The sequence below is a fragment of the Kogia breviceps genome, chromosome 6 (assembly GCF_026419965.1).
Source record: "Kogia breviceps isolate mKogBre1 chromosome 6, mKogBre1 haplotype 1, whole genome shotgun sequence".
Classification (NCBI taxonomy): Eukaryota; Metazoa; Chordata; class Mammalia; order Artiodactyla; family Physeteridae; genus Kogia; species Kogia breviceps.
Genome location: NC_081315.1, coordinates 116,108,329 through 116,244,437, shown reverse-complemented (window position 1 = coordinate 116,244,437; position 136,109 = coordinate 116,108,329). Strand labels below are relative to the sequence as shown.

Here is a 136,109-nt window from a genome sequence, read left to right as displayed (position 1 = left end):
GTTTTAGGAAAGACTTTGAAAGATGACCTACTCTTTCCTTTAGGAAAGCAAACCAGATATTTGAAAGTTGATTTTTTAGTCTGATTCAAAAAATAGCAATACATAGTTTTTGTAGAAAATTTGAAAATACAAGAAACTGTAAAAGAGGAAATAATAATCACCTTTTTATTTTTTTCCACTCGGAAGTAATTTATAACATTTCTGTATGTATCCTTCCAGCCTTTTTATACATATATCTATGGTATCTTTAATCTTTATAGTTTAATTTATAACCATGGATATGTATATGATGTATAATTAACATTTTCCATGTTTTTCTCCCACAAATCATTTTTAATTACTATATTCTAGTCCAAGGATTCAGCAATTTTTTTCCTGAAAAGGGCCAAATAGTAAATATTTTAGGTTTTGCCAGCAATTTGGTCTCTGTCACAACAGAACAGTTGAGCCACGGGAGCAGGAAAGTAGCCATAGACGGTACGTAAATAAATGGTCATGGCCATATTTCAGTAAAACTTTATTTATAAAATAAAAAAAGGGCTTCCCTGGTGGCGCAGTGGTTGAGAGTCCGCCTGCCAATGCAGGGGACACAGGTTTGTGCCCTGGTCCGGGAAGATCCCACATGCCGCGGAGCGGCTGGGCCCGTGAGCCATGGCTGCTGAGCCTACGCGTCCCGAGCCTGTGCTCCGCAACGGGAGAGGCCACAGCAGTGAGAGGCCCAAAAAGGAGCCTGGAGTCCTGAGGACATTGTGGAGATATTTGCCACTCCAGCCCTGGGTTGCCTACCTCTAGACTTTAAAAAAAAAAAAAAAAAAAAGACAACAGCTGGACTTATTCTGCAGGCCATTATTTGCTGACTTCTGGACTTTTAAAAGTCTAGTTCATTGTTTAGGAATATTTCAAAATTTATCTGACAGATATCCTATTGTCAACACAGGCTATTTTCAATTTTTTTGCTATTATGAACAATAATGTGATATATAAATTTTTTATAATTTCAGTAAGATAAATACCAAGAAACAGAACTGGTACTAAGGCTGTTGCTACATAGAACAAAGTACACACAACACATACACACACACACACACACACACACACACACACACACACACACACACACATGCACTTTGTCTTTCTACCACCTGGAGATAACGTCTGTTAAAAGTGTGATATATCTCCTCTGAGATTTCTTTTATGCTTATATAGATTTCCCCCGCCGCCCCATAAATAGCATCGTATTATGCATCTAGTTCACTAACCTGCTCCTCTCATTTAACGCTGATGTTTTAATAGAATCATTTTGGCTGCTCTGTAAAGGGGCAGAGGTGAAAGCAAGACTATTAAGAAATCCATACAGGTATGTCACAATGTTAGCCCAATCCTCTGTTAACAAATATCTAGGTTATTTCCAATTTCTATTAAAATTATGCTGGAATAAATATGGAGGGGCTTGTTTTTATTTATTGTGGTAAAATTTACATAACATAAAATTTACCATTTTAACCATTTTTAGTTTACAATTCGGTGGCACTAAGGACATTCACAATGATGTATAACTACCATCACTATCTATTTCCAGAACTTTTTCATAATCCCAAACAGAAACTCTGTACCCATTAAACAATAACTCCCTATCTCCCCCAGCCCCTGGTAACTTCTATTCTACTTTCTGTCTCTCTGAAGTGCCTATTCTAGATACCTCATATAAGTGGAATCATACAATATTTGTTCTTTTGTGTCTGGCTTATTTTGCTTAGCATAATTTTTTTTTTTTTTTTTTTTTGGTGGTACGCGGGCCTCTCACTGCTGTGGCCTCTCCCGTTGCGGAGCACAGGCTCCAGACGCGCAGGCTCAGCGGCCATGGCTCAAGGGCCTAGCCGCTCCGCGGCACGTGGGATCTTCCCGGACCGGGGCACGAACCCGTGTCCCCTGCATCGGCAGGCGGACTCTCAACCACTGCGCCACCAAGGAAGCCCTTAGCATAATGTTTTAAAGATTCATCCATGTTGTAGCACATCTCAGAATTACATTCCTTTTTATGGCTGAATAATATTCCATTGTACAGATCTTCCTCTCCTGATGATGGGATTACATCTTGATAAACTATAAACCCATCCTAAGTTGAAAACACTGTTAAGTCGAAAGTGCATTTAATGCACTTAACCTACCAAACATCATAACTTAGCCTAACCTACACTGAACATGCTCAGAACACTTGCATTGGCCTACAGTTGGGCAAAATCATGTAATTTTTTGACTACCGTACTGAAAGTGAAAAGCAGAAAGGTTGCCTGATACTGAATGGTTGTACATGGATGGGTTGCTTACCCCTGCGATTGCGTGGCTGCCTGAGAGCTGCAGCTGCTTGCTGCCGCCCAGTGTCCCCAGAGAGTACTATAACATGTCGCTGGCCCAGGAGAGGATCAAAATTCAAAATTCAGTGTATGGTTTCTGCTGAAGGCATATCACTTTCACACCATTGTAAAGTCAAAAAAATCTGAAACTGAACCATCACAAGTTAGGGGCCATCTGTATGCACATACTACCTTTTGTTTATCCATTCATCCATCGATGGACATTTGGGTTGTTTCCACTTTTGGCTCTTGTGAATCATGCTGTGATGAACACTGGTATACGAATATCTGATTGAGCCCCTGCTTTCAGTTCTTTCAGGTATCTAGGGATGGAATTGCTGAATCATATAGTAACCCCATGTTCAACTTTTTGAGGAATCACCAAACTTTTTCTACAGTAGCTGTACCAGTTTTAACTTTCCTACCAGCAATGATGAGGGCTCCAATTTCTCTATATCCTTACCAACACTCGTTATTTTGTTGTTCTTTTTATTTTTTCATAATAGCCATCCTAATGAGTATGAAGTGGTAACCCATTGTGGCTTTGATTTACATTTTTCTAATGACTAATGATGCTGAGATTCCTTTCATGTGCTTTCTTTGTCTATATTTATGTGCCATTTGTATATATTCTTTAAAGAAATGTCTATTCAAATCCTTTGCCTATTTTTGAATTGGGGTGTTTTGTTGTTTTTGAGTTGTAGGAGTTCTTTATACATTCTGGATGCTTATCCCTTGTCAGATATGATTTGCAAATACTTTCTCCCATTTTGTGATTGTCTTTTCACTCTCTTGACATTGTTCTTCGATGCACAAAGGTTTTAAATTTTGATCAAGTCCAATTTATGTAATTTTTTTTCTTTTATTGCCTGTGCTTTTGGTGTCATGCTTAAGAAAACACAGTCTAATCCAAGGTCCTGAAGATTTTCACTTAGAACTGTTTTGTTCTAAGAGTTTTATAGTTTTAGCTCTTAAATTTAGGTCTTGATTCACTTTTCAAGTTAATTTTTGTGTGTGGTATATGCTAAAGGTCCAGCTTCATTCTTCATGTGGATATCCAGTTTTTCTATGACTATTAACACTTGTCTTTTCCCCCACTGAATGGTCTTGGAACCTCTGCCAAAAATTGACCAGAAATGCAAGGGTTTATTTTTGGGCTCTCCATTCTGTTCCATTGGTCTGTATGTTCATCAGTACCAGTGTTTTGACTATTGTACTTTATAGTAAGTTTTTAAATTAGAAAATTTGAGGTTTCCAACTATTTCTCCTTTCAGGATTGTTTTGGCTATTCTGGCAAATTTGGCTATATGGACAAACAATTTGGCTACAGTTTTGCTATTGTTTTGGTCCCTTGGGACTTCATATGACCCTATGGATGGGCTTTTCTTTTTCTGTAAAAAACACCATTGAAATTTTAATAAAGATTGAATTGACTCTGTAGACTGCTTTGTGTAGTATTATCATATTAATATTAAGTCTTGCAATCCATGAGCATGGAATGTCTTCCCATTTATTTAGGTCTTCTTTAATTTCTTTCAGTAATGTTTTATACTTTTTAGTATACAAATCTTTCACCTCCTTGGATAAATTTATTCCTATTTTTTCTTTTTGATGCTATTGTAAATCAAATTGTTTTCTAAATTTCCTTTTTAGATTGTTCATTGTTAGTATTTAGAAGTGTGACTGATTTTTGTCTTTTGACTTTATATCCTGCAACTTTGCTGAAGTCATTTATTTGAGCTAAATATAGTTTGTGTGTGGAATCTTTGGGGTTTTCTACATATAAGATCATATCATCTTTGAACAGAGTTAATTTTACTTCTTCCTTTTCAATTTGGATGCTCTTTCTTTCTTTTTCTTGCCTTATTATTCTGGCTAGAACTTCCAATACTATGCTGAAGTGATGAAAGCAGGCATCCTTGTCTTTTACCTGATCTTAGAGGAAAAGCATTGTGTGATGTTAGCAGTGGGTTTTTCATATATACCATTTATTATGTTGAAGTAGTTTCCTTTTATTCCTAGTTTATTGAGGTTTTCTTTTTTTTTTATCATGAAAGGGTGTTAAATTTTGTCAAATGCTTTTTCCGTATCAATTGAAATGATCATGTTATTTTTTCCCCTTCATTCTGTTAAAGTAGTGTATTATATTGATTGATTTTCGTGTATTGAATCATCCTTGCATTCTAGGAATTAATCCCACTTGGTCATGGTGTGTAATCCTTCTAATATGCTGATGAATTTGGTTTTGCTAATATTTTGTTTCTTTTTGTGTCAATATTCATAAGGGATATTGGTGTGGAGTTTTCTTTTCTCATAGTGCTTTCGTTTGGCTTTGGTGTCAGGGTAATTCTGGCCTCACAGAATGAGTTAGGAAGTATTCTCTTCAATTTTCTGGAAGAGACTGAGAAAGACTGGTGTTGCTTCTTTAAATATTTGGTAGAATTCACCAGTGTAGCCATCTGGTCCAGGGCTATTCTTTGTTGGGAGATTGTTGATTACTAATTCAATTAGCATTATTAAAGGTTCATTTAGATTTTCTGCTTCTTCATGATTCAGTACTGGCTGGCTTTGTGCTTCTAGAAATTTGTCCATTTCATCTAAGTTATCCAATCTGTCTGCTTACAATTATTCATAGTCTTTTACAAATGTTTTATTTCTATAAAATCAAGTAGTAATGTCCCCACTTCCATTCTGACTTTAGTAATTTGAGCCTTCTTTCTCATTTTTCTTAGTCAATCTAGCTAAATGTTTGTCAATTCTGTTGGTCTTTTCAAAGAAGCAACTTTTGGCTTCACTGATTTCTCTGTTGTTTTTCTATTCTCTATATCTACTTTAACTTTTATTTCTTTCCATCTGCTAACTTTGGGTGTAGTTTGCTTCTCTTTCTCCAGTTCCTTAAGAACTACAGGTAGGTTATTGATTTGAAATCTTTCTTTGTAATGTATGTATTTATAATTATAAATTTCCCTCTCAGCACCACTTTCACTGCATCCCATACATTTTGGTGGGTTTTTTTTTCATTGTCATTTGTCTCAAAGTATTTTCAAATCTCCCTTGTGACTTCTTCCTTGACCCGTTAGTTAAGAGTGTATTGGTTGGGCTTCCCTGGTGGCGCAGTGGTTGAGAGACCGCCTGCTGATGTAGGGGACACCGGTTCGTGCCCCGGTCCGGGAAGATCCCACATGCCGCGGAGCAGCTGGGCCCGTGAGCCATGGCCGCTGAGCCTGCGCGTCCGGAGCCTGTGTTCCGCAACGGGAGAGGCCACAACGGTGAGAGGCCCGCATACCACAAACAAACAAACAAAAAAAGAGTGTATTGGTTGGGCTTCCCTGGTGGTGCAGTGGTTAAGAATTGCCTGCCAATGCAGGGGACACGGGTTCGAGCCCTGGTCTGGGAAGATCCCACATGCCGTGGAGCAGCAAAGCCTGTGCGCCACAATTACTGAGCCTCCGCTCTAGAGCCTGCGTGCCACAGCTACTGAAGCCCAAGCGACTAGAGGCCGTACTCCACAACAAGAGAAGCCACCATGATGAGAAGCCCGCGTACCGCAACGAAGAGTAGCCCCCGTTCGCCACAACTAGAGAAAGCCCACGCAGCAACGAAGACCCAATGCAGCCATAAATAAATTAATTAAATAATTTTTTTAAAGAGTATATTGGCTAATTCTCATATTTTTGTGAATTTTTCTGTTTGGACAATTCATTTTAAATAGCTCCAGCAGCAGATTTCTCAACACTTCTCTTGGAAAGGCTGTCTATAGCAAAACAGCCTTTAACAACTTTTTCTGCTTTTGAGCTTAACTCTCTTTCATCTTAAGACCTTTTGGCACTTGCCCAAACTCTGGTGTTTCCCCAGTATATAGGCAGGTCATTCAAAAGTCAGCTCACTAGATTAGTTTCTGGTGAAATCTAGTAACTTTGTTGGTAGTTCAACATTGCACCAGACATATAACCCCATTGTGATGGACCAGCTGTATCTACTTATGACCGGGATAATCACCCTTAATTCCATGGTCAAGGGCAAGCCGCAGTTTACCTTTGAATGAATTGTCCTTTTGCATTAGAAAAAACGGTTTCCACACTAGCAATTCATCACTCATTTTTCTGGATGCTTCTGGAGAGATACAGCAAAACAATTCATGCATCTGATTCGTGTACAACATGTGGGGAAGAGGCAGAGTGGAGGCTTTGGAAACATAAACTTAAACACCTGACATTGTTCTCAACTGAAACCCAAAAGCTTGTACAGTGTGACAAACATATGTATCTTGAATTAAGTAGAAAATTCTAAATCCTTGCAATTTAAAAATTCTAAAATTCCTTCCAATAAAATGTAAAAGTTTTTAAATCCCATGAATTTATTTTCTGATTAGACTCATATTAATGAGTCAGGTAGTATCAAGTGCTTTACTAAACATTATCTCCAATCCTCACCATGACATTGGGAGGTAGGTTTCTTCACTCTCATTTTACAGAAGGGACGGACATGATGATTCAGAAAGGTAAAGTAACTTGCTTAGGAAGTAAACCTAGGGGCTGAATCCAAAGTCTTTGGATTTTCCACTTCAGCCTTTATTTTTGGCTAAAACCTCACAAAACACATATAATATGATGGCTACTGAAACATTTAAGTTATAAACATCTGCTGATTTGATAAGTGCTTCAATTATTTTAAAGCAAATTATTTAGAGGCGTGATGGGCAATTTCCTTTTCATCGAAGCCTCATAAATTCTGTTAATATTCCAAACACAAAAGATGATATTTAAAAAAACTCATTCAACAAATATTTGCTGTATGTGATAAGAACTTTATTAGACACTGGAATGAATACTAAGACAATTCCTTCTCTTAAGGAAATTTGGTGTGTTAACAGGACATATTTTTAAAAATCTTCTATCAGTGGGTGTATCTCACATTTTGACAATTAGTTTGTATGTATCCTTTAGGGAGGAACTCAGATTCAGAGAAGTAAGGTAAAGTTTTCAGGAGATGAGACTTCAGCTGAACTTTCAGGACAAGCAAGATCTGGATATATTGATACGTGAATAATTGCAGAGCTAGAACTATGGTACCTAAAAGGTTTAACTGAATTTGGCTAACGCTTAACCGAATGTGTATCTTATAACAACATCTTTAGTCTTCCCAACAATTCTGTGAGATATGGACTATTATTATTTCCATCCCACGGATAAAGAAACCGAGGCACAGAGGTTAGGCCACTTGTTTGACGTCTTTCACATCCAGCCAGCACTGGAAGAACCGAGATTCAGACCCAGAGAGCACAGGGCCACCATGTCACACTGTCTTCCTGGGTAACACAGGTGACAGTCTGGTTGGGGAAAGCACCTCACGTGGTTGGACTGGGCGCTGCAGCACAGAGGACCAGGATGAGAGCAGCCTGACCGGACAGAGGGCACTGTTCATTGAAGCAGTTGGAAAGTGCCTTGCAGAAGACAGGCTCACAGATTACCAAAAGCCACGGGACCCAAAGAGCTTAAGATCTGGCACAAAAAAGTACACTTTGCTTTCGAAATATGTATTTGTATAAAATCAAGCAACCCAGGAGTTGTGGACTACATGATGTTTGTGTCCCCGTGAAAATCCATTACATTGAAACCCTAATGCGGAAGTTGTCTTTGGGAGGTAATTGGGTTTAAAGGAGGTCAGGAGGGTGACGAGATTAGTGTCCTTAGAAGAAGAGAAAGACACTAGAGCTCTCACTCCTCCACGGGTCCCACAGGGGAGGAAACCAGGAAGAGGGCCCTCACCAGAACCCGACCATGCTGGCACCCTGGCCTCGGACTTCCCGAACTGTGAGAAATTAAACGTTTTCGTTTAAGCCACCCAGTTTATGGTATTTTGTTAAAATGGCTTAAACCCACGCAGACATCAGGGAAATGTCTTTCCCCTGGTCAAATGTAAACATTCCCTTCAACCCATGGACTGGGAAACTGACCAGATGTAATACAAAATATGTTCAAAAGTATCACTTCCTCCCTGCAAAACCCTGTGTGCTTGGGCACCTGGGGTGTGTGCTCTGGGGGGGGCTCAGTCTCCTAGCAGACGCAGAGCCCCTGCCATTGGCCAGAGGCAGGTGTGTGATGACAGGGGAGAAATGACGGGGCAACTGGATTTTGCTCTTCATCACACATCAGTAATAGGGCATGAGGATATAAAGAGGAAAGAGCATATTTATAGATGAAAGGGCTAGAGTTAAGGTGGAGACAGGAAATCTGCTGAATGTGGGTCAAAGAATTTTACAGGGCTCGAGCTCAAGCCCTCCATAACTTTGCTCTCAACAGCACAAAACTTGGTTGTCAAAAGATTTCTGGAAGAGGCAATTCTTCCTCTCCTGCATTCCTCCCGCGGCAGGTGATTCTTCCATCCCATTAATATGATGGGAAAATTATGGGCTTTGGGCAGTTGTGTGCCAATCAGCCAGCGGGGCTCCTTGTACTATATTTAGCTCTCTGAGTCTGGAGTTCCCTCAAGTGTAAAAAAGAGCATAATGAGATTCACCTGGCTTTAAACAAGAGGAAACCAACGAGCAGTGCCTGATCCATGGTAGCTTCCCAAAAGTAGTGGCTTCCTTTCTCTTTCTCCAAATAAACACATGATTTAAGGAACTTAGGAAGAAAAAGAGATAACTTCTTGGATATAAGAACTGAAGTAAAGCGTGCCCAGAAACTTGATCAGAAGCAAGGGCACAGGTTGGACAGATTTTTAGCACAGAGAACTCACCAGTTCACACCAGGACCAAACAATCCTATAGCTTCACTTTGGTCTCTTGGGGAGCCCAGAATCAATCCAGACTACAGTGTGTCGCGAGACTCAGTTCCATTTCCTCAGAACTTTGCTATCCTTTGAAAACAGGTCTTTGTATCTCTCCTGCCTTTTGACATTCCCTTGGGAATAATCCCTGAGTCACATTTAAAGATAAAACCTTATGCACTTTGGTTCTCCCGGCCCCAACTTGTGTAAGGCTAAGGTACATGATTACCTACTATCCTATAAGTGATACCTGCAACGAGTTAGCTTTATTCTAACAAATTTGAAAGCTCAAACACTTGGGGATTCTTTTGCTTTCAAGGCCATTTTGCACTAGAAGAATTGACTTTTCTCCCCTCTGAAATGTAGTAAATTCCAACTACAGGAAAAATCGGTAGCATTTGACAAAGAACCTGTTCCAAGGACCAGCTGCCCTCTGAACAAACTAACTGGCTGATAAGGGAATAAACTCCCCTAAAAAACAACAACAGGGACAACATCAAAACCTCTGAACAGGGGCTTCCCTGGTGGCGCAGTGGTTGAGAGTCTGCCTGCCGATGCAGGGGACACGGGTTCGTGCCCCGGTCCGGGAAGATCCCACGTGCCGCGGAGCGGCTAGGCCAGTGAGCCATGGCCGCTGAGCCTGCGCGTCCGGAACCTGTGCTCCGCAACGGGAGAGGCCACAACAGTAAGAGGCCCACGTACGGCAAAAAAAAAAAACAAAACAAAACAAAACAAACAAAAAAAAAACCTCTGAACAGTGATGGTGACCACAGTAATTATCACAGGAAGGTAGCAAAACAGAGAAAACAAAATTCAGGTTCCAGCCCTAATACTTCTGAGTTCTTTCATCTCACAAAATGGGGTCACCAACTCTTTCCTTGCCTACCTCGTGGGGTCTTGTGAAGATTCCAGAATGTATGTCAAGCATAAAAACAGTAAAATGCGATGCCTCGTTACAACCTGCCACGTATGAATTGAATACGCATTGTATAGACACACAGTAGTACATAATCCACTATTGTTCTAACATGTCAGTGAGTAATCTAGTTTATGCTTCTGATATTCTTACATATTTTATTAGAAGAAATGAAATGTTAGGTGTCAAGGTTGGTGAGGCATCACATTAGTTCCTTGTATAATGATGCATTGGAGATAATAAGGGCAGTTTTTGAGGCTCTGGCCAGAAAAATCAGCAAGCCATTGTTTCCAACAGGAGGATGGGACAAGCTTTTCATCCAAGACCTGGGTGGAGGTGGCAGAAAGACTATTGTGATTTATCCTCTATCATTTCCAGATAATCCAAAGAAACTTGGATTATCCAACAACTTGATTTTTTTTTTTTTTTTTCCCTGTAGTACGCGGGCCTCTCACTGTTGTGGCCTCTCCTGCTGCGGAGCACAGGCTCCGGACGCGCAGGCCCAGCAGCAGCCATGGCTCACGGGCCCAGTCGCTCCGCGGCATGTGGGATCCCCCCGGATCGGGGCACGCCCTGCATCGGCAGGCGGACTCTCAACCACTGCACCACCAGGGAAGCCCCAACAACTTGATCTTTGAACCATAGTATCTTATCCTTGTCCTCTCACCCTACTGAGTTTCTTTTACTAAATTTGTCTTTGAGGGTCATGCTTTCATTTTTTCTCAGGGGCTCCAAAACCAACTGATAGCGATCTACTGCCGCAATGACTACTAAAGTCTGGTTGAGGACATACCCTGGTGCCCCTTTGTGAAGGAAGAGGAGGACATTTCTTTCACAATTGAGTGACAGAGAGAATGCCTTCCTTGAAGAATTAATGATATTTGCCCCTCTGTGAACAATGAGAATGAGAATCATGGAACTTGTAACTGACTTTATCCTTCTCCATGAATGACCTTATATTGTTGTGAATTATTTCTCACCTTAAGTCCAAGGGTGGGTAAAATAACACACTCCGGTTTATTTAGTGTGCCATTAATTGAAGGTTATCAGCTTATTTAAAAAACAGTGCTTGAAAAAAATAACCCTCTTGTGGTTTTAATAACTACTTAAAACTAAATATTTTTTACAAATCTTTAAAGAAAACAATTTTATTAATTAAAAAAACAGTAATACTAATTTTGAAAAGACTGTTGATGTCATGGTGGTTTATTGGGTAAATACAAAGTATAGGCCCTTGCTCTTTAATTTTTTTAAGCAAAGCCAAAGAGATTAGAAACCAAGTAGACATATTCTCTTTAGAATAGAAACATAAATTAGTTTTAACTAACAATTAGGCACTTAAAAATGTAAATGTAAAATGGCATTTTGAAGTACAAACTATAGTTACACTCTTAAATTCCTCCTGAAATGTTTTTATAAACACAAATGCACAAGCATGGAAAACATATTTCTAAACTAAGATAATTTCCCCTTTTTAAAAAAAGAACCTGAATTCAAATACCATATGATAGACCAATTATTAAGGTACTGGTGGGTAGGGGAAAAGAGCTTCTGAAATTTACATATTTAATTAAAATTTAAGCATTTACTAAAACTATTACAATAATATACAGTATATATGATAATGAAAAATATATGTCAGGAAAATAATGAATTCTAGACTTAAAATTTTACTTTACAACAAGGCACTTAACACACTGAAACAGTACAGTAAATTTCCAAAAGATGCAATTGGCTACCTCTCAAACCTTGTAATAATATTTCTTTTGTGAATATACCCTAACATAACCATACACTTTGCAGCATTAATCATTGCATAGGAGGTAAATAATGAATTCCAACTTGGCAACTAGATTAACTTATATGTTTATAGTTTCTTCTTTGTCTTTTAAAGGACAGTTTTAAATAATTCTGCAATAAAGAACTATTCTCATTCACAATTCATTCAGAACACAACATATTTAGATTAATGAATCATAAAATAAATCACAACTTATAAGGTGTGTATCTGTATAAAAACTTATCTTTGGGTACCTTTTGACATGATTTTCAGTGTTTAGGTATTGAAGTCAAGAGCATTTCTTAATAGAAGAAATATTTTTAGCAAGTAAGTCAAAGGAGTTAAATTATTGCAACACAATGACATTTAAAAAAAGGACTCTTTATACATACAAATAGAAAAGCCTTTAACACAGGGCATATTAACTATAATATGCTTGATTTAACCATGTAAACTCAGTTATTAAGGAACTCCTTCTCATACTTCCTTACACTACAGAAGTGAGTGTGTTAAGACCAGCTTAAACTTTTAATCAGTTTTACAGTGCAAAACAAAAAAAATTTATAAAAGAATTTTAAAAGAAATGTTCAAAATATTCAAGGAACAAGATGTGAACTCTCAACTGAAAAACTGCATGAGTTCTAGCATGTAAAAACAACAAAAAAAAAACCACATAAGAAAGACAGCCAACCTGGTGTTTCAAAGTAAACAAAGTATAGGCAGTTATAAAGGGAGACATTAATGATTGTGATGGTGAGAGGTAAAAACGGTTCGCAAGTTTTCTTTGATCAAACGTATAACAGATTAGAATTGCAACCCCCGTGATCTAAGCACATTTTCCCTTTGGGAAAGGTTTTAAATGCCTTTAAAATAATTATCCTTTTGCATGATGCTTTCAGATTATTGACAAAAATTATTTTTAAAATGCCTTTCAAAACTCGAAAACACACTTTAAAAAGTGGCATTTGTGTTCCAAGTCATATACGGTATTTCCACAAGGGGGCACTGCTATACAGCAAAGAACCTTTGCAATGTCATCCATCAACCAAGACTAGAAACTCCCAACCACCTTCCTTCCACAGCAAAACTTGTTTCCCAAGATGCCAGTAAATTAAATAACAAATTCTAAATTACTTTGGGTGGAACCGAGTAGGTAAGAAGGCTTTATTTTCAGAGCTAGTGGAGCAGATCAAAAAAATAGAATCTGAAAGGAATTTATTTTCATTTGAAAGAATTTAGAAAAAAAAATGTGGCATAATTTACAGAAATTATCTATTATAGAAATACTGCACCGAGGACTTAATCACAGAAAAAGCTTCAAACAGGAGCACTGGCTTACAAAAACAAGGATAACAGATAAGATCTTATAGATTGATTAGCAAGGAAAAGGAGTTCCAAAAATTTATTGTTTCAAAAGGCAAGCTCATAATTATGATTTTTTTAATCAAGGTATAACTGACATATATTAATTTTAGGTATACAACATAATGATTTAATTGTATATATTGTGAAATGATCACCACAGTAAGTCTAGTAACTGTTTATGTTTTATATCCCAAGGGGGCATGTTGGGTTGAAACTGAAGTTTGCTTTCCTAAATGTAAATGGGTTTTGTTATTTCTCTTATTTTCCCATCTTGAAACTTTGATATTCCCCACCCCCCCTTATTTTCATAGCACATGCTTCCACAGCATTTATTAGAGAGCTATGACATATACAGTAAAGAACACGAGAGCAGTAGTGTCCACAAATGGGGTCATAGATGTTTTTAAAGTTCTTTAAAAGGTGATGGTATTATGTGGGAAAAAAAAAACAGGATTATTTGACTAAAATGCAAGGTTTATTTATACTGTTTTCAAGGACCTCCAACAATCAAGGATCTCCATGATTTTTAAACACCTTTCCTTTACTTAATTTGAAGAAGAGTGGGTTATCTAAGATGCAGCTGAATAAGGCTCTAAGGTATATCAGGGTTGTTTTATTTGAATTCGAGGCTCAAGGAATATACCAATGTTAGGAGAGCAAAACCCAGGCTTCCGTATCAGATACTTTTCCTCACAATTAGACAGCAGAAATTTAAAATCAGTGTTTTCAAGTAGAACACATTGTCTTATCGCAGATGTCAATATTTAACAAATGAAAATAAGTGAAAATTATGTAGAATTATAGCTAAACACAGCAGGTAAGCTACACATATGTTTCTTACTGACTTACTTAATAATAAATACCAGAAAAACTTCTTGCATTTCAAAGCCTGCCAAGGATGTTTAGGGTTTCAATTCTTGTTGTAAATAACCAGATTAGTCTGTCTTTCTGCCTTTGAATTCAACCTTTAGTGTTTCTTTTTTACACAGAGAAAGAGCCATCCTGAAAACATATACAGAATTTTAGCACCAAAGGATGATGACCCTTCTGAACAGATCTGTATCGTGCTTCTCTCCAACAATTTAAAGGTCAATTTTGTGTACCGAATCAAGGCCAACTTGTTTACAATGACAAATTTAGGGATGTTTTTCATTCTAAGTGGGGAGAAGTTTTCACCTTCAGTATAAATGTAACTGCCTCCTACCAGCCCCCCTGGCCTCTCCACTCTGACTAGTTGATGACTTTGTGACCTTAAATGTTTTCCTACGGTTACTAGAAGTCTAAAGAAATTAAGCCAAGAATTATCCAAAAGATTCAACATCATTAAATAATGCACTACATCTGGTCAGATTTTTAAAAATCCATCTTTTCTTTTTTTTTTTTTTTTTTTTGCATCACCTGAAAGAACTTTAGAAACTATTATCCCTCTTTACTGAGTAGCTGTAACCAACTAACACACCAATTCCAACCATAGATTAGAGTGCAGCACCGTGGCATAATTTTAGGGTCAAAGTAAAATTACTCAATTGTGGTATGTGTCCTTAGGACCAGTACATAAGAAATGGAGTCTCTTGCTAAAAGGCAAGGATGCATTAAACTTTTGGATTCCATCTTGGTTTTTCCATAAAGCACAATGTCATTAGGAAGAAATGGTTTTCAGTGAAATGTGACCAACTGTATTTCTGAGTTCCAATTTGCAGCTCTAAAACAGATCTCACACAGGGCATGACCTGGGAGAGAAACATAGGCTTGTTCCCCACAAGGGCATGAACATCAGTTCATACAGCTACGTGTGTTCAGCCTGTGCTACACTGTTGACTGCTCTGGGGGTATAGGTGCAAAGTTACCAGGTAGACAGCGGAAGGACCCCTCGTTAGCATAAATAGCCCCATGGCTCCTGTATGTCTGTCATAGAGATCTTAAAATGAAATATTTACACACAAGTCAAATCTGTGGGGTGTGTCAAATACTTTTATATTTACTTAGTTCATCTTTTAAGTTATAAAATCATCAGGTTTTTTAAAAAGTGAAAGTGATATAGTACATTGGGTGGTAGCAGCAGTGCATATTCCCAGACCTGACCCTGACCTTCCCCTTGACAGAGCAGAAACAAAGTTCACCCAAAGTTCACTCACAACCCATGGATCTCCCCCTCGCTGATAAACCTAATGCTAAAAATCACTCTCAACGTTAGGTGATTCTATTTACACAGTGGCCATATATATCAGACTTTTATTTAAAACATTAACAAGTTCTTTTGACCTTGGCGGGAAAAAGATTCCTGAAAACATCACTCTGAAGTAGAGAGCTTTAGTGGAGAAAGAATGAGGGAAGGAGTAGTATGTTCTCTGGCACCTCTTTAACAAGCTCATTAGTAAAATCCCAGTTTGCGGGCTTGTGACCAATGAATGAAGAGCTGCAGGAGAATATAACTTTCTCAGGATGAATAAAAAACCAGTCAAAGGGTAATACTTCGTTCATCTTTCTAATCATTTGCACAAAATTTGGTCTGCTTCATTTAGCAATCAGTTCTCCTAAAATAAAAACAAAAACAAAACTATACCTTTGGTTACAGCGATAACTCTTTTGGTCTAAGAGCTGATGCCTTTGTTTTGCTCCTCAGGTAGATTTTTCATTATCTTCACCACTCTTCTGAACCCGGGAATACTTCTTGCAAGACGATTTAAAGCAGCCAGGAGGCCAGGACAGTGGCCAGGAGAAGCAGCAAGGAATTGAGCCTTGTACGTTTTTCTCAAAAAAATAAAAGATGGGGAACCACCATGCTCGAGACAAGAAATTAGTCTGTGAAGAGACCTTCAAGTTCTGTAAAAGGTAGAAAAAAAGTAAAATGAGACATATTTTTCACAATTTCCATCCTAATTTGTTTCTTAATTAAACTGTCATTTGCTGTAACTGAACAGGGAAAGCAGCAGAATCCGGATCGCAAGGCGATGCTTGTCTTTGCTCCTTTCCCCTAACTCTGACAGGACTCTGGCCACACTTCCAACCCCCTCCACTCTTTCCCTCTCTGTGGCTCAGGCGAATCTTTTTTTTTAACTTTTTGGCCGTGCCCTGTGGCATGTGCGATCTTAGTTCCCCAACCAGAGATCGAGCCTGCACCCCCTGCATTGAAAGTGCAGAGTCGGGCTTCCCTGGTGGCGCAGTGGTTGAGAATCCGCCTGCCGATGCAGGGGACACGGGTTCGTGCCCCGGTCAGGGAAGATCCCACATGCTGCGGAGCGGCTGGGCCCCGTGAGCCACGGCCACTGAGCCTGCGCGTCCGGAGCCTGTGCTCCGCAATGGGAGAGGCCACAGCAATGAGAGGCCCGCGTACCACAAAAAAAAAAAAAAAAAGAAAAAAAAAAAAAAAAGAAAGTGCAGAGTCTTAACCACTGGACCACCAGAGAAGTTCTCAGGCAAATCTTCTGCCTGCAATTCCAGTAAGACTGGAGACTCAAGAATGGGTGGGAGAGCTCTCCAGGAGGAAAATTTTTCAGGATATGTCACTGGTCAGATCTGTGGGTCAAGGAAGATGGAAGAGTGAAAGGAGAGCTCATAAGGTTGAGCATATTTAAGAGGAAAAAATGAAGATTTGGGTTCATTGGTGTCAGGAGACATCTAGATGGACGTGGAAGAAGGAAGATGGAAATAGGAGATGACAAAATAGGAAACAGAGCCACAGAGACAAGTAAAGTAATCCATAGGAGGGGCATTTATTAGTGGACACCACTAACTGAGAAATGGATTTAGATCCTTGGGGAACTACATATTTCAGTTGCTCACAAATTCTCCCAACATTATATGCATCGGACAACATGGCAGAACTATCCCAAGATAAGTGAGTCATGGCACGCAGACTAACTCTATTAACACCAAGGATACACACTAAGGCTAGGAAGACACAGAGAAGGGATCATTCCATCTTGGGACCAGAGGCAGAGAGAGCAGAAGTTAGGAAAGGCTTCTCAGAAGAGATGGCATCTGAGCCAGCTCTTTCAGAATGAATGGGAGAAGAAAAAAAGAGTCATCTAGGAACAGGAGGCTGCAGAAACAAATACGGAAGGATAAGAAGGGAAGCCAGAGAGCACAGTATCACCAAAAGATGTACAAAGTCCAGTTCTTCATTAGTTACTCCTTTTGCCTGACTTTTAAGATAGTTGCTATCTTTTCCTCAAAAGGGCAGGGCGTGTTTCACCTGGCTGCACAACAATGCTTCCACAGAGAAGGTTCCTAAACTTTTACTCAATTTTATTTCTCCTATAAATTAGCTGAAATTAGTAAAACACCATGCTTTATAATTATACAGCATTTTTACCCTTAAACATCATTTATATTTGTGACATTCTTTATTTTAAGAGACAGTCATTACTATAAGTTTAAGTGAACTGACCTAAACCACACATTTAGGCGGTAACAGCAGTTATTCCCATTAAGCTACTGGAAACTCCGCTGTGTGAAAAGGGGTCCACTGCATTTTTTTTTTTTTTTTTTGCGGTTCGCGGGCCTCTCACTGTTGTGGCCTCTCCCGTTGCAGAGCACAGGCTCCGGACGCGCAGGCTCAGCGGCCATGGCTCACGGGCCCAGCCCCTCCGCGGCATGTGGGATCTTCCCGGACCGGGGCACGAACCCGTGTCCCCTGCATCGGCAGGCGGATTCTCAACCACTGCGCCACCAGGGAAGCCCGGGTCCACTGCATTTAAAGAAAAGAAATTATCCAAGGATAATTTCACTGCTCTCACCTTTTCATTGGCCATGGAATGGTACCACCAAAAGAGCCGTGTTGTGATATAATAAGCAACGATCACATCGACAGTATAGTGTTCGTGTGCTACAAGAATGCAGATGATTCCAGCAGCACTCAGCAGCCAGCAGATTAAATGATACCACCAGAAGTGACGAGGCGAATCTGGACAGCAGAAAAATTAATAGTTAATAGGATTCCCAGAGGTGGACTGAATGATGACAGTCTTTCCTAATGACCTGAGGAAAGTCTAAGGCCAGGAAGTCACTGAAGGGGAAAATGGATAACCCAAAATGAGTCCCTGTGGACTGGCCAGGATTTGCTCTGGTTGCCGGGCGGAGACGGGGTGCTGTTGGTAACAGGTCTAATAGTAATTCCCTGGGGCGGCTGGTCACACTAGATACTCTAGGTCTTACCCACAGTGTTGAATAATTAGGAAGAGAACAGAAATATTTCACATTAGGTTGGCACTGGCTCATACCGGCTCCTGTAGGGACCCGACTGGAAAGAGAAACAGTAGAGTGAAAAGAAAGGATAGTTGCCGGGAACTCCCTGATGGTCCAGTGGTTAGGCCTCAGCACTTGCACTGCCGTGACTGGGTTTAATCCCTGGTCAGGGAACTCAGATCCCATGAGCCTTGCTGTGTGGCCAAAAAAAGAAAAAGGAAGGGTCGTTGTCTATGAAAAAGGGGCGGTGGGGTGGAGGAGGGAATGAGAAAGCAAGAGTGATTTTAGGTCTTATATATAAACTTACTTTGATTTCTGCAGGGGGAGAAAAATGGTATTTGTGGCTAGCAATATTTTGATTCTCCGCAATTTTATACTGTTATTGCCAACAGCAACTGTATGACACTCCCTATGTAAAGCTTGGGATTCTTGCCTATTCACTTATGGGTTTGAGCCTTACCTAGAGAGGGCACTAAGTTCATGACACTGATCAGCTATAACAGAGAACTAAAGCGCTCCGCAGGTTAAATACGATCGCACGCGCACCAGCCTTCCCACACAGGTGGTAATGACACAGGTGTAACTGGAACCAGTGCCCATCTCTAATAACTTTTCTTTTCTTTGAATAACTGTTTCCTTTTTTCTATTTTAAAGCTTTATTGGCTCACAAAGATAATCGAATAAACTAAAATTTATTTCATATTTAACTGTGTTTATATTTATAGTGATATTTACTTTCAAGTGTGGAAGAATGGTAGAATAGCAAAAAGATCCATCTCCAGAACTTTACATGACACATCAAATCAAACATCGTTCAAATAAAAATTAAATAGCTGTTGCTCTTTTAGCCCTACGTGGAACAGTAAGATGATAAACCTGTATTTGCATTTGAAAGTCTGATTTCCTTCTTCTGAATGTGCAGCTCATTATTTCCAACTCTTGCTTGGTTCATTCTGCCACGAGGTTCTGGCAGATAACTCAGGAAATCTGAGAATTTTATACCTAGGAGAGGCCTTACTTCTGTAGCCTGGGGGGCCAGATCCAGTCCCCATAACTGTTCTGTTAGGACCTGAATGTTAAAAATTGAAGTAGCTTTCAGAAATCTGGAGATTTCACTAAATATGCATTCTCCAGCACCACAGACCTCACCCCTCCCTGAAGCCTCACATCAGCCCTGCTTCCCTTCCTAACAGGTCATCTGGTATTTACCTTAAAAGTCCAAAATGTCTGAGCAAAGCAGAACTATTTTGTATTTGTTTATCCACAAGAAGCAAAGCTGAAGTAGGTAGGGAGTAAAGAGGTGGCCCATTTTACTACTCGTGGAATTGAAAATGAGGTTTCAGGAAAGGCTAGATGCCCTAGCACTGCTCTCCTAGCACATAAAAATGTATTCTCTATGAGCGACCACACTGGGATCACTGCTCATTAATTGAGAACACTGGCTGGCCCAAAGAAAATATTTAACATAAACTGTTTTGAAACAGAAATGGCAAAATGGTAATCCTCTCTGTTCTCTCATTCTACCCACAGGTATAACCTTGAGCTGAGAGATGACGACACAATTATTAATGAACTTCACTGTCTGTGTGGGATCCTAGCCCTAGTTGTCAATGAATAATAAATAGACAATAGACTTTGTGTAGTAGCAAGGTAAAAAAAAAAAAAAAAAAGTAGTTTTCTCGAATAGCAAGACATTTGGTTCTAAGAGCTACATTGATTTCTCCAGGCTAATTTTATAAGGAACCTAAGTCCCAAAGATAATATTTGCACACCTGTGTAAGACCCTCTCTTGCTAATCCACAAAATGATTCTGGTCTCACGTTTTCAACTACTCTCATGACTAAATTCAAATCTGCTCATAACAACAGAGTAAACAGGGAGAGTCCAAAATGATCAAAAGGCAGGAAAGCAAAAAATATACAAATGATGCATCTAATTCTAGAAGCAGAATGTTCAAAGAAACCACTGGAACCAGTGCTTACTCAGAACAACAACACATGGTATAATTTAGAAGGTAAGTGTTTTTCCTAATTGCATAGGAAACGGGCGTAAACATGGAAAGCCCAGTTTATGTACAGAACTGATTCTAAAGTTGGGTTTGTATCAAGCATTACAGATTTGCCCTTTTGTTTATCACCAAAACTTGGAGAAAGTGAGAGTAGCATCGACATATATACACTACCAAATGTAAATTAGATAGCTAGTGGGAAGCAGCCGCATAGCACAGGGAGATCAGCTCGGTGCTTTGTGACCACCTAGAGGGGTGGGTGGGAGACGCAAGAGGGACGGGATATGGGGACATATGTATGCATATGGCTGATTCACTTTGTTGTACAACAGAAACTAACACAGTATTGTGAAGCAATTATACTCCAATAAAGATCTATTTTTTAAAAAATAAAAAGGAAAAAGCAGAATGTAATTCTTTCCTTGCTGTATGTAGACTTATACAATTTAAACAACCTCAAGCTCAAATCATACGTGGGGAAGAAAATGTCTCTACATACTGCATCAGCCTTTATTAAAGCATAGAAATAAACACAAAGTTGCCCTGCTATTGCTCTGAGGTGAAAGTACAACAATGAGTAATACATCCAGGCTATTTCTTAGCAATTCTCTAAGATCAGACAGCTTGGGTTTCCAAAAATTCTAAACAGAGCCAAGAAATTGGCAGTGTACCCTCTGAAGTCAGCCTGCTTCACTTTGAATACCCCATCCTCCAATTACTAACTGTGGACTGTGGCTTAATTCATTCACTTTCTTGCTGCTTAAGTTTCCTCTGAAAAATGGGGAAAAACAGTGTTTCCCTCATGAGGTAGCTACGAGGATTAAACGAGTTCATTTGCATCAAGGCCTTGGAATAGTGCCTGGCACAGAAAAAACAGTACTAGGTCTATTTGCTGTTATTGGGAATATCACTTGGTCTTCAATTATTTTATAAAACTGACTCTCAGTTTCCGGGGATGTTTTCTCTTCATTACCTTATGTTTTCCACCCACAGTAGCTTCACTCTAACATGTAAACTTCTCCCGGCCCTCATCCTCCTCTTCTATAAGCTTTTATGACCTGCAGATTAGAGAGAAGATCCTACAACCCAAATGAACCTCTGGACCGGAAACTGAATGATCCTACACAGATCAATTTTTGCTGAACTTTCCACAGCAAAAGTTAGAGTGAGCGCTATAAACACCACCAATCGCTCAGCCCACCACCCAGAACCTGTAACTAGATATTAGAAATTAGAAATTTCAGAAGACTGAAATTTCAGGGGGAGTTTTTGGCGCACAGACAGAGCTAGGTTCCTCCCCTCCACCACCCCTCTCCAACAGTGTAAGGACAGTGCTATGGGGCAAGGTGCAGAAGGCCTTCTGCCTTCAAGTCAGACAGTATGACAAAGGCTGAACATTAACATGCTGCTCTCCTAACTCAAAGCTTGTGTGTAGCATTTAGAAAGAAAACAATTCAGAAGATATACAATTGTCACCCCCCCACACCCTCCCCAAAAAGACTTCATCTACTACAGAGACTCTCCTCTCTTTGTCATATTTCCCTCAAAGCAGAATTAAAACCTATAACCCCGGGCAGTCTACAGGGCAAGGATTCACTTCTGCACCACTGGAAGATAAACCTTGATGGGTCTAAACCTGTTTGGATTGATGACAGACTAAGAGAAGAAGGGAGAGAAGGGGACTAACCAAGGAGGACAGAGGGGAAGGGCCTCCTTCCCCTGGTCTCTGCCCAAAGACCTCCAGGATATGCTCTGCAAGTGAAGAGAACTGAGATAAGCCTCTAGAAGAACAATGGCATGGGGATAGGGTATCTTGGAACTAAAGATGAAGGTTAATATCGACCAGCTTGGTAAAAATGGAGGGAGAAGCATCACTACTTCATCAAAAGGATTTTGAGACAATGGGCCCAAATATACAAAGCCTCAGAAATCTGCTAGGCAGCTAAAACCAAATCCAACCTCCCTCACAATGAACAAGACGTTATTCCAGCCAAAAAAAAGAAAAAAAGCCACTGGAATACACAAGAATTCTGTATAATGGGAATTAAATATAAAAATATGGGAAGATATTTCCCATTCTCACTTCCATGTTGCTTTCTAAGAAGAAAACAGTTAGTATTGGCAAAGTGTTTCATGAAGATGCATATTAAAGCACAGAGAGCTACTGGAAGTGACGAAATTAGCATAAAGTGGGATAAGGAAACGTTAAAAAAAGGGGAAAATATTAACCAAAGTATTTGGGATGATGGAATGGATGTTCCATACAATGGAAATTTCATTCAAAAGTCCTTTCCATTTGGCTCTGGAGCACACTGATTCTTTTTTGCAGTAACCTTAACAATGATTCTTCTTTGTTTCAACATTAAAATAGCTTTTCAGGGCTTCCCTGGTGGCGCAGTGGTTGAGAGTCCGCCTGCCGATGCAGGGGACACGGGTTCGTGCCCCGGTCCAGGAGGATCCCACATGCCGCGGAGCGGCTGGGCCCGTGAGCCATGGCCGCTGAGCCTGCGCGTCCGGAGCCCGGGCTCCGCAACGGGAGAGGCCACAGCAGTGAGAGGCCCGCGTACCGCAAAAAAAAAAAAAAAGCTTTTCATACCTCAAGAAGTACTAACCAAGGAGGGAGACATTTTGGAGGCATGCTAAATGTTAGCAAGAAGCCAGGGCCAAGCTTTAAGCCTTCCTTCAGTGTTCAAATCACATACGACTGGTTGAAATGATTTAAACACACACACACACACACATACACACCCCTCTTTCCATAGCTATTGATTCCAACAGAATAAGGACTCATCAGTTTCAGGGCTTAGGGATCCTGCCCACGACAACAATCAATAAAGCAGGAATGAGTTATTACTTACATTCTTTGATGAACAAATAAGTAAGTGTCAGCACAACTGTGTGACCGCTGAAGAGGAAGTCTCCACACAGGATGTGCGACCCAGTTATGGACAATCCGCCACCAGAAATCAACCGTAGAATCCGTTGTACTTTTGCCTGAGAGTCTCCGTTGAGCTGAATGACACAAGATCAGGAAAAAAAATTTATAAGCTGATAAAATCATGTTTTAGCCTAATTTATGTGATATTTAGAAAGGCCACCAGGTTGTGATTTTTTTTCTTTTTAACTTCAGTCAAAAAGAATCCAAGGGGAAAGCTCCTCAACTGGATTTTATTCATTGTATTGGCCAGTTTTAGTGATCCGTTTTAAATTATTCAGTATGTTACTAATAATACATTTTAGTGGTGTTGTGTCCTTGGGCAAAGCTTTTAAAAATACTAATAACCAATGACTTCACCACAATTATGGACTAAAAAGATCAAAGCTCCTTTCTTTCCTCTTTGCAGGGGGAGGCTGGGGTTTCAGATGGCTAATACTTGATTCGGCTGCACTCCACATTACTAATATTCTCCAGTGTATTCATACCTTGTGTTAGGTGGGCAACCTAAAGTGTGCATATAGCTGTATTAACATCTGATCAAAACATTTACAGTTAAAAAGGGCTGCGATAGGGCTTCTCCCTGGTGGCGCAGCGGTTGAGAGTCCGCCTGCCGATGCAGGGGACGCGGGTTCGTGCCCCGGTCCGGGAAGATCCCACATGCCGCGGAGCGGCTGGGCCCGTGAGCCATGGCCGCTGAGCCTGCGCGTCCGGAGCCTGTGCTCCGCAACGGGAGAGGCCACAACAGTGAGAGAGGCCCGCGTACCGCAAAAAAAAAAAAAAAAAAAAAAAAAGGGCTGCGATACATTAACTAATTTAAACGGGCTTGAAAATGACGGATTAGGGATGTACTGGCAGCTTTCAAATGAGTAGCTCGATCAGGAAAAACATCCTCCCAAGCAATAACCTGTGTGCTGTGGCAGGAGGTCAGGAGAGAGCTCCCTGGGCAAGGGTGGAGAAGCCCCGAGAAGCTGTCGTGATGACATGGGGAACAATGGTGGGTTAGGGCAGGAGTTTGAGGCAAACCATCAAAGGTTCATATCCCGTGAAAACTTAAGCATACAGGTATCGCTTACATGTGGAATCTGAAAAATACGACAAACTAGTAAAATAACAAAAAAGGAAGCTGACTCACAGATACAGGGAACAAACTAGTGGTTACCCGTGGGGAGGGAAGGGAGAGGGGTAATATAGGGGTGAGGGAGTGGGAGGTACAAACTCCTGGGTGTAAGATGGGCTCAAGGATGCATTGTACAACACGGGGAATAGAGCCAATAATTTGGTAATAACTGTAAATGGAGTGTAACCTTAAAAAATTGTATTAAAAAACCACCCCCCAAAACCCAGATCTTAAGCATACAGGAAGGAGTAGTGGACTGAGATAGAATATACGGGGAAAATGGAATACTGAAACACTGTAGGGCCAGATGGAGGGTTTCCAATCAGTCTAATATCAAGGGAATAGGTTTAGAAAATCAAAGAATGACACTCAAAAATAAAATGGAATCAAAGTATACACAAGAAGAGAAATACAGAAAGACCATTAATGACTATTTTCACTTGGGACCGGAGGCACAGTTGTAAGAGACAGTGCTTTTCATACTCAGCGATGATCCTTCTGAGCAACTGGCCCCTGAAGCATGGACAGGCCAGTCATGATGGTGGCAAAGTGTTTGGTGGTGTACACAGGTAGTGTCTAGTCCAAGTAGACGTGTAGTGGTGAAGGAGGGTAAGATGTGTACAGATGGAGGAGAAGACAGTCTAGGAGTAGAGAAATTGAGTCTCCAAAGCAGGTGGGAAACCATCCTATATGGTAAAATGGAAATTAGGGCAGGATTCCTTGCCTAAAACTTTCCTGATTCAAAATATCTTATGGATCTGGAAAGCTTTCTGGTATTCAGGTGACCCTTGTAAAAAGGCCGACACACCGTGATCGGGTAGTAGCTGAGAATAAGGCTCTGCAGCAGAAAATGACATGAAACAGGATTAGAGGGCAGCGTGAGAAACCGGAGGTTTCAAAGAAACTCAACTTTCTTCAAGAGTTTGCTCAGGCCGAGCCCAGCTGGCGAAACCAAGAGAACATGTGCATTTTATCAAGAATTGCCAGTCCTTAGACCAAACGTGCCAAGGAACAGGTGACCCTGCCTTGAAAAGACAGGGTCTAGAAGGCAGGAAAGGATCCATACCCGGAGAAGATAAGGACTGTTGACAGAGTTGCAGGACTCACTTCAGGAGCCCCTCAGGAAAGGCGTACTGCAAACCACATAAAATGATGTGAAAGCCCTTGATGTGGAGGATAGAATCTAGCATGAGCTTTATCAGATCAGCCACAGACCTTCAGGAATTTCTGGTTGTGCGGTTGGTACAAACACTGTCAACAATGAGATCAAATAGAAAGGTACAGACACTCCGCCTGACCATTGTGTTTCCAGTTTAAAGAACACATTATTCATTTCAAAACTAGAATAATATTTTTTTATCCACTGACCCACCCCAACTCAATACTCGAATTTTCTAAGGGCAGAAACACTTAAATTTCTTTACTAGAAAGAAATGTAGATGGATCAACAGGCATAATTAAACCAGGAGCTAAAATACTGCCACACATTCTCTTCTCCCCCCTTTCTTTCAGCAGTGTCGGTATATTGAGATTTCCGATAGCATCTGATTCCATATGCCTTCACAGAACAGAGGAAGGGCTCCCTTCTTGCTTTTTCTGTACTGTCTCAGTTCTTAATTCCTCAGTCCTGTCACTGCCCTCTTAAGATGTCAGATCATGCTCAGCGTAAATGTTAAACAGAACTTCAAGAAAGGAAATTTTAAAAGAAGGCTGAAAGAAAACTGGGAAGGGAAAGGGTAATCGTGTGAGTTGGCATTAACAGATTATTTTCTAGTTGTGTTCTATGTCACTGAGGCCCTCTATCACACACGACTAAAGACTCTAGTTCCTCTTAATTTCCTCATTTTTCAGACCCATTCTATGCCATTCCTGGATATGAAACTGAAGATGTAGAAAACCAGGAAGAGGAGCATTGATCATAACAGTCAAAACAGACAAGACAGAGAGCTCAGTGTTCTCCAGGGTTCCTCAAACTATGACCTCCACACAACATTTCCCACAAAAATAAATGAGGTACAAGAGAGCCCAACTTGGCTGCTGCCAAACCAGAAACCTTACCATCCACACCATCCCTTCAATTTAGAAGAGAAGTCCTTTGGACCTCTATGGCCAGGATGAGAGGGAAGCTTTCTCAGGAAAAGGACTGTAGCTGTGCCAGCCCAACATTCCTGTGGCAAAAGGGGTTTGAGAAGCTAAATCATTTCATGTGAGTTCTAATAACTAGGTCAATTATCTATTTAAGCACAGTTTTCAGAACTCAAATTTTGCAACTGCAAACTAAAACTTGGGTGTGGGGAATGAAGCAAATCTTTAAGCCAAGGACTTAAAGTAAAGCATAGGATAGAGAAGGGGGAAGGCAACTGGAAAACTGTGAGAGCCAAGGATTTCACTCAGGGCCTATCACTGTGATGGCTTCTGTGATCACATCCACTAAGTAACAAGTGATGTGAGGCATCAGTGACTAGTCAGATAACCTTCCATAGCAAGTGGCTTCGGTATACACAGTTCTGTCATTGCTCTCTGTCACTAACGGCATTCTATAGAGTCAGCAACAAAGGAGACAGGTAGATTATCTAATAGTCTTGTAACCACAAAAATCTAAGGAGCACTCAAAGCCAGCGGCTGAACCACATTTAGAATGCAATTCTGCCTCCTGTTCTATAAGACCACATCACCTCTACGGAAACAAATTGATTTGTGTTTGTTTTACTGAACCACGATCCAGGCACCAATAGCCTGCTGATGCTTCAGGAAAAGGTCTTAGGTCTTGACATGTGAACACAGGGGCTGTTCCCAGAGCTTCCACTGTGAACATTTGTAGCTTGGTTATCCAGCAGTACTTGTGTTCTTGTGGCTTCTGAAAATTGTAACTTTTCGACAGAAGATAATGTTTACATGCTTTCTGTAATCACAGCAATTCATCTCTGCAAACCTCACCCGTTACTAGGATGGGCTTGCCTTCTTTCCTGTGGCCATTTCTTCATTTAACCCATTGCAAAAACCCCTTAGAAGTGTTTATTATGCTTCTGAACTTCTCCCATGACTTAAATTAGTTTCACTAAAAATCAGTCAATGTTTAAATTCAATATGTACACTGTTTTAATTACAGGCAGTTTCTGCTTTGATGGCTTTGGAAAATTATAGCTTCTCCAAACCACACCTATATTTGGTGAGGGAGACTGTTGACTTCTTCAGAACAACTCTATTTTTCCTTCCACCTTGGACATCTGCTTAGTGTTCAGTTAGGTATGATAGACTTCATTCCCTTTCCCAGAAAGCACATGATTTGTAAGTTTCCTTTTTAAACCAGGGCACACTGGGGTCTAAGATGATTAACAACTCTCTTGAGAAATGACTCTACCTGGAGAAACTATAAATCCTGCTTACAACAGTTTCAGTATCCATTCTCACACTCTTATCTCAGTGAAAGGCCACTCGATCCTTCCAGTTACTAAAAACTCTGAGGTCATCCTTGACTTCTTTCTCTTAAACCCATATCCAACTTATTAGCACATCCTGTTGGCTCTACCTTCAAAATATATCCCAAGTCAAACGGCTTCTCCTCATTTCCACCGCCACCACCAAGGTTCAAGTTCCTACAATGGGCACAGAGGCCCTGTGAGATCTGTGGCTGCATCATCTCAACTCTTCATAACTCTATGCAGCCACACGTGTCTCCCTGCTCTTCCCTGAATGCACTATGATTAAGTTATTTCCTTGTCCCGGAGTTCTCACCCCATTCACACCGCTTACTCCTTCATCTTGGCTGCCCCAAAGCTTTCTTACTGAAGAAGTTTTTCCCGACCACTCTGTACATTAATACCTACTCTCATCGTCCCTTTCCCCCTTACTCAGCTTCCCTGTTCTCCATCTGCTAGCCGCCTGACTTACCACCATGTAACAAGTTATGACTTCACTTAACTGTCGCCACCCTTCAATAAGAATATACGTTCTCAAAGGAGGAGAACTTTGTTTTGGTCACTGCTGTTTACACAGTGCCTGGTACATAACAGGAACTTAATACTTTCCAAATGAATTCATGAATGAGTAAATGAGAAGGCAAAAATGCAGAGTCAAAGGCCCAAAGGTAACTTCCAGTTGGCAGAAAATGAATTTTTTATGCACAAACATATAAATTTTATGAACACATTTTAATGTTTCCCCCCAAAATCTAAAGCAAAACAAAATGTGCTAGGGCTTCCCTGGTGGCGCAGTGGTTGGGAGCCCGCCTGCCGATGCAGGGGACGCGGGTTCGTGCCCCGGTCCGGGAGGATCCCGCGTGCCGTGGAGCGGCTGGGCCCGTGAGCCATGGCCGCTGGGCCTGTGCGTCCGGTGCCTGTGCTCCGCGGGGGGAGAGGCCACAGCAGTGAGAGGCCCGCGTACCGCAAAAAAAAAAAAAAAAAAAAAATGTGCTAGATTTCAATTAACATATATGAACGTGTCTAGGAGAATGTATAACAGAGTGCAGGTGTTCAATCACTGTTTGCTTAATGTCCTCTAAATGGTAATTCAGAGGGGCTTACCTTTGGAGCACACTGGAAATGCATTCCAGGCACAGGGAGAGTAGTAACGTACATCGTGATACAGCGATACAGGTACAAAGTTCCAATGATAAAAAAGAATCTGCGCCCTACTATTGACCTAAAGGAAAAACAGGGATGGGGGAAAATAGGTTTACTGGGGTTTTTTGCTCCTAAGGCAACATAAAATAATGTTTAACAGAATAAAGAATAATTGCAGTTTTCAGAACTGAAGATTCACATACTGCAATTAATCTAGGTGGGTTGGGCCCCAAAGGAATGAGTCTCTGGGGAGAGGGGGTGTTAAAGTAGATTAAGGGTTTTACACAGCTACCACTCCTAAAAAAGGCCCTCTTTGCCAGAGAATTCAATGAACCTCTCTACGTTGTCAGTGAACTCACTGCATTAATAAACCCTCTCTTGAGAACACAGCAGAGGTATAAGCGAGCCACGGTCACAGAGGAATTAACTAATGAGCTATGGTAATACAACATAATTAGGCACATAGGGAAATGGGACAACTCTTTTAACCTAAGTTATATAAGCAAGGTTTATTTGGGGACTATCCAAAAATATTCTGACAACTTAGGCATGAACTATTTTGTCTATGACTATAGAGAGTTTCAGAGAATTATATTTTGAAGATGTTCAAAGTGTCCTCGTGCATTTAAGGACATTTAAGAGTGAAGCTGTCAACTAATTAGTTTACCCTGATTTTATGCAATCTTGATCAAAAGAGGCAAAAAAAAAAAAAGAATCCCACAAGTCCTTTTTCACTTTATATGTTTTGGTGAAGACAGTTGTCTTGACTAACATTAGTCCCTGTCCTTCACCCCCTAAGTCGTCAGTCTAAGGCAGTGGTTCCCAGAAGCTTGCTTTGAGCACACTGTCCTCCAAAGGGAAGGGTTCTGCCCATCTGTACCACTGTCTCTTGGGTACCTGAATGGGCATCAAGAATTCTGAAGATGGGCTTCCCTGGTGGCGCAGTGGTTGAGAGTCCGCCTGCCGATGCAGGAGACACGGGTTCGTCCCCCGGTCCGGGAGGATCCCACGTGCCGCGGAGCGGCTGGGCCCGTGAGCCATGGCCGCTGAGCCTGCGCGTCCGGAGCCTGTGCTCCGCAACGGGAGAGGCCACGGCATTGAGAGGCCCGCGTACCGCAAAAACAAACAAACAAAAAGAATTCTGAAGATGACTGTGTTTGTGTAGTTAGAGGTGGACCTATAAACTCTGGGATCTATAAAGATGGCTGGGATCCACAAAGCCCCTAGAATTACTTGTTGTAACTTCCCTAGTACATAAAATATGTTACTCCAGGTCTCCCATTTTCAGAGCTCTCAAACTTCCAAAACCAGTGATCAAAAACCTCTGGAAAAACAGGCAATTTTAGGCATGTGGAATATTTTAAGTTTTCTCCAAGACTGTGGTCTGCCATGGATCAAGGTCTAATTCAGGTAACTGTTGGGACTTCTAAAGAATCATGTACAAATATAATTTTAGCTGCCTGTCTCCAAGAGCTATTTTAAGGAGATTCCAGGGTTTCTGGGGTCAAAAAATAGAGAGAAACACCTTGACTAGTTGATGAAAGTACCTATTTCTTGCAAGCCATTTCTTTCAAAGGCTTGCTATTCTAGCCCTGCCTTTTCTAGTGCTGAAAAGGAACAGGTAATGAACATTGCTGAGTGCTTCCATTTGGTTAAGTGAAAAGCTATTCTCCCTTGATTCAAACCCAGGTTCAAAAAGAGTGCTGAATTGTGCTCCATGCTGTTAGACAAGGTGAAGTAATGAGAAGGAATTATTATGGGTCAATTTTATTCATTCCAGTATTCAGGGTTCAGCTGTACTCAGAACAGAAAATTAACTTAGAGGTGAAACATGCACTCCGCAGCCTTATTTAAAGAACTACTGCCAGTGATTTTTTTTCCCCCATAGCTTTAAAGGTGTTTTAAGTGAGAGAGTGAGAGTGAAGGAGAGAGAACAACTAGAATTTCTTATTCAGCTGGAATGTTCAAAATGGATTATAAAAATTACTCTACCAGTTACTAAAATATAAGATCCAATTCTATATGAAAAGTAAAAAGGAAAATTAGTGTGATTTCCCCAAGTTTTTGCTGGTGGATTGTGACCCAAACACTGGCTATCATTAAAACATGCGGCTGGCCTGTGTGAAAACAAGTTTTGACACGGTAAAACCGAAGTTGGCACTGGAGAGACAGGTAACAACTGTCCTCTACGTGAAGATCCAAATACACCGAAACTGTACTGCAGGCTGGAAGCCAGCTACTTACCTGGCCCTGGGAAATTTCTCTTTCACACACATATACAAATAAAACTTGGCTCTAAAACAAAGGAGAGAGCAAATATCTTTGGCCTGAGCAGTCTCTCTTACATTCAGTGTCAATTCCAGACACTAAAAAGGAAAACGCTAAAGTTCAGCAGCTACACTGTTTGCTTTTAGCATAAAGCAGGTTATAACTAACAACTTTAGCGTAAAGTTCCCCTACTAAGTAAAAGACAATTGACAGCTATGTCTTTTACTTATACATTATTAAGAGAAATATTTTAAAGAAAATGCTTAGGAATGACTTCAGTTTGTGGAATAAGTTTTCAAAACTGCACACCTGCATGTGGGGAACTCTTTAACAAAGATAGACTGAACTCCTCAAATCTCAAAGCAACAACCAGTTGAAAGAACAATATAGAGTAAATTCTTTCTTCAAAAAATGATCTGCGGGGGCTTTCCTGGTGGCGCAGTGGTTGAGAGTCCGCCTGCCGATGCGGGAGACACGGGTTCGTGCCCCGGTCCGGGAAGATCCCACATGCCGCGGAGCGGCTTGCCCCGTGAGCCATGGCCACTGAGCCTGCGCATCCGGAGCCTGTGCTCTGCAACTGGAGAGGCCACAGCAGTGAGAGGCCCGCGTACCGCAAAAAAAAAAAAAAAAAAAAAAAAAAAAAAAAAAAAAAAAGATCTTGTGGCATTACTACTAAAACCCTATTTGACTCTGAAGTGTATTGACTATATCAGCATGTATTATATTTTCAAAAGCCTCCATTTATGGGAAATGTTTTAATTAAACTTTAATTATTAGAATTTAATTTAATTATTAGAATCTTAGGAGAGAAAAAACATCTGAATGATGGCTGAGGAGAAAAGGGGAATTGAGGGGCCTTTTTTCTTAATGGACTAGCAGTCAGAATTCAACAGGGAAGCAGAAATAACCACCTCAGAGCTGTGTCCTATTTTTAAAGCAAAAGTACCTGGCTTACTACACTTCTTGACTCCTGCTATACTAAAATGGGAAGGCTGAAACCAATGAACTAAATGCTCCTTTGTGACGGCTCGAGGAAACCAGAAGGCACGTCTACTTTAGAAATCTAAAACCCAAACCGCATGGACTCAGTTCTAAATGCAGTTTATTAAACAAACTCTTGTGACTGGATTGCCAAAAGGCAAAAGGAAAAGGCATGTAAAATTCGAGAACTCTTGAAGAGAGGCAAACTTCAAAGCCTGCCATTGACTATAGACCAATACAGTCATCAAATTATGAGTAACAGAGAAAAAGGCTTCCCAGCCTACAACTTTCCCCACCTGTCAAGAGCCTGGAATAACATAAGCAGATGAAGTGAATGTTATTCCTTTCCAAGGCTCTTAATGTATCATGCAAATACCATAGTGCCAAGTTGCTTGAAATTAGAACTGCACCTTAAATTTACAAAGTCTGAATCATCTACCACAGTACTTCTGCACCTTCACACACAGTTGCCACTTTCATACAGCTGCTCAATAAATGTTTATGGAATGATGATTGGATTTACTCAAGGTTGTAGATCTTTCTATTGATTCTTTTCATTAAGTGCCTGAATAAGACTGAATTTATCAGACAAAACCAAGAAAGATCATTTCAATTTACACACCGGCTCACTAAAACATAAACTCATGGCAAATCCCCAAAACATGTTAGACCTTACTTACTTGTATCTCAGAAATAGCCACTGGGTGATCCATAATCCAACTAATATAATTCCATTTATTTCTGATACAGAAAATGCCCATTTCACCCGATCTATGTAATCAAAAAACTTGTCTGGGAGTGGAGGGCTGAGCTCCTTGGGAGGGACCCTCTCATGCACAACCGTGATCATGACGGTTGTCAGGACAAGGTTGAAAAGAGCGTACACGAAGGCAATGCCCGTTTTCCACCACTCTAGGGGAAATTTGTTCCTCGATTCCGTGGGCATAGCAATTTGGATATAGTCCGGGTACTTTTTGGTGCCCTTTCGCAACCCATTGGATAAACTCTTAGGTTTACCATTGCCATTTTTGTTCTCTTCTTCAACAGGTTCAGCAGGTCTTGTGTAAGTGTTTGCAGGATCGTTGGTTTGGTTTTCCATATGTTCCTCAAGTTTTGCTGTCTCTATGATATCCATTGTCCTCCGGTCTTCAGATCAAAAAGGAGATGGTAAAGTTCTTGTTCTTTGTGGAAACTCAACTTTTTTTAATCATTCTACTGCCAAGATCAACATGGACTCTTACAACTGATTCTGTTTCCTAGTACAAAACATAGAGGGTCTCCATCGGACTACTATTCCTGCTGGGCAACCATCTGCTGTACATTCACCGCTTTCAGGAAAGGAAGCCAATTTTCTTTCCCCCAAAGATGTTACTATCCCACCTGTAAAAACAAAACAGAACTATGTTCAGAAACTGTGCTTGTCCAGCTGTCAAGCATCCAAAACAAAAACATTATCAAAATAAGGAAACAAATACCAAAGCCATTTGCTTTATAAATGTATCGTCAGAACATAGTTACAGCTGCTAAGATGGAGTTTATTTATAAAACATTGAGGGGCTTCCCAGGTGGCGCAGTGGTTAAGAATCCACCCGCCAATGTAGAAGACACGGGTTCGAGCCCTGGTCTGGGAAGATCCCACATGCCGCGGAGCAACTAAGTCCATGTGCCACAACTACTCAGCCTTTTCTCTAGAGCCCGTGAGCCACAACTACTGAGCCCACGTGCCACAACTACTGAAGCCTGTGTGCCTAGAGCCCATGCTCTGCAACGAGAGAAGCCACCACAATGAGAAGCCCGCGCACCACCATAAAGAGTAGCCCCCGCTCGCCGCAACTAGAGAAAGTCCACACACAGCAACAAAGACCCAACACAGGCTAAAATAAATACATAAAAATAGGACACTGAATTGTTTCACCTTGGAATTCTTCTCTTTTTGAGCCGATGTCAGGTATAAATAGGAAAATTTTAATAAACAATTCCTTTTAAATTTCTATAAATAAAAGTCAGGACCCAGCATTGCAAACACTTCATCAGACACTATCACTTGTTGCAAACCATGAAGTCATAATAAGCTAGAACCCACCCAAAGATCACATCATTCCTTCCTAAGACTGCATCTTTTCTATGAACCTTAAAGGATAAAAAACTGCGATGAATTGCTTACATGCATCGAATAATTGTTATTCTCTGCATTTGTCAAAATGGCCAACTTTCTACTTTCATATTAAAAACTGGAATCTTTTAAAGTGACTACTTTTCAGAACATATTCAAGATACTTTAAATGGCACTACCTCTGTTTATCCTTTTATATTCGGAGATGCACACCATACAGAAGGAAAGCTAACAGCCTTCAAAATAACACAGTGAAAAGACACACAAAGCCTTATTAGCTATGCCCATTTAGGGAGAAATTCTACTCGTTACTGGAAGGATAAAATAATCCACTACAACTAACATGGTAAATTAGTAACTGACAACATTTCGATACAGTCACCACAATTTCTACCAAACACCAGAAACGCGGGGCCCAGAGGACCAGCTCGGGGCACTTACCCACCAAGACACCAGTGATGAGAGGTGCCCTCTGCTTAAAGCTCCACAGGCTCCAAAGAGTGAAGATTTCTCCACAGCACAGAGCGCCAGCACCACCTCTTTTATATGTGCCAGCAACAGGGCCCCAGCTGTTGTCAATTTAGGAAAGCAGTATTTTCATCCCGATCCAGAACCCAGCCGCCTGAAGAAGTTTTCAAACCTGGTAATTAGTCCCCACCCAGAGTACACTGCACAACTTAAGCACAATCCTTTGCATTTTAAAGACCTCCCCCCTTCAGGGTAACTTCAGAGGAGAAAAATAGGGAGGAGGAAAAACTCAAAGTGGTGACAGCTAAGCCTTTGTTTAACGAAAGAAAAAGGGGGAAAAAAAAGTTAAAATGGCGCAGTCAGTATGGACAGGCAATATTTCTTGACAGTTGTGAACGGCAAATAGATGATCAACCACAAATGTTTATTGTACCCCTAAATGTCCCAGCACTGAGGAATATGTGGGTGCCATTAAAAGGAGTTTCAAGAAAAAAAAACAAAACACTGACCTGGAACATTCACCCAAAGAGCTTGAAGTCTAGCTGAAGAGACGGAAGTAAAATAGCAAAACTTTGGAGAAGACTGACTGGTATATTGTTAAGACAAGGAAGGATGAGGTGGATCGCTAGATCAAAATGTATCCTTAGCTGTATCCCTAAAGAAGTGTCCACAGAAAGTCACTGTCCATTTCCGAGGAAGCAAAAGCAAGAGGAAAGTTAGCCTGGCAGGGAAACAGAGGATCACTAAGAGATGGAGAATGGCGAAGAGGTAGTACCCAAAATTTTGGACCTCTCACCTTTCTACTGGTCTGCCCCTGTGAAAAGCCCCCAGATACTAATGCCTCAGAGGAGGATGAGAAAGGACCAGGGCCCCTCTCTGTAAAAGAAGACTGACAGATTCTCTACAGTGCCCTAGCTCAGTGTTGTACGACAAGTATAATGAAGAGATGCCCGAGTAAGGCATTTTCAAAAACAAACCTTCAACACCATGGACAACTACTTCTAATGGAGGTAACAAAGCACTAACTCAGCCATTGCCTGTCTCTCGTTACCAACTTCAGGCTACAGCACTCACAGCATCTTGCCAAACTATTATCCAAATTCCGTGCAACTTCACTACTACACATCTGCTCCGAGCCTGGTGTCTATAGGGGAAAGAAGCTTGTTGATTTTGAAACCGAAGTCCACCAGCAGACATACAGATGGTCTTTAAAAAGGTAGCTAGGGGCTCCCCTGGTGGCGCAGTGGTTGGGAGTCCGCCTGCCGATGCAGGGGACGCGGGTTTGTGCCCCGGTCCGGGCGGATCCCATGTGCCGCGGAGCGGCTGGACCCGTGAGCCACGGACGCTGAGCCTGTGCTCCGCGACGGGAGAGGCCGCAACAGTGAGAGGCCCGTGTACCGCAAAAAAAAATAATAAAAAGGTAGCTACCTAGTTACTTTTTTTTTTTTTTTTTTTTTTTTTTTTTTTTTTTTTTTTTAGAGGAAGCGTTCAGGGCTTCCCTGGTGGCGCAGTGGTTGAGAATCCGCCTACCGATGCAGGGGACACAGGTTCGTGCCCCAGTCCGGGAGGATCCCACATGCCGCGGAGCGGCTGGGCCCGTGAGCCATGGCCGCTGAGCCTGCACGTCCGGAGCCTGTGCTCCGCAACGGGAGAGGCCACAGCAGTGAGAAGCCCACGTACCACAAAAAAAAAAAAAAAAAAAAGAGAGAGAGAGAGGAAGCGTCCAGCCATCTACCTCCTGGGACAACTGTGAGAATGACTGAAATAATTAATCCTGAAGAGCTCTGTGCTCCTGGGAACAACAGCACTCTGTGAGTACAAAGCCCATTTATCAACATTAGTGGCGGGATTGATATTTTCCTTGGGGTTTCATCAAGAGGATTAAGTATACAAAGCACACTCATCATGTGTCAGCCAATCTTGAGATGCAATGTTTATCATCAAGATGATGATTACAACATACTCATTCTTATGGTGAGACTTTCCTACCAGTAAGGATCTGGAAAGTGACAAAAGCCACAATAGTTCCTCTTAAAGGATGGCAATCCCGTTAGGTCAGTTGTTTAGGGTACTCTGTCAGAGCACAAAGCAGATGAAAAGATTTCCAAGTTCTCTTACATTGCAATATACTGGAAGTTAGTCTAGATAATATTTTAAAAGATCTCTATAGGTTAATCTTTCTTTTGAAGGCAGTTGTGAAACTCTGAAACTTTTAGTACAGTTGATACTGTTTTACTAGGTTTTGTTTTTGCTTTTAAGAACTAAGTATGGTTTACTCCAGAAATACAAGGAAGGTTTCAAATTAGGAAATGACTAATTTGTACTTTATTAAATACAAAAAAGAAATGTAAACAGAAAAGATATGATCATCTTTTTTTTTTTTTTTTTTTGCGGTACTCCGGCCTCTCACTGCTGTGGCCTCTCCCGTTGTGGAGCACAGGCTCCGGACGCGCAGGCTCAGCGGCCATGGCTCACGGGCCCAGCCGCTCCGCGGCATGTGGGATCTTCCTGGACCGGGGCACGAACCCGCGTCCCCTGCATCGGCAGGCGGACTCTCAACCACTGCGCCACCAGGGAAGCCCCGATATGATCATCTTGAGTGAAGTTAAAATAGGCAGTTGATAAAATTCAGTATCCACTTGACTTGGGGGAGAGAAAGTACTCAATAGTAGGAACAGAAGTATGTACATAGCTGTGCTTTTTCAATGCCAATATCACTATTTTGGCTGTGTAATATGTGTTCTAATATCTAGTGGAAAAAAATCCTCCACTTTTCACCCCTAAGGGAACTTCAGGATCTTTCTGTCAAATTACAAGAAAATACATCATTTTGCTTCTATGTTTTATTTCACCTCTATTATACCATAAAGGGTTTGATCTTACCATATTAGTATACAACATTAGTCATTTTCTCTTAATAATCCCAATACTATTTTTCCTGTAATTTGATAAAAAATGATTCTAAGGTTCATCAGGGAGTGAAAATGGAGGCAGCAGCAGAAGGTTTGTACCAGTAGATATTAGACTACATTATACAACCAATATTGGGGTAATGGTACCCAGTTATTCTATTTTGGGAATTTATCCCAAGGAAATAAGGGTGTACACAAAATGTTTCTACAAATATGCTTTCAACACAATTTATAAGAGCAAATTGGAAACAGCCTAATATCCAACAACAGGGGATTAAATAAATTATAGCCATCTTAATACTGTATTTTGATATAGTAACTACAGAATTGTGAGACAAGTATATTAATACTATAAGAAGGATGCAGTATCCAATTAAGTACAAACTTAGATCTGAATAGGAGGTGTAGGACCTCAGTAATTCGTAACAGAGGTTATAGTTTACCAAAAAATAGGAAAGGGGCCACGTGACAGAGGTTCAAGGCTCCAAGAAAAGGTGCAAGTGTGAGACTCGTGACTCATTCCCAGTTCTGATCTGAAGCTCACGGACAGCATCCCACAGAAGAGGTTAAATGCAGACATGAGCTCCAGCTGACGGGCTTAGAAATGCTTTGCTTGTTAAATTTGTTTGTTGGCCTCCTTGTACATTTGCAGTGGTTAAGAAGATAAGATGTATTAAACATGTAAATGTAGTTTAAAAATTAAGGAAACTTATCTAAGTTTATATGTGGGTTTCAATGTTTAAAAAGATGTAATCTGTTAAAGACAGAGGTTAAACATTGACCAAAGACAATGTGGTGCTAGCATTTATAAATTGCAATTCTGAATGAAAGAGATTTAGGCCTTTGTTTAAAGGCTTAAGAAAAACAAGGTCCTGAAACAGAGTTGAAGATCAATGGAAACAAAAGAGCTGATGAGTTTCTTAACAGCCATTAAGCTTTCTCAGCCCTTAAAATAGAAAACCCAGTGGTCACCATGAAGCCATTAAAAAGTCAAGTTGTAGAATAAAATGGCCACAATATAATAGTCCTTAGCAAACGTTACTATGTGCCAGGTACTGTGCTTTGTGTAATATCTAATTATTCCTCATAACAATGCTAGGAAATATTTTAAAGAAAAGAAATTGAGATAAGTGAGATGCTCAAGGTCAGACAGGTAGGAAGTGGCAGAGCTCAGATTTGAACCAGGAATCCAATCTCAGGAGTCCCTGTTCTTAATACCACATCACTACCTCTAGTGCCATTACGTATTATAGGTCAACAATATAGTCAGTGAAAAAGATTAGGACTTCCCTGGTGGCACAGTGGTTAAGAATCCACCTGCCAACACAGGGGACACGGGTTCGAGCCCTGGTCTGGGAAGTTCCCACATGCTGCGGAACAACTAAGCCCACGTGCCACACTACTGAACCTGCGCTCTAGAGCCTGTGAACCACAACTACTGAGCCCGCATGCCACAACTACTGAAGCCTGCGCGCCTAGAGCCCGTGCTCCGCAACAAGAGAAGCCACCGCAATGAGGAGCCCGCGCACCGCAACAAAGAGTGGCCCCCACTCACCGCAACTAGACAAAGCCCACGCAGAGCATCGAAGACCCAACACAGCCATAAATAAATAAATAAATTTATTTTTAAAAAAAGATTGAGACAATCAATGACAAGCTTTTTTAAAACAGAGAGATAACATAAAATACATAGGAAAGTCTCCAGATAACATTACAGGCATTTTTAAATCTTCATAATTTTGCAAAAATTAATATAAACTTAGAAAAAAATTTAATATATAAATCACCTCTCTTGGGCGGGAGAGGGAAGGAGCCTGTTAAGTATTTCCCTGTTACCCATACTTGCCATTTAATTATAATTACTGTAACTAACAAACCACTATATTACATTTATAATATAGGTATATTGCTATGTTAACAGGATCCGGTTTAGCTAAGAAGTTTTATGCCTATAAAAGTTTTTGCAGAGACCAAGACATCTCAGCCTTTCCTTATTAACATTCTTAGAGCTTAATCTACCTGTAAAAATCCTCCTGCCTAAAATGGATAGGCATTAATATGCTTACAGAAACAAGGGTCCCTTGTGAGTCATGGCATTCTAATTTCAGAAACACCCATAAAATTTGTTAAATATTTTTACTAACAAGTTATTGAAAACTGAAAAGAAGATCCACTGTTTATTCAAAAATTATTGCATATATTTGTGAAATACTTTCCCAACAAAAGGAACATGGAAAAGAGTCCTTGTCATACCATTATAGGTCCCACATCTATACAAGTATGATAGATTTAAATTAGGGAAACGGACAGGTGCGTAAGGTGGCTTGTGACACTATTCTGAGAATGGACTGGGGGAAAAAACTCTTTTTTTTTTAATTTAAAAGATAGAATTGAAAAAGCAGCTACCCATGACTGTAATTCTGAACTCTGGAAGACATATGCTCGGGTAGAGAACAGACGTTTTGATTTTCGGTACTAATTTACTATCTCACGCTAAGGTAGACTGGACAACTATAGTTCTGTAACCAGTTGCTATAAAAGAATGACTCAGGGCTTCCCTGGTGGCACAGTGGTTGGGGGTCCGCCTACCAATGCAGAGGACACGGGTTCGTGCCCCGGAGCGGCTGGGCTCGTGGGCCATGGCCGCTGAGCCTGCGCGTCCGGAGCCTGTGCTCCTCAACGGGAGAGGCCACAACAGTGAGAGGCCCGTGTACTACAAAAAAAAAAAAAGAAAGTAAAGAATGACTCAGACTATCAGTAGGGGTTGCTGGTGGAAATGAGAGTGACAGCAAACAGGCTGGAAGTTTCTTTGGGGAAATGATGGGATTGTTCTAAAATTAGATCGTGACAATGGTTGCACAATTCTGTAAATTTACTAAAAATCATTTAATTGTATCCTTAAAACACATGAAGTTTCTAGGATGAAAGTTATAACTCAATTAAGCTTTTTTTTAAAGCTATAGCCCATGGAGATATATGATTTCTAAAGAATTAGAAACCAGGGACTAACCCATGTTCTGTTATTATATTCCAGGCTCGCTTATCCCTTTAAAGTGCTGTACTTACCAGCTAAGCACTTCTTTAGCAGTGACTTGGAAATAACACACATTTTAAAGTTTTCTACAGACAGGATCAAGAACAAGCCAATAAAATGCAAACTGTTTTACAAAATTTGTGTAAACTGCTCCAAAAATAAACTTGTCACTAAATAATATGAAGTGACCAAAACCAGAAGGATTTTCTAACAGAATTCATCAAAATTTACTATGAGTTGGATCCCAAGGAAAAAGAGATGATCTGGTTTCTTTCTCACCAAAAAAAAAAAAAAAAAAAAAAAATTGATCACTTTAACTGGCGAGGTAGACCATTTAATACTTGTTGAAATGCATACTACTTATTTACACAGAGCAAATATTAGCTGTGCAAATTTGAAAACAAATTGTGGGACTGGGAGTATTTCATAGGAAGGGATCATCTGCAGTCCACAGCGCAGCCTGAGAGGGCAGTACAGCACTCGGCCTGGAGCAACTGTTTCTGACATCACTAAGTTTGATAGAATAAAGTACCTTCACTAAAATCTGACATGCAAAATGTTTCATAGGATGTTTTAAATTTTGGCTTCTATTTCCTGTTCATCTTTTTATTTGTGGCTGGAGAATTGTGAAGATCAGATCTGATTCCAGGAGAGGAATCTTAGAGAGGTGGAGACCCAGGGAAAGACAATTTAACAATCCCTGGTACAATGTGGAACACGTGGTAAGAAGAATGAACGAACAAATGCATAAATAAAGGAATGAGCAGGTAGATGAACAGATTAGAGTAGATAAGTAAACACACAGACAGACAGGACCCTGAAGAGAGAAGAGGGCTGTAAAACAAGATGAAAGACTAGGGAATATTTTAAATAATCCTTTGTATTTCTTTGGGAAATACCCTAAATCAGAGGTTTTGAGAGTTAAGGGGTAGAGTGGGGGAACATCACACATTTTCCCCTAATACTGGATTATGCTTGCCCCAAACCCCTTTCCCCACCTCCACTCCTGATACATCTAGGAGCTTAGAGAACTTCTGTTGGGTGGGGGGCGGATGGGCTTTCCAGGTGGTTTCTTCCTCCTTTGCCTGGGTGTTTTCGGTGTTGAGAAAAAAGAACAAGGCAGGCATTTTTTACTTCCCACCCCTTTATGAATTTATGATAACCTTATGAACCCGGAGAATAAGTAAGGTGGGTTGAAGGTTTGTGTTTGTGGTAAAATGCTTATAACTACTTTAGCAGGTAAGCAAAAGAAGTCCCCAATAATTTAAACAAAGACATTTGTACTTTTAACAACCTGAACTGTGATTCTGTCAATTCCCGGGCAACCCTGCCAGAGAGATGTTTGGTCAGAGAATCATTCTGTGCTAACTGGCACCACCAGCTCCATGTTTAATGGTCAGACAAAAGCTTCTGGCACTGGTTCAGTAGAAACACCCTGGGGGCTTTAGCGCGAAGGTGAAATCTAACAGCCTAACTGAACAACAGTGGTAATTATGTTTCTCCACTCCTAGCTTTCCTTATATACCCCAAAGGTTTATATACCTAGAAACTGATTCTCATACTTATTACTCTGTAATAGGAGTCTGCACAGATTACCTACTGAAGTGCGAGGTTTCTGAAAACCATTAAAAAACTACTCCATTTAATATTTTTAAATGACAGTGGAGCTTACATGTTCTCCTAACAAAAGTGGCTGGTTTGAGAAACAGAGAAACGCGGAAGCTAGGTCTAAGAGCTTAACACTATACTCCCAAACCACACAACATTTTCTAAACTATATTAGAGATCTCATGCTAAATAAATAAATAGATCACAAAGTCAACAGTATATTTCTTTGTCAACAACAACAACACATTTTCTAGATTTGTTGGAAGCATAGTATCTTAAATATTATAGGAAAACCATGAGAAGAAAAAACAAAAGGATAGTTCCTTAAAAATAATTTCATAGTGCTTCCCTGGTGGCGCAGTGGTTGAGAATCCGCCTGCCGATGCAGGGGACACGGGTTCGTGCCCCGGTCTGGGAGGATCCCACATGCCGCAGAGCAGCTGGGCCCGTGAGCCATGGCCGCTGAGCCTGCGCGTCCGCAGCCTGTGCTCCGCAACGGGAGAGGCCACAACAGTGAGAGGCCCGCAAGAAAAAAATAAAAATAAAAAAATTTTAAAAATTAAAAAAAATAATTTCATAATTCTTTCCTTTAATAAAGCTCCTTTACTACATGCCTTTCAGATTATTATAAAATACACCTATTGATTTCTCCCTCTACCACGTGGTGACCAAACTTTGTGTATATTTTATACAATTTCAAAAGTTTGCATAAAATAATATTAACAGGCTATTTAAATGAGTAGTCAAAAAAATGACATCTTGAAACTTTGCTTGCTATTCACTAGTACATTAGAAGACGATATTAACACTTTGTTTTGAGATTTGAGTGCAATCACCTTTAAGCAAGAATCCATAGAAAGGAGTTAAATAATCCTGCTCTAGTGTGGAGGCCAAGGCGAGCCTTCAGCAGAAACATTTAACCCTGGAGCTTGCAGTTAGTACAGTTAGTACATTTCGTAGTTGTAAACAGAGGCAGATGCCTAAGAACAGGAAGCTAACTCAATTCCCAGTGCTGCTTCAGAAACTGCACCTCGGTACACTTTAACACAATTTCCTTGTAGAGGTCTAAAGTCTAGAATTAGAACAGTTCAGTATGTATTTAAAATACAATGGGTTACTTGTTATTATATTTCTGCTTAGTGCTCTGTACCAACGAAACAAGTGCAAAAAATCACTTAATACAGCCTAAGACATTAAGGGGAACACTTCCTGTTAGCAAGAATTAAACGCTGAAAAATTAAGGAAAAGGAAGCTTCTAGAATCTGCACCTTCAGCAGGTTAGTCCCATCTGCTTGCTGCAGTTTAGGTGTGGTGTTCCACAGGCTTTGGTAGAGGGCAAAGGCAAGTGGGGAGCAGGAAGGCTAGACAACTGTCTGGGTTTAAAGTCCTGTGCTGCAGCCCATCTGGTATCCTCAAGGCAGAGCACGGTTTCATATAAGGAAAGGACAAAGTAGGAAAAGAAAGCAATCATGGAAGACCCAGAAAGGTCTGTATAAAGCCCTCATTTCTCATTCTCTTATGCCAACCACAAAAAGTTATTTTGCAATGACTGGCCGAATAAGCCATTGCTTTCAAATGGTATGAGGCTATAAAAAGCCATACCTTCGGGGCTTCCCTGGTGGCGCAGTGGTTGAGGGTCTGCCTGCCGATGCGGGGGACACGGGTTCGAGCCCTGGTCTGGGAAGATCCCACATGCCGCGGAGCAACTAGGCCCGTGAGCCACAACTACTGAGCCTGCGCGTCCGGAGCCTGTGCTCCGCAACAAGGGAGGCCGCGATGGTGAGAGGCCCGCGCACCGCGATGAAGAGTGGCCCCCGCTTGCCGCAACTGGAGAAAGCCCTCGCACAGAAACGAAGACCCAACACAGCCATAAATAAATAATAAATTAATTAATTTTTTAAAAAAGCACATTGTAAATACAAATTGCAGCCTCGTGACAAATTATAGAAACAAAGACACAGCAGCCATACATATTAAAAAAAAAAAAAAGCCATACCTTCTCCAAAGCCATTAAGGTCACACTATATTTGGCTTCCAGAACTTAAAACTACTATGTTGTGTTTAAATAAATTATTTCTTTCTCAAAAGCACTTATTTGACCAACGCTTCCAACCCAGGCTTTGGTTTCTGCATGTAACTCCAACATAAGGAATGGCACAGGTGGGGAAGAGGCAGCAAAAGAGTAACTAAAAAGATTAAAATTCTGAGTCTAACAATGCCATTTTAACAATTTTAAGGAATACAAGTGACTGTTATATTGGGACTTGAAATAGATCTATAAAATATTTATCAAATTTTAACTTATCTTAATAAATTAAGGAAAAGAAGAAACTCACAAAGTGCCCCTTTTTATAATTTTCACCAGAAAGTTTGCATATTAAAAAAATTTCATTTGAAGGAAATAAAGAAATTTGGTTTATACACCATAGTATTTAAATATTGTTTTGTGAAATATTAGTGAATATCTGGATATTCAGAATAACTGTCAACAGACATGGTCTGCTAGGGAAAATGAGGCTGTTCAGAAGTAAATCTCAATGTCTTTAGCAAGAGCAAGTGATCCAGGAACCTTCAGCTGTGTCAAAACGTTTTGAGGCATTTCTCTCTCAAAGCAGGGAGAACAGCTCACTCAAGAGTTTTATTTCCTTTTGTGACCAACTGTGCTGGTTCACAAAGACGCAAAGTTTAATAAACAAATGTATCTTTTGTTGCCAACTCTACGAAATGTCCCCTGTATGAAGCTTGAGCACCCCACCGCAAAGCATAGGTGGCTGTTGGTATAATAAAGACCATAGAATGAGTTTTTGCACACCACTGGTTTCCTAGTGACCCTTAGCCAACTGCCCGTTTCTCTTAAACAAACTCTAGAACAGGATACACAGTTCTTATTTTGTATTTCTTTTAGGAATACCATAATATGAGGAATTTCGTTCCAATACACCCAAGCTGTCCCTCCAGGAGATAATTAGAAAAAGAGGGAAGAAAGTTTGGAAAGAAAAGGGATAACAGTACAAGAGTCAGAGTTTTTACAAGGAAGCCTTAAAAGAGAAAGACAATATGGAAAAGTACAGACATCAGAGCTGCATTTAAATGGCTCCTAGTAAGACATGTTCCATAAAAGGGCACTTACAGCGTGGGGAGTCCAGAGGGGCACTGGAGGTGAGCATTAATCCTTGTCATCAAAACCAGGAGAGCTGGGGCTTCCCTGGTGGCGCAGTGGTTGAGGGCCCGCCTGCTGATGCGGGGGACACGGGTTTGTGTCCCGGTCCAGGAGGATCCCATCCCACATGCCACGGAGCGGCTGGGCCCGTGAGCCATGGCCACTGGGCCTGCGCGTCCGGGGCCTGTGCTCCACAACGGGAGAGGCCACAACGGTGAGAGGCCCGCGTACCGCAAAAAAAAACAAAAAACAAAAAAAAACAAAAAAAAAACCAGGAGAGCCCAGAGGATTTGTCTAGAAAACCAAAAAACTGGTAGGGATTGGGGGATGGCACTGTTACACACCAACATAGTTTTGAAAGTCTGGGGACCACCTTTACTGAAACATTTCTACCCAAGCAATAGTACACACAACCACAATAAAATTAATTCAGCATATGAAAAAGTCATATATTCTATTTAGCAGAAATGGTTAGGTATTATATGTAAATAAATAAATATATAATTATAACATATAGATAGGTTCTATACAAGTAACATGTAAAATCCTTTAAGTATGATGATTTATTTAATCAAGGCTTTCACATGGGCCTTGGCTCTCCTCCCATTGTGGAGCACAGGCTCCAGACGTGCAGGCTCAGCGGCCATGGCTCACGGGCCCAGCCGCTCCGCGGCATGTGGGATCTTCCCGGACTGGGGCACGAACCCGTGTCCCCTGCATCGGCAGGCGGACTCTCAACCACTGCGCCACCAGGGACGCCCTGGCTCTCATCTTTATTTGCATATTAAGTCAGCTTTTCATTCTCACAATCTTTGCAGTAAGGGCAGGTGATTTCATGAACCCAAGCCCTGAAGTCCACCCTCAAAAGCCACTGGGAGAACATGGAAAGAGACAAAAGGAACAGAGAATGATTTTTGCTGGTTTATCCATGCGGTGAGTAAAGAATGGTCAGGAAGGGAAACAGAAGTAAAGGATAAAATTGCCAGAGTTCACTGCCTTACTTTCTACAGCTCCTCTGACAAATCCTAAGAAAAGAATTTCTGTGACTAAATGTCTCCCAATTTCTAAAAACAAAAACTTCCTACAGAATGTCTTGTTGACAGATTAAATACGCAAGCTTCTACCCTATTGTAATAACCCATGGATAAGAATACTGGTAAGTTATCTTGAAACAAAGCCCATTAAAATGTAGTTTAAGCTGTAATCAGAAAGAAGCATACAAAATACGAGTTTCTGGTAGGATCATAAATAGGTACAATTTTTTTGAAAATCTCTCTTTTTAAACACATGATGAGTTTAAAAAATGCTTATACTTCTTGACATATTATAATAACTATTACTGACAATTTATTTTGGAACAAGTTTTAAATACAGAAAAAACATTATCCAAAAATACATTCAGTGAAACATTAAAACAGTCTAAATGTCTACAGTAGACATTTTGAAGGATCCATGAAATGCATTAAACTTAGGTTTAAAAAACAGCACCATATTCTTATTTTCTTAAAATGTAAACGTATGACATTTTTAAAAACAAGTTAATAATAAATACACCAAAACAAAGGTAAGGTGTTAATGCTGGTCATGAGATTTACCAATTATGTTTGTTTTATTTGGTACTTTCCTCTTTTCTCCAAATTTTCTGTGATAAAAGTATTCACCCATATATCCAGATACAACTGTATTCTCAAATAATTTATTAAAATTATGTTTAAGATTTTAATGATGAGGAAATTACAGTATGATTTCAGCAATGTATAGATGTTACATATATATTTTTAAAAGTCTGAAGAAAATATACCAAATATTAATACTGCTTGATGAATTTATGGGTGATTTTAATTTTTTTCTTTATTGTGGATTGTATTTTCTAATTTTCCACATTAATCATTCTTATAATCAGGCAAATGCTAATGGCTATTTTAACTATCGAAGTATTGACAGTTAATTTTGGTTCATACAATTTCAAATATGTAAAAAATGCACGTACAGAAAAGTCAGTGCACAAGTACACTAAAATATTAAGAATGGTTGTCCAAGTGGCAGGAGTATGAGACTTTTTTTCCTTCCTACATTTGTGTAGAGGCCACATTTAAAAACATTTTCATTACCAATGTGTCATTTTATAGCTAAAAGTATTGGAAACCACATATAGTTGTTGCTTCCCAGCCTGCTGCAGGCTGGGAAGATCCCATATGACGCAGAGCAACTAGGTCTGTGAGCCACGACTACTGAGCCTGCACTCTAGAGCCCGTGAGCCACAACTACGGAGCCTGCGAGCCACAACTACAGAAGCCGGAGCACCTAGAGCCTGCGCTCCACAACAAAAGAAGCCACCACAATGAGAAGCCCGTGCACCGCAACGAAGAGTAGCCCCCACTAGTCGCCAACTAGAGAAAGCCTGCATACAGCAATGAAGACCCAAGACAGCCAAAATAAATAAATAAATTTATTTTAAAAAATATAGTGCTATGGAGAAAAATAAAACAGGAGGGTTATTCAAAGTTAGATCACCAGGTTTATGAGGCAACACTCAATTTAAAATTTTTAAATGAATACTCATTATCAGAAAAAAAAAAATCAGTACACCATCAAGTCAAAAGAACATCTATGTTCCAACCTGCTGAGACCCAATTACAATAAATAGCTTCTAGAAACCTACACAAATATAACTTAAAAAAAAATATTTATTAATTTATTTGGCTGATCCCGGTCTTAGTTACGGCACGTGGGACCTTTTAGTTGCAGCATGCGAACTCTTAGTTGTGACATGTGGGATCTAGATCCCTCGTCAGGGATCGAACCCAGGCCCCCTGCATTGGGAGGGTGAAGTCTAGCCACTGGACCACCAGGGAAGTCCCACGAATATAACTTTTTAAAACTAAAAAGGAATTCCACCGAAAATGTTCCCATACTCAGTTGTGGATTTTTGCTTTTGAGTCCTTTCCATTTCTAATAGATTGAAATAATGTATGAATGTTTACAGTATTCTAATTCTATTCTATTTTTTAGAAGTCATAATGGACTTTAAAAATAATTGATCACCCCAGTGCATCTTCTAAGAAATGTTTAACCCACATGAGGATTTAAGAAAAGGTTAAAGGTGCAATATTACTATATAAACACAGGAAGAATAAAAACAAAGATATTATGTGGGGACAGAAGAGCTGAAGCTATCAAAAATCTAATAAGGATTCAGAACTCAATTTGACTTTCAATGCAGAAATTTTATTTTATCTTAAATAGGTAGGATAGAAACTACAGATATAGAAAACTTAAAAAGCTGTTTAATGAAACAGAGGGACCAAACTCAAGATAAGCAATACTCAAAGGTTAAATATATAACAAATGTTGCCACACTGCTGAAAGCCTGGAAGGTGAGGCAAATGAATGGCCTACCAACCAGAAGAGAGAACTATTTCTGGCCTTCCGTTCTGTGTGCAATTCAGCTCTAAGTGCTCAGGAAGGTAGCAGAAGAGAAAGCTGGCTCCTATCCTCAAGAGGTTTTTGATTAAGTAACTCCCACCCTCCCCCTTCCACCCAGAAGTCACTTAAAAAGACCAATGAGCAAAAAAAACCAACTTTTACAAATTAGAGAAGAGCCTGAAATAACATTTGGAGTTTAGTAAAACCATGTGCCTGATAGAAGTAAAAGTAAAAAGAAAATTCAAATAATGAACATAAAAGGGGAAGGTGGGGAGGGAAACATATATATATATATATATATATGTCTTAGAAACTTTAAAAGTCTAGGGTATATAGATGAAAACTGAAAACAAAAATTTAAAAACTAGAATAGTCTTTTTTTTAAAAAAACAGCTTTTAAAAATGCCAAGTTCCACTAATCAGTAATGAATAGAAAATCATTCTATTAGGTTTAGCACTGGTCTATCCTTGGGAGTAAACTATGGTCAGTCTGTTTTCTACAGAGTGAAGCAAGCTTAGAAAAACACAGGATGATTAAAAGCACTGTCTCTAAACCTGAACCTCATGCCAAGAGGTAGTCAGGAAACGCTATAAACTCAATGCTCAATTAGTATCAGGAAGCTAAAAGATGCAATTCCATATTTAATCTTATTTCCATTAAATGTAATTTTCATTGATGACTCTACATAAATAAAAGTATTTGACTATAAATACTCACTTGAAATTGTTTTTTTTAAAAGAGGTTATCAAAATCCTATATTTAAAATAAATTGAAACAAAGTAACAGCCTAGAAGTTTTTCATTTTCTGGTTTTTTGTTTTCGTTTTTTTCTTCTGTAGCTTAATCCGCAGCAATAAAGATATTAGAAGATTGCGAGCCCGTTTCCAAGGCTTGTTCTGAACAAGACCAAAAATGACATTCTGGTTAATATGTTTATATACTTTAGAGGTACTTCTTCAGAATGTCAAAAAAGATGATGAGTTGATGGGGGTATCTTTAAAGGAAATGAAGGAATTCCATTGGGGGTTGTTGTAGGGTAAATAAAACCTGACTTATCATCTGGGCTTCAAACTCCCTCCTCTGCCCCCCTGCCAGTCACCCCAGGTCCTGTCCATTTTAATCTTCCATCTATCCACCTAACTCTGCTCTCCCTAGCTTACTTCAGCTCACAAACACCCTTCCTTACAGAGGGCGTGAATTAGTCCAAACATATCAATAGCTACAACAAATTTTTAATGGATTGAATCCATCCACCAAAAAGATACATTAAAAAAATTTTTAATAAAAAGAAAGCTGATGTAGTACTAGGAATATTGGGTACTACTAGTATTTTGGACTACTGAATACAAAGTGAAAGTATTAAGAAGTGGATAATAGAGAACAGGTCACTAAGAAGACCTGAAGTTACAAATCTTGCACAAGGAGAAACTGAAGCGCCACAGTCACTGTGGGAAAAGGACTGAGCAAGGACTTAATGCAGCACTCCCTCCCCCTCTCTGGTGTTGTTCCCAGTCCATTTCCTGCTTTCCTGGCTTCCTTAAAGCCCTTAAATGGCTCCCTATGCCCAAAAGTCCATTGCTTATTTTGACTTAAACAACAACAACAAACAAACAAACAAAACACCTTATAATAGAAAATTTCAAATGTTGTATTGAAAGTAGAGAGAATAGTACAGCAAACCTCATCAGCTACAATGATCACCACGGGAAATCTATTTCATCTATCCTCTACCCTGGGTTTTTTTGGAAACAATCCCAAACATCATTTCACTTGTAAATATTTCAGTATGCCTCTTTAAGGCTCTCCTTAAAAAAACAAAAGCAAAAACAACAAAACACTAATGCCGCTATAGGTAAACAAAATAAACTTTCTTTCCTTAATGACAAATATCTGGTCAGATCACCTTTTCCCCAATTATCTTTTTTCCCCAGACTGCTTCTCAGATGCTGGTGTGTCCTTCTGACGGGTGACACTGCTTACAAGGACCTTCATAATCTGGCCTCCGCCCTCCTTTTCAGGCTCAGTTTGTGAGTCGTGTTTTTTTTTTTTTTCCTTTCCCTAAATCCTGTGTTTCCAGACATAACTGCTTAACTTCTTGTTCCCTTCACATGCAATGTCTCCTCTTACCAGGCCTTTCCATACAATTTTTCAGCAGCCCAAACCTCCTCTCGCCCCTACCCTCTCGCTTGCCCACCTGTCTCTCATGCTTCAGGTTCCAGCTTAGATGTCACTTCCTCCAAACAACCTTTCTTGCTACAACTCCTGGACTCAGAAATGAATTGTCAAACACAGTGCTCACTGCCCAGAGAGGTTACAAAACCTAGTGTCCCTGTTGAAAGACAAATGCCAATTTATAACTTCCAGATTATTAGACAGAAACCAACCTTCCCCTCTGGAGTGCTTTGTGTCTGACATTTCCATGGTACGGTCACCATTCGTTACTTTGCCTTTTGACTATATATTCGTGCACAACTATTATACAAACCTCTTATAAATGGTGTTCTAGAGGGGCAAATCAGACATCAGTGAAAGACTTCAGTAGTAAGAAAATCCACAGAATTACTTAAACATTATATTTAATAATCATGAAGCTTTCAAATGTGAATTGGATATTTGGCAAATATCTGGGTGTGGTTAGCAACAGGGACAAAAGAGCTAGTGGCAAAAGAAGACCCTAACTCTAAAAAAAGCTCAGAATCCTATTGTTACTGGAGCAGATAATTGCTTCATTTTATTCTAAAAGTGGCACCAACTCTAAAAACAAAAATGCACTCATCAAGGACATTAATGTACTTCAACAGATAACTGGCTAAATAAACAGACTTTCTCTGCATAGATTTTCACCAAAGTGCAACCAGAAACCTATATTTGAAGATCAACTGTCAGAAAGTTTTCTTGGAAATGCTGGTTGACCACTTTGGTAGCTTTCCTTATCTACAAAAATAAGGCCATGCATAATAACTAGGTAGAAGAGAAAATTTCTTTGGGGCTTTAACAAATCTAATTCACATTGTGAAGTCAATTGATTATTGTATTTTTGGTGATTCCACCAAAGACGGTTAAAGAAAGCAAACAAAAATCTCATTTCTCACAGAAAGAAAAGAAGTAGGGTAAGGTACCTTACTGATAAAGAGTGTACTAACCATCAGAGGGTCTAGGTATTTCCTCTTAGTGCTCAGAACACCACGACATTGGTCCTTTGGGTAAGAAATCGATCCTCTCAAAGGTTTAAAATTTTTTGGCATTTTAATTAGCTTGATGCAGGTAATTTATGGGTAACAGGTCCATATGAGTTTATTAAAACAATGAACAACAAAAGTTCACTCAATAACCATGGCCCCTAAAACATGCCCTTGCTGATACCAGAAAAAAAATAAATACAGGTCAACCGTACATGGTAACATCTTAGAATCCTAAGATCTGGGTTCTAACCCTGACTCTACTTGATGAGAATTAAAGCAATCCCCTTGGTCCTCAGTTTCTTCTGCCTTACCTGTCTCACATTCTCAAACAGGGGACTATGTTAAATGATTGGCCATTGGCATATTACAATTTAAAAATGGTTAGCTTATGTCTTTATTTCTCAATGTCAGAAGTCATCCTGTCAGAAAAGACCACATGAAAAGGGAAATAAATTCATGGAAGAATCACCCATTAGGTTCCATCCACTATTTGGGCATCTATATGGAATAAGAAGACATTTGCGGGGGGCCTGATGCTGAACCCCTTTCCTACCATGATTGAAGCCAATTAAATAAGATTTTAACAAAGAGCTTCTGACCTCATGTTAATTAAATAGAGAAGAAATAAGACATTAAAACTGAAGAAAACAATTTCATAAGGTTGAAGTGAAAGGTCCCATAGAATAAGAGGTTGTTAATTAGATGCAAGGTAAATAGAAAGTTAGAGTCAGCTCAGGACCAACACCAAAGGATATAAAAGAATCAAGTATAATTCTTTATTATACCAACTGACCACTATGTGGATACAGATTCAAAATTAGGAAATAATACAAATTAGTATAAACTATATTTTAAAAGGCCTTCTATGAAATATTAAAAATTAAGAAGTAAAAATATTCCAAGTAACTGGAAATTGTATATCTTGATTTGAAGAGTTAAACTACCTATTCTACTAGCATTAATGTTTAAAGGCAGACAAAATTTACGGAGTCAAATAAGACTAGATTTCTCTGGTAATTAGGATTAGCAATCCTAGATTGATTTTTATTTTCTGGATAGCCGACTATTCCAGTTTTAACATCACACATCTCTCTCTCTCTCTCTCTCTCACACACACACACACACACACACACACACACACACACACACACATGCAGAGGAACAAATAACTTTGGTAAAGCAGCCGATCATGTGTTAGAACTTCATTAATTAAAATAACAAATTCCTACTGCAAACATTTTTGCAACAAATAAAGTAAGTGAACTCCATCAAAGTTCATTTGAATCATTTGAGGCATTATTTATGGCTTCTTGTGTTTTTGAAAATAAGTTATGTTTGTTCAGTGAGCTTTTATGAATAATGGTTAATACAGTTTTCCATCAAGTAACATAAAGATTCCTGATGAGAGATTGAGAATCTAAATTAATGGGAGGTACAAACTATTAGCTATAAAATAAGCTACAAGGATATACTGTACTACAGAGGGACTATAGCCAATGTTTTATAATAACTATAAATGTTGCATAACCTTTAAAAATTGTGAATCACTATTGCACACTTGTAACTTATATAATATTACTGTATACCAATTATCCTTCAATAATTAATTATTGAATAATTAATTAATTAATGGGAAAACTCTAGTTTCTTTAGAAAACAAGTCAAACTTAAAAGCATTCCCTGGGAATTCCCTGGCAGTCCAGTGGTTAGGACTCCATGTTTCCAATGCAAGGGGCACGGATTCAATCCCTGGTTGGGGAACTAAGATCCCACATGCCGTGCGGCATGGCCAAAAAAAAAAAAGCATTTCCCCAAAATCAATATTGTACTCTCAGAAAGTTATTCAAGGTATAAGACTCGATATAAGACAATGCTCCCTTCAATGCTAAATTCAGTGAATGAAGCACTATACATTGCGGCTTTAGGGAAAGTGAGAAATTTTAAAGTTAAATGGATTTCTGTCGTGGCCTCTCCCGTTGCGGAGCACAGGCTCCGGACGCGCAGGCTCGGTGGCCATGGCTCATGGGCCCAGCCGCTCCGCGGCATGTGGGATCCTCCCGGACCGGGGCACGAACCCGTGTCCCCTGCATCGGCAGGCGGACTCTCAACCACTGCGCCACCAGGGAAGCCCATCTTACCTTTTATAGGGAGTTAAAAGTTAACCTTAAGTCATTTGGCTGCTAATTCGGTAATAAAGAAATCTGTATGGTTATTGAATAAAATGGTGTCAGGTACTAGTGCTGCACCAAGGACTGGTATGTTGAGCTCTTGAGACAACCCCGAGAGGCACTCCTGTAATCCCCTTCTTTCACTTGACTTTACAGTGGATCCCTTCCTGGGATGCAACCCCACCTGACAAAACCAGACTCTACAAATTCAGGAAGAAAAACGGTTCCTAATCTCACAACTCTCTCATGTCACCCCGGCACTGCTGTGCCACTAGCCCAGCCCGACGTGCAGCAACATATCCTCAATCCAATCTGCTAACGTTCTGCTTTTCCTTCAAAAAATAAATTCAAGGGAAGTGAGAACTCTGAAAAGATCAGACTGGGATTCAATGCCATGCCTTTCTCCCCTTACCCATGCTCCTCCCATTTCTTTAGTCTAGCCTACAGTTTGTATTTTGCAGCCTACACGGGGTATCTCCTCTGCTGGGTTAGAAGGTGCAAGGACAGTCCACGTCTGATTTGTGTCAATGTGGCCACCAGCCAAGGGCCTGGCATTCAGAGGCACTAGAATGGCTGTGAATGAACGTGTCAGTTCACACACTGAAAGACTCCAGCTCTATCTCACCCTTTTCCAAAATACCACCAGCACCTTTCTTTTTCTCAAGGAGTCAATAATGCATCTGCATAATTATAATTTCCATATGGGATACAAGACCCCCAAATTTCACCCAACTTAGAGTGCTTTACTTTGGGTGACTGCATTTTTCATTATAATACATCTTATATAAAGAGGGGAATAAAACATCAAGTATAAAAAATAGTAAAGCAAAAACCCATACATAGTTTCAGAATATTACTGATACCCTGGAAGCCCCCAAGCAATCTCCATGATTATATCCTCCTCCCCCTGCATAATCCTGATGGACTTTATCAATATATAAATAATTTTCAAAGTATGTAATGCTGAAAACCCTTGGAGACGTTTCTTAAAAGATGCTGTAATTTCTATAATTGCAGTTCTCAAAATCATAAAAAGAATAGATAAATCCCTGAAAAGTTCTCACCTATTTTTGGGTTTTCCTTCATTCCTACACAATTCTGCCCCCACCCCTTCCTTAGGGAGTTGCCTGGAGGATGGAGGACGTGATTACACTTCCCCAGAGCTTATGATACCAGGCACTGGAGCTTCCCCAATATCAACATGTTAATATGTACAACCACCTTACAGGGTAGGTACCATTATCACCTCCATGTGAGGCATGAGGAAGTGAAACCCAGAAATCCAGCAAGTGGTCAAAGGTGGGATTTGAACCCAGGCAATCTTAGCCACTCTGCTAGGTTTTCCGAGATCTTGGTCTATTTTAACAATCTGGAATGTGCTTCCCCCCCCACCCCCACAAGAGCAATGGATTTCCTTCCCCATGAGTCCTTCTGGGGAGAGATTTCACCTTTTGCTCCTCCATGTTTCCTTCCCCCAGTTACCATGCAGATAACAGTCTGTGTTTGCCCTGCAAGGTGACTTCCTTCCAGATAGTAGCTGGCCCTACATTTTAACACACAGCTACTAGCTCTGGGTCATCTGATGCCTTCGGTGCCTCTGTGAATGTTTATCTAGCTCCTCAGTGACTTACCAGAAGGGCATTTCCTGGAAATCTTGCAGATGGACATTTCACTGTGGTGAGATGTTTAGAGTGTCTGAATCACTCCTGTTGCCTGGTAACCTGTTTGTGTTTGGCAGGAGGAAGGTGACTCAGGCACAGGTACAGTCAGACATAGGACAGATATCTATTCCCTGCGAACTCCTCCCAGCACTAGATGGTAGATTTCATGCTTAACCTTGACACTGTTCTTTCCCATGTCACTGGGAGCAGAGGCTCCTTCAATTCTTTTCACGTCAGGGAATTCAAAGGCCACTATGCGGTGCACAGAATCTACAGATCCCTTGTAGCTAAAATACAGCCTACGTTATTTTTTCTATTGAGTTCTGAAGAAGAGCTTTAACACAAAAAGCAATTACAGGATTCTTACATATAAAGTGAATAGGAATTATATGCTGTCATGGAAGTTACTTGCCATCCCTATAAGAATTAATTGTCTCATGAATTCCTAGTTTATATATTCCTGAACAGTCCTGAGTCACTAATTCTGACCTCATAGTCAAAGAAGGAATTTTTTTCAGGCAACTTGAGGGTTGACTCATTTGGTAGGCCATATTTCAGGCCAGAAAAACTATTACACCTTTACATATACCTGTCTTTTTACCTGAAAGAATTTATACCATAATACAAGTAGCTTCGGAATTGAAGGGGTTCACCCTCAAACACACTGTGAATATAAATAAATGTCGGGGCTTCCCTGGTGGCACAGTGGTTAAAAATCTGCCTGCCAATGCAGGGGACACGGGTTCGAGCCCTGGTCCGGGAAGATTCCACATGCCGCGGAGCAGCTAAGCCCGTGCGCCACAACTATTGAGCCTACGCTCTAGAGCCCGCGAGCCACAACTACTGAAGCCTGTGCGCCTAGAGCCCGTGCTCCGCAACAAGAGGAGCCACCGCAATGAGAAGCCCGCGCACCACAATGAAGAGTAGCCCCCGCTCACCGCAACTAGAGAAAGCCTGCACGCAGCAACAAAGACCCAACACAGCCAAAAATAAGAAAATAAATAAATGTCACTGGTAGCCTAAGGTCACCTTGCTGAGCTTTGTCTTTAAACATAAAGTAGCACGCATGCCTATGTCACTCTAGAAGCCAAAAATCTAGAATAAAAACACTCTGGGTTTGCACTGTATGTAATTTCTTCCACCAGTTATTACTAGTTCCCTAATATTTTATGGATTCACCATTCTTTCTAATCATTTTTATGCATTAAATATTCAAAGGGGGAAAGTGGTTTTAAAAAAGCCACACACATGCACACATACCAGACACTATGTTGCTTTTTTGTCTGGTCCTTTTCAGCCATGCGAGCTATGGACACAGAAAGTAAGATTGTAAGGATGTGCCTAAATGTGACCTCTAATCTTAGTGGGAAAGTCCTGAATCCTAAATTTATTTAATGCCAATGGACTGAAGGGGACAAATATAATTTAGAGAGTTTTCTTCTTCCCTTCATCAAATAATATTCATCCTAACACAGGGGTTTCAGTATGCCTGATATCTTTAAGTACTATTAAAAGTATAATGAATAATAGACATTTTATTTTGTTCTTGACAAAGAGGTATATAAGTTTACTTAGCAAAGATTTTCATCTTAAATATATGTTAAAACTTTATCTTCTCCCAAATATTTTCTTTTTGAAAGGTATTTTTAGGGAAAATTTTTTTTCCATGTCTAAAAATTTCTTGAAGTCCACCAGACAAATTCCATAGCAGATTTAAGAAATGGGTACTCTCACTATCTATAACTGGATAACTGCAGGTTACAAGTACTGCTGGCAAGCAACAAGGGGAGTGAATCGCTCTCCAAAGTATTAAGTCCTTAACCATGTCGAAGCAGATTCTCCCAATTTGGGGTTCAGAGCTCATGAGTGAATCTGCTGCAGGCCTATGAAATGTTTAGGCTCATGCATATACCTGGGGATATAGAGCTTTGTTCTTCAGATTCCCAAAACGGAGTTTAGACTTGGGAAACAAAACTGCCAGCAGAAAGCTTAGTATTTAAGCTCAAGAATTTGTTGCCGACTTCCTGCTTAATGCGAGTTTCAGTAACAAAAGACTGTTCGTTCCCATGCTATAACTGAAGATTTCTGATAATTAATGGGAGTAGAGCTTCATCTGTGATACCACCACAGTTTATTGCATCTGTGTACTCCGAAAGCTAAATTGCTAATTCTTTTTTTTTTTTTTTTAATTTATTTATTTATTTATTTTTGGCTGTGCTGGGTCTGTTGCTGCGCATGGGCTTCCTCTAGTTGCGGCAAGCGGCAGCTACTCTTCGTTGCAGTGCACAGGCTTCTCATTGCGGTGGCTCCTCTTGTTGTGGAGCACGGGCTCTAGGCGCACAGGCTTCAGGAGTTGTGGTACGCGGGCTCAGTAGTTGTGGCGCACAGGCTTAGCTGCTCCACGGCATGTGGGATCTTCCCGGACCAGGGCTCGAACCTGTGTCCCCTGCATTGGCAGGTGGATTCTTAACCACTGCGCCACCAGGGAAGTCCCTAAATTGCTCATTCTGCCTCATCTTTCGGAACCTTATTTAACCTTCCTTTAGGTATTTGAATGTCTGCTATCTGAGTGCCTCTTATGACCAAGTAAATCAGACAAACCTAGTCCCTGCCCTCACACAGCTTGTGTCTAGTTGGGGAAACAAAATAACTACAACACGAGGAGATAAATGTTTGGATAGTAAAATTAAGATGCTACAGGGACACACACACCCCTCAGTTCAGGAAAGTCAGGGAAGGCTTCCTGGAAGAAGGACTTTTCAATTCAGGTCTGAAGGATGAAGAAAAGTCAGACAAGGTGCGGGTGGGGTTATTTAAGGCAGAAGGAATAGCATGTGCAAATGCCGTAAGGAGCAAAGCAGAATGTCGTTTGAGTGTATGGGAACAAAAGGAAAGTCAGCTTGGCTGAAATGCGAGAAGGTTGGCTCATGAAGAGGCTGGTAAGGCCTTGTTATGAGCGTTGGATTTTGCCCCCAGGATAATGGGATCAAGGAGCTTTTTGTGTTTTGGAAGGATCCCACTTATGATTTCTGACACTTAGAAACTGAGAAGATGAACATTTCTTATTCTCAGCAGAAAATTACCAGATCATCCCTATACCCAAGGATAAATGTATAAGGGTCTCCGCAGAACCAATTTTCTGTGGCACCAGTGAGATGCTACCATGGGACCCAGGAAAGCAGAGTAGCTAAGAGCTCAGCCTATAGAGAAAGATGACCTAAATTCAAATTCTAGTCCTACCATGTTTTGGCCAGCCAATCACTTAACTTTGGGCAAACTGCTTAAACCCTTTCTGTCTCAAACTGGAGTTAATAGCTACCTCACAAAGTTAAATGGGGTTCTATATGTAAAACACTAACAACAATGGCTGCCACAATGTCATTCAATCTTAGTTATTATCAACAAAAATACACCAGTCAAACGTAAGCATTAAGAACCACTGCTCTGGACTACATGTAATTTTTTTTTTTTTTTTTTTTTTTTTTTTTGCGGTATGCGGGCCTCTCACTGTTGTGGCCTCTCCCGTTGCGGAGCACAGGCTCCGGACGCACAGGCTCAGCGGCCATGGCTCACGGGCTTAGTTGCTCCGCGGCATGTGGGATCTTCCCGGACCAGGGCACGAACCCGTGTCTCCTGCATCGGCAGGCGGACTCTCAACCACTGCGCCACCAGGGAAGCCCATGTAATATTTTTAAACTGTACAAACACTTCTCTTCAGAAGCCATCTAATTTCTTTTTTAAAAAGCAGCTTAAAGAAATAAATCTTTATGTTTAACACTTTTATCAGTTTTCCATTTGAAAACATTTCCATTTTAAAACAGGATGCTAATATAATACAATTATGCAAAAATAAGCTTTGTTTCAATCTTTAGACCTTATGTCCTATTTGGACAAAATCTGCTATGTTAAGTGATGTTTCCAGAACTACTGTTTTGCAGTTAAGCTTCACAATCAGAGCATACTTAGAAATCAGACTGTCTAGCTAAAATTCTGTGGCTATGAATACAGAAGAATATGAATAAATTCATTTACCTAATAATCAGATTATAGAAAATTAAAGCAAGAAGTTTTTAAGCCTAAGTATAGACACTGGGAAGACCGAAGAACCAATTGAGGATTCACTACTCAACATAAAACTCTCCAATATGGGACTTTCCTGGTGGCACAGTGGTCAAGAATCTTCCTGCCAATGCAGGGGACATGGGTTCAATCCCTGGTCCAGGAAGATCCCATATGCCACGAAGCAGCTAAGCCCGTGCACCAAGACTACTGAGCCTGAGCTCTAGAGCCCACGAGCCACAACTACTGAGCCCGCATGCTCTAGGGCCCGCGTGCCACAACTGCTGAGTCCACGTGCTGCAACTACTGAAGCCCGCGTGCCTAGAGCCCGTGCTCCGCAACAAGAGACGCCACTACAATGAGAAGCCTGCGCACAGCAACAAAGATCCAACACAGCCAAAAATAAATAAATAAATTTATATTTTAAAAAAATATCTCCAATATCCAGCCGCCTTGTTGTTGCCTCCACTTGTTAGATGTTAAATCACAGTTAGAACTCTGAAGCACATTTTACAATAGAACACAGACTACAAGTCAAGATATAATGTCAAAGGTCAATTAACTGCATGCTAAAAATATCTGTGTTGCTCACCACTAATACCAATATAGACAGAGAGAATATTAAAGTGTTTGCAAGCTGACTGGGTCAGGGTCCCCAAGACCACTCCCAGTTTGATGATTTACTAGGAGGACTCATAGGACCCAGTATACAGTTGTACTCATGGCTATTTTTACAGCAGAGGGATACAAAGCAAATCAGCAAAGGAAAAAGGTACATGGGGTAAAGTCCAGAGGAGACCAGAAGCAAGCTTCCAAGAGTCCTTTCCCAGTGGAATCACACAGGTGGTGCTTAACTTCCCCACGAAGTTGTGACAACACCTGTGAAATATCGTCTCCCAGAGAAGCTCATTAGTGACGCTGTGCCTGGGGTTTTTATTAGGGCTGGTCACGTAGGAACCTTCTGCTAGGCACGTACCTAAATTCTACACTCCCGGAATGCAAGCAGGCATTCAACAGAAACCATACTGTTTGCACAAACAGTCCAGGCACAGTGAGCCATTCTTACCAGGAAATGGTGGGAACCCTCCTCAAATCTAAGTTACCAGGCACCACCAGTCAAGGGCCAACCTTGCAAGTGGGAGTTTCTAAGGAGCACAGTCTCAGACCTGCTGTGTTAACTCATTTTTGTACACTGCTCTATTTCAATTAGCTACCATACAGTACCAAACTATAGGAGAAAGGTCTTAACTCTTAGCAGGTCACCTAGGTACAACATGAGCCTAAGAAGCACTTTTACCCTGTATATTTTCAGTATTTAAAATGCAGCATTTTTGGGCTTCCCTGGTGGCACAGTGGTTGAGAATCCGCCTGCCGATGCAGGAGACACGGGTTCGTGCCCTGGTCCCGGAAGATCCCACATGCCGCGGAGCAACTAAGCCCGTGAGCCATGGCCGCTGGGCCTGTGCGTCCGGAGCCTGTGCTCCGCAACGGGAGAGGCCACAGCAGTGAGAGGCCCGCATACCGCAAAAAAAAAAAAAAAAAAATGCAGCATTTTTAACGTGGACATTGTCTTAACTTACATAGTAAAAGAGCTAAGATGGTCTTTAGTGTCCTTTTTTGCATAATAAAAAGAGCTGAATTCTAGTCTTGTTTACTTTTCTGGGCACTTTCTTTTTAAAAATGCCATTGAAAATTATGAATGAATAGTATTCCTATGCTGAAACTGTGAGAAACCATTTAACTTATCAGACTGGTGAAAAATCCAGACCCAAATGACAGCTAGTCTCTCAAGTTTCTAGCAGGGGGTGAGAATAAGATAAATCCCCTCTGGGAGGCAATTTGACAAGACAGCTATCAAAATTATACACATCCTTTATGACTGGCAATTCTACTTTGCAAATTTATACACATATAATTGTGTACATGCAGAATAACCTACACACAAAGTTATTTATGGCAGCATTGTTTTTTTTTTTTTTTTTTTTTTTTTTTTTTTTTTTTTTTTTTTTTTTTGGTGGTACGCGGGCCTCTCACTGTTGTGGCCTCTCCCATTGCGGAGCACAGGCTCCGGACGCGCAGGCTCAGCGGCCACGGCTCACGGGCCCAGCCGCTCCGCGGCATGTGGGATCTTCCCGGACCGAGGCACGAACCCGCGTCCCCTGCATCGGCAGGCGGATTCTCAACCACTGCGCCACCAGGGAAGCCCTATGGCAGCATTGTTTAAGAGCAAGGATTGGCTACAACCCAAATGTGCATCAATAGGTCACTATTTAAATTGTGGTACATCCATACAATGCACTACTCTGTGACTGTTGAGAGAAGAAAAAAAAAAAAAAAAAGAATGAGGACGCTCTCTTTGTACTGATTTGTTAAATCCTCCTACATATATCAGGAGAAAAAAATACATTGCTCAGAAGTATAGTTTGCTATCTTTTACTTTATGAAGGGGGAAAATATGAATTCATACTTGTGCACAGAGATACTCTGGAAGGCTGCATTAGGCACTGACAGCTCAGGCTGGGAGAGGGTGGTGGAGGCAGAATTTGGGCAGAATCTGTGAACCTGAAAAAAATGAAGTAAAATGGTATCCTCGAAAAGTAATCCTTCTTTTCTAAGCTTAGGTCACATCACCCTGGCACCTGTTTTTTGCTTATTGTTTTAATAAGCTTCTCTATTTTGCAGTGATTAAACTACAGCATTAAGATTGCTTTATCTTATTTTCTGAATCAGGTTCCAACTCTCTCCTTTTCATCTGTGCCTGTCTGCCATCTAGAAGGAGCTTTTCCCAGGACACCTGAGAGTGAGTCAAGTTATCTGCGCCTCCCTCTCCCATCTCTTTGCTGAGGATATTTGGGGGCTTTTCTTATTTATTTATTCATTTGTTTATTCATTTAAGGCTGTGTTGGGTCCTCGTTGCTGTGCGCGGGCTTTCTCTCGTGGCAGCGAGCAGGGGCTACTCCTCGTTGCGGTGCGCGGGCTTCTCATTGCGGTGGCTTCTCTTGCTGCGGAGCACGGGCTCTAGGCGCACGGGCTTCAGTAGTTGTGGCGCATGGGCTTAGGTACTCTGCGGCATGTGGGATCTTCCCAGACCAGGGCTCAAACCCGTATCCTCTGCATTGGCAGGCGCATTCTCAACCACTGTGTCACCAGGGAAGCCCTATTCGGGGGCTTTTTAAAAGCTCCATGAAAGCGGGAATTTTGCTTTGTTCACTGCCTCATTCGCAACACTGAAATGAGCGCCTGGCCCACAGAAATTGTTCAGTAAGTATTTGTTGAATACATGAATTCTTTTCTTTACCCAGCTTCCATGGGACAGACACTATCAGACAAAGGGAGAGATATCACTGCGGTCAAATATTCAGAAATAGTTGTCATTGCTAGTATTGGACCATATGGGCATTCTAATCCTAGCAACATTCTTAGAATTATTTTGAATTTTACAAAAGACAAACAAATACGCCTATGGAATGCTGTGCTGAACAGTGACTCTTAAATATTCCCCAAAATTTATTTTTAATTAACTTGGGATCACATGGCCCTGGGGTCCATCTTTGGGCTGAAAATTTTTTAGGCAAATACCACACTAACTAGTAATGATGAAGAAGAATGGCTATCGTAAGAGTCAACTGAACCCCAGTCCTAAGGTGCCCTAGCTATAGAGAAGAAAAAGAAAATCTTGTGCATTAAAAATGCAACTCCTATTTATATTTTCAAGAGTAAAATTATCCTAGGAACTAAATTCAAATTAGTTCAGACAGTGAATTGAGTTGCACAATGTCAATCATGAACACGAAAACTTCCTTCCTCCTCAGTGGGCAGAGAATGGGTATAACTACCACACCTCTTTGACCTTAGTTTAAAAAGTGGAAGAAATAGAGCTTCCCTGGTGGCGCAGTGGTTGAGAGTCCGCCTGCCGATGGAGGGGACACAGGATTGTGCCCCTGTCCGGGAAGATCCCACATGATGCGGAGCGGCTGGGCCCGTGAGCCATGGCCGCTGAGCCTGCGCGTCCGGAGCCTGTGCTCCGCAACGGGAGAGGCCACAACAGTGAGAGGCCCGCGTACCGCAAAAAAAAAAAAAAAAAAAAAAAAAGTGCAGAAACAGAATAACTTTGCTAGTGATCATTTCAGTAATGTTGTTGAACAGGTGCACAGCTGACCAATGTTTCTTTGAAGATTTTTAGTGCCCCTAATTGTTCTTAATGCACAGTGGAGGCAGTTACTGAGTGCCGTATTTTGGCAGTCATGCAAAGAGGTTAGGAAGTTTTGGTGTCACCTCTATTTCTCTTGCCATCAATTAAGACAACAATCCAACAAGTAAGGAGACATCCACGCACCTGAAACAGCTTGAAATCTAAGACTCCCTTGAGGATAAAATAGAAATTCTCAGAGTTAAGGCATTTTCGAAATGTCTTAACTAGAATCTTAGATAGCCGAGAAGTTGCAGGACAACTGGTAGGCAACCAACCTTCAGCAGATGCAAATCACACTTATGATCTAGCACCAGGAAACACCCAACCTACAGTTTGCAGATGGCAGCACAGCAAATCCCACCGTGGTCCCTGGTCCTCGAAGCAGTGAACACATTCAGTCTTGTAGCAGATCCTTTCTGTGAAGGGTGGGAAGGGCAGAGGATGATAGGTCTAAAAGGCAGAGAAAGTGAGAGGTTAAATAAGAATGATGCTTTGTTATGTTTTGCTGGTTTTCTGGGGGTGAGGGTGAAATGATGAGTTCTATGATACTGCCCTCCCTGGAAGAGTCATGGGAGATCATTGGCTCTAACAGGTACCAGAATTTCAGGGGGAGAAAAGCAACTTGGCCATGCATTCCACCAACATTAATTTAATACCTGACAGACCTGTTCAGAGGTGGAGCAAGGAAGGTAGGTGGATCCCATCATGATGTTCACAAGCAGATAAAAGAAGCCTGTGATAAATGCCACCGAGAGCAGTCAGTCAGAATCAGAGCGAGGCTGGCGTGGCTGATTTACAGCAAGTGGTTAGGGGGTGAGGGGATGCTATTTGAGTTAAGACTTAATGATAATGGGGGGGGTGGGACATGGAAGAAGAGCATTCCAGGTCAAAGAAGCAGCTGGTTCAAAGGCCCTGAGGCAGAAATGAGCCAAGCAGATTTAGAGAATGGAAAGGCAATGGAGCATTGAAACTCAGGAATAGAGAAGTGCAGCGGAGACCAGAGGCCAGAGGCCAGGTCACCGAGGGCTTTGCGGAGCAGGTGAGGAACTGCCAATACACAGGCAAACTCAGTGTCACCGAAACCCAGGCTGCTGTGAGGTGCATAATCTGTCATGTTCAAACAAAATGGTGGAGGATTCCCTTAGAAATACACACAACTGCTGTGATATTTTAATGGGTTTTTAAATAGACTTCATTTTTAAGAGGAGTTTTAGATTCACGGTGAAATTGAGCAGAAAGTACAGAGATTTCCCATACTTTCCCACACATGCATAGCCTCCTCCATTATCAACGTCCCCCATGAAGTGGGTGGTACATATGTTACCATCAATGAACCTACATGGACTCATCATAATCACCCAGAGTCCACAGTTTACAGCAACGTTCACCCTTGCTGGCACACATTCTATGGGTTTGGACATGGGTATAATGACATGTATCTACTATTAAAGTATCAGAGTAGTTTCGCTGCCCTAAAAATCCGCTATGCTCCTCCTATTCATCTCTCCCTCCTCTCTTTCTATGGATTTTAAGTAGCTGAAATTTTTGACTGGTGGGTGGAAGTAAAATGTATACCATTTTCCAGAAGTTTACAATTTATAGAACCACCATATGAATATCCTAAGAGTATAGACTGAGATACACACACAGACACACACATACACACACACACACACACACACACACACGATATTTGGTAGCTGATGTACATATACCTTTTAAATGCTTAACAAATTTCATTAAAATCTATGTTTAACAATTACAGGGCATATACATACATATCCACAACCAGAAACTGATTTTCAACTGAGATCCCACTTTCACCCAAAATACTCAACTGTTGGAAGAGACTCAAGAACGAATGTGTCACTCCTAGTTATATACCCAAGAAAAATGAAAGCCCTAGTCCACACAAAAACGTGTGCACAAATGTTCATTCTGCATTATTCATAACAGCCAAAAAATGGAAACAATCCAAACGTCCATCAGCTGATGCATGGATGAACAAAATGTGGTGTATCCATATCATAAAATATTATGTGGCAATAAAAAGGAATGAAGGAGTGATATATGCTAGCACATGGATGAAACTTGACAACATTAAACTAAATAAAAGAAGCCATTTACAAAAGATCACATATCACATGATTCCATTTACTTGAAATGTGCAGAAGAGGCAAATCCATACCTCTGAGAGAAGTAGGTATGGAGAAAGTAGATGAGCATTGCCTGCTAGGGGTTGGAGGCAGAAGAGAACTGGTAGTGAATATCAATGTGTATGGGGTTTCTAGTGGCGCAGTGGTTAAGAATCCACCTGCCAATGCAGGGGACATGGATTCGAGCCCTGGTCCGGGAAGATCCCACATGCCGCGGAGCAACTAAGCCCGTGTGCCACAACTACTGAGCCCGCGCTCTAGAGCCCGTGAGCCACAACTACTGAAGCCCACACACCTAGAGCCCGTGCTCTGCAACAAGAGAAGCCACCACAATGAGAAGCCCGGGCACCGCAACGAAGAGTAGCCCCCGCTCGCCGCAACTAGAGAAAGCCCGCGCGCGGCAGCGAAGACCCAATGCAGCCAAAAATAAATAAATTTTTTTAAAAAATGTGTATGGGGTTTCTTTGGGGGATGATATAAATGTTCTAAAATTAGATAGTGTGATGGTGCACAACTCTGTGAATACACTAAAAATCACTGAATTGTACTCTTCAAAAGAGAGAATTTTATGGTATGAATTACATCTCAATAAAGTTGTTACAAAAATAAAAGAACAAGGGAATTCCCTGGCAGTCCAGTGGTTAGGACTTGGTGCTTTCATTGCCGGGGCCCAGGTTCGATTGCTAGATGGGGAACTAACATCCTGCCAGCCGCTCGGCATAGCCAAAAAAAAATTAAAATTAAAAAACGTAAGTATATCTGAAATGCTGGGTAGAGATGAATAGACTTCAACTGGTCGTTCCAATAAGGCCCATAATAGGAAGCAACTTAGTTTACATTGCAGATACCATACAATACTCTCAGTGGGACATGTTCACTCCTTCGAAAAGACCGCCCCACCCTCAAAAAATGTCTTTCTCATTTCACTTGGGACCTCATTCCAGCTATTACCTCTCTCTTGACTTCACCCACCACTGCCACTAACCTGACCCTACTTCCAGCCACCACAGTGTTTCCCCTGGATTGCCTTAATCTTCTCCTGCTCTTGATTTTCTACAGGAAAGTCTGGTCTTTCTAAAAATTTACTCTCACTTGAAACCCTTCAGAGGTTCCCCATATTTAAGCCATTTCTGGAACACTGAGGTACTATTAGAAGAAATTAATGTATATTCATATTCAATCAGGTAGTACATGGGCCTCTTAATATTAAAGGTGCCTAAAAATATGGCCTCCCCAAACCATGTATCCCCAAACCAAGTATCCCCAAACCAAGTATCCCCAAACCATGCCTGTCCCTGCCTGTAGGGACACTGGTTGCACTGTTAACACCCACCAATAATCTCATGGGCTAATCTCTGCATCTGCTAACTTGAGCTACTCTATCAAAAGGATTAATTCAATTGCCTATTTATAAGGTCAAGAGTTAAGTTAGCTTAGATAAATACCTGATAAGGTAAGAACTGGGCTAACAAAGAGATTTCTCAAGAAGACACAGGGCTTCCCTGGTGGCGCAGTGGTTGAGAATCTGCCTGCCGATGCAGGAGACACACGGGTTCGTGCCCTGGTCCGGGAAGATCCCACATGCCGCGGAGCGACTGAGCCCGTGAGCCATGGCCGCTGGGCCTGTGCGTCTGGAGCCTGTGCTCCGCAACGGGAGAGGCCACAACAGTGAGAGGCCCGCATACCGCAAAAAAAAAAAAGAAGACACACATCCCGAAGGTCCAATGCTTTTCATGTACCTACACACAGCGGTATGTAGAAACAAGCCCAGAGTGTCAAGTTGGGAGAAGCTGAAATTTAAAGTAGCTCATAAAACCGGGCAACAGTTTATTTCTCAGGTAGCAGGGGTAAGTCAAATGAAAGAAGAGCAGATAGTGGTTCCTGGGCCATAACTTAAGTCTGTGGACGGTTATAATTGTTTATCACATGGTATTAATGATACTGATAACATCATCAGCTTATAGTATTTTTCATCTAGTCAAACTTAAAATGTGTGCTCTTGGTGAAAAGGAGATGGGTAAAGGGGGTGGATGTTAGACTGCAAATTCATGCTGACTGCTCCAAATACTCTGTACACATCCTGAAGTAGTTAAGAGAAGACCCATTTAAAAGAGTGTCACGGAAGTTCATTTCTTTTAATTTGAAGTATATATACCATGCATCACTTCATAAAGGAATAAAGTAAATGACACAACTTACAAAGTAAAATACTCCTGTAAAAGGAGTAACATAGGATCAGAAAGCCAGGTAAGTAGAGACCAGGGGTTCTTGACCACAAGATGCAATGCGAGGAGTGCGGGTGTGTTTCCTGTGACTGAATATTGTCTCACCCACTCCCAGTAAGGAACTGCCACACTCAGCACCTCTGGGACTCCAGACATGACACATGACCTCCCTGTGCCTCAGTTTCCTCATCTATAAATAGGGATAACAACAGCACTAACTTCATAGGGTCCTTAAGAGGGGTGAAGGGGTTAATATTTATAAAGACCTTAGCAACAGCACCTGGTATATAGTATGCATTATCCGTATTTGTTAACTAACCAAAATAGAAAGGAAAGAACAGGGGGAATTGAGTGTACTGGTTAAGTCTTACAACATGACAAAAACCGGGATACATATTTGGCTCTCAGTTCCTTTGCAGCTAGAGCAAAAAAGACAGGAGACAAAATTTTCCAAACTCAGAGTGTGAGTATCTCCATATCTGCATGTATTGGGAGGATGGGGAATGGGGAACCATGTTTTGCTCCCCAGGGGAAAAAAAGCTTTTCTTGACACTTAGCTCTAACACGCTCCCTGCAGGTCTGTACCCAAGAGGCAGTGAGCAATAGCACAGATCAGGGAGACCGTGTCACATGACAGTTTTCCATCATGACCCTCAATAAATTCCGAAGCATAGCTCTCTAGAGTTTCTTTGGTAGGAAGCCAAGGCAATGCAATACAAATAAGTAGCTCTGATGGTCTGGCTCATTTCAGGGACACAACTGCACCAGAAATCCATCCTCTACTTCCATATCCCTCAGCCATGCATCTGATAAGAGCTGAAGAGAAGACAGTTCCAGATTTGTAGAACAAATTCTCTACCATCAGGAGATGGCCAAGATACAGCCACATAAAAACACTAAGTAACCTGATGAATCGAAAGTGACTTTCCACAGAAGCCTCTGTTTTTAGGTCTAATGGACTCGAGAGTCACCATCTGGCCAAAGAACAGACATAATTATCTCAGGGGATTGAACAGCTCAAAGAATATTCCTATCTGTCATGGTCATCTCAGGCTCTACCTAACAGTTAAACGTGGAGCATTTCCAAATTACAAAAGCCATTGTGCTTGAGGCACATTTTATTGTAAGTTGGAAAAGAGATTAATTTTTATTTTAAAGACTAGTTATGAGAGAGCAAACCTTAGCTAGCATGGGACCTTTGTTCCTTCAGATATTCCCCTGCTGTACATGGAAGACATGACACATGACACATGACACATGAACTCCCACGCTATTCCACAAACCCTGTGAATTAGCTGATGTTCCAGTGATTTGTCAGCTTCTTTCATTCCATCAGGCAAAGTGTGCTGTTCTTAGGACTGATTATTTAAGACTGTTTCTTCAGATTGAAATAGTGTTCCATCATAAGGTTGTTAATCAACTATAGCAATGTATTTTCATTTTAATTCTTGGGGGGTATTACTAAAGCCACCCAAAGAAAGCAGAAATAGATTAATTCACTTGCAGTTTACAGGCACTAAACATAGCACTTGGCAAGGAAGAAGAGCAGAGGATGGCATGTATAATAAATCCCCATGCATCTCTGGACAAACATCACTTCCTTGAAAAGAAGCCTTTTCTTGATTCTTCCAGATTGGATTAGGGTCCCCTTTACCTGCTTCTACATTGCTCTATACTTTTTCTCCACCATAACTGTTTGCTAATTGTAACTATTCTAGTCAACTACTGGTAAAGATTTACTGGCTCTTTTCTGTCAGGCTGGAAACCCCATGAGGGAAGGGACCACATCTGTCAGGTTTATCTGCTGTGTTCCTGGCACATAGTTGATACTATTTGTTCACTGAGTAACCCCCGCTTTATAAGATAGCCAGCTGTGTTCCTAAAGAGTCCCATGTAAGGCCCTTGCGAGTAAGACAATGAAGTCCTTAAACTAATCTTATAAAGGGGGGAGGAAAGGAGGAAAGCATTACATATCATGAAACCCACAAGTTTGATGCCTTGAAGATTTTCGGAAGCAGAGTCCTGGGATGTACACATGGCAGGTATAAGTGAGAGAGGGAGGGAGAAACGGGGGGAGGGAGGACGGACTAATTTAGACGGGTGCTTTAAGAGTAAAACTGTATGATGAGAACTCAAACAGTGTTTTCTAATTATAGACTCAAATTTGAAATGTCTTGAAAGGTCACTCTGTACTTCCCTCTGCCTAGTACAGGCAGCATTCAAACATCCCAGAAATAGGAGCCCTTTTTTTTTTTTTAAAGCCCAGAGAGAAAAAGTTGAACAGATTAAAAAGCCCTGTGTCTCTCAGCCTCTACAGTTTTTCTGTTAGGTCTTCCATGAAGAGACAATCGTCAATCTAGTTCTTTCCTTCAGGACACAAAGTTGCTGTTACATTTGAATTCCTCAACTCTTTGGAGTAAAAGTCACAAGAAATAGTACCACATAGTATCCTAACAGTGAAACTTCAATAATTACTTAATTTTAAGAAATGCTTTCAGACCTACTGCAACCAAAGAAAACAACATTTTTATACTTTAACACTGAAAGTGAGAAGGTGTTTTAAACTTACTGGTGAGCAAAGAAACCCAAATCAAAATATTTGTGTTAAAAAAACCCCACAAAAATATCAAGCTGCTCTCTAGGACTACTGTAAAATACATTTCTTATATTTTACAAACACCCTAAGAATGTGAACAAGATGTAACTCTGAGCCTCTGACATTATTAATAACAGTGAAAAACTGGAAATAACTAAGTATCAAAAAAAACAGGGGGTTGCTTAAATAAATTGTGATGGATGAATGCAACAGAATACTGAAATACTTCTCTACCATGTTGAGTGGGGAGTGACAAGAGGTTCATGATATATCCATGAGTGCAAAATAGTGATATATGAATGACCCTATTTATCTTGTTTTTTAAAAATTGTACATGGGGGGCTTCCCTGGTGGCGCAGTGGTTGAGAATCTGCCTGCCGATGCAGGGGACACAGGTTTGTGCCCCGGTCCGGGAAGATCCCACATGCCGCGGAGCGGCTGGGCCCGTGAGCCATGGCCGCTGAGCCTGCGCGTCTGGAGCCTGTGCTCCGCAACGGGAGAGGCCACAACAGTGAGAGGCCCGCGTACAGGAAAAAAAAAAAAAAAAAAAAGTTGTACATGGGAATTCCCTGGCAGTCCAGTGGTTAGGATTCTGCGCTTCCATTGCAGGGCGCATGGGTTCGATCCCTGGTTGGGGAACTAAGATGCCACATGCCGGGCAGCGCTGCAAAAAAAAAAAAAAAAAAAAAGTTGCACACGTAAGTGTAAATGCTGGAAAGATCACGCAAAATTTTAACAGGTGATATAGATTATACATGACTTAAGTTTTCCCTTTGCGTATCAAGGTTCAAATTTTTTCTAAAATAAACATGAGTCGTTAGTATAATTTAAAAGTTAAAGAGAAAAGGTGAGTCTTAAACTCCCAAAATAAATTTCCAAATATCAGCTAAACAGTTTCTTAAAGAAGTTTAGTATTATGATAAGCACAGAGTCTGTTTAATATCACGTACGAAGGATAAAAATAATAAACCTCAGTTTTCGTTTTGGTAATTTTGTGTGGGGTAGGCAAATAAAAACATTCTGTCTCGGAAACTTAAAAAGTTTTGTTTTTAGCAAGATGCCATTTGTGGTAACATGCCACCAGGTAGCAAAGAGATCAGCCCCTCTAGTTAAATATAGCATAATTACATAGTTCATAAAATTAAAGTAAAATGTACATATTTGCTGTGATTACTACTCTTGCTCAAATAAAATGCTGTCTTTGAAAATAGAAAGGAAACTAGAAGTACAAATGAAACCAGACATGGATAAATATGAATTAAGACAGAAACAAATTGCGGGGGCCGGGGGCGGGGGGCAGTGGAAGGGGTATTATTAGAAGGAGGTGGCCAGACAGAGAGAATTCACCTCTGGACAGGGAGAAAGGACGTTTGTGGGGAGACAGAGTAACTCCTCAGGATATAGAAGCATTATAATCAAAACCGCAAGGATTCTGTAGTATAGGTACCTGAGTAGATTAACAGAATGAGCAGACTAGCTACACCTGAGTAATTCAGCCCACACTAAACTTGCGCTAGCTCTCCAGCTCTTACTTAGGAAGTCTCCTTTAGATTCCCAAGTTTCTTGTTTCTGTAATCCATCATTTCCTCTAGTTCTTATTTTTCTCTTAATCTTTTTTTTTTTTTTTTTTTTTTTTCGGTACGCGGGCCTCTCACTGTCGCGGCCTCTCCCGTTGCGGAGCACAGGCTCCGGACATGCAGGCTCAGCAGCCATGGCTCACGGGCCCAGCCGCTCCGCGGCACGTGGGATCTTCCCGGACTGGGGCACGAACCCGCGACCCCTGCATCGGCAGGCGGATTCTCAACCACTGCGCCACCAGGGAAGCCCTCTCTTAATCTTTTGTTGTCCTTGCTCTTAACGCTTTTAAGAGATTGATTACTCCAGCCTCCTCACTAGTTATCAGCAGTTTGCTTCTCTTGTTTTAGAAAATGAATAATTTGTACTTAGTTTAACTCTTATAAAGTTTACCTGGTCTACCTGTGTATCATGACCCGTCACAGACATCCTCACCCAACAGGTTTCCAACATTCCTTCTAAGCAATATCAAAGCAAAATACATACTGGCATATTTACATAATCCTCTATTTCACAAAGCAATGTCTTTCAAGATCTTCTTTTTAAGTCTTGGAGGAAGGAAGATGTTCAGAGATCAAAATGTTGAGTCAAGAAAGTAAACTCTCAGGACCACAAGGAGTTATTTGGTGTCCGAATAAAAGAACAATTAAAATACCAGGAATAACTGGAAAGGGGGAAGAAGAAAAGAAGTGAAATAAGGGGCACACTAGCAGAAGGTTTTGCAACTGAACCTTGGGCAAAATAAAGGAAAAGCAAAATAAAAAAGCAAAATAAAGCAAAAAAAAGCAAAATAAAGCAACGCATCCAAAGCCCAGGGATGATGAACCTATTTTGAGGGCAGGGGCCAGTGGTGAGAATCAAGATGTAAACCAGAGCCCCTGCTGGTAGAACCTGCTGGTAGAAACCAGGCTCTAACGGGCTGTCATAACAATGGATGGTGATGCTGACCTAGTAAATAAATCAGCTGTGTACTTTACGTTCAGCTTCTAAGTCATGCATGGTCAGAGGCTATATCTCAGAGTACATGAAGGAAAAGTCTGAGTAAACATTATGAACGTCATTATTAATGACCATCCTACCCTCTCTCTTGCTATGGAAGTCAACCCATGGGCTTTCAGTACTTTGGACACCACCTTGATTTCAGAGAAGAGAAGGATGAGATTTAGTGCGTCGAGAAAGAAACTCTGAGGTCCTCCCTAAGCTCCCTGAAGTGTCTAAAGCTTGCTATAGAGAAAGGTAAAGAATAATTCCTATTCACCCTTACAGAAAGGTTTACAGACAGTAAATAATCCCAATGTTGGATCACATTTCTAAACAAACAAACAAAAATACGTCAAGGAAACGCAAGCATGCGTATTCTCCCCACTGAGAATACACACATTCATTTTTCACTCTTTCATGGTACTTTACACTGTAATAATGTATTAGGTGGTGAATCACTCTCTAACTGAGAACAATGGGAAGCATGATGAAAACAAGAAAGTAAAGAGGCTTCCTGAGGGACAGAGCATGAGCAAAGAATACTTTATTATAGTCGGGAGACCTGGTTTTAACCTGGATTCTGATATTGCTAAGTGTGATCTTTAAAAGTCACTTTAACTGATCCGGCATACAGAAAATCAAGTTGAACTCAACAACACAATCAATCCACCGGATCTAACTGACATCTCTAGACTACTTCTTCTTGTAACAGCAGAATACACATTCTTCTCAAACTCACATGAACATTCACCAAGAGAGACCACATTCTGGGCCATAAAACACACCTTAATACATTTAAAAGAATAGAAATTATACAATGTCTCCTTTCAGATCAAAATGGAATTAAACTAGAAATCAATAATGAAAGATAGCTGGAAAATCCCAAAATACTTGGAGATTAAATAACACATTTCTAATTAACACATGAGCCAATAAAGAAATCCCAAGGGAAATTTTTAAAATATTTTGAACTAAATAAAAATGAAAATACAACATCAGAATTTATGGAGGCAGGGACTTCCCTGGTGGTCCAGTGGTTAAGACTCCATGCGTCCAATGCAGGGGGCAAGGGTTCGATCCCTGGTCAGGGAACTAAGATCCCACATGCCACGTGGCGTGGGCAAATTTAAAAAGAAATTATTTTGGACTTCCCTGGTGGTCCAGTGGTTAAGACTCTGTGCTTCCACTGCAGGGTACAGGTTCAATCCCTGGTCAGGGAAGTTCCACATGCCACGTGGTACAGCAAAAAAATAAAATTAAAAATTAAAAAAAATTATGGATGCAGCAAAAGCAGAAGGAAATTTATAGCAATGAATGCACATTTTAGAAAAGAAGATCTAAAATCAATAACCTAAGCTTATACCTTAGGAAACTAGAAAAAGAAGAGCAAATTAAACCCAAAGTAAATAGAAGAAAAGAAATAATACAAAACTAGAGTATAAATCAATGGAATTGAAAACAGGAAATCAAGAGAAAATTAATGAAACCAAAAGCTTGTTATTTGAAAAGATCAATAAAATCAACAGGTCTCTAGGCAGGCTAACTAAGAAAGAAAAAGAACACAAACTTCTAATATCAGAAATAAAAGAGAGGACTGTAGACCCCACAAACATTAAAAGGATAATAAAGGAATACTATGAATGTATCTATGCCCATAAATTTAATAACCTGGGTGAAATGGACCAATTGCTTCAAAGATGCAATCTGCCAAAACTCACAAGAAACAAGCCATCTGCATAAGCCTATATCTATTAAATAAATTGAATCAATAATTAATAACCTGGCAGTTATTGTGGGAATTCCCTGGGAATTCCCTGGCAGTCCAGTGGTTAGGCATAGCCAAAAAAAAATTAATAACCTTATAAAATACAAAGCACCAGGCCCAGATGGGTTTACTAGTGAATTCTACCAAGTATTTAAGGAAGAAATCATATCAATATCTTTCAGAAGATAGAAGCAGAGGGAATACTTCCTAATTCATTCTATGAGGCCAGCATTACCCTAATACCAAAACCAGACAAAAACAATACTAGAAAACTGTAAACCACTATCTCTCATGAACACAGATGCAAAATCCTCAACAAAATATCAAAAATTGAATCCAACTATGTAAGAAGAGAATTATACACCATGACTAAATGAGATCTATAAAAGGTATGCAAGGCTAATTAAACATCTGAAAATGAATTAATGTAATCCATCACATCAACAGGCTAAAGAAGAAAAATCACATGATCATACCAACAGATGTAGAAAAAGCATTTGACAAAATCCAGCACCCATTCATGATAAAAACTCTCAGTCAACTAGGGAGAGAGAGGAACTTTCTCAACTTGATAAAGAACATCTACAAAAAGCCTACAGCTAATATCATATTGTACTAAATGCTGAAAGCTTGAAGCTTTACCACTAAGATCAGGAACAAGGTAAGGATGTGCCTACTCACCACTGCTTTTTAACATCAAACTGGAAATCCAAGCTCATACCATTAGATAAGAAAAGGAAATAAAAAAATATAAAGATTGGGAAGGAAGAAATAAAACTATCTTTGTTTCACAGACAACATAATCGTCCATGTAGAAAATCTGAAAGAAATGACCAAAAAAACTCCTAGAACTAACAAGCAATGATAGCAAGGTTGCAGGATACAAGGTTAACATACAAAAGTCAACCACTTTCCTATATACCAGCAATGAACAACAGGAATTTGAAATTTAAAACACAACTATTTACATTAGCAGCTCTCCCACCAAAATTGAAATACTTAGGTATAAATCTAACAAAATATGTATAAGATCTACATGAGGAAAACTACAAGACTGATTAAAGATATCAAAGAAAAACTGAATAAATGGAGAGATAGTCCATGTTCATGAATAGGAAGAGTCAATGTTGTTAAGATGTCAGTTCTTCCCAAATTGAAGCACAGATTCAATGCAATCCCAATCAAAATCCCAGCAAGTTATTTTGTAGATATTGACAAACTGATTCTAAAGTTTATATGGAGGCACTGTGCCTTGGTGGCACAGTGGTTAAGAATCCACCTGCCAATGCAGGGGAGACGGGTTCAATCCCTGGTCCAGGAAGATCCCACATGCCACAGAGCAACTAAGCCCTTGCACCACAACTACTGAGCCTGCGCTCTAGAGCCCGCGGGCCACAACTACTAAGCCCACGTGCTGCAACTACTGGAGCCCATGCGCCTAGAGCCTGTGTTCCGCAACAAGAAAAGCTACTGCAATGAGAAACCCACTCACTGCAAAGAAGAGTAGCCCCAGCTTACCACAGCTAGAGAAAAAGCCCGCGCCCAGCAACAAAGACCCAGCTCTGCCAATAAATAAATAAAGTTTATATGGAGAGACAGAAGACCCAGAATAGCCAACTCAATTTTGAAGGAGAATAACACCACCTGACTTCAAGACAATTTAAAGCTAGAGTAATCAAGATAGTCTGATATTGGTGAAAGAACAGACAAAGAAGTCAATGAAATAGAATAGAGAGCCCAGAAATAGACCCACATAAATAAAGTCAACTGATCTTTGACAAAGGAGCAAAGACAATACCCTGGAGCAAAGATAGTCTTTTCAATAAATGGTACTGGAACAGCTGGTCATTCACATGCAAAAAAATGAATCTAGACACAGATCTTACACCCTTCACAAAAGTTAACTCAAAATGGATCACAGGCCTAAATGTAAAGCACAAAACTAACTCTTAGAAGATAACACAGGAGAAAACCAATTGACCTTGGATATGGAGATTACTTTTCCGATACAACAGCAAAAAGCACAATCCTTGAAAGAAATAACTGATAAGCTGGACTTCACTAAAATTAAAACCTTGTGCTTTGTAAAAGGCAATGTCAAGAGAATGAGAAGACAGGCAACAGACTGGGAGAAAATGTTTGCAAGAGAACATATGATAAAGGACTGTTCTCCAAAATATACCGAAAAATCTTAAAACTCAACAATAAGAAAACAAACAACCCAATAAATAAATGGGTCAAAGACTTGAACATACCTCATCAAAGAAGATACAGAGATGGCAAATAAGCATACGAAAAGATGCTTCACATCACATGTCACACAGGAAATGCAAATTAAAACAGCAATGAGATACCACTACACCTATCAGAATGCCCAAAATCTGGAACACTGACAAAACCAAATGATGGTGAGTACGTAGAGCAACAAGAACACTCATTAACTGATGGTTGAAATGCAAAATGGTACAACCACTTTGAAAGACAGTCTGATGGTTTCTTACAAAACTAAATACACTTTTACCGTACAGTTTAGCAATTGTGCTCCTTGGTATTTACCCAAAGGAGTTAAAAACTTATGTCCACACAAAAACCTGCAACATACAAATATTTATAGCAAGGTTATTCAGAATTGCCAAAAATTGGAAGCAAACAAGATGTCCTTCGATGGGGGGATGGATAAACTGTGACACATCATACAATGGAATATTATTCAGTGACAAAAAGTAATGAGCTATCTCAAGCTACAAAAAGACATGGAAGAATTTTAAGAGCAAATTGCTAAGTAAAAGAGCCCATCTGAAGATGCTACATACTATATGATTCCAACTACATAGCATTCTGGAAAAGGCAAAACTACAGAGACAATAAAAAGATCCATGGTTTCCAGGAGATTTTTAGGGTGGTGAAACTATTCTATATGATACTGTAAATGATGGCTATGCTCAGCTCAGTGCTCTTTGGTGACCTAAATGGGTGGGACTGGGGGCTGGAGGTCCAGGAGGGAGGGGATATATGTATACATATAGCCGATTCACTTTGTTGTACAGCAGAAACAAAACATTATAAAGCAACCATACCCCAATTTAAAAAAAACCTATAGAATGTACAAGAGTGAACCCTAATGTGAACTATGGACTTTAGTTAATAATAGTGTATCATGCTGTATTAAAAAAATAAAGAAAATAAAATTAAAAAATAATAATAGTGTACCAACACTGGCTCATCAATTGTAACAAATGTACCCCAGTAATGCAAGATGTGAATGACAGGGGAAACTGGGGAAGGAGGGGACATATATGAGAACTCGGTACTTTCTGCTCAATTTTTCTGTAAACCTAAAACTGCTCCAAAAAATACAGCTTATTAATTTCCAAAAAAGTACTTCTCAGAATTAGCTATAAACTCATTCATTTTAAAGATACTTTTAAGAGACCGATAATTTTTTCAAAAATAAAAACAAGAAATACTCCAAATATTGTGATTTAACCTGTAAAGCAACACTCGAAAATTAATGGGAAAATAGCCTCCAGTTATGTCCTTTAAGGACAATGACAATTTGCTCAAACACCAACCACTAATCTAAAACTGGCTTGTAATTCAAAAGCACTTAAGTCTTCTAAATACAGAGAACTTTCTAAATACTGCTTAATGTTGAAGCAACATTTGTGGTCAGGGCAGCGCTCTATTCAGGGCAGCGCTCCATTTCATAACTCGGCCGCCACAGGTTTTCATACTCTATGTACATATTCATTGCAACCGACATGAAGATGATGCTTTGCGTACCACATGGCAGCGCACACCTTATCCTGCTGAAATTAAAGTCTTCACTCAGGGCGCAACATAAGCACATACATATAAGGAGGGGGGGGGCTCAGCACAAATATGTAATGTGCCATTTGCAAACTTGTACCCTGATGAAACTACACCTAAGAGAAGATTCGCTTTCCTTCCAAAATGACATTTTTACCGCATCCCTTAAGAACATTCTCCTAGTCAAAGATGCACTTTAATAGAGCTCTCTAAGAGAAGAGTTCCCAAACTGCTTGCCTCAAGGAAGGAACCTTGCTACCAAGAGCCCTGCTATCAGCTAAGAAAGATGCAGGTAACGTGAGACACATCTGGCGATTAAGACAGAAAGCTGACCACAGAAATAACAGCCAGGTCCCAAAAGATATTTTTTCAGCTACTTGCAAAATTCCATGTAAGTTTTTATACTGTGATTTCAAATTAAAACATTTCAACTTCGGGCTTCCCTGGTGGCGCAGTGGTTGAGAGTCCGCCTGCCGATGCAGGGGACGCGGGTTCGTGCCCCGGTCCGGGAAGATCCCACGTGCCGCGGAGCGGCTGGGCCCGTGAGCCGTGGCCGCTGAGCCTGCGTGTCCGGAGCCTGTGCTCCGCAACGCGAGAGGCCGCAGCAGTGAGAGGCCCGCGTACCGCAAAAAAAAAAAAAAAAAAACATTTCAACTTCAAACAGCCTTCTTAAGTCTTCTGTGAATTGCAGTTCAGAATTACACATGGAACCGTGTGCAGGTGACCTAGGTGGTCACCCTGAGCACCTTTTGTAAAGTAGCACCCCCTGAGCGGTAATTTTACTCTTCAGTCCTACCTCAAAGGGTGTGGGATCTTTGAACCTTTTCCTGTGTAGGCAGCCTTAGGATGCAGGTAGACCCTAAGGACGCCAGCAGACCTCAGAGCTCCACCTGCAATTTCCTGTTGCAGTCACACCCTCTGCTCACTTGCTTCTCACTGACAACCGTGTCCCTGGCAACTCACAGGTGATGACAGCTATGTCCATGGCAACTCATGGCTGACACCATACTACTTCCACTACTTCCCTTTTCAGACACAATATTTAGAAACTATTAGTAACACCTGTGGTTTATAAACAAACACTTTAATAAAGCTGGCTCATCAGACAACTATATTTGTTAAACTGGTTGCATTTAAAGAGTCAAATCCAAATTCTCGTTAGAATATCATCAAATTTATTCATTTAAATGAATAAAAATGTGTTTGAGGACAAGTGATTCAAAGAAAGCATTTTGTGGGCTTCCCTGGTGGCGCAGTGGTTGAGAGTCCGCCTGCCGATGCAGGGGACACGGGCTCGTGCCCGGTCCGGGAAGATCCCACATGCCGCGGAGCGGCTGGGCCCGTGAGCCATGGCCGCTGAGCCTGCGCGTCCGGAGCCTGTGCTCCGCAACGGGAGAGGCCACAACAGTGAGAGGCCCGCGTATCGCAAACAACAACAACAACACAAGAATGCAGCCTCATTTTCTTTAATGATGATGGTAGAGTAGGGCAGGGGCTCCAGTGGTTGGCAAATGGGGCAAAAAGAACAGAAATGAAACTTAGGGTCTAACACTATATACTACCTTTAGAATTCTGTCTTCCCTACTAAACCATTTAGAAAGAACTTTTGTAAATTATATCCTTCTGGCTGTTGTCTCATAATTTTTCTGCTTCTTGCTCATCTACCAAAGGCAATTGACTTGTCAAGAAGGAGAACAAAACAAAAAAAGATTAAAAGGGGTCGCGGGGGGGAAGTAGGCTTAGATTACACCACTGGATAAAGAACCTTTAAAAAATATTAAGATCTATATGTGATCAGTGGTCAATGGAGAAACAGTAAAAGCAAGAAATCACTGCAAAATGTATGTCCGTTTGACAGACTGAGCCAACCTCCAAAATTCACTGAGGCACAACTGGAAATTACAAGACAGTTCATTAAGACAGGTACACTTTACTCCAGTTTCCAAGACTGTTTGCCAGATAAGTAGAACTAGCTTGAGCTAAATTTCTCTCACATACACACTAACACAGAGAAACAGATACACAGAAAAAGCTCCAGAATATAGCTTCCTTCTCCTAAGTTCAAATATATTTCTCTGCCTTCCTCCCAACATAATATATAGAACATGAATTATCTTTGAATTATGAATTATGAATTATCTTTGAAAAACATGTCCTTTAGACATGTATAATCTCACCCTAAAAAAAAAAAGAATCTCAATGATAAAGAACAGTTATATCACCCCCTTAATTCCTTTCTCTGAAAAAGGTTATTAGTATTCTATATCTTTAGTTCACCTTTCTCCTCAATTCCTATAAAGTTTTCTTTGTAGAGCAGTGTCATGCTGCTTCTGAAACACAGAAGCAATTACTAATAAAATTTTTCCTTTTTGTCCCTATTAGTAACAGCACCCTTGTCATGATCATCATGTTCCAGAAAAGTAGTAGAAGAGCCTGCCAAATTAGTCTTTCTAAGATTTCAACTTTGTGCACATGCAAATCTTCAGTCTCTACAATAAAACCTGAACTCCTCCTCCTGCCAATCACTACCTTCCTGAATCTGCTCCTTACCAAGAGTGTCCTGGAAATGGCACTAAACTGGCTTAGAGAGACTGATTAATAACTTCCTAGTAATCTTAGTTTCTTCATCTAAATAAAAAATTAGACTCACTAGACCATTTAAGGATTTTTTTTCATGCTCTACTTCCAATATTTTTATTCCACCTTTCTCAACCTCATGGAAGATTTTTTTCTTTAAAGTCATGTTAAGTGACATCTATTATTACTAGATGATGGTTCCCTGCCTCAAGGAACTTAAAATGCAGTTGAGGATCCAAGGAGACTATGTTAAACCTAATAAAAGTTTATTTCTGACTGCCCCCAAAATGAGGCCCGCAGATAGTAACTGATTGAATGTGCATTCTCAGTGGTGAAAATTAGTGTTCTAAGAGTGGAAAAATAATTTGTGGTCCTCCAAAGGGCATTAAAATTACTCAGGGGGAAGGGAGTGGTTAGAAAAAAACCTGTCGAAAAAGGCTATAATGGGGCTTCCCTGGTGGCGCAGTGGTTGAGAATCCGCCTGCCGATGCAGGGGACACGGGTTCGTGCCCCGGTCCGGGAAGATCCCACATGCCGCGGAGCAGCTGGGCCCGTGAGCCATGGCCGCTGAGCCTGTGCATCCAGAGCCTGTGCTCCGCAACGGGAGAGGCCACAACAGTGAGAGGCCCGCGTACCACAAAAAAAAAAAAAAAAAGTCTATAATGAAACCAAAAGGTGGAGAAACACTGAGAGAGGAACCCAGACAGAAGTTTAATGCTCCTTCCTCAAAGGGGTCCTTTCCTAACCACTGTCTAAAGTAAGTCTCTCCTCTTATTCTCGCTCAGCACTGCTGATACAATTTCACAATTTTTAATTATATTCCTGTTTCCTGGTTTTGCCTGGGTGTCTCCCACACTGGGTGATAGGCCGCACGAGGTGATGGACCATGTCTGTTTGTTTATAGGAGTTCACCCTGTCTGGCACCAAACAGGTGCTTGCTGGTTCCTGGCAAGCCTTTCCCCTTGACCAACTTTTATTCTCCTGACATACTGAAGGACGCGTCAGGACCCTTTTCCAGACATTAACTGCAAGAGATGGTCTCCAATGCTCCTAATTCACTCTTACTTTCTTTTTTTTTTTTTTTTTTTGAAGATGTTGGGGGTAGGAGTTTATTAATTTATTTATTTTTGCTGTGTTGGGTCTTCGTTTCTGTGCGAGGGCTTTCTCTAGTTGTGGCAAGCGGGGGCCACTCTTCATCGCGGTGCGCGGGCCTCTCACCATCACGGCCTCTCCTGTTGCGGAGCACAGGCTCCAGATGCGCAGGCTCAGCAGTTGTGGCTCACGGACCCAGTTGCTCCGTGGCACGTGGGATCCTCCCAGACTAGGGCTCAAACCTGTGTCCCCTGCTTTAGCAGGCAGATTCTCAACTACTGCGCCACCAGGGAAGCCCCCTTACATTCTTTTAAAACCAATTCAAGGTCCCCTTGGCCCCAGAGCATAAACTGCCAGAAATTTTCCCAAGGATCTTTGATCAATTATAAAAACTTTAGTATGATTTTCAGAGTTTTTACAATAATAAACCTGAATTAAGAGAAAAGGATTAGGCAAGGAATGTGCATATTTTTTAAATGCAAGAATGAATATCAAAATAGCACTTTTTATTCTTCAAGGTGTCCAAGATTTTAAAAGACCTTTCATTTCTTACTCCACAGCTGTTGTTCTGCTTCCAGGTGTATCAATAATGGAACCACTAACAGAGAGAAAAGGCAATGGAACAGTCTAGGACATACACCCATTCCACATGCAGAGGGGAAATTCTAACGTGAACAAGAGGCGACATGTGTATTGGGCAGACGGAAACAAAACTTGACATACAGGAAGTCATTTCAAATCAGAACAGCTGGGACTTCCCTGGTGGCACAGTGGTTAAGAATCCACCTGCCAATGCAGGGGACACGGGTTCGAACCCTGGTCAGGGAAGATCCCACATGCCGCGGAGCAACTAAGCCTGTGCGCCACAACTACTGAGCCTGCGCTCTAGAGCCCATGAGCCACAACTACTGAAGCCCGCGCGCCTAGAGCCCGTGCTCCACCACAAGAGAAGCCACAGCAGTGAGAAGCCTGTGCACCGCAACGAAGAGTAGCCCCCGCTCGCTGCAATTAGAGAAAGCCCACGCGGAGCATCAAAGACCCAATGCACCAAAAATTTAAAAATAAATAAATTTATTTAAAAAAAAAAAAAACAATCAGAACAGTTGCCGTTAGGATGATATCGCCCCCTGAAAATAGATCGTGCCCACCTAGGAGTCAGGTCAGGCGTTATCACAGTCAAAATTATCTTCGTGAAAATATTACATGAGGAAATCAGGAAGATGAGCAAGTCTTTTGATTTGCTTAGAACAACAATAAATATATATATTTCCACAATATCAAGATATTTGGCAAGTTCTCAATTATAAGTTTAGTCGAAAAAAGTAAAAGAAAAAACATAGATATACTTATGTGTGTGTGTATGTATGCATGTATGTATATAATCCACATATATATCCATATATATCTATATCTATCTATCTAAGTTATATGGACTAAAACAAAAAAATATATAAGATACTTCACTCCTTCAGTTTTCTATTGAATGTGGTCTTTAATTAGGGTGACCATATAATTTAATACCCTAACCAGGCCAGTTTTGAGTGAAAGAGAGACTTACTAATAATTAAACCAGGACAATATGTATACACTGGGACTGTCCTGGGCAAATCAGGACACATAATCACCTTAATTATAATAGAGTTCATGGAAAATTGTAAGATTTTATGAAATACAAATCAGATGAACAATTTTAAAATCTGTCTCCTTTAGTAAAGTTTTTAAAGAAAAAAAAGGTTTTAAGAAATGAATTTGTAAAAGCTAAAGTCCACAAAAGATTTTGTCCATATGAAGCAACATCCTACTAAACAAAGGACATAAGTTAAAGAATGAATAGTAAAGTATTAACATAAGGAGTTAATCTCTAATAGGACCAGAAGCTTAAATTAATATTTTCTTTAATTAAAAGAGCCAATCCTTTCTAAAAACATAAACCAACCCCGTATCGATATTTCTGCACCATAGCCTCTAGTACCACTTAGTTATTGCTGTTACTAGGAGACATTTGCACAAAAACAAGGTTTATATCCTTCCTTGCTTTTATTCTTCCACCTAAAAGAACAGTCCTCCATTATTAGCAATACACTTAATATCTCCACAGCAACTAGTATAATTGGGGTGTTGCAACAGCAGGATAATGAAGTGCAAAACAAAGTGATAGAAGTAGCATAGAAGAAAAAAACCACTTCCTCACAGCCTTGGTGGGAAAATAACTACCAAAAAGAAACAAGGAAACTTGCTAAAAAGAACCCTTTGGGAGTGGCTTTACTGCAGTCGCTACTAGGGCTTTAAGATACTCAAGTATCCAACGAGGCAAATAAAAGTTTCCGAAATGGTGAATTCTAAGAAGCAAGCGCAGGTGACTTCACCCAAAGAACTCTGTGGTGGGGAAGAGATGAGGTTCCTGAAATACATAAGTGATTTCCACAGGTTTTCACATGTGGCTCCCAAGAAGATACTGGGAACAAGGTACAGGTAAAATGTCTAAGAGAGCATTAGAGCTTTGCAAGCCTCCCAAACCAAACCCTGGCAACTGGGGAGGTGTGTATGAGGGGAGGGAGGAGAGGGCAATGCTGGGCAAAATATATCCTCAGCCCAGGCCCGACAGTGGCTACAGAAGGCAGAGGGCAGCAGTTTGAGAATCAGGAAACCCGGGCTCTTCACTGGCTTCTGCCTGACACACACAGGGGTAAATAATGCAAGCAAAAAAGCAGTATTCAAGAATACCCATGGGGGGGGGGGGCCAGGGGGTGGTGTGATGAATTGGGAGATTGGGATTGACATCTATACACCAATATGTATAAAATAGATAACTAATAAGAACCTGATGTATAAAAAAAATAAATAAATAAAATTTTAAAATAAAAGACACGATTAAAAAAAAAAAGAGTACCCATTAATTTAGAAAACGTGTTCAGGGACTTTCCTGGTGGCACAGTGGTTAAGAATCCGCCTGCCAAGGCAGGGGACACGGGTTCGAGCCCTGGTCCTGGAAGATCCCACATGCTGCGGAGCAACTAAGCCCGTGCGCCACAACTACTGAGCCTGCGCTCTAGAGCCCGCAAGCCACAACTATGGAGCCTGTGTGCCACAACTATTGAAGCCTGCTCTCCTAGAGCCCGTGCTCCGCAACGAGAAGCCACCACAGTAAGAAGCCCGCACACCGCAACGAAGAGTAGCCCCTGCTTGCCATAACTAGAGAAAGCCCGCACGCAGCAACAGACCCAACGCAGCCAAAAATAAATAAATTTATTAAAAATATATATATATTAAAAGAAAAAGGAAAACATGTGTTGAGTGCCTACATCATGCTAGGAAATAACAACAACAAAAAAGTATAAATTTTGCTCCAGAGGAGCTTAGGCTGGAACAAACATAGTTTCAGCAGAAAAATCATATTACAGTATGGTAGTCCAGTGACAAGAGAAAAGCCTAACTATTCTGGAACAGAGAGGGGACACCTAGCCTATGGGGGTGAACTGGAGAAGGAAGAGAGTGAGGAAAGCTCCCTGCAGGAGATGCTGGAGGTCATTTGTGCTTTAAATCACTCCTCTAAAAGGTTCAACAAGATCACCATGTAAAGGAATCCTCCACATTGTAAAACCCAACGAGCACAGTGTTCTCATCTTACTCAACTCCTCAAGAACTTACAACAGAACTGATTACTCCATCCTGCTTTAAACACTCGATTTAGCTGGCATCTGGAACACTTCTCTTTTCGTGTTCCTCCTACCTCACTGGTTACTCCCTGGTCTCCTACTTGACCTATTTATTAACTCCGTTATTCCTCGGGGCCTGATCTCCGCTGCCTCTCTTCTCTGCCTACGAAATCTCCCCAGGTGATTCTAGATTTCCCATCTCTTTATATACCACTTCTATGCTGACACCCCATTTCCTACAACCCCATCACCCACCAGAAGGAGTCCTGCTGGATTTCTCCTACTCTGTCACGTCACCCATCCAGGCGTATCCATGAAGTCTTGTCGATTCTATCTCCAAACCTCTCAAATCCATCCACTGCTCTCCATCTCTAATACTGCCACGCTGCTCCAGCCCGCATCACTTCTCACGTAGAATGCTGCCAACAGCTTCATAACAGGTCTCCTTGCTTCTACACCGGACCCCTTCTACTCCGCTCTGCCCAGCAGACAGACAGATCTGTTACAAATGTAAATCGGACCATGTGTCTCTCCTTCTTAGATCACTTCACAATGCCTTCTCATTGCATTTGGAATAAAACCCACAGGCCTTACAAATTTTGCAAGTACCAGCCCCTCCCCACCAGGTCCTGCCTGCCTCGCCACCTTCTTTCTCACTATTCCTTCCTGCGCAGACTCTGCGGCCAGACTGGTCTCCCTTCCTTCCCTTGTGTAACCAAGCACTCTCCCTGTTCCCTCTACTGGCTCATTCTCACCCTTCACCCCTCAGTGCAAGTCCAACATCTGACAAACTTTCCTGACTGTGCTAGGGCAGGCTTCCCCAGTCATCTCTACATGTTTCCTTTAAAGAACTGGTCCAAGTCTGAACTGATCTTGTTTATTAGTTTTACTTGCTTATCAACTTCTCAACCTCCCTTTTCAGCACTTTTTCCTCTCTCAACACATCAACTCATACAATCTCCATTAAGGGTAGAAACCTTGATTACCTATTGGTCACTGAATCCCTAGAATCAAGAATAAAGTCTAGCACAGAGCAAGTGCTCAAAAACTGTGCTGAATGCATTTATCAATTTCAGAAAGAGCTGAGCAGGGCTTAGGACTAGTCTCAGCCACCTGTATAGTACAGGTATTTGATAAAGTCGATATATTTATGAAATCCAGAGCAACCTATCTTGAGACCTTGGTGAGAACAGCAGCTTGTCCAGTGGCTGGGGGAATGTTTTGCTACAAAATCCTCCACCATGATTTCCTTCCTCTGCATTTAGGTGATTTTCCTGCACAGAATGGTACTCTCTCCTTTCTCCCTTTCTCCCAACCTCCTTTTCTCCCTTCCTTCCTCCCTCCCTCCCCGCCTTCTACCCCTCTCTCCCCTACCCCTCTCCCTCTCATACTGTACCTGTGTTTTCTTACAGTCTAATCTTATCTATTCCTGGCAGACTGATATTTGATATCAAGTAATGATTTCTCTGATCTAGGTTTTACAGTGGCCTTGCTTCCTAAATTGTCACAAGAAGCACCTGAACAAGGACACAAATTAGTAAGCAGCATCGTGCATATAAACAGGGCAAGGACAGGGTGAAGGTGGTGATGGATGAACAGGTAGACAGTGAGGTGACACATCAGAGGAAGTGTGGTGAGGCTCTGGGACAGAAACCAGGGTAGATGCCACACACATCCCACTTATCACAGCTCACAAAGGCATATGAGCAGCCATCTTTCCTATAAGCATAATAAGAAGAACCTAATAATCTAAATATTTCATTTATAGATCCTGGCATTGAAATGCACAAATTTATATTACAGATCACCTTAGAGACATGTTTCACTGTATCGTTCAGCCAGTTCACTCATTCTAGCAAAAGGCACCATAATCAGTTTTCTCTGGTGACCCCATGATATAATTCAGTTTATAAAATACAATAAATTATAATAATTATTATAATATAATAATTTATAACATATAACATTTTATATTATTGTATATATATTATTATTTTATTCGGTTTATAAAATAGAATACAGGGATAGTTCTGAGGATAACCTCAGATTCATGCAGGGTATTGTTCCTTAAGGATAAGGCTGGTCAGAGCTGCAGTGCCTGTCAAAGCAGCCACTAGTCCCGTGTGGCTACTGAGCACTTGAAGTGTGGCCAATCCAAGCTGACATGTGCAGTTACGTGCAGAATACACACCAGATTTCGAAGATTTAGAAAAAAAGTTAAAATGTCAAGAATTTTTACACTGATTATAATCGATACTACTAAATATGATAACATTTTGATACACTGGTTAAATAAAATATGTTCTTAAATATGTCCTTAACAAAATGACTCCAAATATCTTCTCTCGGTGCTTTTAAGAGTCTCCAATTTTTTTCTACTTCTACACAAGACAGTCTCTTCCCTCTAGAAACTGCTATATGTATATATTACACCATCCAGCTAGTGTTCCACCCATATTTCTTTAAAACTACCAAAAATCTTACATTATCCCTTATTTCATTTCTTAAGCAGGAAAATTCCCAAGATTTTAGTTCGTACACTGGTGCTGTTTCTACATTGCACAAAGGGGTCCTTAACTGATGCAAGCTGTCTCCAAATAACAATTTAAGATTGTTACTGGAGGATTCCTTAAAAAAACAAAAACCAAAAACTAACCCTGTCCATTATGATAATTCTTGCTATTTTTAATTTCCATAACTGACACGTTGATTCCAAGATATTGTCTACTCTGGGGTCTATAACCCTCTAGGTACTTACTACAGATGACCCAATGAATGACCAACTTTTATTTGTTTAATTCATTACAATTTGAAAAGCCATTGTATAGAAGTACTCTTGCTCTCAAAGAATTCATAATAACATTGCTAGGCAAGCACAGCAAGAAAAAGATTTTTAAAATGTAAAAGGAATCCGACCTCACATCTGTCAGAATGACTATCATCAAAAAGACCACAAATGTTGGTGAGGATGTGGAGAAAAGGACCCCTTGGACACTGTTGGTGGGAATGTAAACTGGTGCAGCCACTGTGGAAAACAGTATGGAGGTTCCTCAAAAACCTAAAAATAGAACTACCATATGATCCAGCAATCCCACTCCTGGGTATATATCTGAAAATGAAAACACTAACTCAAAATGATACAGGCACCCCAATGTTCATAGCAGCATTATTTACAATGGCCAAAATATGGAAGCAACCTAAGTGCCCATCAATAAACAAGTGGAGGATAAAGAAGATGTGAGATACATATACATACAATGGAATACTACTCAGCCATAAAAAATAATGAAATTTTGCCATTTGCAACAACATGGATGGACCTGGAGCATATATTACGCTTAGTGAAATAAGCTGGACAGAGAAAGACTAATACTGTATGCTATTACTTATATGTGGAATGTAAAAGATAAAACAAACTAGCAAATATAACAAAAAAGAAATGGACTCACAGATATAGAGAACAAACTAGTGGTCACCAGTGGGGAGAGAGGAAGGGAGAAGGGGCAAGATAGCTGTAGGGGATTAAGAGGTACAAACTATTATATATAAAATAAATAAGCTACAAGGATATGTTGTACAGCACAGGGAACACAGCCAATATCTTATAATAACTATAAATGGAGTATAATCTATAAAAATTTTGAATCACTACTATGTCATACACCTGAAACTAATATAATATTGGAAATCAACTATACCTCAATAAAAAATAAAAATAGGGCTTCCCTGGTGGCGCAGTGGTTGAGAGGCCGCCTGCCGATGCAGGGGACACGGGTTCGTGTCCCGGTCCGGGAAGATCCCACGTGCTGCCAGAGCGGCTGGGCCCGTGAGCCATGGCCGCTGAGCCTCTGCATCCGGAGCCTGTGCTCCGCAACGGGAGAGGCCACAACGGTGAGAGGCCCGCGTACCGCAAAAAAAAATAAAAATAAAAATAAATAAGAATAAAATAAAGAGAATCTGGAGTCAAAACTCAAGGGATAATGCCCACAACCATCACCACCACCGCATGTGGACCATCATCTTACCCCAAACAAATGCAAGGCTATAAAGACTGCCACATGGGGTACAGAACCACATTTCTGCTAGGCAACTCCGATGAAAGGCCCAGGTGGCTCCACTTGCTCAGGAATCAACAAGACTTTTCTTTTTTTGCTAAAACCTTGATACTGTCCGTGTAGACATCTGTATACAAATGTACAGAATTATCAAAAGTTAACGCCCTCTGCCGCAAAGTGGTTCCGTTTATATGCAAAATAAAACAGCCCCCCCCCCAATGTAAACACTTGCTATACTTGACATGTACGTACAATAAATCACGAGATGAAGCAGCTCTTTCACAGGGCTAGCATAAAGGAACAAATCAAAGCACTGACTGTTCTAGTAATTCTCTGTATTAGTTTCCTGCTGCAGCTGTATAAGTGACTATAAAGTTAATGGCTTAAAATGACACAAATTTCTTCTCTTACAGTTCTAGAAATCAGAAGTCCAAAAGGGGACTCAGTGGGTTAACACTGAAATGTCAGCAGGGCTGTGCTCCTTTCTGGAGGCCTGGGGGAGAATCCATTTCCCAGCCTTTCCCAGCTTAGAGATCGCGTGCATTCCTTGGCTCGTGGCCCCCTTCCATCTTAAGACGGCAATGGCCGTTTGAGGTTTTCCTAATGGTGCCAACTCTCTGATTCTGACTCTTTTCTTTCACTTTTCCACTTATAAGGACCCCTGTGATTATATTGGGTCGACCCAGATAACACAGGATAGTCTTCGTATCTTAAGTCAGCTGATTAGCAACCTTAATCCCTCCTTGCCAAGTAACATAACAGGTTCATAGTTTCTGGGGATTAGGATGTGAACATCTTTGGGGCACTATTATTCTGCCTGCCACCATCTCCAAGAGTAACTAGAAAACATTCAGAGAAACTTCACATGTGCAAGCTATTCTCCTCCAATAAGGATTTTTTAATATTTTAATTTACAATAGCTGAAAGCCCTAAAACTTAGAAAAACAAGTAACATTAAGGCAGCAGGAGGACTTCCCTGGTGGCGCAGTGGTTAAGAATCCACCTGCCAAGGCAGGGGACACAGGTTCAATCCCTGGTCTGGGAAGATCCTACATGCTGCGGAGCAACTAAGCCCGTGCGCCACAACTACTCAGCCTGTGCTGTAGAGCCTGTGAGTCACAACTACTGAGCCCATGTGCCACAACTACTGAAGTCCGCGCACCTTAGAGCCCGTGCTCCGCAGCAAGAGAAGCCACCGCAACGAGAAGCCCGCGCACCGCAACAAAGAGTAGCCTCCTCTCACCGCAACTAGAGAAAGCCCGCGCGCAGCAATGAAGACCCAACGCAGCCATAAATAAATTTTTTTAAAAACTGAGAACTTGGGCTTCCCTGGTGGCGCAGTGGTTGAGAATCCGCCTGCCGATGCAGGAGACACGGGTTCGTGCCCTGGTCCGGGAAGATCCCACATGCCGCGGAGCAACTAAGCCCGTGAGCCATGGCCGCTGGGCCTGCGCGTCCGGAGCCTGTGCTCCGCAACGGGAGAGGCCACAACAGTGAGAGGTCCGCATAACGCAAAAAAAAAAAAAAAAAAAGAAAAACTGAGAACTTAAAAAATATGTTTTTTTTAAAAAGCAGCAGGAATAGGTTGCAACTGAGTGTGCTGATCAGGGGACTGGGAGAAAGAATGCACTGCTCCTTTCCCGGACACAACACCAGGCCTGACTGAGCACTCACAAGCTTTTTGAGAGAAATGTTTGACAATACTGTATCATCAATGCATTTCAATAGCAACACTGAAATATATGACCTAGCTGTAGTCCTCCACATGGTAAATCATAAGGAGGTGATAGCATGTGTGGACAGGGGTGATGTTCCCTTTGCTAAAACTGCATGTGCAAGGATAAAATGAGGCCCAAGGCGTGAGATACGTGCCAGATTCTACAAACGACAGTGCGGTGGTTCGACTTCACACCCAAACTGTCTGCTTTCAAAACCCAATTCTGCCTGCCTCATACTAGCTGTGTGACCTTAGGCAAGTGACTTAACTTCTCTGTGTCTCAAAAGAGGATTCTTAAAATGGGGATAATAATATCTGTCTCAAGAGTGTTTAAGGAGGAAGAGATGAGTAAGAGTTCTAAGTGCTCAGAACAAACCCTGGCATAAAGTGAATGCTTTAAGTATTTGGAAAATAAAATTGTAAATGTTCCTGCTTGCTGCTTATAACTTGCCAACCAAACTATACACCAAGGGAGTGTACCTCTCAGCACTAGCTAACCCATCACAGAGAATATGATATCGTATATATACACACATAAATATTAATTTAACAGAAACAATGCCCTCTGTTGCTACTAAAGTTTAGTAGCAACTACTGGGGCAGTAATAACTGGATGGTTAAATAACTTGCAGATCAAATGCAAATCTCAGAAAACAGTAGCGGCTGTGTTAGATAGACCGTCTCAGGGCCTCCTAAAGAAAGACGTAGAGCATACTGTCCGGGGAGGACAGTAGGGTCTGTGATTCTTAATGGCCCCGGCATTTTCTGGGACAGTGGTGCTCATGGTACAATACTCTGCAGAAGGCTGAGCTCTGTGAGGGACACTGGCATTTACGCTCACCAGCGCTACCAGCATCTGCTGAGAGGGCTGGCATATTGTGATGGCAGCTTTGAAAGCTTTTCAGCATTCACAGCTGATGTTATATACTTCTTACGAAAGTTCTTGAATTCAATGGCAGTGGATGACCAATTTTAATAATTTTACTTTAACCCTGAAGGAAGGGAGGAGGAGAGAGGGATAGGACCCAGATCCTACCAATGCAGGCAAGATGTAACAAATGGCTATTAGGTTACAAGAAAAATACACTACCTTCATGAGAAATAATGAGAAACAATTTGATTTGGGGGACAATAGGAATGAACCCTTGGTTTTAAAAGTTAGAAGGATAGTCTACATGCAAAAAGTAGTAGCTGAGCCACCCAATATTAACTATGAACCAAGCATTACCCTCAGTGTTTGACACATTTAAAGTAATATAATTCATAGTCACCTTAGGAAGTAAATACTATCTTATTCCCATTTCACAGCCAGGAAATGGAGGTTCATCAGAGGAAGGTGCTCAGGTCACCTAGTGGTGAGGGATGTTGCTGGAACTTAAGTCCAACTGTGGCCTGAGTAAGCCTATGGGCCTTCATCTGTCCGGCATTACTTCGTGGCCTGAAGCAGCACAGACCAGAGAAGCATTCCAGGAGATGGGTGGTAGACATACAATCCCATATCAAAATATGTCCCCCCCCTCAAACCTGCTGTATCTCCAAAGCTAGCGGAGAGATTACATTAAGCCTAGGGGGATACTGGGCAGTGCGTGGGCAAGAGAATCAGCTGCCCCTGGCTTCAAAACCCTGCTCCTCTTCCCACCGGCTCTACAGCCTTGAGTATATTAACCTTTCTAAATTGTTTCCCTACTTCCACAGTGGAAGTAACACAATTTCTATTTTGCAGGGCTGTCTGAAGATAGAGAATTTGATTTAATCTTCTCTAGAACCTATCTCAGAGTTATCTACCATTATCTAACCATCCTTATTTTACTGCACTATCTCCAGCTTCTGTGTTTGGTGAAGCTTGGAGAACCACCTCAAGCTTTTGGCGTCTCTCTGTTTTAAAGGCTTAGCTTCATTTTCAACTACTGCTACCAGTCTTTTCCTGAAAGGTCTTCACTTCTCACTGGAAGTGGGCTGCTATCTAGAGGTATCCCTGCTTGGCATCCCAATTAGCTAAGTGATCCCTAATCCAAAACCGCTTATTCTTTAACCCTTTTCCCTACTCCCTCAATGAAAACTCATTCCTTCACATTTTCTCCAGTTAGATCAGACTACCTACTTAAAGTACTCCCAGGTAAGGAAAAGTATCCTTAACCCATCTGGGTGGGGTGCATGTTAAGAGGTGCTTCCCAAGATGATTTTCATCAACAGAGCAGGTCAGAGAGGCCCGGAACATGCATGTTCACCCCTGGCAGGCCAGACCCTACAGGATCACATGTGACCCCAGTTTCAACAGCAGGAGCCAATTCCCAGAAAGCCTTGGGATGAGGTACTACCTTCCAAGGGACGCAGAATCTGCCTTTGGCACATTTGCATCTTTCTACAGTTGTTTCCCCACCTCCAGGGCTACTCCTCCCTTGAGTCTCTCCCATTTGTGGAAAAGCTTTTCAGAAGTTTTACTCTTATGGTGTATTTTGCATTTCTAATCATCTTAATTGAAAAGAGGTCATTAAAGTCCCAAGGTAGGGGATTTCCCTGGTCCAGCAGTCAAGACTCCGAGCTTCCACTGCACTTCCACTGCAGGCGGCAGGTTCGATCCCCGGTCAGGGAACTAAGGTCCCGCATACTGCGTGGTGTGGCCAAAAATAAAATAAATTCCAGAGGTGGATACTCATCCCCTAGTTTTCCATAAATATGATGCCTCCAGGTCCACAGTTTCAACTGGATAGCAATTTGCCCTTATATAGGTACTACTCGAGCACTTTCGTGGTGTAGGCAAGTCCTGCCTGGTAAACTCAGAGTTAAGGATGCGTATTTCAGCTCAGTTTCTCAATTTTGCCTGAGGCCAGCCCTAACACTTGGGTATTTCTCTTTCCACAATCAAATGTATCGCCCTAAATGAAGCTCAGCACAGACACTACCAGGCGGAGAAATGACACTTACCTGAAGGTCCCTTCCAGAGCCTTTCACTTCATCTGACTTTTAGTAGCTAGCTGTCTTTTCTGACAACTGTGGCTTCAAAATTATCTTTCATCTCCTTTTATTCCCTCCTCTTTAACAACTTTAGTATGTGGTTTTATTCTTTTTAAATAGTACAAGGGATTTACTGGGAGAAAAGATGTAAATATAAGACAAACACTCAATCCAGTTAATGCTGCTTTTAACAAAAAGATCTAAGAACGTGCACAAGTTTGTTTAAGTTTTAAGTGACACTATCAATCTAAAGACACGAAACTATAAAGCAGAATTTTAAACTATAAGCAAATCATCAAATTAGGGTTTGACAGTAAGGAAAACAAATCAGCAAATAACTGATTAACCTATTTTTTTTTTTAATTTTTTTTTTGTGTGTGTGGTACACCGGCCTCTCACTGTTGTGGCCTCTCCCATTGCAGAGCACAGGCTCCAGACGCACAGGCTCAGCGGCCATGGCTCATGGGCCCAGCCGCTCCGCGGCATGTGGGATCTTCCCAGACCGGGGCACGAACCCGTGTCCCCTGCATTGGCAGGCGGACTCTCAACCACTGCGCCACCAGGGAAGCCCCGGATTAACCTATTTATACTGCAATTTTATTAGCTGTTTTTAAAATTCTGCTTTGAATTAAAAGTCATTGTTAGGAATTAACAAATTGAACTTATCTGGGTTTCTGTATGAAGAGGCTGAATTGAACACTACTCATATTCCAACATCCTTTATCAAAACCATGAGGATAAAGTAACTAGCATTAGATATGGAAATATAAACCCAAAGCAAAGTTAAAAGTTTGACTTGGGACTTCCCTGGTGGTCCGGTGGTTAAGAATCTGCCTTCCAATGCAGGGGATGTGGGTTCGATCCCTTGTCAGGGAACTAAGATCCCACATGCCTTGGGGCAACTAAACCTATGTGCCGCAACTACTGAGCTCGTGCACCGCAACGAGAGAGTAGCCTGTGTGCTGCGACTAAGATCCGACGCAGCCAAAAAAATAATAATAATAAAAATAAAAGTTTGACTCAGGGTAGCAAAGAGGGTATGATATTATAATAAAACTTGAGAAATGTTTAAATGAAGAAATACTTTATACCTATAATGAAAACTAGCTAATGGATATTTCTTGCACTTCCATTCATTAAATCAACCAGAAGATGTCTTAGCAATGATTCACTTTTCAAGAGATCAAACAACAAATTTCTAAGATTTTTTTAAAAGGTGATCTATTTAAAAGTGATGAGCTTATTCTAAACCTGATGATACATCTGCTGTATATGTAATATCTGCAAAATGCAACCTGTCTATCCTACTGGGTACCAAGGAGGCAAACTGTAGAAGCAGAATTTCTTTTCCAAGATACATGCACCCCTATGTTCATAGCAGCACTATTTACAATAGCCAAGACATGGAAACAACCTAAATGTCCATCAGCAGAGAAATGGATAAAGATGTGGTACATATTTTCAATAGACTTACTCAGCCATAAAAAAAGAATGAAATAATGCCATTTGCAGCAACATGGATGAACCTAGAGATCATCATACTAAGCGAAGTAAGTCAGAAAGAGAGACAAACATTTATATGTGGAATCTAAAATACAACACAAGTGAACATACCTATGAAACAGTAACAGACTCACAGACATAGAGAACAGACTTGTGGTTGCCATGGGGGAGGGAAGGATTGGGAGTTTGGGATTAGCAGATGTGAACTATTATATACAGGATGGACAGACAACAAAGTCCTACTGTATAGCACAGGGAACTATATTCAATATCCTGTGGTAAACCATAATGGAAAACAATATGAAAAAGAATATATATGTATAACTGAGTCACTTTGCTGTACAGCAGAAATTAACACAACACTGTAAATCAACTATACTTCAATAAAATTTTTTTTAAAAATTTCTTTTCTGCCTGGCAAAGTCAGCACTGCTACATTCTGCTATATTTCCCCATAAAAGAAGTTTAGCTTTATGTCTAATAACAATAATACAAACACAAATAGTTGTTAAGAAAGGCTCTGTGTTCCGTTTTCATCATAAATCCCTTGCGTAACGAGCTACTGACCTATTGTGCCCCTCTATAGAGAAGGAACACAGAAATTATAACAAATTTTAAAGAGAAAGGAGAAAGTTTCTAATTCTAAATATGGTGAAAAAAAGGCAGATAAATTAAAGATCATAATTCACTTTTTTAAATGACTAAAATAATCATGGGTTGCACACAGATATAGTTAGAAGGATACTTATTGCAGAGTTGCTTAAAATAGTGAAAACTCGAAACAAACAACTGTCTAACGATAAGGGATTGGTTGAGATGCAGCCATTCAATAGAAAACTATAAAAGACGCTTTAAGCATATTTTAGTGATATAGAGGCATCCATATTTGGGTGAAAAAAAAAGTTAGGAAACAGTATGTAGAGAACAAACTCGGTTTTGTAGAGAATAATTTTCTAGCTGTGTAACTTCAGGAAAGTTCCTTAATTTCCCTAAAGCAGTTTTTTTTCCTCCATGATCGTACCTACCTCATAGGGTTAGAGTGAGGATAACATGAGATTCTCTGTATAAAGTAACTGGCATATTGCCCGGCCCACATTAAGTGCTATACATGTTAGCTGTTGATGCTGTATGTTTACAGCGGTGAGAAAGCATTTGAGGATATAACACTAAGTAATTTTCTGGGTAGTGGCTGATTTGTTTACCTTGTACTTTTAAACCTCTACAAGTAAGAAACTGAAATATTATACTATTCACACACAGTGATTATTCTCTTAAAAATCTACGACGGGGGCTTCCCTGGTGGTGCAGTGGTTGAGAATCTGCCTGCTAATGCAGGGGACACGGGTTCGTGCCCCGGTCCGGGGGTATCCCATGTGCCGCGGAGCGGCTGGGCCCGTGGGCCACGGCCGCTGGGCCTGTGTCCGGAGCCTGTGCTCTGCAGCGGGAGAGGCCACAACAGTGAGAGGCCCATGTACCACAAAAAAAAAAAAAAAAAAAAAAAATCTACGATGATGCTATCTTTGCTCACAGTAAATAAATCTTGGTTGATCTGATTTCACCCTTCAGATTTCATTTAAACAAGTTTGCTCTGATATGGTTAAAATTATTTGACTTGGGACTTCCCAGGCAGTCCAGTGGTTAAGGCTTCACCTTCCAATGCGGGGGGTGCGGTTCGATCCCTGGTCGGGGAGCTAAGATCCCACATGCCTCTTGGCCAAAAAACCAAAACATAAAACAGAAGCAATATTGTAACAAAATTCAATAAAGACTTTTTAAAAATGGCCACATCAAAAAAAAAAAAAGGACTTCGGGTGGCACAGTGGTTAAGAATCAGCCTGCCAATGCAGGGGACACAGGTTCAAGCCCTTGTCTGGACAGATCCCACAGGCCGCGGAGCAACTAAGCCTGTGAGCCACAACTACCAAAGCCTGCACACCTAGAGCCCATGCTCCACGACAAGAGAAGCTACTGCAGTGGGAAGCTCATGTACCACAACGAAAAGTAGCCCCCGCTCACCACAACTAGAGAAAGCCCGCACGCAGCAATGAAGACCCAACACAGCCAAAAATTAAAATAAAATACATTTATTTTAAAAATACTTAAGGGCTGGGCTTCCCTGGTGGCGCAGTGGTTGAGAGTCCACCTGCCGATGCAGGGGACACGGGTTCGTGCCCCAGTCCGGGAAGATCCTACATGCCACCGAGCGGCTGGGCCCGTGAGCCATGGCCGCTAAGCCTGCGCCGCATCCGGAGCCTGTGCTCCGCAACGGGAGAGGCCACAACAGTGAGAGGCCCGCGTACCGTAAAAAAAAAAAAAAAAAAACTTAAGGGCTAAATTTGTCTATATAATACTGTTACTGGGTAAAGCAAGGCATACGTGCATGGTTCAGCCTCGAAACTTATGAGACCCAGTTCACTAGAATACAGCTTCACATTTATTAAATAAATTAGCACAGAAAGTTTCATTTCACCAATATATCACAGTCAGAAACAAGCTTATGTCTTTGTCTGTTGTCAGTATATTCTTGGTTAATGTTTCTCGCATTTATTTTTATACCATATTTAAATGAAACACCTTTTACTCCAAATATATAAAGTTGATCCCTTCTCTGTAAATTTGTGAATGTTTATATTGTTGTTTTACCTTTCATTAAAAGTTGCATAATCTCGTAAAAAAAAAAAAAGCCAGTAGATCTCAAATTATCAGTGAGAGGCAGCCTATCATAGCCTAATCATTTCTGGTTTCCTCCCAAGTCCCCTCCTCTCTCCTTCTTTTTGACTCTTTTTTCCCCTCCATAATCGAAGCCTAGGGGCTTTTTCTACCAGACTGTAAGCCAGTTACAGTGCCTCCTTCGTGTTAGCGTTGCTAGTACCTAGCATAGTGGCTGGAATATAGTAGCTGCTCACTAAACATTCACCAACTGAATAAATATCTGATAGTAGTAGTTCACAATGGAGGCTTCAAATCCCTCAGGAGGGAATTAGATAAAGGTGGATAGTCTCCTCTTATCTGAAACTGTCTAGAATTCTCGGTAATTCTTCCTTAAGAAAAGAAAACAAACATCTCACTTCAACGTATCACTTTTTAAAAAGTTCTCATTTGCATTCCATTGTCTATTTTAATAGATGTAAGATTATTTCTATGTTTTTCCCTATATTTTGCTTAAAGTCCCACAAGAATTCCAGAGAGTTTAAGTAAATTGCTCAGAGAAACACAGCCAGTAAGTTACCACCTGGATAGCCTTAGGTCTTCTGGATTCTGATGCACAAGATCTCTGCATCACACTGTGGAAAAAAACATTCCCTGTAACCTTTGACCCTAAAAGTTGTTGCAGATATAAGGTAAGAACAAATGTTTTCAGTAACACCTGAGCAAATGCTCCCTATCCCTCCAACTATCTCCTAGGGGTTTTTATAAGATTCCGTGAAAAGAGGACATTAGGCAGCAACCCAAAGGTGTCCAAGTGTTTCCCTCCATGTTCAAAAGTCAACCAGCTTTACTGAAAAATGAAACTAGAGAACCCAAATTAAACATTAACTCGTTAAAAAACACTTCAACCAGAAGACTACCGTGAAGTAAGGCCAGCAGCAAACCAAGGAAAGGGCTATCGTTTTGTACTGCGTATTTTTTTAAAAGGCAAAAAAAAAAAAAAAAGCCAAGTTAAGGGTAAAGTCAGAGAGTTACCCACACATCCTTTCTTCCTCCAAATTCCATTTTTCACTTTCAGCCACAGCTCTGACTCTGTTTAGTGAATGGCTGTTCCCCTGGTATGGGGTGGGAACCCGAACTCTTTCAGGTATACACACAGACGCGTTTAACTTACTTCACACTCCGAGGAACTTGCCAAAGGATTTCACACCCTAAACCTCAACCCAGCAGGTTTATAAGTAGGAAATTCTGTGGAAATTAATTGGTGATTATCTAAGCCAGCTGGAACACACTATTTATATATAAACAGTTAAAATTTGTTGAGGTCTACTTTGTGCCAGACATTATGATAGGTCTTTTGAGGTTTAATTCTCATTATTATCCTCTGAAACAGTTACAGTCCCATTTTACTAGTTCAGAGTGTTTAATGCGACTGAGAACCCACCATTAACAGAGGTGACTAGGAGTGAAACCAAGGATTTGGAAAGTTAAGTTCAAAATCCACGCCCACCTAGAGGCACTAAACAATTGAATCGCTTCAAAAATTTAACATACGTGTCAAAACGATCTTAAGGTCGTTTTAGAGCAAGCAAGATGAAATAGAAGAATGGCAAAGACTGATATATAAAAATTACAGGACATAACGTTTGAGTTGTTTCAAGACATAGACGCGGGCTATTAACTATCCATACCTCAGAGAAGTAGACGGGTCCACTCGCACCTATTTGCGCTGAAACACCAAGCCTCTCTTTCCTTAAGGGTAGTAGCTTTGGAATGCCAAACGTGGAAACGTTTCAGTGTGGGCAGCCCAAGCTGGGTTCTTACCGTTCACACATCATCAGTAAGTGCCTCTCAAAAAAAGCTTAAAAACAGTCCCTCCTCCACCTCCTTTGAACTTCAGTCCTGACCTCCAGAGTGGCTCAGGACAATCTGTGGTTCAATCTGTGTCCTTTCAACGTCAGGACCGAGTGACCCGCAATGGTTGCAAATGAATGAGATGAATGCTCAGAGCGTGGAGACGAAGCCACACGTCCATCCTCTCTATGAGGCTAAATCAGGGAAGGATGCCTTGGGGCGGGGCGCGTGGGAGCCGAATTAGAGCCACGTCCGCGTTCGCAGTCCACCCTGCCCTCCCCGCGCTGCGCCCGCGGCACGGCTTTCCAGCCCATCCTCCTCCCCGGCCCCTCCGGCGCTCCTTACCCGCTCTCACCTGGGGCTCCAGACCTTCCCTGCCGGACGCACCAGCTCCCGGGCCCGGGATCTGCTAGGGGACGGAGCCCGCTGCCGCAGCCGCCCCCGGTCGAAGCCGCTGTAAAGTTTGCTCGGGGTCTCGCCCTCTCCTGCCTCGACCCTGCCAGGGAAGCACCTCCCGTGTCGCTCCCGCGGCTGCCGGCTCCGAGGCCGCTCTCGGCGGCGCTGCAGCACCGGCCGGGCTCGGGCGGCCGAGAACGGCTCCCTGCGCGCGGAGGGCGGGGTCTCCCCGCTCAGCCCGCGGCGCGGCGCTCGGTGTTTACCGCGGCCCCGCGCGGCCCGCTCTCCCCGCCCGCCGCCCTGCGCGCTCCTGACATCATTCATTCTCTCACACCCTTGCCCGCCCACTCCATTTCCAAACAGTGACTCACCCGGCGGCGCCCGCTCCCGCTGCTGTGGCTCTCCAGGCGCAGAGCGGAGCTCGAAAAACCGGTGCGACTTCTTGAGAAGTGAACCCCAGCCGCGGCTCTCTGCTCCCAACCATTAAAGGTGCAGGGAAGGAGGGGCTTGGCAGGCGGGGCAGATTGGCTCAGCGGGGCTGGAGCGGACCTCCCTGAGCGGTGACAGAGAACAATCTGGGAAAGTTCTTTGGGTGCCACTCCCTGCAACTTTCAAGGGTGGGGCCGGGAAGACATCCCCCCACCCCCGCACGTCGCGCCTTTCTCGGGAACGGCTTCCTGACGTCGGTGTGAGTGGGCTTGGGGCGCCAGCGGTTATTCACTGGGTATTGCCTGGGCCTGGGTCAAAGAGTGGGTTACCAGACCTGAAAGGATTTCCTGGCAGGGTTAGTCATGGGTCCGCACGATAGTAACTCTAGGTGAGAGCTGGAAGGGTTCTCCAAGTTAATGAGGCTAGTAATACTTTCCCTTAGGTGACTAACCACCTTGTCATATGTCCTGTTAATTGATTTGCTTCTCATTAAGGATAGAAAACAGTAACCAAAATGAACAGTGAGAGAGTAGTTCTTTGCTCAGCGGAACACTGCGCTTTTCCGCAGCTTTTCGAGAGCACAAGACGGCCGTGTGAGATTTCTTTGATGAGCTCAGCAGTTATGTTTTTAGAAGGGGTGTTGCCTTCTTTAAAATGGTCAAGGCTCTACACTTTTTGGAGTTGGTATTCATACACCTGCTGGGCAGTTTTCAAAGTAAACGATGGCTGCCTTGGATTCTAACTAGGATGAATCAGGGGGAATTTGGTCAAATCCTTATAGAATTTAACTGACATATGTTTTATGTTAATTTCTACTTTCGGACAGGGTAATTATGCTTAGGATTTGCACTGGCTTATGGGTGATTACATATAATCAACAAAAATAATCAAGAGACATGTCTGGGTGCCTAGTGCAGAAATCATGGAGGTAAACAATCATCTGTTTATGATAATTCAACAGGATGGTAACAGAAAAACAAACAAAAAAACACACACAAAAAAAAACTTGCAGGACAGTCCCAAAACGGACATCTGTATGATGTCACTACAGGAGTTTCCCTGAAGTGAAAATGCTCCTGAGTTAACCAGAGGTTCAACATCATTGTTGTGGAAAATGTACATATCAAGGTACAGAAAGGTAACAACCCAGGACACCAACAATTGAAATTTATTTTACTTGGGTTTATGTTTCCTTTTCAATAGGAGTTCGTTTTTTACAAAACCCAGGCATTTTGCCCAGAAGGCACTAGCAAATGGATTGGTTTGCTAGGATGTAAAGTAAATAGAAATTCAAAGCAACAGTTTTTATAGACCATCACAGATGTAATCAGAGGCTTGGGTGTCCTGTCCACTGGTAACACAGAAGGACTAGATTCAAATGTGTAGCCACAGAAGAGTTTGAGTGAATATCCCACCTACTCCCTACTTTATGACCCAAATGTTCAGGCATTATGGAGATATGTTTAAGTAAGATTTTCTACATATCTCAGAAAATGATATTGTGGGCTTTGGGGTCTGTGTACATGGGTGAAGTCAAAAAGCTCAAAAGAAGGCCTCCCATCCTATGTGTCTTGTTGCAGATGTAAATCCTGCAGCTCTATCATACAAAGGTCACTGTCTGTATGAGAGGCTGTTTAATGGGTAGTTTTAAATTTGCAGTTACTATTATGTCTCAGTTTAAATATTGTGAAATAAATAATTACGTGGGCGCTTCCCTGGTGGCGCAGTGGTTGGGAGTCCGCCTGCCGATGCAGGGGACACGGGTTCGTGCCCCGGTCTGGGAAGATCCCGCGTGCCGCGGAGCGGCTGGGCCCGTGAGCCATGGCTGCTGAGCCTGCGCGTCCGGAGCCTGTGCTCCGCAACGGGAGAGGCCACAACAGTGAGAGGCCCGCATATCACAAAAAATAATAATAATAATAATTACGTGATTTTATTATACCACTTCAATATACCCCAGTAAATGTAATATTGAATAATATAATTGTGTGGGCTTCCCTGGTGGCGCAGTGGTTGAGAATCCGCCTGCCGATGCAGGAGACACGGGTTCGTGCCCTGGTCCGGGAAGATCCCACATGCCGCGGAGCAACTAAGCCCGTGAGCCATGGCCGCTGAGCCTGTGCGTCCGGAGCCTGTGCTCCGCAACGGGAGAGGCCACAACAGTGAGAGGCCCGCATACCGAAAAAAAAAAATATATATATATAATTGTGATTGAGTTCCATGAAGTTTTTCCATTCTACTCATTATCAACATGTGAGAAAGCAAATTATTCATCTTAATTTCCATGTTTTGAAAAACATTGATTGACTTGTCCGTCTCACAGAAAGAGGTGATTATTTTTCAACTGAACTTTTTGTTCATACAACATATCAGAGTTTACTAAGTCCCTGATTAATCACCTTCCAAAAATAATAATGCTGAATGTTCTGAAGGAGAGATAGGGCTGACAGTTGTGTTCCTGTCAATATTTTTTTCTAAACCAGTACGTACTGTAAAGCGAGTTTAACAGATATTTCTTTGGTATGATACAACATACTGGTTAAGTTAGGAAAACATACATATCTGTAGTACTTACCTGCTCTTATAATAACTCCTACTCTAGATGTACCTAAGTCATTGACTCAAGCAACAAATGTTTATTGAGTTCCCACTTTGTGCCCACATTGTTTGTCTAAGAATCACCATGTGCATCTTCTAAACATAGTCTCAGCAATGGGAATGTTTGCTTTTTTAAAAAAATTACCTAAGGATGTTTAGAGCAGTACTATTTATAATTTTCCCAGGGTCCAGTGCCTGGCATGTAATTATTCAGTGAGTGAAATAAATGAATGAACAAGCCTCAAAGAACAAACTAATAGTGAAGTAATCCCATGTTATGAGATACTATATAGGCAATGGGAAAAAAAAAGAATAAAGTAGTTCCATAGGCTCTTAGAAAACTCTGTGTTAAGTGAAAAATATGAGCTGATGAAAAATATATTCACACACACACAATATTTATGAATCAAACATAACTTCTGGGACTTCCCTGGTGGTGCAGTGGTTAAGAATCCTCCTGCCAATGCAGGGGACACGGGTTCGATCCCTGAACCAGGAAGATCCCACATGCTGCGGAGCAACTAAGACCGTGTGCCACAACTACTGAGCCTGTGCTCTAGAGCCCGTGAGCCACAACTACTGAGCCCACATGCCACAACTATTGAAGCCTGCACACCTAGAGCCCGAGCTCTGCAACAAGAGAAGCCACCGCAATGAGAAGCCAATGCATCACAACGAAAAGTAGCCCCCACTTGCCACGACTAGAGAAAACCCACACACAGCAACGAAGACCCAAAGCAACGCAGCCAAAAATAAATAAATAAATTTTAAAAAGCAAAGAAAAAACCCATAACTTCCCAGGGCTTCCCTTGTGGCGCAGTGGTTAAGAATCTGCCTGCCAATGCAGGGAATGCGGGTTCAAACCCTGGTCCAGGAAGATCCCACATGCTGTGGAGCAACTAAGCCCATGCGCCACAACTACTGAGCCTGTGCTCTAGAGCCTGTGAGCCACAACTACTGAACCCTGCGCGCCTAAAGCCCATGCTCCGCAACAAGAAAAGCCACTGCAATGAGAAGCCCGCACACTGCAACGAAGAGCAGCCCCCTCTGGCCGCAACTAGAAGAAAGCCCGCACGCAGCAACTAAGACCCAAGGCAGCCAAAAAGAAAACATTTTTTAAAAAAGGAGGAAGACAGGTTTAAAGAAAAAAAAAAAACTTCCCCCCAAAAAATCCAGAATCAAACTATGTATTACCTCTTGCAATGAGATACAGTCAGCCCTCTGTATCTGCAGGTTCTGTAGCCTCCGATTCAACCAAGATTGAAAATATTCAGAAAAAAATTCCAGGAAATTCCAAAAAGCAAAACTTTAATTTGCAGTGCCAGCAATTATTTAGATAGCATTTATGTTGTATTAGATATTATAAGTAATGTAAAGATGATTTAAAGTATATAGGAGGGTATGCATAGGTTATATGCAAAATCTTTGCTATTTAATATAAGGGATTTGAGCATCCATGGATTTTGGTATCCACCAGTGTCCTGGAACCAATACTCTGCAGATACTGAGGGCAATTGTATAGGAAGGTAAGAATGTGAGGGGGAAACTAGTATTTCTGGACTATTTTTCAATGAGACATATTACTTTTGAAATCAAAAACAACAACACAAGCAATATTACAACTGAGAAGGCAGTAATACGAGTCCATGACATAAGGAAGCTTACTGTCTAGTTGGAGAGATAATAACACCCAGAGCAATAGAGATTAAGGCTGATCACCCTCTGAATTTGGGGTTTCAGATATTTATTCTGTGCCAGGCCCATCCAAAGAGCAAGCACCTACCATTTATTGAGTACTTATTGTATGCCAGAGACTGTGCAAATCACGTTACCTATATTATCTCATTTAACAATTTCAGCAACAATCTGAGATAGGTACTCATAATGCCCTTCTCTACGTATAAGGTAACCAAATAAAAGAGATTGTCATTTTCTGAAGATCACATTCAAGTAAGTAGCATCATGGGAATTCCCTGGCAGTCCAGTGTTTAGGACTCTGCACTTTCACTGCTGAGGGCCCAGGTTCAATCCCTGGTCAGGGAACTAAAACCATGTGACAAAAAAAAAAAAAATTTAAAATAAAAAAAATTTTAAAGTAAGTGGCATCATTGGGGGCATAAAACCAGGGTCTTCTGGCCCTAAAGTTCATGTTTTTGGCCACTATTCCTTAAAGTGCATCCACACTGATATAACTCTTTTGATATAACAATACTCTTACTTTGGTTTTTAAAACATGTTTATTTTAAACTTATTTTTAAAATAAGGTAATAATACCATATTATGCTGCTATTGGAAAATGAAGAAAAAATGTAAACACTGTTAACATTTTGGTGTCCAGTCTCCTTCCCTTAGATTTCCATTGTTTAAGATAATTTCAACAACAGCATACAAATTATTCTTATTCTGATTTTTATAAAAATTTAGCACTATATCATATGCTCTTTCCTCAAGATTATTATTTTAGTGGCTGGAAGGTGTGCCAAAAATATATATATATGCTTGTACATGTATGTGTGTGCATTGAATTTGGTCTCTCTGAAATCTGGTAGTCTAATTCTTGATTGGGGAGCAATTTAGTTTAATATTTTTATATTTTTCTACTAATGAAAATCCTTGGGCTATCTTTTTTAGAGTTAGTACTACTACACTATCTATACAAATATTCTATATTAAATGAAAGTGTTTCGGGTATTCAGAAGAGTAAATGAAATGTACTATTTGCCACATTTTATTAACATTACTGTCCATGCTGTTTCTGGACTGAAGGAAAATTAGGAGGGTGTAGGGACAGCAATGAGGAGTTTAGCCACAGTCCGGGTGTGAAATGGCCGTGGTCTGCATTAGGAGAGTAGTGATGGGAATGTAGAAGGTAGAGCAGATTTGAAGCATAATGGACAGAACTTGCAGATCAATTGGATATGGGGATGGAGCCAAAGGTGACTCCTACTTTTTTTGTTTACTTGAGCACTTGGGTGGATGGATGCTAGTGCCCTTTACCAGGACAAGGAATGCCAAGATAAGAACAGGTTTATGAAGGAAGATGATGAATTATATTTAAACATGATGACTTTGAGATCTGAGATGTATAATTGGAGATGTCAAGTGGGGAGCTGATGATAGGAGTCTGGAACTCAGAAAAGAGCTAAGAACTACAGATATAAATTTGAGAAGAGTCAGCATGTACATAAGAAAGCCATAGGAGACCTTGGCAAAGATGGCGGAGTAGGAAGACCCTGAGCTCACCTCCTCTCACGGGCATACCAAAATTACAAATATTTAGAGAGCAATATTTGATGAGAAAACCCAGAATCTACCAGAAAAGATCTTTTACAACCAAATATATAAAGAAAGAAACAGCAATGAGATGGGTAGGAGGAGTGGAGTCACCCACAGTACAGTCAAGACTCATACACCCAAGTGGGTGACCCAGCAATGAGATGGGTAGGAGGAGTGGAGTCACCCACAGTACAGTCAAGACTCATACACCCAAGTGGGTGACCCAACAATGAGATGGGTAGGAGGAGTGGAGTCACCCACAGTACAGTCAAGACTCATACACCCAAGTGGGTGACCCACCAGTCCCGGGATCTCTGGGCCACAACCCCACACAGAAGCAGGCAGACACTGGCCCCAGGACCAGTGCAGCCCTGCAGCTTGACTTGTCAGGACCCAGCCAACACACCAACCCTGGAAACCCCCAGGCCCCGGCCATGCCCACCAGCTCTGGGACACCTTGTGCCTTTTAGCCGGCAGCCCCAGGATCCAGCCCCACCCAGCAGCGGACTGAAACCAGCTTTGGAACACCGAGGGCCGTGCTGCTAGAGACCCCGGGACCCAGCTCCACACACCAGTGAGCCATCACTAGTCCTGGGACACCCCTGGGCCCTGGGGCCACCGACCAGCAGGGCAACACCAGGTCGAGATACTTGGACTCCTCAAACACCCGAGGCTCCAGCCCCACTCACCAGTGGGCCAGCACCAGCTTTGGGAAACCCCAGAACCTGCAGCCAGCTGTGTCAGGAACTGGTCCTACCCACCACCAACACTATATTTGGGAAGTCCAGCCCCACAACCACGCACTACAGAACCTAGCTCTGCCCACCATGAGCTAGCCCCCGAGGTTCCATAGCTAGCCGACTCGTGACGTGGTCCCACCAAACAGCAGCTGGCAGCCTCCACACAAGGCAGGGCCTGGCAGCCAACTGGACAGGGGGCCAGCTACGCCTACCAAACTGCCCACTTGTAGTCAAACTGCCCACCTGTAGTCTTGTAGTCAGCCCACTACAAGAGAAGGACCTATGTAGCCCAACATAGGGAGCATCCCTAGAGCATATAGCTCTGGTTACCAGAGGGGAGTGTGCTGCTGGGATGCATAGGTCACCTCCTCCAAACAGCAGCTTCTCCAAGGTCTGGAAATGTAACCAACCTACCAGATACATACAAGTAAAAATAGCAACTTGGAAAATGAGGTGACAATGTTCCAAATAAAGCAACAAGATAAAGCCCCAAAAGAAGAACTAAGTGAAATGGAGATGGGCAATCTACCTGATAAAGAGTTCAAGGTAATGATTGTAAAGATGATCAAAGAATTCAGGAGAAAAATGGATGAACAGAGTGAGAAATTAGGAGTTTTTAACAAAGAGTTAGAAAATATAAAGAAGAATGAGAGATAAAGAACACAATAACTGAAATGAAAAATAAACTAGAAGGAATCAAGAGTAGGTTAAATGATACAGAGGAATATATTAGTGAGCTGGAAGATAGAGCTGTGGAAATCACTGAGGTTGAACAGAAAAAAGAATAAAAGGAAATGAGGACAGTTTAAGAGGCTTCTGGCACAACATCAAGCATACTAACATTTACATTATAGGAGTCCCAGAAAGAGGAGAGAGAGAGAGAAAGGGGCTGAGAACATATTTGAAGACATAATAGCTGAATACTTACATAACCTGGGAAGGGAAGGAGACATCCAGGTCCAGGAAGGACAGAGAGTGCAAAACAGGATCAACCTAAGGAGGAACATACCAAGACACATTGTATTTAAGATGACAAAAATTAAAGTTAACGAGAATATTAAAAGCAGCAAGGGAAAAGCAATAAATTACATACAAGGAAACTCCCATCAAGCTATCAGCTGACTTTTCAGCAGAAACTCTGCTGGCCAGAAGGGAATGGCACTACATATCTAAAGTGCTGAAAGGGAAAAACATACAACCAAGAATAATCCACCAATCAAGGCTTTCTTTCTGATCGGATGGAGAGATCAAAAGTTTTACAGATAAGTGGGGTGGGGGGGAGGTGATAAATTGGGAGATTGGGATTGACATATATACACTAATATTTATTAAATGGATAACTAATAAGAACCTGCCGTATAAAAAAATAAATAAAATTCAAAAAAAAAGTTTTACAGATAAGCAAAAGATAAGAGTTCAGCACCATCAAACCAGCTTTACAAGAAATGTTAAAGGGATTTCTCTGAGTGAAAAAGAAAAGGCTACAACTAGAAACATGAAAATTACAAAAAAGAAAAACCTCACTGGTAAAGACAAATATACAGAAAAGGTAGTAAATCAACCATGTGCAAAATTAGCAGGAAGGTTAAAAGACAAAAGTATAAAACCATTTATATCTGTGATAAGCAGTTAAGGGATACACAAAACAAAAAGATGTAAAATATGATGTCAAAAACAGTAATGATGGAGGGAGGAGAGTAAAAATGGAGGGTTGTTAAAGTGCATTTGAAATTAAGACATCAGCAACTTAAAATAATCATGTATATATAAAGATTGCTGTATATAAACCTCATGGTAACCATGAACCAAAAACCTAATATAGACACATAAAAAATAAAGAGAAAGGAATTCAAACATACCACTAAAGAAAATCATCAAATCATGAAGAGAACAAGAGAAAAAGAAAGAAACAGCAAAGAACTACAGAAACAACCAGAAAACAATTAACTAAATGAGATTAAATATAACCTATCCATAATTACTTTAAATGTAAATGACAAAATGTCCCAGTCAAAAAACTTAAGGTGACTGACTTTCAGTCTAAGTGACAGTAAGTCACCCCAACTATGGAAATGCTGGGCTGTGAAATCATGCCTGTTAGCTCAGACTGGAGTGTGTCCTATGAGCATCCCTCCTACTCCTCACAGAAGGCCAAGATGGTGCCCCAGAGCTGCTCCTCAAAGTGCCCCCACCAGCTGAGTCTGAGTTTTGTCTCTCTAAATGTTAAAACAAATAACATAAGGAGAAAAGGACATTCCCCACTAAATTTGAATACTTTGCATAAGCTTGATAGGGCAAGAGTGCAATCAACAACTATTTTAAAGTGAATCTTCTTTTCATCCACCTCTCATTTATCCCTTAAATGAGGAAACACATTGGTCTAGCAAGGATAGTATTTGTGCCTTGAGGATAGCAATTATAGAATACATCCATCTAAAATATCGTATTCTTGGGCTTCCCTGGTGGCGCAGTGGTTGAGAATCTGCCTGCTAATGCAGGGGACAAGGGTTCAAGCCCTGGTCTGGGAAGATCCCACATGCCGCGGAGCAACTAGGTCCGTGAGCCACAATTACTGAGACTGCGCGTCTGGAGCTTGTGCTCCGCAACAAGAGAGGCCACAATAGTGAGAGGCCTGCGCACCATGATGAAGAGTGCCCCCGCTTGCCACAACTAGAGGAAGCCCTCACACAAAACGAAGAGCCAACACAGCAAAAATAAATAAATAAATAATTTTTTTAAAATAATAATAAATAAATAAAATAAAATACCGTATTCTGCATTTTGTTGCTTTGTTTGTTTAGAGAGAGTAATACCAAACAGTCTTCAAAGAAAAGGAAGTGAAAACCAAGTGCTTCAATAATCAAGAACATCTATGTTTTGAGATGGGTGTGTGGTGAAGCATGCTTTTGAGGTTTTCTGTATTTAGGAGATTCTGAGTTCTTGACTGTTGGCCAACTTTCAAGCAAGTAAAAATCAGTGTGGTCTGTAAATTTGTCTAAGTTTACCCAGAAAAATGTTCTGTTCCTTCTGTGGCACATGCTTATGCTGCTGAAAGCTAAATCCTCAAAATAAAACCTAAGGAGGGGACTAATAATTCATTAAAGTAAATCAATGGTGTCGCTACTAATTCCTATCCTGTAGAAGAATTTTTGGTAGTGGATAAATAACATACCCTGGGCAGATGAACTCAACCTGGTAGATAAAAGTTTGCTTTGGTCACAGTTGCCTATGAATATGGGTTTCAAAATAAACATAAAATGAGAAAAAAAAACAAAAACAAAACATAAAGCCTTAACTTAGAATTTCATTATGTTTTAGAATCATCAGTGCCTTAATGTTCAAACATCTAATTAAGTTCTCCTAGTAAGGGGAAATGCACGTTTTATTATGGCTTTTTGTGAATATATAAGCAGCGATGTATGGCTTTAAAAAAATTCTGTGTTTCTGTGACAATGTTTGTTAATCCAGCCAATGCAGTTATTTACAGAAAAATGGAGCATGTAGTAGTTTTTCATGTACAAGTAAGAACTGTTTCCCCCCAAAACCTTAGTTACCTGAATTGTTCTAAAGTTATTTGTAAAATCTGAAATGCAGTGATTAAAGAGGTGAGAATTATTTAAAAAAAAAAACTTAGGGTGACTGAATGGATAAAAAAAGCAAGACCTATCTATTTGCTGCCTACAAGAGACTCACTTCAGATCTATAGACACACAGAGACTGAAAGGGAAGGGAGGGAAAAAGATGCAATATGCAAATGGAAATCAAAAGAAAGTCAGGGTAGCAATATCTATATCAAGACAAAATAGACTTTTAAAGAAAGACTGTAACAAGAGACAAAGAAAGACATCACATAATGATCAAGGAATCAATCCAAGAAGAATATATAACAATTGTAAATATATATGCATCCAAGTTAGGAGCACATAAATGCATAAGGCAAATGTTAACAGACATAAAGGGAGAAATCAATGGCAAAACAATAATAGTAGGGGAATTTAACACCCCACTTACATCAATGGACAGATCATCCAGATGGAAAATCAATAAGGAAACACAACATGACACATTAAAACAAATATATATACATAAAACATTCCATCCCAAAGCAGCAGAATACACATTCTTTACAAGTGCACATGGAACATTCTCCAGGGCAGATCACATACTAGACCACAAAACAAAACAAGCCTTGGTAAATTTAAGAAAATTTAAATTATGCCAAACATTTTTTCCAACCACAACGCAATGAGGCTAGAAATCAACTAAAAAAAACAAAAAAAGTAGATAACAAAAACACAGGGAAGTTAAACAATATGCTACTAAACAACCAATGAATCACTGAAGGAATCAAACAAGAAATAAAAAAATACCTAGAGACAAATGAAAATGAAAACAAAATAATCCTAAATCTATGGAATGCAGCAAAAGCAGTTCTAATAGGGAAGTTTATAGTGATACAAGCCTACCTCAGGAAACAAGAAAAATCTCAAAGAAACAACCTAACCCTACACCTAAATTTATTAGAAAAAGAACAAACACAAAACAAAGTTAGTGGAAGGAAAGAAATCATAGAGATCAGAGCAGAAATTAATGAAATAGAGACAAAGGAAAGAAAGAAAGAAAGAAAGGAAAGATCAGTAAAACTAAGAGCTGGTTCTTTGAAAAGATAAAATTGGCAAACCTTTAGCTGAACTCATCAAGAAACAAAGAGGGCCCAAATCAATAAAATCAGAAATGAAAAGGGAGAAATTACAATGGACACCACAGAAACACAAAGCATCATAAGAGATTACTATGAACAACTATATGCCAATAAAATGGACCACCTAGAAGAAATGGACAAATTCCTAGAAATGTACAATCTCCCAAGACTGAATCAGGAAGAAATAGACAATAGGAACAGACCAATTACCAGTAATGAAATTGAATCAGTAATTGTAAAACTCCCAACAAAACAGTATGGAGGTTCCTTAAAAAATTAAAAATAGAACTACACTATGACCCAGCAGGCCCACTACTGGGCATATACCCAGAGAAAACCATAATTCAAAAAGACACGTGCACTCCAATGTTCATAGCAGCCCTACTTATAAAAGCCAGGACATGGAAGCAACCTAAATGTCCATCAACAGAGGAACAGATAAAGAAGATGTGGTACATATATACAATGGAATACTACTCAGCTATAAAAAGGAATGAAATTGGGTCATTTGTAGAGATGTGGATGGACCTAGAGAGTGTCATACAGAGTGAAGTAAGTCAGAAAGAGAAAAACAAATATTGTATATTAACACATATATGTGGAATCTAGAAAAATGGCATAGATGACCTTATTTGCCAAGCAGAAATAGAGACATGGACATAGAGAACAAATGTGTGGATACCAAGAGGGAAAGGGGTGGGGTGGGAGGAATTGGGAGATTGGGATTTACACATATATGCTATTGATGCTATGTATTAAATAAACAACTGATAGGAACATGCTGTATAGCACAAGGAACTCTACTTAATGCACTGTGGTGTCCTAAATGGGAGGGTAATCCAAAAGGGAGGGGATATATGTATATGTATGGCTGATTCATTTTGCAGTGCAGTAGAAGCTAACACAACAATGTAAAGCAACTATACTCCAATTAAACAACAACAACAACAACAACAACAATCTCCCAAACAAAAGTCCAAGGCTAGATGGCTTCACAGGTGAATTCTCCCAAGCATTTACAGAAGAGTTAACCCTATTTTTCTCAAACTATTCCAAACAATTGTAGAATAATTGTAGAGGAAGGAATGCTTCCAAACTCATTCTACGAGACCAGCATCACCCTGATAACCAAAACCAAACAAAGATATCAAAAAAAAAAGAAAGAAAATTACAGGCCAATATCACTGATGAACATAGATGCAAAAATTCTCAACAAAATGTTAGCAAACCAAATCCAACAATACATTAAAAGGATAATACACCATGATCAAGTGGGATTTATCTCAGGGATGCAAAAATGGTTCAGTATCTGCAAATAAATCAATGTGATACACCACATTAATAAATTTAAGAATAAAAATCATATGATCATCTCAGTAGATGCAGAAAAACCTTTTGAAAAAATTCTACATCGATTTATGATAAAAACTCTACACATACACACACACACATACTCTACACAAAGTGGTATATAGAGAACATAACTCAACATAATAAAGGCCATATACAATAAGCTGACAGTTAACCTGATACTTAACAGTGAAAAGCTGAAAGCTTTTCCTCTAAGAACAAGAACAAGACAAGGATGCCCACTTTCACTATTTTTATTCAGCATAGTATTGGAAGTCCTAGCCATAGCAACCAGACAAAAAAAAGAAATAGAAGGAATCCAAATTGAAAATATACACACTACTATATATAAAATAGATAACCAACAAGGATCTACTGTATACACAGGGAACTAGACTCATTATCTTGTAATAACCTATAATGAAAGAAAATCTAAAAAAGAGTATATATATATATATATATATATATATAATACACACACACACATACACACACATATATGAATCACTTTGCTGTACAGCTGAAACTAACACAACATTGTAAAATTGTAAATCAACTATGCTTCAATAAAAACTAAAAAAAAATAAAGGCATTATATTTAACCATTTGAATTAAGGACACTTGTTATGCAGCAATAGCTAAGTGATACAATAATCAAAGCAAACAGCAATAAAGGAAATTGTAAATTTTTATTTTTGGCTCTGTTGGGTCTTCGTTGCTGTGCACGGGCTTTCTCTAGTTGTGGCGAATGGGGGCTACTCTTCATTGCAGCACATGGGCTTCTCATTGCGGTGGCTTCTCTTGTTGTGGAGCATGGGCTCTAGGCATGTGGGCTTCAGTTGTTGCAGCACATGAGCTCAGTAGTTGTGACTCATGGGCTCTAGAGTTGTGGCTCATAGGCTCGGTAGTTGTGGCACATGGGCTTAGTTGCTCCACTGCATGTGGGATTTTCCCAGACCAGGGGCTGAACCTGTGTCCCCTGCATTGGCAGGCAGATTCTCAACCACCACACCACCAGGGAAGCCCAGGGTAACTGTAATTTTTTTTAAAAAAAAGGAATCAAAATTAGGAAGGAAGAAGTAAAACAGTCACTGCAGATGACATGATACTATACACAGAAAATTGTCAAGATGCCAGCAAAAAAATACTAGAGCTCATCAATGAATTCAGTAAAATTGTAGGATACAAAATTAATATGCAGAAATCAGTTGCATTTCTAAAACTAACAACTACAAGAAAGAGAAATTAAGGAAACAATCCCATTTACAATCTCATCAAAAAGAATAAAATACCTAGGAATAAATCTAACTGTACTTAGAAAACTTAAGATGGGACTTCCCTAGTGGTCCAGTGGTTAAGACTCCATGCTCCCAATGCAGGGGGCATGGTTTCAATCCCTGGCCAGGGAACTAAGATCCTGCATGCCATGCAGTGTGGCAAAAAAAAAACAACAACAACTGTAAGATTCTGATGAAAGAAATTGAAGACAACACAAACAGATGGAAAGATACACTGTGTTCATGGATTGGAAAAGTTAATAATTGTTCAAATGACCATAGTAGCTACCCAAGGCAATCTAAGATTCATTGCAACCCCTTTCAAAATACCAATGGCATTTTTCAGAGATTGAGAAAAAATAATTTTAAAATGTGTATGGCAGCACAAAAGATCCCAAATAGCCAAAACAATCTTGAGAAAGAAGAACAGAGCTGGAGGTATCATGCTCCCTGACTTCAGATTATACTGCAAAGCTACATTAATCAAAACAGTATGGTACTGGGGCTTCCCTGGTGGCACAGTGGTTAAGAATCTGCCTGCCAGTGCAGGGGACATGGGTTCAAGACCTGGTCCAGGAAGATCCCACATGTCACAGAGCAACTTAAGCCCATGTGCCACAACTACTGAGCCTGCACTCCAGAGCCTGTGAGCCACAACTACCAAAGCCTGTGCTATAAGAGCCCGCACTCCACAACAAGAGAAGCCACTGGAATGAGAAGCCCACGCACTGCAACAAAGAGTAGCTCCCACTTGCTGCAACTGAAGAAAGCCTGTATGAAGCAGCGAAGGTCCAATGCAGACAAAAATTTAAATTAAATACATAAATTTATTAAAAACAAAAAAACAGTATGGTACTGGCACAACAGACACATAGATGAATGGAACAGAACAGAGACCCCAGAAATAAACTCACGACTTATGGTCAATTTATCTACGACAAAGGAGGCAAGAATATACATGGAGGAAAGACAGTCTCTTCAATAAGTGGCACTGGGAAAACTGGACAGCTATATGTAAAAGAATGAAATTAGAACATTTTCTCATACCATATACAAAAATAAACTCAAAATGGATTAAAGACCTAAATATTAGACTGGAAAGCATAAAACTCCTAGAAAAAAACACAGGCAGAACACTCTTTGTCATAAATTGTAGCAATATTTTTTTTGGATCTGTCACCTAAGGCACATGAAACAAAAGAAAAAGTAAACAAATGGGACCTCATTAAACTTAAAAGCTTTTGCACAGCAAAGGCAACAATTGACAACAAAAAGACAACATACTGAAGGGTAGAAAATATTTGTAAGTGATCTGAACAATAAGGGGTTGATGTTGAAAATATCTAAGCAGCTCATAGCACTGAATATAAAAAATAGAAAAAACTGGGGCTTCCCTGGTGGCACAGTGGTTGAGAGTCTGCCTGCTGATGCAGGGGACACAGGTTCGTGCCCTGGTCCGGGAAGATCCCACATGCTGCGGAGCGGCTGGGCCCGTGAGCCATGGCCGCTGAGCCTGCGCATCCGGAGCCTGTGCTCCACGGCCGGAGAGGCCACAAGAGTGAGAGGCCCGTGTACCGCAAAAAAAAAAAAAAAGAAAAAAAACTGGGCAGAAGGTCTGAACAGACATTTTTCCGAGGAAGACATACTAATACCCAACAGGCACATGAAACAATTCTCAGAATCACTAATCATCAGAGAAATGCAAATTGAAACCACAATGAGATATCACCTCACACCTGTCAGAAGGGCTGTCATCAAAATAACCACAAATAAAAAATGTTGGTGAGGATGTGGAGGAAAGGGACCCCTTGGACACAGTTGGTGGGAAAGTGAGTTGGTGCAGCCACTGTGGAAAACAATATGGAGGCTCCTCAAAAACTAAAAATAGAACTACCATATGATCTAGCAATTCCACTCCTGGGCATATATCTGAAGAAAATGAAAACATTAATTTGAAAAGATACACCCATCCCAATGCTCATAACAGCATTATTTACAATTGCCAAGATATGGAAACAACCTAAGTGTCCATCAACAGATGAATGGATAAAGAAGATGTATACATATAAAATGGAATACTACTCAGCTATTAAAAGGAATGAACTTTTGCCATTTGCAACAACAGGGATGGACCTGGAGGGTATTGTGCTTAGTAAAATAAGTAAGATACAGAAAGACAAATATTGTACGTCATCATTTATATGTGGAATCTAAAAATTAAAACAAAAGAATGAATACAACAAGACAGAAACAGTCTATATAGAGAACAAACTGTGTTTACTAGTGGGGAGAGGGAAAGGATAGGGGCAAGATAGGAGTAGGGGATTAAGAGATACAAATTACTATGTACAAAATAAATAAGCAACAAGGATATATTGTACAGCACAGGGAATATAGCCAATATTTTATAATAACTATAAGTGGAGTATAAATAGTGAGTCACTGTGCTGTACACCTGAAATTAATATAATATTGTAAATCAATTATACCTCAATGAAAAAAAAAAAAAGCCAGCCACAGGAAAAAATGAGATGGCCTGGAAAGAGAATACAGAGTGTCTAAGAGAGAGCCCAATATTTTAGGTTTGGTAAAGAAGAACACTGCAGATGCTGCTGTAAATTCATAACTAGAGCAATAGGAAGAAGACCAGAAGAGTGCAGTATCCAGGAAAACAAGGAAATGACTTTTTGAGAAAGGTCAAATGGCCATCTGTAATATATCAAATGCTCCTGAGAGCACAGGTAAAATAAAGGTGTAAAAGTCCATTGGATTTGGTAACAAAGAGGTCTTTGTTAGCCTTAGCCAGAGGGAGTTTGGTTATGCTATGTTGAGTGGAATCCTGGTTGAGTGGGAGTGAAAAAGAGCTGGGTTCAGCAGCAGGCCAGTGAATTGTCTTCCTGGAGGGCTGATCTATAAGGAGTGCTAAAGCATTATCAGAATAAATTTGTAAAATGAACTTGGGTTGGTGGGAAATGAGGGCTAATAGTATAGGTTTTCTTTCTGAGGTGAGGAAAACTTTCTACAATTGACTGCTGATGGGAAGGAATCAGTATAGGGGATGAGGAAGGAGACAATGGGGAGGATAAGCAATAGTCAAAGTTCAGAAGTCAAGAGGAGATGCTATTCAGAACAGATGGAAGGAATGGCCTGGGAGATGAGAAAGAACAGCTAGTCCAATACAACAAGGGTGAAAAAGGAAGACAGAGAAGCATGGGAGTGACACAGTTAGGTTTGTAGACTGCGTGTAGAAAGTTGAACTCACCCCTTTGGATGCTTCCATTTTTCTGTGAGTCAGGAGGTGTGTATTAGTTTTCTATTGTTGCTGTAACAAATGATCGCAAACTTACTAGCTTGAAATAACACAAGTGTATTACTCACAGTTCTGCTGGTGTGTTGGTTTCTCTGCTCCAAGTTTCAGCAGGTTCTGGCAGGCTTCCAAACTCCTCAGGTCATTAGCAGAATCTAGTTCTTTCCGCTTGCAGAACAAAGGTTTCTATTTCCCTGCTGGCTGTCAGCTGGGGTGTGGGGGGGTCACCTTTGGCAGCAGAGACATCTGTCCCAGAGCTAGCCACAGCATGTTGAATCCTTCTCACAACTGGAATCTTTCTTACTTCTCTGCCACATCTCTTTGCCTCCTCTGGAGAAAGTTCTCTGTTTTTAAGGACGCATGTGATTAAATTGGGCCCACCTGGATAACTCAGGATACTTTTTCTATTGTAGGACCCATAATCTTAATTACATCTGCAAAGACCCTTTTGCCATGTAATGTAACATATTCACAGGTTCTAGGGATTAGGTCATGGACATCTTTGGGAGGCCCATTCTGCTGAGCACAAAGTGACATCATCAACTGAGAATAGGAAGTGGAAGAGGTGGGAGGTTTTAGAGAGAATGAGAAAAGTTTGAAGTAACCACACTGGAGAGAAAGAACATGAACTGACTAAAGAAACTCTGTAAATGTGACAGATGGCACGGTTGGGGTCATGGTGATACCAAGAGTGGCTTTCTCTGGCAGTCACTCGGGCATGGTGCAGAGAATGGGAGTAGTGATGGAATAAACAGGCAAAAGGTCTCTATTCTGTTCCATTGATCTATGTGTCTGTTGTGCCAGTGCCGTACTGGTTTTTTTTTTTTTTTTTTTTTTTTTTTTTTTTTTTTAATTTTTGTGGTACGTGGGCCTCTCACTGTTGTGGCCTCTCCCGTTGCAGAGCACAGGCTCCGGACGCGCAGGCCCAGCGGCCATGGCTCACGGGCCCAGCCGCTCCACGGCATGTGGGATCCTCCCGGACCGGGGCACGAACCCGTGTCCCCTGCATCAGCAGGCGGACTCTCAACCACTGCGCCACCAGGGAAGCCCTGTTTTTAATAAATTTATTTATTTTTAATTTTTGGCTGCATTGGATCTTCGCTGCTGCACGCGGGCTTTCTTCACTTGCAGTAAGTGGGAGCTACTCTTTGTTGCAGTGCGTGGGCTTCTCATTGTGGTGGCTTCTCTTGTTGCAGAGCATGGGGTCTTACAGCGCAGGCTTCAGTAGTTGTGGCTCGCGGGCTCTAGAGTGCAGGCTCAGTAGTTGCGGCACACGGGCTTAGTTGCTCCGCGGCATGTGAGATCTTCCCGGACCAGGGCTCCAACCCATGTCCCCTGCATTGGCAGGAGGATTCTTAATCACTGAGCCACCAGTGAAGTCCCTCCTTCTATTTTAATATTGAGATCTGTCATATCGATGGCTCCAGGTGGTCTTTATGTGGTCAGCATTCAAGGGATCGAGAGAATAGTACCAAAGGTCCATCAGTCAGGGGAATCTGGCTGGTTGAAATATAGTACTTGAACCAGAAGTAAGGGCTGGTCTAACCTCTGGGGTCTGTGTATATGCTTGACTGGATAACTTTGAGTTTGCTTTGTTTTTACTCTATGACCCTCACTTCCACAATAAAGGGGTAAGTGTGTTGGGTGCCTTGGAAAATTCAGCAACAGCAAAAAGGAGGCCTGCATGATAATGATTTGATTCCCAGAGAGGTTAGCCTGGAGCATTATTGCCCAAACTAGCCAGTTTTCTAAATACCATCATTATGTGGGGCCCACCCATGACTTAATCAATCTTCAGGGGAGGGATTCCTGACACCATGTTAAGTAAGTGCCTGAGGTGACTCTTTTTTTTTTTTTTTTTTGCCACACCACGTGGGCTTAGCTCCCTGACCAGGGATTGAACCCAGGCCCTTGGCGGTGAAAGGGCCGAGTCCTAACCACTGGACCACCAGGGAACTCCCCTGAGGTGATTCTTACGCTGAGAAAAACTTGGAAAATTTTAGCTTAAGGCAATGATTCTCTACCTCTTTCCCTATATAGTTGAGCAAATTTCCCTATATAGTTGTGTAATTTGCTCAATAATAATTATTATTTCTAATAATAAGAAATATTAGCCATATTTTTCAATCAGGGACCATGCCCTCCTGGACGGGGCTATCAGAATTACAAGACTGTCTGGGATTGGGTAAGAAGGAGGAACGAAGGGAGGATAGTGTAGATTTAAGTTGCTTTAAACAGATTCCCCAGAGAAACTGAGGTTCCTTCTCACTAGGGAGGGTCATCCTCCACCACCCTACTTCCAACCTCCTTCTCTGTTTGACAGTCACTGGTCTGGACTCTAGCCAAGAGGAAGAGAATTCACTAATGAGCTTAATAGTTATATTCTGATGTTTAGAGTGTTCTATGACGTAATTCTGGTCAGGCTGCCTCTAAAAAGCCAGTCACCTTGCTATTCTAGCAAAGTTGAATTTTAAGCCTACCAAACTAAAGACTGGACTTCACAGACTGGTGCCCAAAATGACCCCCCTGTAGAACACATCTGGACAGCTTGCTAGCCTCCCAGGCCTCACTGTCTTTCTTCATTGGCTGGATCTCCAGCTGTATCCCTGGTTATATTCCAATTAGAATGTGCATACACACACACATCTTCCTCCATACGGTTTATTAGGGCACTGTATATGATTTTCTTTTACTGTGATTTTAAAAAATTATTCACACTTTAATATTAATATTGTTAATAGTGATAAAAATAAGGCCATTATCTGCATAACTCTTTTACAGTTTACAAACTAAGTTTACATAAGGGCATTGTACATGACGATTATTGCCTTACTCCAATTTGACCTTAAAAGGGATGGGACTTGAATTGCAAATTAAAACAGACTTTTTACCCCCCTAATTTAAAATGTGAAGGAGGATGATGTTGCTGAAGGACATGGTAACTTTATGCAGCCCTCACTTTTCAGCCGTTAGTTCAAACCAAAATGTTGAACGAGAAAGGTACAAAGTCTGCCTGTTTATTCAAGCCTTTTCTGTAATGAAGGGGGGGTAATAATTGCACCGTGTTGTGTTTTCTCTATGAAAGTATTCAGTCAATGACCTCCCACATGTAATAAATATTATATCAATCATCTTTACAACTTTCTAGTAGTTAAATATTGTCAGGGATAGAGAGACATAGAAGATGAGAAATAATAGACGAAAATCTTTGACTTCCCAGTTTCTTCAACCCTTCTAATCTTAGGTGTGTTTTCAGATAGTGGCCATTAGAGTGTATATCATATATGCAATCTATAAATTTAACATGAAATAACATCTTGCTTTTATACTAATGTTGTTATTGAAAAGAATCCAGAGTACTTTCATGTCATTAACTCATTTATTATATCTTTACAACATTCTCTTAAATTTTGGTGACTCCTTAGTCTGCATTCAGTATTTAATATCAAATGCTCTAAGATTCAGAAGAAAGTAATTGTCTATAATAGTTAAAAAAAACCACTTTCTGTTTTCTTTTGTGCTTTTAAAACCCATTGTTTTACATTTAATTTCTTGGCATTACATCACCCCTACCCACCCAACCTGGCATTCTTCATTCTCTGTTGCCCTTGCCCTTTTGTAGCTAGGTCTCATAAATTAATTGTGTCCTTCTTTTAACCCTCTCTTCCTCTGGTCTGGTTTCCTTCATTATACAGTTGACACTTGAACAATTCGAGAATTAGGGGTGCCCACCCTCCACACAGTTGAAAATCTGAGTACAGTTGATAGTTGGCCCTTCATTTTCTTGGTTCCTCTGTACTTGCAGATTAAACCAGCTGTAGATCATGTAGTACTGTAGTATTTACTCTGGAAAATACTGAGTTTTATAAGGGAGACAAAAGTACAGCCTATATTTCTGGTTTCAAAATGTTCTCAATACAGTTGGGAAAATAAGATAAACACATCAGAATTACATTGATGAAAATGTGATCATATATCACCTGGAAGTAACTTAAAACTTAATGTACTTATTTCACATTTGTTTTCAAAGTTTTTCAACCCAACTCATAGACGACATGCCATGCTGTTTAGAACCCACTTTAATTGTGTCTACTAGTGCCAACAGCTTCTGGCTGCCCACCCCCCCCGCACCCCCGTCCCTCCATCACTAGGATAATACCCCTTGAAACATGTTAGGGAATTAAAGTAGTAGATAACTAAATAAATGAAAAAGTTAAGAGGAAAACATAGAATAACAATAGTAATTATATTCACTGAAATGCTGAACCATCGGCAGACAGCTATACATATCCTCATACAGTTAGGGTCTTGTCAGGAAAAAGACGATATACCCAAAGGGTTTAACTACAAAGAGTTTAATGAAGGGACTAGTTATAAAGGGTGTAGTCAGAGAGGCCAGTCCAAAGATGGAATAAGAAATGATGAAGTGCCCCGGGGAGATTGGGAAGTCATTACTAACTGTAGGCCTGAAGGGGAAAGAAAGGGAAAGATGTTTCCAGCAGCAGATAAGAGCCAGCTCTGTGTAAAGGGACAGCCTGACCGGAGCTCTGGCCTCAGGGGGAGGAGTGTAACCACTCAGAACTTACAAGAGGGGAAAGAGTGAGAACAGTGATCCTGACTTCCCTCTCCTCCTGCCCTGAGATTTCCTGCTGGTGACTGACCCTAACCCAGAGCTGAAGGGTGAGAAAACCCAGACGATGCTGTTGGTAAAGGTTTAGTGTCCAGGGGTACAGAACAGAGCTGAGACGGGTGAGAATGGATCTGGAAGGGCAAATAGAGAATAACCAGCACAAATCCCTACAGAGTTTTGGGAGTCTCTGCAGGTAGGTTTATGGTAAGGGATTTCTAAGGCAGTGAACTCCAGCATCCTCAGCCTGGTTGGCAATAGGCATAATAGGGCAAATGGAAGAGACCAATGACCTTAGAATTTAACCTAACCAGTCAGTCTCCCAAACCCCCTCCCACCACACACCAGCTACGTACTATATAGTTTAAATGTAGCCAAGTTGTTAACCTTCTACCCCTATTATTTTGGTGGGAAAATGCTCCTTTGTCAGGCCACACTTTACCATTAGAGTAAGGGCCAACTGGGAGAAAATGAAGCCAACGTGAAGGTAAGGTAAGCAGTTACGCATGGATGCTGTGGACAATCCCAAGTTAAACCACGCACACAACAGAAACCACCCTAAGGTTTGTAACGCAAGGACTCCCTAAATGTTCTCTCCTCAGAAATATGCAGATAGTCCATGGGCAGGATCTTAATGAATTCGAATTAATTTGTGAAAGCATTCTAGGGGTACAGTGATACACAAAATGTTCTTGAGTATCACAATTTACCAATTGCTTAGTCAGTTGAGACTCTGGGGCCCCTGGGACTTCCCTAGTGGTCCAGTGGTTAAGACTCCATGCTTCCACTGCAGGGGGTGTGGGTTCGATCCCTGGTTGGGGAACTAAGATCCCTCAAACCACAGGAGGCAGCCAAAAAAAAAAAAAAAAAAAGACTCTGGGGCCCTTTGTCTGGGGCAAATGACCTTCTCTGGCCACGTAATCTGACCATGGATTCCCAGACATTGCCTGTTGATTCTCCTATACAACTGGGCTTTGATTAAGGAGATGGTGAAAGGAAAGTAGCCTGCTCTTCTCATCTCCACCTACTTCCTGGCCTCCAATTCCACATTATCTTGACCAAATTGTGGTCATTTTAAATAGAATCTCCATGTTCAATAAACTGTGCTATAGAACGGACGAGGACAGAGAAGCAGACATTGCATTTGTCAGTTAGGTCACTGGTGTCCTTTGCCAGACCGGTTTCAGTGGAAGAGAGCCTCCCCCCTGGTATGCCAGGGTAGGCTGGTGAGGCATGAGTGATTGCAAGGGGGCTGAAAACTTAGCCCCTTAAGTTCCTGACGTGGCCGGGAGGAGCTACAGTGACTTTGATGTTGTCCTCAGAATACCAAATAGATACAGTAATCTTCTCTGGCTGCCGTGACATGGAAAAGTTTGGAAAGCACAGCTGCATAGTGATAGCAGTGGAAGTCAAACTGCAATTCAGGAGGACTAAGTGGAGAAATGGAGGTGGAAGCTGTGAGTATAGAGAAGTCTTTCGAGATATATATGTCAGTGAAAGGAGAGAGAGCAAATAGACTGATTCTAAGCAGGTTTTAAAAAAATTATTTATTTTGCTTACTTATTTTGGCCCGCACCAGGTCTTAGTTGCGGCATGTGGGATCTTTGTTGCGGCCTGCATGTGGGATCTAGTTCCCTGACCAGGGATCAAACCTGGGCCCCCTGCATTGGGAGCACAGAGTCTTACCTACTGGACCATCAGGAAAGTCCCTCTAGGTAGGTCTAATAGGCAGATGCTTGAGGACATTTGTAACAAGTAGAGAAGGGTCTGGCTGTAGAGAGAAATTACAGATACAAGGGGGAGAAAAGGAATATGCACTGTTAAGGTGGGAAGGAAGAAGGCTGAAGGATTTCACCACTCTGGCTACTATTTTCTTTGTTAAAAAGAGGTTGTTATCTGCTGAGATGAGAGAGACAGGATCTTGATATGGGGTTTTAAGAGAGAAATAAGGATTTGAAATGTTTGCTGTCAAAAATGAGAAAGGAGGGAGGGGCTTCCCTGGTGGCGCAGTGGTTGAGAGTCCACCTGCTGATGCCGGGGACACGGCTTCGTGCCCCGGTCCGGGAAGATCCCACATGCCGCGGAGCGGCTGGGCCCAAAAGCCATGGCCACTGAGCCTGCGCGTCCGGAGCCTGTGCTCCGCGACGGGAGAGGCCCGCGTACAGCAAAAAAAAAAAAAAAAAAAAAAAAAAAATGAGAAAGGAAGCTGCCAAAAGATAAGTAAAACTTTGCCAGTGTTGAGAGCCAGACTGAGAATGGAGCTCATAAATTTGTAATGAAGCTGATCAGCAGTTATACGTTTCACACAGCTGGGACAGGACACCTGGGGGCTTGAGAAAAGACAGTGTTAGACGGTTTTATCTAGGACCATGACCTGGAAGAGCAAGAATAGTAGAAAAGATAAGCTAGCAAGAGAATTGAGGCAGCTGGTAATCAGAGGAGGGACAGAATTTGAACTTGTTAAAATAAGAGTTCTGCCTCGTTTGTCTTGTTCATTGCTGTATCTCCAGTACCTGGAGCAATGTCTCTTAACTGTGGATTATAATCACCTGGAGAGCTTTAGCAAGTCCTTATGACTAAACTGCACCTTGAACCAATTAAATTGGGATCTCTGGGTGAGTTCCAGGCACGGTATTTTTTTTAAAGGTCTCTGAATGATTCCAGTCTACAGCCAAGGCTGACAACAACTGGTCTAGAACAATGTCTGGCATAAAGTAGAAACCTAATAAAATCAGTTCAGTGAATGGAATTCAGATTAGATTACAGAGGCTCTAAAACTAGGAAGGGGGACTTTCCTGGTGGCGCAGTGGTTAAGAATCTGCCTGCCAACGCAGGGGACACGGGTCCGAGCCCTGGTCTGGGACGATCCCACATGCCACGGAGCAACTAAGCCCGTGCACCACAGCTACTGAGCCTGCGCTCTACAGCCCGTGCTCCACAGCAAGAGAAGCCACCGCAATGAGAAGCCCCGTGCACCGCAGTGAAGAGTAGCCCCTGCTCACCGCAACTAGAGAAAGCCCGCAGCCAGCAACCAAAGACACAATGCGGCCAAAAATAAATAAATAAATAAAAAATAAAAACAAAAAAAATAAAACTAGGAAGGGCTGAGGTTGGGAAAAGGGATAAAGACTGAAGTCTTCATGAACTGGAAGTGTAGGTTTGAGGCCATTGTTTTCAGAGAGGGATTTATAAGTTTATTATGTTTGGAGTAGGCACAGTTCCACGTGATATGGTTTCACCTATTTCTGGCTAAGGGATTTTGCATAAGTACCAGGGGGTGAAGCTTGCTACCGCATGGCAGTTAAAGATCTGAAGTTACGGTGTTGGGTGGTTTGTGAAGTTAAAAGTTAAAGCTGCACGGGGCATGACCAGAGGGGAGCAGGGGAGAAAGACTTGAGGTTCATGGCTCTCAGGCTGGATGTTGATTTCAGATGAACTGGTTCTGACTTGCACTTCCCCCTATTATCTTCATGGTCCTAAATTCATGTTTTTCAGCAAATTTTCCAGGCCCTCTGAGTCTGAGATCACCTTTGCTTCCCTGGGACTGGGTCCGCCTTACGCTAAAACACACACACTAGTCTTATTGTAAATTAGTTCATACCTTTTCCTGCTTTCAAGAGAGTATGAGGAAGGCATTGACGTTTAGGAAAGCAAAGAGTGGTGAAACGTGGAAAATGCTGTCTCAGTTCACCACCCTTACAATTTTGCTTGAGGCTATTCCAGTCAGGACTGCTATTGAGCAAAGATGACAACAGAAACAAAAACAAACCATAAAACTAACCTCCTACCCAAATCCCATAATGGTTCTGGGGAAGCACAGTGAGGCCAATGACCTCTAAAATGGCATTTCTTCTTCAGTTGATTAGATATTTACTTCTCACTTATCACAACCCACAACCTCTATACGGGATTACATTGAATTCTGACCATGGATAGGGTGGATTAGGTGATTAGGATGGGTTGGGCTCCCATGACAGAGCTAATTTACCCTCCCCACTGCCCAACACCCAAGTCATTTCCAAGCAATTATTTATAAATGGTTGGATACAGTATGGTCAGGTGGTGAAGAAGTGTGTAAATCATTATCTTATTATATGAAGAAGTAGTTGCACTTCTCTTCCTGGTGAGGTAAATATTAACTTTCTAGTTGGAAAATTGCAGTCCTAATCATCTTGGCGGCACTGTAGTCATATGACATACCTGGGGGCAGCTCCAGATGGCTGCATGTGAAACAAATGATGGGGGCCTCAAGCAATATTTGATTAAGAATTGTTCTCTTTGTGGGAGAAAATCAACCCTCAAACCAGCTTAACCTGGTGAGCTCTCCTCAAGAGCCTGCTGCTGGGGCAGGATGTTTGGGGAAGTTTCAGGAGGACGATAACAGCCCTCACTGCAGTAGGTGAGAGGAGGTGAGAAACAGTCACGGTGGGATCTACATAGGAGAGGAGACTTCAGACCGAGGACATGAAGTGCTCACCAAAGTGGCAGGATTGAGGAAGGACACCAGGTCTCTCCATCCCATTGTCACTACCCTGTCCCACTTCACCACTTCCAGCCCTCACTTAGAACCTAGAAACTGCAGCAGCTTCCCAAAGGGCGTCCTGCCTCCTGACCCCCTCCATTCCATCCCCTAGTCTGCAGCCATCAGGCTCTTTTTAAAATGCCATTCTGGTTTTATCACCCCCTATTTGAGCCCATTACCTGGCTTCTCATTTCTCCCATTTCTCCGGATAAGGTCAACTTTGAGTATAGCTGAAAAGCTCTATTAATGACTGGATTCCTGCCTGCCACCCCAGGCTTCCATTCTTTACTACATTAAACTTCTCGTTTGTTTAAACCGGTGAAGCTCTCTGGCTTCCTCTTCTGGGAACTCTCTTCCTCTTTTTATTCTGGCCAACTCCGAACTCCTCCTTAGTTTTTAGGACTCACTTTCGATATCCTAGTCGGTGCTCCTATAGCATTCTAAACTTCTAAGTTATTGCATCTCTTAGGCTGTTTAATGATCTTCCTGTCTTGCTGTATAGTATTAGCTCACGTTGAGTGTTTAATATTCACCACACCCTATTAAGCATTTTCCTTGGCATATCTCATGTGATTCCTGTAAGAATCCTGTGAGGGAAACACCTGATTACAAATAATTAAACCGAGGCTCATGTTAAGTCATTTGCTTAAGTCCTACAGCTAGAAAGCTCCATAGGGCAAGATGGCGTTGCTCTTGCCTATCATTTGATCCCTGGCAACAAATGTATACCTAGCCCTTAGTTGTAGCTAGCACTTACATTGCACTTAGAATGTGCTGGGCATATCTCAATCTTATGTCAATAGGATGGGGAAACTGAGATAAAGGTTAAGTGACCTGCCCATGGTCACACAGCGAAGAAGTAGCCAGGCTGGGATTTAAACCTAAGCATCTGGCTTCAGAACTTCTGCACTCTTAACCGTTAGACTGTCCTTCCTTTGCATGAGCAGAAATGCTTCAAGTTGCAGAAATGTTAAGGAAAGAGATGAAACAGTCAATAAAGCAAAGCAAATCGAGACTACTTTTTTTTTTTTTTTTTTGGCTGTACCTCGTGGCTCACGGGATTATAGTTCCCTAACCAGGGATCAAACCTGGGTTCCCCTGTAGTGGAAATGCAGAGTCCTAACCAGTGGACCACCAGGGAATTCCCCAAGACCATCTTTAATTAGGCAATTTGTTAGTCCTTCAGACAGCCTCCCATGAAGTCTTCACATTACCCGCAACAGAAAGATAGATGCATAGTTCTCACCAAATGAAAACATGTCTGGAAGAAAACATCATTTTCTATATTGTAGTGTCGCAGCTTCACTGAGCAGTAATCAGTGATTTAAAAAACATTCAACTAAAATTTCCTTTTTAACACTGCAATATATACTCAAATGACATTCTCTAGAGAAAATGGGGAGGGAAATCCAGTGGGATTAGGGTGAAAAATTGAAGTCAGTCTGCTGTCTTGGAAGAGGGCTGCTGTTGTCTGAGAAAAAGAGAAAAATGAAAAAAGCCTTGCAGTTCCTAACAAGGCAAAAAAAAAAGTTTAATTTGGCCTTGTCAAGTACAAATAGGACTTGGGTGGCAGAGAGAGAAAAGCAAAGGAATGCTTTTTAGTTGTTTTTTTGTGGTACGCGGGCCTCTCACCGCTGCGGCCTTTCCCGTTGCGGAGCACAGGCTCCGGACGCGCAGGCGCAGCGGCCATGGCTCACGGGCCCAGCTGCTCCGCGGCATGTGGGATCCTCCCGGACCGGGGCACAAACCCGCGTCCCCTGCATTGGCAAGCGGACCCTCAACCACTGCACCACCAGGGAAGCTCCAGAGGAATGCTTTTGCAGTTGTGTTTTTCTCCCTTCCCCAAATGGAAAATTTTATTGCTGTTTCTTCTGATTTCTGAATGTTTTGATGGTTTCTACGACACTGACTTGTTTTAAAAAATCATCTCAGCAGGTGATTCCTTCTAATAAAAAAGAAAAAATTTGAATAATTAATGGAAAACATTTTGCTTTTTGGAGAATGGAGAGAGAATGATGACTTGCGGGATATGAAGGCAAGAGGATCTCTAAGTGAGTGAGGGATCGTCCTCATCATCAGAAGACGCAGCTGGCAGTAATCGTCAGGAAGTTGAGGCTAGAACCTTATTTGACTTGGCTGCTGTCTTTTGTTAAGAGACAAGAGACAATGGTTGTTGATCAGGGATAATGGCTTGGTGATGGAGAGGAGTTCACGGATAAGGGATAGGATTTGTTAATGGATTTAAGGAGAAGAAGGCGATAGAAAAGGAAGAAACAAGCGTGATCCCTAGATGTGTGGCTTTAGCTTCTGGGTGGAGCCTGTTATTGACATAGGGAAGAAGAAATGTAGGGGGAAAATTTTTTAAATTCAATGTTGTACATGTTAAGTTTGAAATTTCTGCATGAGGGTTCTACCTGATCTCCCTTGTTCTTCTCTTACTCCGTTACAGTATCTTTTCACGGTGCAGCTGCAAGAGGATCCTTCTAAATTGGACTCAAAGCCATCCAGTGACGCCACATCCAGCTCCGAGTAAAAGCCAAAGTCATGACCGTCCTTGCTTATTCCCTTCCAGCTGCACTGTTCTCCTTGCTGTCCCATGAACATACCAGGTACACTCCCACCTCAGGATCTTTGTAGTGTCTCTCTTTTTTTTTTTTCTGGAATGCTCTTCCTACAGATATCTTAGCTATCTTACTGACCTCACCTCTAAGCCTTTGCCCAGATTTCAGCATCTTGATAAGGTCTGTGCTGATCACCCTATTTACCACGATTGGACTGCTCTTCCATCCCCAGCACTCTTTCTCTTTTTACATAGCACTCCTGTTTCATCACCTTCTATTATACTATGACCCTTATTTTTTTTTGGTCGTGCCGCATGGCTTGTGGGATCTTAATTCACCAATCAGGGATTGAACCCGGGCCCTTGGCAGTGAGAGCACGGAGTCCTAACCATGGGACTGCCAGGGAATTCCCTATACTATGATTCTTTTATAAGGTCAATTGTTAATCTTCATTTCCTCTCGTTGGAGCGTAAGCATCACGAAGGAGAGAAATATGATACTAATATATCCCAAGAACCTAGGATATTCCGTGGTACATAGTAAGTACCCAATAAATATTGGTTACTATGAGTATGGTTAAATATGAGTACAAATAATTATTCAATAGCTAAGAAATGTCAAATAGATGAGTCTAGACCTCAGAGGAGAGGTGAGGTCTGGAAGTATTCATCTGTGATAAATTAGTTAAAAATATGAGAATGAATAAAGTTACCCAAGGTAAAGACATGACTAGGAAAGAGACATTCCAATTTTAAGACCCAGGAAGTGTCAACATTTTGACATCAAGTAGAGATGGAGAAACCAATAAAAGAAGGCAGATATTTAGAACCAGTAATGTAAGAGAAAAACCAGGAGATGCCTGGGAGGGATGGGGTGGGGGGAGTACTGTGTGAAGGAAAGAGGAGTCAACAATGTCATCTCCTCCTGTGTAGCTGGGTGAGATAAGCCTAGAAAATCCTCCATTATATTGGCAACAAAGGAGATCTTTGCCCACCTAGGTAGGAATGGTTTCTGGGAAGATGGAAGCTGAGGTGGGGTTTGCCAAAATGGCTTGAGGGGGACTTCCCTGGTGGCGCAGTGGTTAAGAATATGCCTGCCAATGCAGGGGACACGGGTTCAAGCCCTGGTCCAGGAAGATCTCACATGCTGAGGAGCAACTAAGCCCAGGCTCCACAACTACTGAGCCTGCACTCTAGAGCCCGTAAGCCACAACTACTGAGCCCGTGTGCCACAACTACTGAAGCCCATGCGCCTTGAGCCCGTGCTCCTCAACAAGAGAAGCCACCACAATGAGAAGCCCGCGCACCGCAAGGAAGAGTAGTCCCCACTCACCACAACTACAGAAAGCCCGTGTGCAGCAATGTAGACCCAACGCAACCAAAAAATAAATATAATAAATAAAATTGATTATTTTTAAAAATGGCTTGAGGATATACTGGAGGACTGTACTTTAATATAACTCCACCAAATAAGAACAAAGGATAACAGGGGATAATAACTCACAGGATCAGAACTAATAGGAAAGGAGACAGCAACAGAGAAGCAATGTCAATACATTTTTGGAAGATGTGAAGAAGTAGAAGCTGACTTAACTTAGCAGAGCAGGGGGGTATATGCCTATGTGCCTGGGGACAGTGGCAGAATTGAGGAGTTTTAATGATGAACAACTCAGTTTGCCATGTAGAACTCTTTAGATGTTCTGCACTTGGGTCCAGCAGGTACTACAGAAGGTAAAGGTAATATGCCTGGATAGAAAGAGGGACGGTGGTTGAAAATTTTTATAGAATAGTTGAGCTCACTGATTCCCTTCCTTACATGACCTACCCAGAGGACTACAACTCCATGTCCCTCCAGCCTGCCTAAAGAGTTTTATGCTCTGGAGAAACTGGATCAGAGAGAGACACTCGACTTTGGGGCACCAGGTCTAAGACAAGGATAGAACAAGGCACGGAGTTGTTTTTTTTCCCATGGGTTTCGAATGCAAGTTTTTATTTTTGAATTCCCATTGAAATGAATATGTTGATCTTTGAAAAATGGTTGGTTACATGCCACTAAAATGATCCCTAGAGCCCCCAGTGATAGACATGCTCCATTCTGGGAAACACTACCATAGGGAATTACTGGAGGTACCCTTGGGGAGGTAGGATGAGTCCACTGTTTATTGAGCAAGGGTCCTCTGTGTCCCAAGAAAGCTGCTTGCTGCTGTTCATAATTCTCTGAGCCCCAGACCTACCAGCATATTTGATCTTATCTTTCCTGGTTGGCAACACTTTGGTGGCTCCCTATTCTCTTCTAGATAGAAGAGTAAATAAGGCATGGAGTTATAAATGTGGGGATTAAGTGAAAAATTTCATACTGAATTATAATTCTTAGACTCCCTTCTCTTGCTGTACTCCCAGAATTCTGTCAACAGATTGGAGAGTAGATTGGAGAATCTAAATTACACACACAAAAAGACTGACAGATACTGGTACTTTCAGAATCATACAATAAAAAGGTGCTGTCTTAGTCTGCTCAGACTCCTATAACAAAATATCATAGACTGGGTGGCTTAAACAACAGACACATTTCTCACAGTTCTGAAGGTTGGGAAGTCCAAGATCACTGGAAGGTACAGTGTCTGATGAGCGCCCTCTTTCGGACTTGCAGACAGCTGCTCTCTTCCTCTTATAAGGCCAACAATCCTATTGGATTTATTACCTCATTTAATCTTTTTTTGAAAAAAGTAATTAATTTATTTTTGCCTGGGTTGGATCTTTGTTGCTGCTCATGGACTTTCTCTACTTGCAGCGAGCAGGGGCTACTCTTTGTTGTGGTGCACGGGCTTCTCATTGCGGTGGCTTCTCTTGTTGCGGAGCACAGGCTCCAGGTGCATGGGCTCAGTAGTTGTGGCTCGCGGGCTCTAGAGTGCAGGCTCAGTAGTTGCGGCACATGGGCTTAGTTGCTTTGCGGCATGTGGAATCTTCCTGGACCAGGGATTGAAACCCGTGTCCCCTGCACTGGCAGACGGATTCTTAACCACTGTGCCACCTGGGAAGTCCCACCTCATTTAATCTTAATGACCTCCTAAAAATCCTATCTCCAAATACAGTCACATTGGGGTTAGAGCTCCAACATATTAATTTAGTGGGGGACACAATTCAGTCCATATCAGTGAATGAGAAATAAACGCTGATAGTGTGCCTTTTTATACATTTGGGATCTGGTTTAAATGGCAGTTATCCCACCCTGATTAATACAAGCAATTCCAACGGAGGAGAATAGTGAAAAGAGAGCCACGCACCAGACTTTTCCAGAGGGCAACTAACCTCTCCTGCCTAGAACCGAAGATAGAGGGCTTTTGGAGGAAGGGCACCAAATGAAAAATGGAACTGATTTGTTCAAACATTTGAGGAAAAACTATTGGTAAAGGTTCAGCAAGTCTATTGAAACATTTAGAAAGAAATAAATGATAAGCACATGGCAAGCTAAGCAAGGCAATTTCAACTCCAGGAAAAACAAAAGGTTGTATGAAAAGGAAATATTCATAGCATGCATCTTGGGTTAAACAGGGAATCATTACTGGGCATAGTAATGTAAATGGTGGCTGACTTAGCCAAAAATTATAAGGTTACATGAAGCGAATGAAGAAGGAAAGGGAAGTTGTGTGTGCGCGCGCGCGTGTGTGAGATATAACATACTTTAACTTCTGAAACAGGAGGTGTTTAGGAAATGTTTAAAATAGCTCAAGAAATAGCAGTATAATCCTATAAAAATGTGTCAATAATTACTAGTAGAAAGAGAATAAAAGTTGAAAGTGGTTTCCACCGGGAGTAAGTGGGGTGGGGAGCAGAACTGTACACTGGGCAAGGGAGTGTGGTTTTCACTAGAGCCTTTTAGTACTAGCTGAATATTTAAAACTTATTTGCATATATTGGACAAAAATCAGATACACAAAACTTTTCAAAATATATTGTATGTATACTTCAATTAAAAAACTAAAAAATGTATATTGTATGGGACAAATGCTGTATGATCTCACTTACATGTGGAATCTAAAAAATACAACAAACTAGTGAATATAACAAAAAAGAGACAGACTCACAGATATAGAGAATAAACTAGTGGTTATCAGTGGGGAGGGGGCAGGGGAAGAGGGGCAAGATAGGGGTAGGGGATTACAAGATAAAAACTACTGTGTAGGGCTTCCCTGGTGGCGCAGTGGTTGAGAATCCGCCTGCCGATGCAGGAGACACGGGTTCGTGCCCTGCAAGGATGTATTTATACAGCAGAATATAGCCAATATTTTATAGTAACTGTGAATGGAGTATAACCTTTAAAAATTGTGAAGCGATGTGTTATATACCTGAAAACTGTATAATGTTGTGAAGCAACTATACCTCAATTAAAAATTAAATACATAAAATATATCGTACAGGAGGTTTAAAAGAAGAGATAGGAAGTGCGGACAGCTCTTTCAAGAAGCTTTGCTGGCCGAGGGGAGCAAAGGGATGAGGTAGCGGCTCAAACATTCAAGGGTGGATCTAAATTGTTTTTTCTTTTTTGCTCGCGACACGCAGGATCTTAATTCTCCGACTAGGGATTGAACCCAGGCCCCTTACAGTGGAAGCTCAGGAGTCCTAACCACTGGACTGCCAGGGAATTCCCTGGATCTAAATATTTTTAAATTAAAGTGAGAATACTTAGTTACCAAATCAAATAGTGCAGGGTTTATAATGGAAAGCAAAGTTTCCTGCCCCACACACCCTTTCCAACACATTGCTTCCCATTCGCTTGTAAACATTTAAACTATGGCTTCTCTCAGCCCAGTGGCATTAGTGCAGTTCAGTGCCCTGGGAGAGGAGGGCAGAGACAGGATTTCTGCCAATGGAGAGCAGTGTCTCACCAGTCCATGAGCAAGCCGACTCGCAGGTCTTACCACCACCCAGCCC

General features: G+C 41.2%; 1 protein-coding gene across 21 annotated transcripts; it reads right to left on the bottom strand.

Annotated features, from left to right (window-relative positions):
* Nucleotides 1–14,576: 14,576 nt before the first annotated feature.
* Nucleotides 14,577–102,369, bottom strand: SGMS2 (sphingomyelin synthase 2). 21 transcript variants are annotated; one of them, XM_067036460.1, is made up of 7 exons: nucleotides 101,752–102,079; nucleotides 64,561–64,680; nucleotides 33,265–33,627; nucleotides 28,960–29,077; nucleotides 23,240–23,393; nucleotides 17,926–18,092; nucleotides 14,577–16,009 (listed from the first exon to the last, which is right to left on the bottom strand). In XM_067036460.1, exons 4-7 carry the CDS (start codon nucleotides 29,011–29,013, stop codon nucleotides 15,806–15,808), a joined length of 579 nt encoding a protein of 192 aa, XP_066892561.1. In that variant the 5' UTR covers nucleotides 29,014–29,077; nucleotides 33,265–33,627; nucleotides 64,561–64,680; nucleotides 101,752–102,079; the 3' UTR covers nucleotides 14,577–15,805. The 21 variants fall into 21 exon arrangements, with proteins under 21 accessions (XP_066892561.1, XP_066892552.1, XP_066892547.1 ...); XM_067036451.1 differs by lacking the exon at nucleotides 101,752–102,079 and adding an exon at nucleotides 102,164–102,369 and having other exon boundaries at nucleotides 14,578–16,009; nucleotides 32,928–33,627; nucleotides 64,375–64,680; XM_067036446.1 differs by lacking the exon at nucleotides 101,752–102,079 and adding an exon at nucleotides 102,164–102,369 and having other exon boundaries at nucleotides 14,578–16,009; nucleotides 32,928–33,627.
* Between the last annotated feature and the right edge of the window lie 33,740 nt (nucleotides 102,370–136,109).

Excerpts from the sequence above, each read along its gene's own strand:
- SGMS2 (XM_067036451.1), bottom strand. The coding sequence starts at position 33,382 with ATGGATATCATAGAGACAGCAAAACTTGAGGAACATATGGAAAACCAA. Across the intron at positions 29,078-32,927 it reads TGGCTATTTCTGAGATACAA|GTCAATAGTAGGGCGCAGAT; the intron begins GTAAGTAAGGTC and ends TTTTTCCTTTAG. Across the intron at positions 23,394-28,959 it reads ATTTCCAGTGTGCTCCAAAG|CTCAACGGAGACTCTCAGGC; the intron begins GTAAGCCCCTCT and ends TGTGTCATTCAG.